At 47.7% G+C, this 109,072-nt stretch overlaps 7 protein-coding genes across 25 annotated transcripts; 4 read left to right on the top strand and 3 right to left on the bottom strand.

Annotated features, from left to right (window-relative positions):
- The first annotated feature begins 26,449 nt into the window (after nucleotides 1-26,449).
- Nucleotides 26,450-38,088, top strand: Tmem219 (transmembrane protein 219). 6 transcript variants are annotated; one of them, XM_051193030.1, is made up of 6 exons: nucleotides 26,450-26,515; nucleotides 28,120-28,321; nucleotides 28,408-28,597; nucleotides 32,987-33,216; nucleotides 34,920-35,089; nucleotides 37,993-38,088. In XM_051193030.1, exons 2-5 carry the CDS (start codon nucleotides 28,157-28,159, stop codon nucleotides 35,055-35,057), a joined length of 723 nt encoding a protein of 240 aa, XP_051048987.1. In that variant the 5' UTR covers nucleotides 26,450-26,515; nucleotides 28,120-28,156; the 3' UTR covers nucleotides 35,058-35,089; nucleotides 37,993-38,088. The 6 variants fall into 6 exon arrangements, with proteins under 6 accessions (XP_051048987.1, XP_051048988.1, XP_051048985.1 ...); XM_051193031.1 differs by having other exon boundaries at nucleotides 26,453-26,515; nucleotides 28,123-28,321; XM_051193028.1 differs by lacking the exon at nucleotides 26,450-26,515 and adding an exon at nucleotides 27,019-27,117 and having other exon boundaries at nucleotides 28,123-28,321.
- A 1,725-nt stretch (nucleotides 38,089-39,813) lies between these two features.
- On the top strand, nucleotides 39,814-58,981 carry Taok2 (TAO kinase 2). 5 transcript variants are annotated; one of them, XR_007835026.1, is made up of 20 exons: nucleotides 39,825-40,614; nucleotides 43,669-43,835; nucleotides 44,033-44,104; nucleotides 44,200-44,301; nucleotides 44,897-44,942; nucleotides 45,051-45,147; nucleotides 45,272-45,385; nucleotides 45,495-45,586; nucleotides 48,789-48,882; nucleotides 48,983-49,064; nucleotides 49,709-49,876; nucleotides 49,988-50,272; nucleotides 50,433-50,591; nucleotides 52,116-52,481; nucleotides 52,573-52,776; nucleotides 53,079-53,318; nucleotides 56,373-56,585; nucleotides 57,246-57,352; nucleotides 57,488-57,670; nucleotides 57,753-57,902. XR_007835026.1 is itself a non-coding variant. In XM_051192991.1 (19 exons), the coding sequence occupies exons 2-19, from the start codon at nucleotides 43,704-43,706 to the stop codon at nucleotides 58,269-58,271; spliced, it is 3,150 nt and encodes a 1,049-aa protein (XP_051048948.1). In that variant the 5' UTR covers nucleotides 39,825-40,614; nucleotides 43,669-43,703; the 3' UTR covers nucleotides 58,272-58,981. The 5 variants fall into 5 exon arrangements, 4 of the variants coding, with proteins under 4 accessions (XP_051048946.1, XP_051048945.1, XP_051048948.1 ...); XM_051192991.1 differs by lacking the exon at nucleotides 57,246-57,352 and having other exon boundaries at nucleotides 50,006-50,272; nucleotides 57,753-58,981; XM_051192990.1 differs by lacking the exon at nucleotides 57,246-57,352 and having other exon boundaries at nucleotides 57,753-58,981.
- A 663-nt stretch (nucleotides 58,982-59,644) lies between these two features.
- Hirip3 (HIRA interacting protein 3) lies at nucleotides 59,645-62,593 on the bottom strand. The gene is made up of 7 exons (XM_051193003.1): nucleotides 62,037-62,593; nucleotides 61,839-61,959; nucleotides 61,629-61,737; nucleotides 60,493-61,403; nucleotides 60,254-60,419; nucleotides 60,072-60,170; nucleotides 59,645-60,000 (listed from the first exon to the last, which is right to left on the bottom strand). Exons 1-7 carry the CDS (start codon nucleotides 62,099-62,101, stop codon nucleotides 59,837-59,839), a joined length of 1,635 nt encoding a protein of 544 aa, XP_051048960.1. The 5' UTR covers nucleotides 62,102-62,593; the 3' UTR covers nucleotides 59,645-59,836.
- An 89-nt stretch (nucleotides 62,594-62,682) lies between these two features.
- Ino80e (INO80 complex subunit E) lies at nucleotides 62,683-73,612 on the top strand. 4 transcript variants are annotated; one of them, XM_051193037.1, is made up of 8 exons: nucleotides 62,683-62,844; nucleotides 62,990-63,060; nucleotides 63,252-63,304; nucleotides 67,078-67,156; nucleotides 67,245-67,356; nucleotides 67,772-67,837; nucleotides 71,616-71,707; nucleotides 72,212-72,360. In XM_051193037.1, the coding sequence occupies exons 1-7, from the start codon at nucleotides 62,764-62,766 to the stop codon at nucleotides 71,685-71,687; spliced, it is 534 nt and encodes a 177-aa protein (XP_051048994.1). In that variant the 5' UTR covers nucleotides 62,683-62,763; the 3' UTR covers nucleotides 71,688-71,707; nucleotides 72,212-72,360. The 4 variants fall into 4 exon arrangements, with proteins under 4 accessions (XP_051048994.1, XP_051048993.1, XP_051048991.1 ...); XM_051193036.1 differs by having other exon boundaries at nucleotides 67,721-67,837; XM_051193034.1 differs by lacking the exon at nucleotides 71,616-71,707 and having other exon boundaries at nucleotides 72,212-73,612.
- Nucleotides 72,497-77,733, bottom strand: Doc2a (double C2 domain alpha). Of its 6 annotated transcripts, none has more exons than XM_051193015.1 (11): nucleotides 77,521-77,733; nucleotides 76,443-76,723; nucleotides 76,011-76,090; nucleotides 75,770-75,844; nucleotides 75,552-75,661; nucleotides 74,132-74,258; nucleotides 73,995-74,054; nucleotides 73,744-73,907; nucleotides 73,578-73,659; nucleotides 73,390-73,486; nucleotides 72,497-73,299 (listed from the first exon to the last, which is right to left on the bottom strand). In XM_051193015.1, exons 2-11 carry the CDS (start codon nucleotides 76,708-76,710, stop codon nucleotides 73,154-73,156), a joined length of 1,209 nt encoding a protein of 402 aa, XP_051048972.1. In that variant the 5' UTR covers nucleotides 76,711-76,723; nucleotides 77,521-77,733; the 3' UTR covers nucleotides 72,497-73,153. The 6 variants fall into 6 exon arrangements, with proteins under 6 accessions (XP_051048972.1, XP_051048968.1, XP_051048970.1 ...); XM_051193011.1 differs by having other exon boundaries at nucleotides 76,443-76,789; nucleotides 77,521-77,731; XM_051193013.1 differs by having other exon boundaries at nucleotides 76,443-76,785; nucleotides 77,521-77,731.
- A 6,589-nt stretch (nucleotides 77,734-84,322) lies between these two features.
- Nucleotides 84,323-85,434, top strand: CUNH16orf92 (chromosome unknown C16orf92 homolog). Its single transcript, XM_051192051.1, has 4 exons — nucleotides 84,323-84,467; nucleotides 84,968-85,126; nucleotides 85,197-85,284; nucleotides 85,375-85,434. Exons 1-4 carry the CDS (start codon nucleotides 84,398-84,400, stop codon nucleotides 85,394-85,396), a joined length of 339 nt encoding a protein of 112 aa, XP_051048008.1. The 5' UTR covers nucleotides 84,323-84,397; the 3' UTR covers nucleotides 85,397-85,434.
- A 684-nt stretch (nucleotides 85,435-86,118) lies between these two features.
- Nucleotides 86,119-97,075, bottom strand: Tlcd3b (TLC domain containing 3B). 2 transcript variants are annotated; one of them, XM_051192987.1, is made up of 6 exons: nucleotides 97,001-97,075; nucleotides 95,625-95,755; nucleotides 90,953-91,036; nucleotides 88,333-88,567; nucleotides 87,136-87,231; nucleotides 86,119-86,691 (listed from the first exon to the last, which is right to left on the bottom strand). In XM_051192987.1, the coding sequence occupies exons 2-6, from the start codon at nucleotides 95,747-95,749 to the stop codon at nucleotides 86,404-86,406; spliced, it is 828 nt and encodes a 275-aa protein (XP_051048944.1). In that variant the 5' UTR covers nucleotides 95,750-95,755; nucleotides 97,001-97,075; the 3' UTR covers nucleotides 86,119-86,403. The 2 variants fall into 2 exon arrangements, with proteins under 2 accessions (XP_051048944.1, XP_051048943.1); XM_051192986.1 differs by lacking the exons at nucleotides 95,625-95,755; nucleotides 97,001-97,075 and adding an exon at nucleotides 91,868-92,201.
- Nucleotides 97,076-109,072: the final 11,997 nt, after the last annotated feature.

The following is a 109,072-nucleotide window of genomic DNA, read 5'->3' as shown; positions in this document are numbered from 1 at the left end:
ATCCCTAGGCCTCTAAGCCAGTTTGTGATATTTTTCTGTTGCAGCCTCTATGCAGTAAACTCCATGGGCATTTGAGCTCCAAACACCATAAGAGTTAGCCATTTTCACACATTACCTGTGCAGATGGCTGGTTCTTGGGCTTCTTTTCTCCTGGTGGGTTGTGGGCTTTTCCAGGACCCCCTTCTGTCGGGCTACTGCCAAACTAGGTAGCTACCTGGAAACCTGCTCAGGCTTCTATGCATCAGCAGTCAGCCTCACATTTCATCATTATCTGAATCATCAGCAGCAGCAGATTTGGTGAGTTTTTTTTTTTTTTTTTGAAGATTTATTTATTATTATGGGGCTGGAGAGATGGCTCAGAGGTTAAGGTCACTGGCTGCTCTTCCAGAGTTCCTGAGTTCAATTCCCAGCAACCACATGGTGGCTCACAACCATCTATAATGAGATCTGGTGCCCTCTTCTGCTGTGCTGGCAGAACACAGTCTACATAATAATAAATAAACATTTTTTTCTTTTAATTTAATTTAACTTTATTTTATGTGTATTGGTTTAAAGATGTCAGATCCCCTAGAACTGGAGTTACAGACAGTTGGGAATTCTTAAAGGAAGGAATTAGTTAAAAGAGAGAAGTTTTTCCCATATTAAAAAAATAGGAAACACTATTATATTGTAGGAAGTTAGGCCTCTGTATGATAATATGCTGGACAGTTTAAAAATGGAACAATTAAATGAGAGGATAACTAATTTAGATGGGATTTATGTAATGTGTTATAAATATTATCAGTTTTATCATTTTTGCTTTATCACTAAAAAAGCTGGTTAATGAGATAGTTCCAGGATAGCCAGGGCTACACAGAGAAACCCTATCTCAAAAACCCAAAGGGAAAGGCGGTTTGTTCAGGGCTATACTCTTGTGTTATTTACAAGGGGCTACAATGTAGCCTTTACCAAACTATCAGCAATCACATCCTAAGCAACAGGAACCTAAAATAAAATTCTAAAAATAAGGAACCCCTCAGGCCTGAAAGTAGTGTCAGAAGGAAGCCTGAGCCACCACCCAGGAGCTACAGGCCCAGGGGAAATATCAGAGGGAGGCTTGAGCCCCACTGGTCCTCTGGGAAAGAGCATCTATGTCTCAGCCAGCATCCACTGCCATTTCTTGGTTCAAGATACTCCGCTGTTACAGTGACCACTGGAACCGCAGGCCCCCTACCTACACTTAGAGGAGCAGTCACTGGAGCTGTGACCCTGCCTCCAACAGGAGGAGCCTCCACCAGAGATGTAGCCCCACCTGCACCTCAAGAAGTGGCCACCTGAGCCTTGGGCTCACTTCCACCAGGAAGAGCAATCACCAGAGGCTCTGCCCTGCTTACACCTGAAGGATCAGTCAATAGAGCCACAGCTCCCCAACTATACCAATAGGAGAAAGAGAGACCCCCTTAAACACAAGCTCCACCTACACTGATTGGAGAAAGAGATGCCAAAACAACAAGGTAAGAACACACTCAACAATATAAAGAGCAATACAGATGATATTACAACAGCAAGGCCTGAACATCCCAACATAGATGAAGCAGAAGAAAATGACCTTAAAAATAACTTTATGAGGATGATTGAGGCCCTTAAATAAGAAATGAAAGATTACCTTAAAGAAATGGAAGAAAAAGCAATCAAACAAGTGAAGGAAACGATTCAAGACGCAAAATCTGAAATAGAGGCAATAAACACACACACACACACACACACACACACACAAACTGAGGGAATTTTGGAAATGAGAAATCTGGGTAAACAATCAGGAACCACAAATGCAAGCATAAACAACACAATACAAGAGACAGAAGAGAGAATAATAAATAGATTCATTGGTCAAAGAAAATGATAAATCCAACAAATCCTTAACAGAAAACATGCAGGAAATCTAGCACACCATGAAAAGATTGAACCTAAGAATAATAGGGATAGAAAAGAGGAAGTCCAACTCAAAGGCACAGAAAATATATTCAACAAAATTATAGAAGGAAACTTCCACAACCTAAAGAAGGACATGCTTATGAAGGTACAAGAAGCTTACAGAACACCAATATAGTGATGTCTTGTGTGGCTTGCTCCTTCTCTCTGATCTCTCAGCATTTCCCTCTATAGCTGACTTCAGCTTTTTATTATCTAGACCAATTAAGAACTCCATTTACAGATCTCTGTGAGTTCTAGGCCAGCATGGTCTACAGAGCTAGCTAGTTCCAGGTCCAGGGCAGCTAGGGCTGTTTCACGTAGAAACCCTGTCTCAAAACAAAAACAAAAACAAAAACAAAAACAAAAACAAAAAAAAAAAACCTCCAAGAAAAGAAAATCATACTCCAATATCTACTGTGGCATCAATGTAAACGTTGTGAAAGATATATTAGCAAGCCAAATTTAACCACATATATTACAAGGTTTATAGTCATGGCCAAGCAGAGTTAACTACTGGAATGCAAGGATATTTCCACATACAGAAATCACAGAGATACTGCATGAAGAAAGAAAACTACATGGCTATTCCAACTGGTAGAGAAAAGCATTTGGCAAAATCCTTCATCTTTTCATCATAAGGGTGCTAAACTATTAACAAGCCAGGGACGAGAACTCCACAACAAATATAACACCCCTGGTGAAAGAGTAGAAAGTTTTCCTTTAGAATTAAAAATAAGACCAGAATCCTTACTCTTACCTCTGCTTTGGAAATAGTACTGGAAATTCTAGTGAGAGCAAATACGTGAGAAAAAAAAAAGAAACAAAAGGCATCAGAATTTGAGACCACTCTGCTCTGATTGATTCCAAGCACTAAGTCAGGGAGCTCACAACTAAGAATCCAACTGTAACTCCAGCTCAGGGGATATGATGCTCTCACAGATATACATGCAGGCAAAACACCCACATACAATAAGTAAAATTAAAACAACAGTTGGAACTGTAGCTCAGTTGCAGAGGGCTTGCTTAATGGAAGGCTCTGGATCCAACTCCAAACAAAGAAGATATGTAACTTTCTTTTAATGAGGACAAAGGGAAAACATTTTTTTAAATTTATAATTTATTCATTTTATGTGTGAGTACTCTATCTACATGTATGACTCTATGCCAGAAGAGGGCATCAAATCCCACTATAGATGGTTGTGAGCCACCATGTGGTAGCTGGGACTTGAACTCAGGACCTCTGGAAGAGCAGCCAGTGCTTTTAACCTCTAAGCCACCTCTCTAGCCTGTTGTCTTTAATGCTTCTTTTAGCTAAGATCCCCCTACCACATGTATATTCGTGTGTGTATCTGTATGTATATGTGTGAATATACCCTTATGTGCACATATTGAAACCAGAGGTGTTTTCCACCCTATTTTTTTAAAGACAGTGAATGTATTGAAAGACTTAAACTAGCAAAGAAATGAAATGGAGCCCAAATAATTGAAATGAAGGGCAGTCTGAACCAGAAAGCTGACCAAGGCCACTGTGACTTAGTCCTGGAATTTGCTAACCACTTGTAACCTCTGCTTTACAAGGCCCTAAGGTAGCCAGATACCAAGGTCACCCTCCCCTCTGGGGAACTCAAGGGGGAACAAACTGCCCCTCCAGTCAATGTGTCAGCAGGGTCCTAGAGAAACAAAGAGCTAGCTGCAACACCCATTTGCTTAGGCAAGATTGATTAGCACACCCTAAATAGTGAGACCATCTAAAACGATAAAGAGCATGCTAGAGCCCATGACTCTGGTCATGTACTCAATGGCCAGAGGGTCACGGCCCCTCCTTAAGCTTGTGGGTTTTTCCTTTAAAAATGCCTGTGCCGGGAGAATGAAGCTTCTCTCTAGCCTGCGTGCTGAGGGGGCCGGTTTGCGCAAACATTTCCCGTTCATTAAAGCCTCTTGCGTGTTGCATCAACTGGACTGGACTTGAGTTCTTGGGGGAACTGACCAAAACTGGGAAACTCCTCATTCTGAGGGTCTTACAGTATTAATTATGGTTCTCTAGAGTCACAAAACTTATAGAATGTATCTCTGTGTGTGTGTGTGTGTGTGTGTGTGTGTGTGTGGTGTGTGTGTGTGTATATGTGTGTGTGTGTATTTATTAGAATGACAGGCTGAGTTCAACAATGGCTAGCTGTGAATGGAAAGGCCAAGACTCCAGTCCCATGAGGCTGGTTGTCTGAGCGGGTCTTCTGTGTGTGTGCTGGAACCCTGAACAAGTAGGCTCCGATGCCAGTGAAGGGATGGTGTGCTGACCAGGCAAGGGCAAGCGGTGAAGAAAGAACCAGTGACCCTTCCTTCTCCCATTGTCCGTATACAGGCTTCCAGCAGAAGGTGTGGCCCGCATAAAGTGTGCCTTCTGCCTCAAGGTCTGGATTAAGGCGTGTGTCTTCCAGCCTCATGTTCTGGATCATAAGTGGTGTGCCCCTCATTTCTGGATTATAGTTCATTCCAGATATAGTCACATTGACAACCATCACAGGGTGTGTCACTGAGTCTAGTGGGTTACAGGCTGTTTCACTACAGGATCCAAACTCAGCATTTCCCCAGCCCCTAGCTAAATTTCCAACTTGTTTTTCTGTTTGTTTGTTTGGTCTTGACGCAGGATCTTTAAAAATTGTGTGTGTGAGTGCTTTGTGGTACACATGCACATCTGAGCACCACATGCATTCCTGGTGACCACAGTGGTCAGAAGAGGATGTCTGATTCTCTGGGACTGGTGTTACAGCTAGTTTTGAGCTGCCATGTAGATGCTAGACATCCAACCTGGGTCCTCAGGCAGAGCAGCCAGTGCTCTTAATCACTGAGCCATCTCTCCAGTCTCTCAAAATAGGGTCTTCTGTATTCTGGGCTAGCTTCAAATGCACTATGTAGCGAACAATGATCGGATCCTTCTGTCTCCATCTCATCTTCCAAGAGCTAGGATAACAGTGTGTCACCATACCCAGTTTATTTGGTTCTGGTGATCAATCATATCCAGGGTTTCTGTATGAGAGGCAACATTCTACCAACAGAGCTATGCCCCAACCTGCATCATGTTGTTTTTTATCTTCTTATGCTCTTTTCCTACTCTAGACATGTGCTAGCTAGTCTATGTCAACTTAACACAAAAACTAGCATTATCTGAATGAAGGAAACCTCAATTGAAAAAGTGCCACCATAAGATCCAGCTGTAAGGCATTTTCTTAATTGTGAGGGGGCGGGCAGCCCATTGTGGGTGGTACCATCCCTGGGCTGGTGGTTCTGGGTTCTATAAGAAAGCAGGCCTAGCAAGCATAAGGGAGAAGCCAATGAGCAGCAACCCTCCATGGCCTCTGCATCAGCTTCTACCCCCCCCCCCCCAGTTCCTTCTCTGTTTCAGTTCCTGTCCTGACTTCTTGTGGGATGCTGTCTTTTCCAGGCTGCAATCGGAGCCAGCTGAGCAGCCCCAGGTCCTTACCAGAGTGGGGGTGTGTGGATGAGAGAAAGGCCAGCTAAAAGCAGTTAAGAACAGAGACACTGGATAGCTGTCAGGAGGGCAGGTTCAGTCCATACTGAATGATCCTCTAGCTTATTCATACACCATTCTTGTGTATTCAACCAATGTGAGGACAAAAGGCAGAAGACTTTTATTATCATGTATAAGGGGCAAAGAGTCATCACTTCCCTTAATCCTTCAGGTACTCCTGTAGTTGCACTTACCACCTGGCCTTCAGGGTGAGTAATCTCACCTGGGCCTAAATCTTTTGTTATTTAGATAGGAGGCATTCACCACCAAAGCCAGAATATCCTGTTAAAGACAGCAGGAACATCCTGTTAAAGACAGCAGGAGTGATTTAAGCTCTCTGAACTCGTAGCAAGATGGAATGGACTCCCAATTATGGGTCCCATCAACTTCTTTAATGATTAACAATGATATAGAAGTGTAAACCAAATAAACCCATTCCTCTCCAACTTGCTGTTTGGTGTCAGCAACAGAAACCCTACCTAAGACAATACACTGGTGTAAAATTTCAGACCTTAGCTGTGTCTCTGAATTTAATAAAATGCTGGCTCTGATGCTCGCCTCCACAGCCCCCCCCCCCATAATCCTGCTGACAAACAATCTAATTGCTTCAAATGCTTCAGAAGGTAGAGCTCTCCCACAGATCTCTTCTTTTCTTTACACATTTAATTCCAAGCTTTGGTCTTGTAAAAATTGGACCTGAGCAAAAATGCTTCTGCTGAGATCATGGTAACCCTACTCATAAAAATCTAGCCTGGACTTGGCATGGCAGTGCACACCTTTAATCCTAGCATTTGGGAGACAGAGGCAGGCCAATCTCTGAGTTCAAATGCCAAAGAGAGATCCAGGACAGAAAGGACTACACAGAAACCCTGTCTCCGAAAAATAAGTAAATAAAACCTAGTTTGCAGGAATGGGAACTAATAGAATATCTGGGCTCTTGTTGCTACAGAGCTGTTTTCCAGTTGTGTTCCAATCCTGTCTGGTCTCACATATACCCATCCAAAGCACATACACAAGTTCTTGCAATGTAATCCAGGGTCTCATTATGTAGACCAGGCTGGCCTGGAACTCAGAGATCTTGCCTGTGCCTCACAAGTGCTGGGATTAAAGGTGTGTGCCACCGCCACCTGGCTCAGTTTAGCCTCTTAAAGGCTTGGCTTATGGGTGTATGATTTCAAGCCAGACTTGTGAGCCCCCACTTGGGAATGATGTAACTTTGATCACTGAATGTGTCCCCTGCAAGAGATGAAAACTGCCCATGCCCTTTGTGAGGAATGACACCTAGACCCCCACCCAATGCAACCTATGCCTAACTTGGTCCTACCTGCTGGCAGACATCAGGCTCTTTTCTTTCTGGCTACATATGGACATGCATGTCTGTGGTGATTGTAAAAATCTTTTTAAATGACCCAGTAGGTCATGTTTTCATAAAAAATGATACCCAGAAATCTCTAAAACAAGGCGAGAGGCTACTTACCCTGTCTCCCAGGGAAGATGACTGAGTCCCTCATTATGCACACACCATGTGGGCTCAGCTTCTCCAAATAAGGATGATGCTATAGGAAAAGGTGTCACTCAGTGGGCAATGCAGAGAACACACCTTTTACTTAGAAGCTCAAAATCAATTTCACTTACACCCACTGACCAAAGGCAACGCACACTGCAGCAGACGCTCCCTGCTGTGCCTGCATTCCTACTACAGCTAAGCAGAAGAGTCTGGCTTCATGACAGGCAGCTAGGGCCTGAGAGCTGGCTCAGTCAGGGAGTTCAGTGCCCGGCACCCACGGTGGGCAGCCCAAAACCATCTATAACTCCAGATCCAGAGGATCCAAAACTCTCCCCTGGCCTCCAAACACACATGTGCATACACAAAAATAATAAAAAGAAAGGAAGGAAGGACACAGTCACCCGGAGCTTCTAAAAAGACAGACATGGGTGGTAGGGCACGCCTTTAATCCCAGCACTCGGGAGGCAGAGGCAGAGGCAGGTGGATCTTTGTGAGTTCGAGACCAACCTGGTCTACAAGAGCTAGTTCTGGGGCAGCCTCCAAAGCCACAGAGAAACCCTGTCTCGAAAAACCAAAAAAAAGAAAGAAAGAAAAAAGACAGACATGGAACTAGGGTTGCAGCTGTCTCCCAGTGCTAACCTCACCAGAGGAATCTTCATTCAACTCCTAACCCCTGTAAAAAAAAAAAAAAAAAAAAAACAGACAAACTGGCTTTGGGGCCCTGATTTGTTGTTGTGCTTTGAAACAGGGTTTCTATATGTAACAGTCCTGGCTGTTGGCTGTCCTGAAACTCACTCTGTAGATCAGGCTGGCCTTGAACTCACATAGATCCACCTGCCTCTGCCTCCCAAGTGCTGGGATTAAAGGCGTGCACCACCAGGCCTGTCTAGGCCCCCCCCCTTTTTTTAGGATTCATAACTATGCACTGCCTGATGTCATTGTGTAATGTTCTCTGACCAATGATACTACAGAACCCCCTTTGTCATATCAGACAACAAAAGGAGGGGACATTAATCTTAGTCCAAATACAAATGTTAGCTCAATATTTCTGATTAGCAAAATCTTGGAGATGAGGCTAAGAGATGATGCCTTGGCTACATCTGCCTGACCCAGAGGAAAGACTGACCTGATGTGTCCTGTGCTCCTGTCTGATAGAAAGTGTTCAGTTACCAGCCAGGCAATGGTGGTGCCCACCTTTAATCCCAGCACTCTCCAGGCAGAGGCAGGAGGATCTCTGTGAGTTCCAGGCCAGCCTGGTCTACAGAGTGAGTTCCAGGACAGGATCCAAAGCTACAGAGAGACCCTGTCCTGAAAAACCAAAAAAGGAAGAAAAAAAAAGAAAGTGTAAGGAGTATGGGTTTTTCCTCCCGCCGTCAGTCTTGTCCCGCCGCTGCGCCAGCCCCAAGGACTCATAATGATCCACCCGGCTCCCTAGTGCTAAGGATTAAAGGTGTGTATCCCCAAACAATTTTTTTCTTGTTTTTTTGAGACAGGGTCTCTCTGTATTGCTTTGGAGCCTGTCCTGGAACTCACTCTGTAGACCAGGCTGGCCTCGAACTTACAGAGATCCACCTGCCTCTGTGAGTGCTGGGACTAAAGGCGTGTGTCACAACGCCCAGCTTTCTTTCTTTCTTCTTCTTTCTTTCTTTTCTTTATTTTTTTTGGGGGGGGGTAAAATTTTTAATTACTATGATTAAAATGAGTTTGACTTGATCCCTGGTTATCAGCACACAGCCTCTCAGTCCAGTGGCCCACTGTCCACATGTGGATGTTGACCTTTTGATGAAGAACTCAAAGCTTTCAGGCACCTTGGCAAGCCAGGGATAGAGTTCATAGTCCACACATATATTTCATTTAATGTTCTTTCTAACTGTCATTCTGAACTCTCTGAACTCTATTCAAGTGAAGCCATTTGCAAGAGTTCCTGCTGTGTGTTTGACTATAAATGAGGTCAGATTCCTATTTTAAAGAAACCGCTGGTGTATACCCATTCCCTTCTCACTGTGAGCCTGTAGCCATGGGAACGGCAGTCAAGAACACAATAACACCTCCATGAACAAATCCTTAGGGAACAAAGTTCATTCTCATGCAGCTGGCCTGACCATAGCAGGACTAGGACTCTCCAGCCTGGCAGCACCCTGCAGCCTGTGGAGGAGGAGAAGCTGGAGCTTCTCAGGTATGGACTTCTTCCTGGGGGCTGGGACTTGGGCCAGGCAAGTAAGGAGAGCTCTTTAGGACTTGCTTTTCCTGAGGAGAGAGCAGTAGAGGGACCTTGTGCCAGGTTCTGGGTGTTTAGAGCTCTGCTGCTCTGTGAATGTCTAGAAGCAACTCTACCAAGAGCAGTTGGTAGGGAATCTTTATAGGACACCAGTTTGTCTCTGTGGGTTTTGCTCTGAATTGAACCCAGGGCCTCACCTCTGCTAGGCAAATGCTCCTTCACTAAGAATATCCCCAGTTCTGTGATGGCTGCTTAGGCCTGTGTGGTAGGAGGAACAGAGAGGCTTCAGGCTAGGTGATGGCTCCCTGCTCATTAAGTCATTTTCTGCATCCCTGATGATAATATCCTTCATTCTTCTCCAAAAACTCCTTGAACTTCTCCTTCTCCGAGCATCTAAGGTTGAGTCCTAGTGAACCTTAGGCCCACCAGACCTCTACTTTCCCTTTCCTTCACTCTGTGGGCCCAGCCTGACACCACAGTTTTTTTAGGATTAGGGATGTGACTAAAAGTGCTTGGAGTCAAGATCATTTTCCCATGCTCACAGTGCCAGCCTGGTCTCCGCTGCAGAAAGAGACTACCTAGAACTACCATTTGAAACTCTCAGAGGTCTTGGCTGCCACTGTCTCACTATGCGAGTCTTGCTTGCTTGTTTGTTTGAGAAAGCATGGCATGTAGGCCTGGTACACAGCTGGGGATGCAGTGGGTCCTCCTGCTTCTACCTCTCAAGTGAGGGGATTGTAGGGCGGTACCTCCACACCCAGAAAATTACATGTCCATGTATATCACAGGGCTAGAGCTTGAACTCAGGGGTCCTGTCCACACTGGGCAAGCACTTTCCACTGAGAGGTCTTTACCATCAACTTTCTCTGAACATAGTCCATTGGACCATGGCCACATGTCCAAGAAGAGGATCAAGGTCACAGTCCAGGCCTCCAGCTCCAGTCATGTTACCTCCCACACAACCTCACACACATTGCCAGTTCACCTGGGTTCCCAGCATACCTTGTCCAAGATGCCTGTTTTGAAAGAAATTGCCAAAAAAGCAAGCAAACATAAATATACAGCCCCTGCCCCATGCTATTCATAGATATGAGAGAGAGAAACAGGAACTACAAAGGCTACTGTAAAAGATTTGGCAGTCTTTGTTTGTTTGTTTGTTTAGAGACAGGATTTCTCTGTGGCTTTGGAGGCTGGCATGGAACTATCTCTTGTAGGCCAGGCTGGTCTCGAACTCACAGAGATCCACCTGCCTCTGCCTCCCGAGTGCTGGGATCAAAGGCGTGCACCACCAACTAAGTGCCAGCTAAGATTTGACAGCTTTATGTTGACCATTTCTAACATAGAGCTAAATCTCTTTGTCCAAAGGACAAAGTTTTAAGGATCTTTCATTATCTCATTACTAACTCTTCTTCTTTCTTTTTTTTCCTTCCTTCCTTCCTTCCTTTTGTTTCTTTTGTTATTTGTCGAGACAGGGTTTCTCTGTGTAACAACCCTATCTGTCCTGGAACTAGCTGTATAGACCAGGCTGGCCTTGAACTAGTAAGGATCTGCTTTCTGTCTGTGTAGTGCTGGGAACTCAGGGCCCCCACATATTAAACTGATACTTTATCAATGAGGACCAGCCAGTTGCTGAGGAGCTGAGTCCATTTTGAGATTCAATAGAACCAGGGGACTCTAGGTAACACTGCAAGAATCCTTTGCTGGGCTTCTCTGAAGCTTTTATTCCAGGATAGTCCAGGGTTCAAAAGCAGAGACAGAAAAACAATGAGAAACCTGCAGAGTATGCCCTTGAGTACCCTAAACTGCATTCCTTGGTCGGATGCATTCCTCCTGCCAAGTTCTTTGGAAACAGAAGTTCACATAGCTAGCGGCATGGTGTAGAAAAGTGCACACTACGCTCTGCCCACCAAGACGCCTCTCCAGCCTGACTGTTCTCTTGCTCAGTTGTTATTTTGTTTGTTTCTGAGACATGATCTCACTAGGTAGCCCTGTGTAAACCACTGCTGGATTAAGTCCTCTGCTGGGATTAAAAGCGTGTACCACCACACCTGGCTTCTTATATTGTTTAAAATTTTTTAGTAATTGTTGAAAATATTTTACAAAAAGAATATTCAGTGTTCTTTAAGGTCTTTCCCTACTTTCTATACTATTAGTCCATTTATCCATTCCACAGGCAACCACTGATCAGAATTTCTCTTTCTAAAATATTCTACATATATGTAAGCATTTATATTTAATCTCCTTTTTATTTAACACAAATGCTGGCATGCTATATGTTTCTTTATGTTGTGTTGTTTCCATTTGCTGTGTCTCAGACTTACTTCACATTTGGATATGCAGATGTGTCTCATCTTATTTAGTGGCTGTGTGGTACTCTATTGTGGATATACCAAGGTTTGCTGAAGGCTTCAATGACAGATCAACTAGGTTATAAACAGGGCTTCGATAAGCATCTTTGTCATACTTCTAATATGTGGGTGAGTTTGCCAGAAAAACTCCTAAAGGTAGGGGATGCCTCTCAGGGATACAATGTGTGTCTATATGTGCAGGCCTTGGCTTCCATCCCCAGCTAAAAAGGAAAAGATAAACTCCCAAAAGAATTGCTGAATCAAAGGTTGCAATTAGCTTCAGTGATTTTCAACCTGCTCTTAAGAAAGCAGGAGTCATTTTGAGCTGGTGTCAAGGTTATGAGTGGATTGATCCACCCTCGCCAATACTGTTATAAGTGTGTTTGCCCCATCCACATTAGTACTGTTTCTACCCTTACCACCACATATTTCCAGGCTATTGTACGCGATGTGATGTTTTTGTTGTTTTGTTTTGTTTTTTGTTTTTATCATACTTTTTTTTAAATTTTATTTATTATTTATACAATGTTCTGCCTGCATGTACCCCTACAGGCCAGAAGAGGGCACCAGATCTCATTACAGGTGGTTGTGAGCCACCATGTAGGTACTGGAAATTGAACTCAGGACCTTTGGAAGAGCAGCCGGTGCTCTAAAGCACTGAGCCATCTCTCCATCCCTGGTTTTGTTTTGCTTGTTTGTTTGTTTGTTTTAACCATAAAAATAATCATACATCTGTAGTGTTTCAGCCAAATGTAGTGGTGTACACTTTTAATCCCAGCACTCAGGAGGCAGAGGCAGATGGATTTCTGTGAGTTCTAGGCCAACCAAGGCTACAGGGTGAGACCTTGTCACACATGTTTATGTTCACCACTCTCCAATTTATTATGTATGAGACACTAGGTTAAAATTATCAATGGAGAAGCAGACAGATCCTGGCTGTTACCCTTGTCTTTTTTTTAACTTACTATTATATTGTTTGTGTGTATAATGTAGATGGGTGGGTGTGCATCCACAGTGCATGTGTGGAGGTCAGAGGACACCTTTGTGGAATCACATGCAAAATAAATAAAACGTGTATATAAAAAACCCCATGATATGATAACTTCAGGGCTCTGCTTGACACCCATGTGGAGATGTCAAGTAGCTGTGAAATATATGCTGTTTTTTTAGATAAAGGACAAATTCAGCATGAGAGTAAGGAATCTGTCAGCCATGTCTGGGTGGGAGCGATGGATACTGTGCACAGAGATGAAGCCACAACTTAGGCTTGGGGAGTTGGGCTCAAAGCCAAGGAGTGCATAGAGTGCATGGGCAGGGTCATCGGAAGAAGAGGCCCCCTGGACCTGCTGGAAGTCATGTGATGGCCACACTTGCCGTGAAAGCAGCCAGGTTTAAAGTGATCTTCCTGACTCTGAGAGAAAAAATTCAGGGAAGTAACCCTGAGATGATTTCAACTATCCAAACAAGAAAGATATGGACCTCTGGTGCTTTGGTGTATACTAATCCCAGGGACTCTGGATGGAGGAACACAAATTCAAGGCTATCTGGTCATAGCAGTGAATGTCTGTGGGATGTGCAAGCAGGAGGGTAAGGAAGTCAAGACCATCTTTGGCTACATGGCAAGTTCAAGGCCAGCCTAGGTAACAAGTGACTGACTCTCCAAAAAAAAAAAAAAAAAAAAAAAAAAAAAAAAAAAAAAGAAGAAGAAGAAAGAAAGAAAAGAGAAAAGGAGGAAGAAGAAGATCCATCTGCCTCTGCCTCTCGAGTGCTGGGATTAAAGGCATGTGCCACCAACTCCCAACTTTTTTTTAAAGACAAGAGTTTTACTATGTAAGCCCAAACTGGCTTTAAACTCAAAATCCTCCTGCCCCAGCTTGCCAAATTTGGAGTTGTTGGCTGGCCAGAAATACATAGGAAAACTCTGTCTCAAACAAAACAAATAAAAAAGTTGGGTGTGGTGGCAAATACATGTAGGCAGAGACTGGAGGATCCCTGAAGCTCACTAGCCAGTCAGTCTAGCCTAATCAGTGAGTTCTGGGTTCAGTGAGAGACCCTGTCTCAGAAGATAAGACAGAGTATGACTGGAGAAGACCCAATGATACTGATCCCTGCTCTGGACTCAAGTCACATGAATACATACATACATACATACATACATACATACATCCTCATACATATGTATGCATACAAACATACAAACCTCTCTCTTATACACACATGCATACAAACAAACATGCACACACATGCCTACAAACACACATACTTCTCTCTTACACACACACCACAAAAATTTAAAAGCATGTTTAGGTTATGTTTTCTCTTCTTTTTTCTTTTTGAGATAGGATCTCACATAGCCCAGACTTGCCTGAAGTTCACAGTATAGTTGAGAATGACCTTGAACTCTCGATTTCCTGCTTCCACCTCCCAAATTCTGGGACTACAGACACACACAGCTGCCCAGCTTCATTTTCCTCTTTTTAAAAAATTCTCTGCTGGAGGCTGGAGAGATGGCTCTGTTCTTCCAGGGGATCCACATGGTGGCCCACAGCCACCTGTAACTCCAGTTCCAGGGAATCAGATGCTGTCTTTTGAACTCTGTGGTCACCAGGCAGGCACAGGGACACTTACATGCGTGGAGACAAAACATTCACATAAAGATAAAATAAATTTAATAAACCCTCTGGTGACTTTATAGTAACCCGAGGTCTCTACCGTGGCTTGTGGGTAGGCTTTAGCCAAAGACTAGTAACTTAGCCTCTTGTCCAGCTCCAGTGGGAGCTCCAGGCATCTGCCCAGTAAGCCACTCTAGCCTCTGATTGTACTGATGTTCCTTCTGTCTGCATCTCCGCCTCACAGACTTTCCCGAGTGAATCAGCTCAAACCACACAAAGAAACCATCCTTGGCTTCACATATAAGGCCCCCTGGAATCCTCATACTCATTTCCCTCATACACATTTCAAAAATCTCATTTGAATCCTCTTTCTCAGTGAAAAAAGAGGCTTGATGGTGCCTGGAACATTTTCTAACTCATTTCTCATTATAATCTTAGCATCTAGCCATCTAGTGTTGCTCCATAAATATTTGTAAGTGGATGAAGGTGGAAAACGAGAGAAAGATGCTTGGAGACGCATGGAAGGGACCAGCCTCGGCAGAAGGGGTCTGCCAAGGTCCTTAGCAAAAGCAGCCTAGCCTGGACATTGCTCTTTTAGGAAAAGGACACAGACGGAAGTGTAGAGGAATGGTGGGACAGGGTGGGGAAGAGCTGGAGGCAGAGAGGAGGGTGAGGCACAGCTGCAGCAGTCCTGACAGGAGAGAGTGGGAATCTGGAATAAGTGATACCAACCGAAAGGGGTTGGGGGCGGCTCCAGAGCAACTCTGATGATAGATACGCTATGTGGGAGAGCGGTATATGGTGCAGTCACGTTTGACTGAGAAGGATCCTGCTTGGGAAACAGGGTGGGTGGAGATTACCTGTGGTGGACACAGTTCCTACTCTTTTTCCATGTTCCCACTTTCTATTTGGCAAAACACACATACAATAAAATTTACTATTTTAACTATTTTTGAATGTACAGCCCAGAGGCAACCACCACTCCCATCCATCTCCCGCGCTTACTTCACCTTCTCAAATTGAAGCAAATTAAGCTTTTTCCCTCCTCCCAACTCCAAGCAAGCACTGTTCAGGCTACTTTTTGATTCTCGGAGTTGGACTCCTTTGGGTGTCTGGGATTAGTGGGAGCACAGAGTATTGTGTGTGTGCCTGGCATGTCTCACTTAAAATCATGTCCACAAAGCCCTTCAGGCTCTGGCAGGACACCCAGTTTCCTTCCTTTATTTTTATTTATGTATATATGTGCACATCTGTATGAATTTACACGTGGTACCTTCAGAGGACAGAAGATGCCTCACCTCCTGGAGCTATAGTTGAAGGTGGTTTTAACCTCACCCTCCCAACCCCCCAACCTCACCCCCACCCCCCCACTGCCACCCATATAGGTGCGGAGAACTGAACCCCTAGTCCTCTGGAAGAGCAGCCAGTGCTCTTAACTTCGCATCTCCCCAGGCCCTGTGTTTCCTGTCTTAAGGCTGACTAACACAGTGTTGTATGGTATAATGTACCTGTACCTTGTTTGTTCATTTATCTACTGGGGATGGAGGGTTAGTCTTCCTTTGCACTGTTATAGGGTAGGACTCCTGTGCTAGCATACAAGCTCTTTCCTCTGAACACCTATTTTCAAATTTGATGCTGTGCATTTGGCAGTGAAGTTACTGGATCAGCTGATAATTCCACTGTTATGTTATCAAGAGCTGGCAATCTGTTTTTCATAGCATATGCAACTGAGGGAAAGGGCTCTCAATTCTCCACAAACTTAGCAGCTACCTTCTTTAAAAATTATTTCACAATGAGTTCCAGGCTAGCCTGATCTACAGGAAAAAAATAAAAAAAAACCCAAAAACAAACAAACAAACAAACAAAAAATGACTAAAAAACAAACAACAATAAAACTCTAAATAAAACAATAATAAAACAGACACCATACAAAAATGTGTGTGTGTGATGTGTACATGTGTAGCCACATCTGGACATACTTGGGGAAGTCACAGACAACCTTGGGTGTCAGTCCACGCCTTCAGGTCTCTTTGTTTACTGTGGCAGATGCCAGGCTAGCTGGACCATGAGCTTGCAAAGATTTGTGTCCCTGTCTCATCTTGCCATGGAATACGGGGGTTACAGGCGAGCTGTCTCCCTGCTGCACGTCGGTTCCCGGGCTTGAGCACAGGCCCTGGTGCTTTCACAAGTGCTTTACCCACTAGGCCATCTCCCCAGTCCTAACTGCTTTTGTTTATTTGTGACATGCTCTCTACACGTACACCAGGCTGGCCTCATACTTACAGAGAACTGTCTGCCTCAGTTTCCCAAGGGCTGGTATTAAAATGATGCTCACCTAAAATCGCCAGCCTCCTAACTGTGCTCTTGATCTGCATTTCCCCAGTGACCAACGATGCTGAAAACTATTAACCATTTGTGCATCTTTTTGTTGAGCAATGTATATTCAGCCTTTGGTTTAAATTGAGCCCATTCCTCTTCTTTCTCCTCCCACTTCTAGCCATACTTAAGTACAAATATTTAAGGTTTGCCCTTAACTCAAATATAGTTTTCCAGACTAAAAGCATTGTAGAAGCAGCCGAGATTCTGACATGGCGACCTGAGGGTTGTACCTTTCTGAGACAAGTCAACTGAGCTAGTTTGATTTCTAGGTTGCTGTATTTTCCCCCATCAACTAAAGAAGGCCAGTAAATGATGAGCAAACAATCCAGGGTTTCGCCACAACCTGTGGGGAAATGCATCCCATCCCCCTGGTGCTTTAAGCAGGGTCTGAGCAGAGGTTTTTCTCTTCTTCACATCTGTATCATGTTCTTCAGTACAGACCCCTGCTGTCCTCAGGTCTCCACACTTGGCAGGGCTCCTCACTCCCCCAGCTCCGGAGTAATTCCATGCACAAGTTTCTACCAAATTGGATTTCCTGAGCCCCAAGAACTGAGGTTTGATTCAAGACCTTGCATATTCCTGCCTGGATAGGACTTCTTTCTGATATGGATTCTCTGATGCTAAGAACTGTGAAGCTTTGCTAAAGGTGTCTGTCGTACGGTCTCTATGTCTGCAGAGTTTGGCTCTAGTGTCAACAGGAAAACATAGCTCTCACAAAAAAGAATAAGAGGCAGTTATCCTGGAGACCACTATAAGCAACTATGGTCCAGAAATGCAGATCTGGGTTACCTCCATACCATGTTCCAACATAGTAACAGTTTTACGGAGATTTTGTAGTTACAGAACAAGAGAAAGGCATAACTCAAGGCACTTAAAATTGTTACATTTATTTAGTGCACTATTGTGTATGTGGGGTCACAGGAGAGTTTGTAGGACTCCTTCTATCACCCTGAGGGTGGGACAGTACTATAAGCACTTCACTGGGCAGGCAGTAAACACCTGCACCTGCTGAGCCTCTCCCAGGCCTCAGGGCACTTTGCAGATCTACATATGGAAGCAGTAGGCACTTGGTTAGAGAAAAGTAGAGGAAATTTCTGTTAGGGATTTTGGATGTTACCTTAGCTTTGGGGGTTGGCAGAAGCTGGTAGTCTGTTAAGGTAATAAATATATCCCAAAGGTTTTACATGACAGGCAAAAGGATGTAAGGCCAGACACAAAGGTGGGCAAATACTAGCTGTTACACAGCCCAAGAAAATTTGTTTGTGAATCTGGCACGCTCCAAATTCTTCCACAATCTCAAAATTCTAATTATGTTAATCAGAGCCTTTGCAGCATCTTTAACATAGGTGTGGCTTTTCACTGGGAACACCAGTTCAGACCAGTATATGTTCTTCTGTGCCCACTTGGTAAAGGCTTTGCATATTTCTAACATATATGGATTATGTATGAGTCCTTCCGTGATACTTTTTCATTCTTTCACTACTGGATTTATGGCTGTGAGTTTCTCATCAGTGGCCTTTATTTCTTTGAGAAAGGTCTCTTCCACTTCTATGTTACTGAGCATTTATTTTATCATGAAAAGGGCTTCCTCTTCTTCTCCTCCTTCATTTTGCTTTGCCTGTGTATGAGGGTTTTGCCTGTCTATGTACCTTATGTATGCAGTGTCCTTAGATGCCAGAAGAAGATGTGGAGTCCCCTGGAACTAGAGTCAAAGAAGTTGTGGACTACCATGTGGGTGCTAGGAACAGAATCTGGGTCCTCATACTTTTAACCACTGAGCTGCCTCTCCAGCCCCTTAGAAAAGGCTTTTCTTTTCCTTCATCAATTTTTATTATTTTGAAAATGTTATTTTATGTGTTTGCCTGCATGCATATATGTGCACCATGTGTGTGCCTGGGGCCCATGGAAGTCAGAAGAGGATGCTGGGTTCCCTGGAGCTGGAATTACAGATGGTTGTGAGTCATCATGTGGGTGCTGGGAGCCACACCCAGTTCCTCTGCAAGAACAGCCAGTCCTTTTAACTACTGAGCCACCATCAAGTCCCTACTAATTGTATTTATTTATTTTGGACAGAATCTTGTCATATAACTTTGCCTGGCCTGCAACTTGCTATGTAGCCCAGGCTGGTCTAGAATTTGTGGCAATTTTTCTGCCTCCACCTGAGTGCCGAAATTACAGCATGAGCCACCAGGCTTGACCACTACCACAACAATGACTGCCACACAATTTTTCTTTTATTTTCATTCTTTTAATTTTATTTTATGTGCATTGGTGTTTTGCCTGTGTGTGTTTGTGTGAGGGTGTTACAGACAGTTGTTACAGCTGCCATGTGGGTGCTGGGAATTGAACCCAGGTCCTCTGGAAGAACAGAATGTGCTCTTAACCACTGAGCCATGTCTCCAGCTCCCTCTTTTGTTTTCTTACATTTTGGTTTTCTCAGACACTGTCTCTGTTCGACCTCAAGATCAAATGTATATCTGATCCTCCCACCAGCAGCTCCTGAATGTTGGCGGGGGTTACAGGTCAGTACCACCATGTGCATGTCCAGCAAAGACTGTTTTCATTAACTGAAATGAATGTTTCTTCCCCTCATTCTAGTAATCTGCTGTGTTGTATGGGTTGATTTTTGATTTTTGTTGCTGCTGTTGCTGTTTTGAGACAGGGTCTCATGATGTAGCCCTGATGACTTAGGACTCACTATGCTGGCCAGGCTGGCCTTGAACTCAGAGATCAGTCTGGCCCTGTCTCCCAATTGCTGGTATTAAAGGCATGTGCCACCACCTCCTGGCCAGTTTACTTCTTTTGTTGTTTTTGTTCTTTTTTCAATACTGGATTTCTCTGTACGGCCCTGACTGTCCTGGAACTCACTCTGTAGACCAGGCTGGCCTCCATCTCAGAGATCCACCTGCCTCTACCTCCCAAGTGCTAGGATTAAAGGCCTGTGCCATCAGTTGTAGGGAAGACACTGTACACATAAAACAAAAGTAAAAAGTCTGAAAAGGACATACTTTTCAAGCGTCTTACTCCTCATTTTTTCCTCCCTGTTTTTGTTTTGTTTGTTTGTTTTGCTTTTTTTTTTTTTTTTTTTTTTTTGGCATGTTAGTTATTTGTCTCAGCTATGATCTTTTCCCCTAGATGGCCATGGCTTCTCTTAACTTACAATGTTTCCTTCCTTCCTTCCTTTCTTCATTCCTTCCTCCCTCCCTTCCTTCCTTTAATTTATTTAGCATGTATATAGTGTTCTGTCTGCATGTATGCCTGCACAACAGAAGGGGGCATTAGATTTCATTATACATGGTTGTGAGCCACCATGTGGGTACTGGAAGTTGAACTCAGAACCTTTGGGAGAGCAGTCAATGCTCTTAACCTCTGAGCCATCTCTCCAGCCTGCTTACAATGTTTTCTAAGAACACCCCATCTTTAGCTGTTCTCCTTCCCTGAAAAGACTCTGAGTTAGGTAAGACAAAGGCAGTCACCAGGTAAGGTGGCAGCTGTCTGTAATGCCAGCACCTTGGAGGAGGAGGCAGGAGGATCAGGAATTTAAGTCCATCTTCAGCTACATTGTGAGCTAAGGGCAGGCTTGAACTACATAAGATTCTGTCTCAATGAAAGAAATATATCTAGGCACTCTGGAGGCAGATCTCTGTGAATTGGAGACCAGCTTGGTCTATATAGCAAGTTCCAAACCAACCAGATACACAGTAAGATCTTGTTTCGAAAAGCAAACAAACACAACAAGGGATTGTGAGCTGGCTCAGTGGGTAAAGGCACCTGCTACCAAGACTGATGACCTGAATCTGGTCCCGGTGGCCCACACAGTGGAAAGGACCAACTTCTGACCCTCACATGTGTGCCCAACCTAACTATCACAAATAAAATATTTTAACGTAGAGGAAGGGTCTAAGACTGGAATGATGGCTCAGCAGTTTAGAGCAAATACCACTCTTGAACAGGAACCAAGTTCAGTTCACAGCATCTGCACTGGGTGGCTCACAATTGCCTGGAACTCCATCTCTAGAGGGACCAGACATCTCTGCACTCCATGGGCATCTCACATGAATAAGTAATTTTTTTTCACATTCCAATTTCAGTTCCCACTCCCTCCTCTCCTCCCACTCCCCACCTCCTCCCATCTGCTCCATGGAGAGGGTAATTCCTCCCCTAGGAAGTCTGCTAAGTCTGTCCCATCATCTCATTGAGGCAGGACCAAGGCACCTCTCCAGCCCCACACCTCTGTGCCTAGGCTGGGCAAGGTATCTCTCCATATAGAATGGGCTCCACTAAGTCAGTTTGTACATTAGGGTTAGATCTTGGACCCACTGCCAGTGGCCTCTTATGTTGCCCCAGCCTCACCATTGTCACCTGTATTCAGGGAGTCTAATTCTATCTTATGCAGATACCCCATTTGTCAGACCTGAGTCAGTCATCTCTCACCAGCTCGGGTCAGCTGATTCTGTGGGTTTCCCCATCATGGTCTTGACTCCCTTGTTCATACTTTTGCTCCTCCCTCACTTCAATTTTACTCCTGGTTAGTTGTGGATTTCTGCATCTGCTTCCATCTGTTTCTGGAAGAGGGTTTAGGCTTCCCTGCTGTTATGGATTATAGGCTGGGTATCTTTTGCTTTATGTCTAGTATCCACTTATGAGTGAGTACATACTATATTTGTCTTTCTGGTTTTGGGTTACCTCATTTAGGATTTTTTTTTTTTTTCTAGTTCTGTCCATTTGCCTGTGAATTTTAGGATGTTATTGTTTCTTATCGCTGAGTAGTACTCCATTATGTAAATATACCACATTTTCTTTATCCATTCATTCATCAGTTGAGGGGCATCTAGATTGTTTCCAAGATCTGGGTATTACAAATAATGTTTCTATGAACATAGTTGAGCAAATGTCCTGAGTTCAATTCCCAGCAACCACATGATAGCTCACAACTATCTGTAATGAGATCTGGTGCCCTCCTCTGGCTTGCATGGAAACATGCAGGCAGAAACCTGTATACATAATAATAATAAAAAAAAAAATCTTAAAGAAAGGAAGAAAGAAAGAAGATTAGGGATCAACCTACCTCAAGACCCTGCACTACTGATTTCCACATCAGCTCTACAAATTTGCACTCCCATGAGCAATGGAAGTGTGTTCCCCTTTCTCCACATCCTCTCCAGCATAAACTGTCATTGGTGTTTTTTATCTTAGGCATTCTGATCAGTATAAGATGGAATCTTAGAGTGGTTTTGATTAGTATTTCCCTGATGAGTAAGAGTGTTGAACATTTCCTTAAGTGTCGTTCTGCTATTTGAGATTGTTCTGTTGAGAATTCTCTGTTTAGGTCTATATCCCATTTTTTAATTGTATTATTTGTTAGTTTGATGTCTAGTTTCTTGAGCTCTTTGTGTATTTTGGAGATCAGTCCTCTGTCACATGTGGGGTTGGTGAAGATCTTCTTTGGTGAAGATCTTTTCCCATTCTGTAGAGAGTTGTTTTGTCTTGTTGACAGTGTTCTTTGCTTTACGGAAGCTTCTCAGTTTCAGGAGGTTCCACTTATTAATTGTTGCTCTCAGAGTCTGTGCTATTGGTGTTCTACTTAGGAAGTGGTCTCCTGTGCCTAAGCATTCCAGGGTATCTCCCACTTTCTCTTCTATGAGACTCATTGTGGATGGATTGTTCATGGCGATAGACATGGGTCTATTTGCATTCTTCTACATGTTGACAGTCAGTCATACCAGCATTATTTGTTGAATATATTTTCTCCTTTCCATTTTATATTTTTAGCTTCTTTGTCAAAAATTAGGTGTTCATTCATAGGTGTGTGGGTTGATAACGGGGGTCTTTGATTAGATTCCATTGGTCCACCTGTCTGTTTTTATGCCAATGCCAAGTTGTTTTTATTAGTAAAAATTTAAACAAAAAGTAAAAAAAAAAAAAAGAAAGAAAGAAAAAAAAAGAAAAGAGTGATGTGCCTGTAAGGAAGGGGCTGGGCAAATGAGCTTTTGAAAACCAGCCAATTTCACCTTTCTGTTTCTTTCTCCTGCATCAGGAATTCTTTGCTGCCTACCTCTAGAGCTGTGCACTTTCTTGGCAAAGCTGGGGAGAAGCAGGCTGTAGAGGCTCCCTACTCTGCTCTTTGCTCTGTCACACCATCAGCTTTGTTCTAAACATTAAGTGTTGACAAGAGGAGCAGCAATGAAGTCAGAGACCTAGCTATCATGTTCCATCTTGAGACCCCAACATGAGTATGCATGGTACACATTAGGTACACCATGGTACACAGTAGACATTCCCAAATTGTCTGTTGAGTGAATGCAGATTTTCAACAGCTTCTTGAAATACTGTTTTCAGATTTATTTTTATTTTATACCTAGGAGTGTTTTGCCTGCATGCATGTATGTGCATGTGCATGCCTGGTACCCATGGAGGCCAGAAAAGGGCTTCTGATCCCCTGGAACTTGAGTTAGAAAAGTTCTGAGCCACTGTGTAGGAACAACATCCAGATCTTCTGCAAGAGCAACAAATGCTCTTAACCACTGAGCCAGCTCTCTAGCTGCCCCACCTTTCTTCTGAGACCAGAGTCTCACTATGTAGTCTTGGCTGGCCTGGAACTTGCAAGTGAGTGTAAGCTGCCATGTGGGTGCTTGGAACTGAACCCAGATCCTCTGGAAGAGCAACAAGTCCTCTTGGTTGTTGAGCCATCTCTCTAGCTCTATTGTCTTTTAATTGTAATAAAATATACATAAAAATTATTACCGTCACATACTTTTGTTTTTAATTACATGTATGTGTGCATCTCTGTGTGTGTTTATGCAGGTGAGGGGCCACAACAGGCAAAAGTGTCAGATCCCTATAACTAAAGTCACAGGTGGTTGTGAGGTGGCTGATATGGGTGCTGGGAATGAAACTCAGGTCCTCAGAAGAGCAGTGCATATACTTAAACCAGGGAGCCATCTCTCTAGCCACACCTCCAGCCCCTTTTGGGATAGGATCTTGCTATGTAGCTCAGGGTTGGCTCTGCATTTGCATAACCCTCCTGCCTCAACCTCCAGAGTGCTGAGACTAAAGGCACACACCAACTTATTCAGTATTGCTTTCATCATTTTAAGTGTACCATCCAGTAGTATTAAGGGGATTCACTTCATGGTGATTACAGTTATTTCCACCACCCATGTTCAAGATGTTTCACTGTGCAAAAATAAAACTTCTGGTTTTTGTTTTTGTTTTGAGATAAGGCCTCAGCATATTTTTTGCCTTGGATGACCTGGAACTTGCTATGTAGACCAGACTGGCCTAAAAAAACCACAGTAATTCACCTGCCTTTGTCTCTGCCCAGCAAACACATAACTTTGAATCCATTAAACAATAGCTCCCTATCTTCTGCTCTCTCCAGTCTCTGGCAGCTGTCACTTTCTGCCTCTGAGATGAATGCATCTTATGACATGAAATAATATGCTATTGTATTGTGCATGAGAAGTTTCACAAATGTGCAACTGTCTTTTGTTTCTGGTAATGGTGGAATCATATGCTATTGTCTAGTGTCTCATACAGGTTGAATCACTTGCCTTATGTGTCTCATATAGGAGGAGTCATCCACTATTGCTTTGTACATCCTATGTTACTAGACTCATATGTTATTTTCTTCTCTATTGCTTATAGCTGCCACTGTATTGTGAATCTCATATAGGTGGAATCATTACATACTATCTTTTACATTTCATATAGGTGGAATAATTCAACATTTTCTGATACATCTCATTTTGATAGAATATGCTATTGTCTTATTTACCTTATATAGGTGGAATCACATGCTATTTCTTGTGTATCTCACTTAGCTGGAATCATTGGGTGGTTGTCTGGTGGGAAGGTGCAGCCACTCAGGCCAGATGGTGGCATGGGCACCAGCACTCGTCTGGGGCTCCAAGCCAGGAGGGAGATGACACTTGGCAAATTTATTCTTTTCCTTGGGACATTTTCTCTTGCTGATCTGTCCTTTTTCTTCAGATGTTTAACTTGTCCAGTGGTCTATGGATTCCTTAGTCGGATGCTTTTATTCTCCTAGAATAATAAAAGCAAAACCCTGCTCCAAGCCTAACTCTGAGGAGGGGGTCCTTTTTTGGAAGGTTATACTTTTCCTAGGGCAAAATGTTTTTAGGCAACAGAAAAGTATTATCTCTCAATTTAAAAATTCTTTTGAAAAATTGAAACTAAATATACATTAGTATGTGTGGATAAATATACTTATAACTAAATATGTCTTAGTATGTGTGTATAAATATACCTATAATTTCCCTGCCTCCCCATTGTTACATTCATCCTTCCCATGAGTTCTTGGGTTACACTATTTTGGGTAAGTCTGTTCTATTTGTATTTTATGTGTGTCTTATATGTGTGCATACACACATTCTGTCTATTTCCTGTATCTATATAAAATCCTAGAACCAGGGCTGAGAAATTGCTGAGTGGTTAAGAGCACTAGCTGTTCTTCCAGAGGACCCAGGTTCAATTCCCAGCACCCACATGGCATGGGTTACATGTAGTATGTATCTCCAGTTCTAGTGGATCTGATACCTTCACACCAGTACACATAAAATAAAGTTAATAAACTATTTTTAAAAAATCCTGGAACCACAAATTGGAGAAAATACATACTTATCTTTCTAAGGCTGACTTAATTCACTAAATATGATTATTGCTAGCTGTACTTATTTTCCTGCAAAATCATAACTTTGTTCTTTTGAAAATCTTTGTGTGTGTGTGTGTGTGTGTGTGTGTGTGTGTGTGTGTGCGCGCGCCCGCAAGTGCACATGTGCAGGTGCATGTGTGTAGGTCAGAGAACAGCCTTCAGAAGTCTGCTCTCTTCCCAGCATGGGTTCTGGGGATAGCTGCTGAGTCATCTCATCAGCAGTTTTTTGTCCTATGTTTTTTATGGGCTTTTGAGACATGGTCTTGGTAGTCTGAGCTGACTTCAAATTAGTTATGAGGTTGGCTTTGAACTCCTGGATCTTCCTGCCCCTGATTCCTGAGTGCTGGGATTAGAGGCATGAACTACCAAGGGATAACAATGTTTTAAAGGTTATTTATTTTTATTTTTTGTGTATTAATGCTTTGCCTGTATGTATAATTGTACCACACATGTGCCTGGTACCTGTGGAGGTCAAAGAGCACATCAGAGCCCCTGGGATTGGAATTACAGATAATTGTGAGCTGGAATGTGAATATTAAAAATTGAACTTGAACCCTCTACAAAGCAGCAAAGGCTCTTAATTGCTAAACCATCTCTCCTGTACTTTTTTTTTAATAGTGCTGTAATAAGTGAATACTGATTTGTGAGTATTTCTTATGTTTATCTGTAGCAACTTTGATACTCAGGACTGACATAGCCAGACCATGTTAGGTTTATATATACTTTTTATAGAATCTGTATATAGATATCCATAGTAGCTAGACTAGTTTACATCCCCATTAGCTGTGTATAAGGGTTCTCTTTTGTTCACAACCTTACCTGCATTTTTCTTTTTCTTTAATTCTGATTGAGGTAAGATGAAATCTCAATGTGGTTTTAATTCACTTTTCTCTGATGTGTAGTGAGCTTGAACATTTTCTTGTATGTCTAATACCCATCTGTACTACATCTTTTGAGAACTGAGGCAGGTGGATCTCTGAGTTCAAGGCCTCTTTAGTCAACATAAGTGATTTCCAAGTCAGCTACACAGTGCGACCCTGTCTCAAAAAAAAAAAAAAAAAAGTTCTGTTTTAAAAGGAACAATCTTATCCCCAGGACAATATGGTTATTGTGGCTTAGGCAGAGTTATTAATTTTGTTGTTTGAATTTGGTTTTATGGGAAACCTAGGCTGAACTCTGACCTTTAACTCCTTATCCTCCAGCCTCCACCTGAGTGCTGGGGTAGCAGGACTGCACTGCCACACCAGGCCAGGCTGAGGATTTGAACCTGATCTTAGCTCCCTCTTATGTTATTTCAGGTAAGACGATCTCCCCCTCTAAAAAGCATAAAGACTGAGATGAGATGCTCCCTGTTGAGCAGACTTGCAATGCTAGGATCCTGTGCATTTAGGAACCAGAGTCAACGGGGCTTGCCATGGTGTAGACCTTAAGTATCTGAGAGGGCAAAGAGCAGAACCTACATATCACTAGCAAAGAGGAAGAGTGGAGCCCCCCCAATCCTACTGAGAGGACCCCGAGTCCTTCCCGGAAACCTGGGCGCGGCCGGGCTGTGCGACGGGCACAGGTCGCGGGCAAGCAACAGAAAAGTGACTTTAGTGAGGTTCCGTCGACACCCTCCTGCGCTCTTCCGGGAGGGAAACAGAGGTGTCCACGACGGCTAGCAGGGGCTCCCTCTCCAGTTTCTGATTTCCTCACCTCCCTGTAAGTTATTTCCTCCACTTGGCCCCTAGAGTGAATTTCCTTTTGGTTTAGCCTAACTCAGCAGTCCGCGTGGCTACCGCGCAAGCGCGTCCCGACGGAGTTGGGGCGGGGCCGGCGGGCGCTCGCGAGCATGGGCCCCGCCCCGCCGCCGCGCCGCCCGTGACGTCACGGGTCGCCGGCCTCCGCCCGGCTGCAAGCGGTGAGAGCTAGCGGCGTCGGACCTGAAGCCGCTGGATTGGGAAGGGATGCGGTTGTCGAGATCCTTCTGGAGAGGGATTTGGGGAGGACGGGAGGCCAAGATGCATCTGACGCTACTGCCCCTCAGACTCTGTCCTCCCTCCTCCTACCCTCCCCCTTGCAGAAATGCCGGGACATGGGGCCGCGCAGGGGCCGAGCATATGTGACACCTGGCGTTTTCCGGTGGCTTCCATGTACTCTACCACTCTCTCTCCCAACTCCTTATGCTAATCTCCTGCCTTCCAGATGTTTACTTTCATCAGTCTATCGCTCCTTGCCTGCGATGGTGTACTCGGAAGTTGGAGAACCCTACCACTTCTGTGTTAAAAGTCCCTGAGTCACAGTGTTTCTCCTACTGGCTTCTTCTGGTCTTAATGATCAGTATGGCATAAATAAAAAGAAAGGAGATAGACGTCTGTTGAATTCCTGCATGGCCAAGTACCAAGCAAACTGCTGTCCCATCGAATCCTTATGAATCCTTATTACTTGGTGTTCTTAGAACTCCCATTTCCCATCTTAAACTCACAGACATTAACTGGCTTGGTCGCACTTAGGGAGCAGCAAAAGGGATTCATTCCTTTCTAGCTTAGCTCCAAAGTAGGAACTTGAACCCAGATACTTCCGGTCAGAATTCTGGCTTCCAACCCCAGAGCCCCAGATCAAGTACTTCCTCTTTTCTAGCTAAGAATTCTTTTCACATCCCCTTTACTAGTACAGAATGTTGCTGTTCCCTGCTTCTTCCTTGGTTATTTCAGAAACGAAATAGAGCAAGCCTTAAGTGCCCCTGCCCTAAAGAGGTGAACTTTTTGAGCACAGAATCTTGGGTTTTGGTCCTGTCTCTGCCACCTACTGTGTGGCCTTGAGCAAATCCATTGTCTTCTATCTTTAGCTTGCTTTTGCATAACATGGGTGAGGGCCTTCTGACCTGCAGGCTCTTGTCCAGTTCTCCCTCACTGTCCTCCAGCAGGTACTCCACGGAGGCCCAGACCCCTCTGCTCCCCATGGGCAGCTGCCAGGCAGGGCACAACCTGCATCTTTGTCTGGCTCATCACCCACCTTTGGTCTGTGCCACTTTGATCCTGCTGCTCCTTGGTCTCTCTGGCCTGGGCCTTGGTGGCTTCCTCCTCACCCATACATCTGGCCTACGTAGCCCTGACATTCCCCAGGTAAGTACCCCCGAGGTTCACCCTTTTGTTGCATGCCTGCCCCTGTTGCTAATCTCACTTCTCTCTCGCTCTTCTCTTGCACACAGGATTGGGTTTCCTTCTTGAGGTCTTTTGGCCAGCTGAGCCTGTGCCCCGTGAATGGGACAGTCACAGGGAAGTGGCCAGGGCCTCATGTCGTTGGCTTACTGACTACTTTGAACTTCGGAGATGTTCCAGATAGGAACAAAACCCAAACATTCCAAGCCAAGGTCCATGGTAGTCAGATAGGATTGAAAGGTGAGCTCTGGGAAATGTGGGGGGTCCAGCATCAGAACACTCAGACTTCACCAGACTGCTGCAGTACGGATTAGAAAGGATAAGATGCTTTCAGGGGATGTTGTCCACTGTATAGGTTCTGTGTTTTGGCTCTGTTGTTCCAGTTCCAAGTTTCCTCAATTCTGTCCTAGAATTCACCAGGAGGCCTTAGGTTTAAAACCAAATGCCCCTCCCCACTATGTCTGTATAGAGAGAGATAGAGAACTCAAGCTTGCCAACACTGCCTGGGTTATATAGTGAGTTCCAGGGCTTTGAGGACTACACAGTAAGTTCTGAAGCATACATACATGAAACACATTACATATATGACAGCATGAAGTACGAGTCACACACCAATATAAATTTCACCCATTTAAACTTTTAGTCTGTTTACACAACTGTGGAACCACCCTGAAATCCATTTAGAACTTTATTTTAATCATCTAAGTAGATCTCCACTTTAGCTGTCCTTGCCTATTTTCCCTAGGTCCCCAGGCTTCTGGGAGTCTACTTTCTGTCTCTAGTGGCCTGCTTGTCTGGACATTGCTACAATATGCAGCCCTTTGTGACTTGAGATGTTTAAGGTTCATCATGGTACTGAATACTTTTCATCCCAGCACTGGGAAACACAAGATTGGCAGGCAGATCTCTACAAATTTCAGGCCAGCCTAATCTACATAGCAAGCTCTAGGGCAGCCAAGGCTACATATATGAAGAGAACTTGTCTCAAAAAAAAAAAAAAAAAAAAAAAAAAAAAGGAAGAAAGAAATTATGCTATTCTTAACAATAATTTTTGTGTGGGCATGCACGTTGGTACTGTTATTATTGAGAATAGAGGCATGAGTGGAATATAGGATAGCTCTATGATTAATCTTCTGAGGAACTGCCAAACTGTTGTACCATTTTATAGTCTTACAACTGGAGCATTGCATTTTCTTCCATACTTACTCACACTTTGTTTTTGAGGCAGGGTCTGTCCATGAAATTCTGATTATCCTGGAACTCACTGTATAGACCAGGCTAGCCTCCACCTCCCAAGCACTAAGATCAAAGGCGTGCACTATGCTCTCATTTTCAGTATACCCACCCTGATCACTGAGAAGTCCTATTTCACCGTAGTAGTGATTTTTCAGGTTTCTTGGTCTTTCCTTTAAGTCGTTTACTGTCTAACAAAAATACAGACATAAAAGAAGCACACATCTGTCAGTGTGTGAAGTAGGTTGGTGAGAAAGGATACAGCATCTAAGGTTAGGTAGGCTTTTAGAATGCTTAGCTGTGTATAATTCCAGGCAAAGGGAGTGGCAGACACGAAGGCATATAGATGGGAAGGAACCATGATGGCATGTTTAGGAACTTCCCAGGGTCAGTTTGGATGGTGCATACAAGGAAAGGAATGCTGAGTTGGGAAATAGGTGCCTCAGTATACTTATGTAGATTAGAGGACAACTTGCAGGCATTGGTTTACTCCTTCTAGGTATGAGATGTTGCTGCTGGTAGTACATACCTTTAATCCCAGCACTTGGGGGCAGGGACAGGTGGATCTCTAAGTTTGAGGTCAGCCTGGTCTACAGAGTGAGTCCCAGGACAGCCAGGGCTGTTATACAGAGAAACCCTGTCTTGAAAAACAAAGAAACAAAAACAAACAAACAAAAGATTTTGTGTGCTAGTACATTGGGCAAACTCAGTCTAATCAAAAAAGTAATAGGATTGGGTCTATTAACAAGAAAACTAGGAAGGGATTTATAAGGAGTGATGAGAGTTAGGCATCATGTTGTCTGTCTGTAACCTCATCACTGGAGAAATTGAGGCAGAAGCACAGGTTTGAGGACAGTCTGGACTATATGGCAAGACCCTGGATTTTGGGGTTTTTTTTTTTGTTTGTTGGTTGGTTGGTTGGTTTTTTGTTTTGTTGATGTTGGTTTTTCAAGACAGGGTTTCTCTGTATTGCTTTGGAAGCTGTCCTGGAACTCACTCTGCAGACCAGGCTGGCTTCAAACCCACAGAGATCCGATTGCATCTGCCTCCCTCTTGCTGGGACTAAAGGGCACCACAAACACCCAGCTTGTTTGTTGGTTTTTTTGAGACAGGATTTCTCTGCATTGCCCTGGTTGTCCTGGAACTCACTCTGTAGGCCAGGCTGGTCTCAAACTCACAGATCCATGTGCCCCTACCTCCTGAGTTCTAGGATTATAGGAATGCCCCATCTCCACCCCCAGCTGTAATACCCTGTTTTTAAAGAAAAGGTATGAAACTGGGTGTAGTGAAGCACACCTTCGATCCCAGCACTTAGGAGACAGAGGCAGGTGGACCTCTGTAAGTTTGGGGCCAGCCTGGGCTACATAGTGGGTTCCTGGATAGCCAGAGCTATATAGTGAGACCCTGCCACAAAACAGAAAGGAAGGACGGACAGATGAAAGGACAAAAGATATGATGAAAATTTAAGGTAAAGCCTTTGTGAACTAAGAGGGGCATTTGATATCTGGGACTAACAACACAAACCCTGGCCAATGAGTTCATTGGGCAGTGGATAGGAGGGAGGGCAGAGGTTATCTCTAGAATTGTACATGTGCATCTTCAGCTTGGATATGCTGAGTATTTCTTTTTCACTTAGACATATATGGCTTTCTTTCTGTATTACTACCTCGTCTATTATATTAATAGCTGTAAATTGATCCATTAAGTGGTTAGGTCATCATCTGTAACATTTTCCCCAGTAAATAACACTATTGTTCCTAATTTTTTGTTGTTGTTGTTTTTCAGGACAGGGTTCTCTCTCTGTGTAGCTTTGTGGTCTATCCTGGCACTCACTCTGTAGCTTAGGCTGGCCTTGAGCAAAAACATCTTAATGTATGTTGTTTTTTATTTTTCTTTTGCTGGTACTTAAGAATGAGCCCAAGGGTTTCATATATGCTATCTAAGTGCTTTGCCACTGAGCTACACCCCTAGCTCTTAACATACTTGCATTTTTTTAGTTCCTTCCTTAGGATTAGTTTCTATAAGTAATATAAATGAATAAAAGATGTAGGCTTTCTTCCTTTCTTTTTTTAAGTTCATTTTAGTTTGTTATTGGTGTAGGGGCAGTCAGAGGACAACTCAGTGTAGTTAGGTCTCTACTTCCCCCTTTACCTGGCTTCTGGGTACTAAATGTCAATCCTCAGACTTGCATGGCAACAACTTTTCCTAGATGAACCAACTTACCTGCCCCCTTTTTTTTTTTTAAATACTGTACATTTGATTTTTGGGTGTTTGTTAGTTTGTGACAGGGTCTCATTTAGCCAAGGTTGGCCTCAAACTTACTATGTTGCCAAAAATGATGTTGAACTCATGACCTGCCTGCTTGTCTGCCTCCATCTTCTCTATGTTGGGATTTCAGGTGTGTATTACAACTCTTAATTTATGCTGCTTCATGGTCCACAGGCATTCTATCTGTATCCACCGCTTTGTAGAAATTCAGACCACACAGCAGTGTACAATCGAATGTTCGTTCAACAACAGTTTGGTGAGCATCCTCGTTGCTCATTTAAAATGATGATAGAAGTCAGATATGATAGCCATGTCTATAATCCCATCAGTTGGGAGGTTCAGTAGGAAGATTGCCATGAGTCCTAGGCCAACGTTGGTTAGATAATGGTTTCTAGGCAATTCTGGGCTACAAACAAACAAACAAAAACTTTTGGTTTTGTGTTTTTCATAGAAATGCCTTTGACACTTTAAAATTGGAATATAACCTGTATTTTCTTTCATCCTTTCTGAAAGTTTTCCTTGATTGGTGTGTTATTTAATACATCTGGACTACTTATACCGTGAGATGACAGTCTAACTTTGTATTTTTTCTACTGAAAATTGTCCCAAAACAAGCCATCCTTTGTCCATTAATTTGACTGGATTTTGGTGTTCAGTGGATAACTGCTTTCTTTAAGAGGATAAGTATATTTTTTAATATTTATTTATTGGAAAGATTTATTTTTTGAGTCAGGCCATGGTAGGGCATGCATTTAATCCCAGCACTCACAAGACAGAGGCAGGTGGATCTCTATGAGTTAGAGGCCAGCCTGGTCTACAGAGCAAGTTCCAGGACATGCTCCAAAGCTACACAGAGAAACCCTGTTTCAAAACACAAACAAAAAAATGTTGTTTTTCTGTGTGTGTGTGTGTGTGTGTGTGTGTGTGTGTGTGTGTGTGTTTGCTGGAGGAGACCTGAAGAGGGATCTGATCTCTTGGAGCTGGAGTTGCAGGCCATTAGAAACCTCTAGATGTGGGTGTTGAGAACTGAATCCAGGTCCTCTGGAAGAACAGCCAGTGCTCTTTGCTGCTGGCCATCTCTCTCTGGCTGCCCACTCAGTTTTCCATCTCTTCCTGTGCCTCTTATAGGGTCCTCTGCAGGAGAGTCTATCCTCATCACAGCCAGAGTGGCCTCAGGAAGGACTCCAGAGACCTGCCTCTATTTCAGTGCTGTTCCAGAAATCTTGCCTTCTAGCCAGCCACCAATATCCTGCTCAGAGGAGGGAGCTGGAAATGCTACCTTGAGCCCAGTGATGGGTGAAGAGTGTGTCAGGGTCTGGAGCCATGAACGCTTTGTGCTCACCAAGCTCCTTACTTCGGTAAATGCCTCAGGTTGATCTTCAAGGCTTTATACATTGTCATGTGGAGTGCTGCCCGAAAGGGTTGAGGAGGCAACTTCACATAGCAGAGAAAGAATGGGCTTGGTCTGGTGTAGTGTTGTGCTCTTTTCCAACCCTGGTACTCCAGAGTCTGAGACTGGAGGACTCAAGGCCAGCCTGGACTTTATAATGGCAGTTTATTTAAAAAGAAGAACAAGAGTGAGTAAGCATAGGTTCTTATAGCCCTGCCTTAGGTTAGAGGCAAGTGGTCTAGAGCAAGCTCTGAACCTCTTTCAGACTCAGCTTCCTCATCTGCAAAAGACAAACGTGATGTAATTTACGGATTACAGTAACTAAGGACTGAATAAGAATGACCTAAAGTACTCAGCACAGTACCTGATGCAAAACAGAGTTGATCAGAGATAGTCATTTGCTGTTTGCTGACTTGGAGACCAGCCTGGTCTCTGTAGGAGTTACAGGATAGTCAGGACTACATGGTGAGGCCTGGGAGGAGTCTATTCCCTTTTCCTTGGTAAGATGATCCTTCAAGGGGGAAATGAGTGCAGCTCAGCCTCTTGGGATTCATATGAGGGGCTTAGGAATGACCTAGAAGGAGGCAGGAGAAATCTCAGCCAGTTGCTGAGCTGCTATGAATGTTAGGCTAAATGTTACAGTTTGACACTGAAGTTGGAGCCATGTAGAGCTTAGGCAAGAGAAGGAAGCTCTCACTCTGCAGGGCAGAGGAGCTGGACTGCATGGAGGAAGAGAGTGGATAAAGGGCTGCTATACTCTCATGCCCCATATTTTAAAAGGCTACTTGTGGCAGGCAATGGTGGCACACACCTTTGATTCCAGCATTTGGGAAGCAGAGAGAGGTGGAACTCTGTGAGTTCAAGGCCAGCCTGGTGTACTGAGCAAGTTCCAGGACAGCCAGGGCTACACAGAGAAACCTTGTCTCAAAAAAAAAAAAAAAAAAAAAAAAAAAAAAGCCATTAGGGAAAGCAAATCTATCTCTACTTGCACAAGTCCTTGAACGGGTGGAGCCATTTGGTGGCAAGTTTTATGGCTGTAGAGATTGGCTTAGTGGTTAAGAGCACAAGCTGCCATTCCAGAGTACATGGATTCAATTCCCAATGCCCACATAGCAGCTTACAACTGTTTATGACCTAAGTTCTAGAAGATCTGATGCTCTCTTCTGGACTCTACAGGAACTGCATGCAGGTGGTACAGACAAAACAGCCATAATACAAATACACGTATAAAATATTTTAAAAGGACCATGCCTGGATATGATGGTAAACACCCATCACCCCGGCAGTCAGAAGGCTCAAGGCAGGAAGCACAAGAGAGTTGAGGCCAGCCTGAGCTACATAACAAGACTTTGCTTCATTAACGAGAAGAGGGAGGGAGGGAAGGAAGGAAGGAAGGAAAAGAAAGGTTAGCAGAATGTGGAGAATAGTGACTCCTGGGGAGTCATTCTGGTAGTTCAGTTGATGATTGGGCCAGAGAGAGTTGGACCCCATCAGGGCAAATGCTGCCTTCCACCTGCCCCAGAGCTGCTCTCTAGATGCCAGGAGGGCTGTGCCTCATGGAGGGTTGTCTCTGTTTTTCAGGGTGTGGGACAAGATATCTTCCCACTGGAAGATTCCTAACCCTCTCTGTTGTCATTCCCCTCCCTCCCTCCCTCCCTGTCCCACCACTAGGAAGAGCTAGCTCTGTGTGGCACCAGACTGCTGGTCCTGGGCTCGTTCCTGCTTCTCTCCTGTGGTTTTCTCTGCTGTGTCACTGCTATGTGCTTCCATCCACGCCTAGAGTCCCACTGGTCCCGAACACGGCTTTGAGGGCACCAGCCTGCTCCTTACTCTGGTCTCAGGTGAGGTTCTGTGGGAGTTGGTGGGGGGAAGGGATGGCAGTTAAACTTGGTAAGGCAGACCCTTAGAGTCAAATACTGTGAGTCCCTGAGAGCCCTATTCAGCTGTCTCCTTATGGGGACTGAGAACAGTGTTCTCTCTAAACATACAATGCTTTTATTACTTCTCCCTTTTTCTTTGTGTGTGGGTGGCCCTGTGTGTGCCCTGGTGTGCATGTGGAGGCCAGAGAACTACCTTGTGGAGTTGATTCTCTCTTTCCACATTTATGTAGAGTCAGGAGAATTAATCTCAGGTCATCAGGCTTGCTTTCATGGCGATAAAACTTTTACCTGCTGAGACATCTTGATAGCCCTGTCTTTACTACGAAATAAGTAACTTTCATGTAAAAAGAAAAACCATAAAAATGCATTTTGACAGCTTACTATAAAGTGGACACTTGTAAATACCACCCAGGAAAAAAAGAAGACTTTAAGTAATTCAGATTCCTCCCCTAAGCATGGCAGTGGTGCAGCACATGCTTTCAATCCCAACACTCGGGAGACAGAGGCAGGCAAATCTGTGTGAGTTAGAGCCCGGTCTGGTCTACAGAGCGAGTTCCAAAACAGCCAGGGCTACACAGAGAAACCCTGTCTCAAAACAAAACAAAAACCAAAGAACAAACCATGTACATGGCTCCCCTAAAGTAAATAAATATGATAATTTTGCCAGGGGTAATGGTCTATGCCTTTAACCCCAGCACTCAGGAGGCAGAGGCAGGTGGATCTCTGTGACTTTGGGGCCACTCTGCCTTACATAGCAAACTTTGAGCCATCCAGGGCTACATAGTGAGACCCTGTCTCAAAATGAATAAATAAATATTAAATACATTTCAAGAGAAAAGCAAGACTCCATGTTTAGGACAGATCATCAAACTTGAACCCTCTTAATTCACCATTGCTGCCATAAGGGTAGGTATGAAGTGGAGCTCTGGCGAGTCTTACAGTAAGAACATTACTTGCAGGACAACATCCACAGAGGATATGTATGGGAGCATATCAAGTTAAAAACTAAGGTCCCAATGTATTGGTAAATGCTTTTAATACCAGCACTGGGAAAGCAGAGGCAGGATTTGAGGCCAGCCTGGTCTATGTAGTGAGTACCTACCAGCCAGGGCTATATATTGAGGTTTTAGCTAAAAAAAAAAAAAAAAAAAAAAAAAAAAGAAAGAAAGAAAGAAAGAAAGAAGAAGAAGAAAAAAAAGAAAGAAAGAAAGAAAGAAAGAAAGAAAACACCATTAATCTCAGCACTCAGGAGACAAAGGCAGGCAGATCTCTATTAGTTTGAGGCCAGCCTGATCTACATAGTATGTGTCAGGTGGCTGGGGTTACAAATGAGACCCTGTCTCAAAACAAGCAAACAAAAAATAATAAGGGGCGGGTGCTGGTGGTTCAGTGGTTAAGAGCACTTACTGCTCTTTAAGAGAAATAGGATTTGTTCCCAGCACTCACATCTAGTATCTCAAAACCACCTGTAACTCTGGCTGCAGGGACCCCACCATCCTTCCTGGCCTCCTTGAGCAATTGTGTACATAAACTCACTTAGATGTACACATAAAAAATAAATCTCTTTTTTTTTTTTTAAAGTAAGAGCAGGACCTTGGGGGATTAAAAATAAAAAACCCAAAAACCTTAGGTGGTTAAAAAAAAAATAAAAATAAAATCAAACCACATCCATACGTGGTGAATGTTTTCATTTAAATAACCACACCTCCAATAATCTTCATTGGCTGTGATCTTTCATTCACTAATCATATACTTGGAAAGCATAAATAGCAAGGACTTACAGGGAGATCAAGAGCATTATCAGGAAGGAAGGGAGGAGGAAATTTTTTTTTTTTTTTTTTTTTTTGAGACAGGGTTTCTCTGTGTAGCCATGGCTATCCTGGAACTCACTCTGTAGACCAGGCTGGCTGGCTCCAACTCACACAGATTTACCTGCCTCTGCCTCTGCCTCTGCCTCGGCCTTGAGAGTGCTGGGATTAAAGGCGTGTGCCACCGCTGCCAAGCTGTTCTTTGTTGTTTTGTTTTGAGCCATGTGTATGTCTGCATGCGACAATGGGCATATGAAGGTCAAGGGACAGTGTTCAGCAGTCTGTTCTGTCTTCATCATGTGGGTCCTGGTAATCAAACTCAGGTTGTTAGCTTGGTGACAGAGCCATCTTGCTGGCCTTCCTGGAATTCTACTCAAATAGCTCAAAAGAATATAATTAATGGTGATGCCTATCAACTGGACATATACCCTGCCCAAGTATTTTATATGTGTTTTCTTCATGTAGTCATCATTGTATTTAGAAGATAGTTTTCTCTGCTAACTAGGTTTTTGGAGGTAATGAGCTTGGCAAATGTAACAAAGGATGGCCTTCTACTATTAATACTACTAATTCGATCATATCCTCTCATTGAGTGAAAAAAATCAATCCAAAAAACATCTTCAACTTGTTGGGAGGGTACAATCCCATTTGAAAGTGTTATGCAGCCAGCTCTTATGCCTTTCCCAGGTTTTGCTGGCCTTTGTGTGCTAGGAAATGACTACAGGAGAGTGGAAATAGCCTAGACTGTGAAACTGCTCCAACCCAGAGGAACTGGAAGCTCTAGATAACTTTGTTAAATTTCCTTAAAAATAGGTCTCACTGTTTCATCTGCTAGACTTAGAGTAGGAAACAGTGGAGCCCATTCAGTCCAAGAGTGGAAAAGGCTTTCAGGTTTTTGGCCCCTGGTTCATCCTGGGGTTTTGAAGCTACCCCTGTGGGGGTAAGTGCCAGAACTGTCTCAAGGTATTCCTTCTGCTGTCCCTTCCTCAATTTCTGCATCCATGCAGAGCGTCCAGGGGCTTTCTTATCTGTTTTGTTTTCTTTCTTATTCTCCAGGTGAAGATCAAATTCTTGGGCCTACTTCTGAGTTTAGAAGACATATTACAAAAAAAGAAGATCTGGAATGTGGAAAAATAAATGGCTTTTTGATCACTATCGTGTAAGGTACTTATTGGGGATTGGATTAAAGCCAGCATTTTAGGGTGCTTTTCCTTGCTGCACACATTCATGATGTAGGTGCATGATGGTATATGGAAATCACAGAATGATGATTCTGTGTCTTCTTCAGCTTTTCCATGGGTTCAGGGCATTGAACTCAGGTTACCAGACTTTCATGGCAAGCACCTGCTTAGCTGTTTTGATCCTGTCTCTTTTATGGTGCTATGATTGAACACAGGGCCTCATATATGCCAGACAAGCACTCTGTCACTGAATGATATCTCCAGCCCTGTTTTGTTTGCTGGTTTTTTGAGACAGGGTTTCACTATTCAGCCCTGGCTGTCCTGGAACTCACTCTGTAGACTAGGCTGGCCTCAAACTCATAGATCTGCCTGCCTCTGTTTCCTCAGTGCTGGGTTGAAAAGCCTGAGCCATTCTGCCCTCTGCTTTATTTTCCCTTTTTTTTTTTTTTTTTTTTTTTTTTTTTTTAGATGAGCTCATACTATGTAATCCTTACTGATCTGAAACTCAAAATCTTCAGATGTCAACCTCTTCAGTGTACAGATGGCTAGCATCCTTGTTAGCCTGTTTAGAATACAGGTTGGCTGGCATAGGGAATAGTTCTCTTAAAACTTTGCCCATTTTTGTGGATTTGCTTTGGAAAACATTTACAGGTTTTGTTTGTTTGTTTGTTTGTTTGTTTTGGTGTGTGTGTGTGTGTGTGTGTGTGTGTTTATTTTTTTCCGAGAGTGTTTTTCTGTGTTAACAGTCCTGGCTGCCGTGGAACTTTCTTTGTAGACCAAGCTGGCCTCAAACTAAAGATCTGCCTGCCTCTACCTCCTAAATGCTGGGGTCAAAGGCATGTGGGTTTTTTTGGTTGTTTGGTTTGTTTCATGTTGTTGTTAGTTTTTTTTTTTTTGTTTTGTTTTGTTTTGTTTTTTTTTTGTTTTGTTTTTTATACCGGGACCCCTTTAGGTTATACACTGCTGTGGAACTTGTATTCTCTAGCTTCAGACTCAGCCTCCTGAGTGTTGGAATTGTAAGCATAATCTGCCATCATACCTTACAGATGTACTGGGACCCCTAACTGTACTATTTGATCACTTGTTTTCTTTCAAGAACTTAAATTGTTGATTCTGTTTAGGTAGGAGCTTTTAGACAGTGGAAATGCTTGATATAAATGCATCATGACTTTTGACAAGTTATACAACCCTACTGGACCTCAGTTTTCTTGTAGGGATTTGATCTATTGGGTTTCCCCAACTTTGGCACGTTATCCTCGAACTTGGGGAGCTCAGGTCTAGTTTAGATACTTAGGAACATCATAATGGCCCGTTTTCCCGCCTTTTCCGCGCAGTTGCTAGCACCCTTGCTTTACTCCTCTCAGCCTTTATCCTGCACGCAGGCGCAGACCACAGGCTCCCTTCCTCGCGCGCCCCTCCGGAGCTTCCCCTAGCAACAAGCTCAGTCGCAGCGCGAAAGCTGGGCGGGCGCATGCGCCACAGCTCTTTCCACCGGCAGTCTTCGGACCGCGCGCTTGGGCTCCTCCCCAAGCAGGCCCAGCCTTTCTCCTCTCCTCTTCCCACCCAGGATCCGCGTGGCGGGGCGCGCGCGCACTTGGGATCCAGGGCAGCTTCTGGTCTTGGCCGCAGCTGCTAGGGGCGAGGGGCGGGGCTATTTCCTTTGGGGCCCCACCCCCTTTGGCCTGGAGTCCCTACCGCGCCTGCGCGCTCCCGCCCGGTCTCCATCTTGGAATTGGGAGGAAGAGGGAGAGGGAGGCCGGGGCGAGAGCAGGGCTGTGGTGCGGTGAGAAGCTGAGACGAAGAGGAAGGGAGTGAGGGCGCAGGGACGATCAGCAGCACCTCAGCTATATTCTTTCAGCTGTTCCGGAGAGAAAGGACGGGAAAGGGAGGAAGCCAGGGCTGGAGTAGGGGCTGTCACTCTCGGACCCCAGCCTGAGAGGGGCTGTGCAGCCGGGCATCCTCGGGGTGGGCCCCGTGTCGGTGGCCGACGACCTGGGGCTCAGGCCCCTGGGTCCCAGATTTTTGGGGTTTGATCCCTCGTTTCTTAAATACCTAGTTATCAAGCCTTCATATATCAGATATCTGGGACTCGAGTCCCAACCTTTACAGACCTGGGTCTCTGTTTTATACAATTTAAAATACCTGGAATTCAGGACCTTGCGTGCACCAGTATCCAGGGTTCATTTTCCAGGCGTCCAAATATCGGATTCATTTTTGGTCCTTGCAAATATACGGGGCTTAGACCCCACAATCGGAAATCCGGGATTCAGCAACTGTTGCCCTCGAGTTGGGGGAGGACTGGACCGCGAGGTCAGATCAGGTTGTCACCCCCTCCCCTCCAGGGGAGGCTTCCCGGGCCCGCCCCTCAGAAAGGGCGAAAGCTGAGGAAGAGGTGGCAAGGGGGAAGATCTCCTTGCCCCTCTCCCTGCTTGTCAGAGCAACTGGAGGACCCCAGGCGGAAGCGGAGGCGCTGGGGCACCATAGTGACCCCGACCAGGTGAGACACGGGTGCATGGGCATGAGTCCCTGTGGTCAGCTCCTTTCTGAGAAGCTAGGGCTGGATAGGCCCTCTCCTCAGTATGGGGAAGCCCTGCTGGGCCCATGGTCAGTTTGTGGCCAGCCTTGCCTTCTGCTGCCACCTCTTTCTCTCTTCCTCTTCTCTTCATTGTGTCTGGTTGAAGGGGGACCTCGGGTGACAGGGCCTGTCATGACACTAAGGGTCACGCCCTAGGATGCTTAGCTAATCAAAGGGGTTTCCACCTTTCTAGTCTCCTCCCTTATTAATTTTGCCCCCATAACCACCTCTTCTCTGATTTTATTATATTCTTCCCAGACTGCCCTAGGGTGTTGATTCCCATGTAGGTGGGCTTATCTTTATTTATTGGTTGAGACAACCTTTCAGTAGCCCTGGCCTTAAATTGAAGGCAGTCCTGCCTTAACCTCTCTATTGCTTTGATTACAGGTGCAAGCCACCACACTGGCTGCTTTATATTCTTTTCTGGCTTGGTCTAGTTGGAGTTTTTGTCCTTGCAAATCTCTCTCTCTCTCTCTCTCTCTCTCTCTCTCTCTCTCTCTCTCTGTCTGTGTGTGTGTGTGTGTGTGTGTGTGTGTGTGTGTGTACACTTGGTAATATTTTCCTCCAGCTGCATTTACCCACCTGTCTCTTGCTGTGGCAGTGTAAATAATCTCATACATTTGCCAAGTGACCTAACCCTTTACAAAGTACTTTAGCATACATTTTTCTCATGCCACACTGAGACCCGCTCAACCCATGGGAACTCTTTTAGTGTCTTCCCATTTTACAGTTGAGAACATTGATGCCCAGAGAGGTTGTTCAAGGTCACCTAGTGGCAGAATCAGGATTTTAACCTGTCTGGTCCCTGACTTGTACCCATTTCTTGCCATCCCTTTTCTTCTGAGCCAGGCTTGATCAGGGATCCACAGGAGACTGTATCAGGGTGAAGTTTAAAAAAGGGGGTATGATGACCTTCCTTTCCAGAAAGGTTCTACCCCAGAGCTTTTCCTGAGAGGAAGCTCTGCTTTGCTTCTGCCTTATGAGTTTTTTCTAATGTGACCTTCATTTTTACTCTGACCCCAGACTTTGGCCTGGGTTCCAGAGATAGCTCTCTTTTCTAACAAATGATGGCTTTTAGTGGCTCTTCTTAGCTGTTGAGTTAGAATGCACCTTTCTTTACTTCCCTCACCCCAGGATTAAACCTGTGGCAACCCTAGAATCAAGGAAGGAAAAGCAATTTGTTTAGTGTCTACAAAGTGTTCTGGGTGTGAGATCTCATATGGTGGCATTCTGTAATCCACTTAACCAAAGAGAAGAATAAGGAACTTACCTGAAGCTCCATTGCTATATGTTGTAGATGGGATGTACTGGTAAGATAATTTAGGGACTCTTGCAGCACGGATTTTAGAAGGTGATTATGATTTAGCCCAGATCATGGTGATTGCTCAAATGTTATTGTGAGGAAGGGGGCCTGTATGATGTTTTTCCAATGGCTGGCACTCTTTCATGTGGGCTGAGGTTCTGGGTTGGCAGTCATGGACTTGTTACTGGCTAAGAATTCATGAGGGTTCCCTTGGCAAGTTGTGAGCACCTGCCTTTTGTGTGGGTATGTGGTGAGGGGTGGTTGCCACTATTGCTCCAGGAAAAGGGGGCCTGTCTTGAGCAGACTTCCTAGTCTGCTGAGGGCAGTCAATCCTGGAGGCCCACCAAAGACTCAGGCTTTCTCCTGCCCTCCAGCTTCCAGTAGAGTTGAGGAGACAAAATTAACAACATGGACAGGAAACAATGTACTGCAGAATATAATTATATGCTGAAATTGTTAGGTACTTTTAAGTAGCTAGAACTCTGCCTCAGGAGTGCAACTCTGCTGAGGGCTCTTTTTGTCTAAATTCCCCACTAGTCCTTAAAAAGACCTGTCTTGAGTCCCTGAGTGTTCTGGTTCTGGTACTTTGCAGCAACTTTCTCTCTGAATTTGGCTTGGAGTGCCCACTCCCTAAGGGTTGGAATGACCTGAGAGGTTTTCCTCTATGGGAGAGGCTGGGCTTAGTTGCCCTCCTAACAATGCTGTCCTGACCAGAGAGGAAAAGATGCTGTTCTGGGACCTTGGGAAAGCCCTTTTGCCTCTCGGCCTCAATGACTCTGTCTGGAAAATGGTGATCCTGATCCTGCCTTGCTGGTTTTATGTGGCTGTTCTGGAGGCCTTACTGATGGTGGTAAACCAACTTTAGGCAGGTCATTTGACCTTTCTGAGCCTGTTTACTTTTCTATAAGGGTTAGAGGTGACAATAGTGTTTATCCATACAGTTGTAGGAAGGAGCTCAGTGAGATGCGTACTTGTCCATGTTCAGTCAATGTTATTTGTGACCCACAACATTCCATGCTTATGTATGCTGCTTAAGCCGGTAGACTGAACAAGTAAGACAATCCAGAACACAGAGGTCCTCAGAGTCAGGTGCTTGTCCCTACTGTTCCCATTCTAGATGTCTTCCCTGCCACAGTGTCCCTATATTTTTTGAAAATTAGTCTCCTGGTCCCTTAGGCCAGTACCCACTTACAACAATGGCCGGATTTCCACCATATCCGGCCTGACTGTTTCCTGTTCTCATCCAGTGTGTGAGAGCTTGAAGGAGGAGGCAGCCTTAGCACCAAGGGGGACAGGAAGGTGCCTGGAAATCATTGGACTATGAGAACTTGTGGGAGAGGACATGTGGGGTTATGAAGCTCTGGCTGGGAGGGGAATGGCTGGGTATAGGGAACTGGGAAATTGTTGTAGCCTGAGGGGATTGATGAAGATGCTTAGATTCTCAGAATTGTCTTCCTTGCAATTTTAGGGACTCCGGGGACCCAGCCCCTGTGATCTGGTTGCCAGGGCAACTTTTTTTTTTTTTTTAGCTTTGACGTTGTTCCTGATAGCCCCCTTCCCTTCCTCGGCAAGAGCTCCCTAATGAGGGAAGGACAAGGCAAAAACTTGAGGGAGGCCCTGTATTTCCCCCAGGGCCCTGTCCTTGTTCTAAGGGTCCTGTCTACTTTTCCCAGGCAAGGTCCCAATCTCAGGGCCCCCAGGGGCCATCATGCCAGCTGGGGGCCGGGCCGGGAGCCTGAAGGACCCTGATGTAGCTGAACTCTTCTTCAAGGATGACCCTGAGAAGCTTTTCTCTGACCTTCGGGAAATTGGCCATGGCAGCTTTGGAGCTGTGTACTTTGTGAGTTGAGTCTTAATGGAGCTGTGTACTTTGTGAGTTGAGTCTTAAAGGGATAAAGCAAGCAAGGGTGGGGTCTTTAAACCTGTTAGTTGCACCATTCCACTGCCTCAGCCTCTTCCACCCTCCTACTGCTCAGCAGGTCCTTCTCTACCCCAAGCCCAAAGTAGTCTTTCCCATCCTCCAATCTGGTCCTCTAGGCCCGGGATGTCCGGAACAGTGAGGTGGTGGCCATCAAGAAGATGTCCTATAGTGGGAAGCAGTCAAATGAGGTGAGTCAGGTTCATTAAAATCATGTTGTTGGGAGGCAGAGGGCCCTAGTCTCAACATGCAGGCTGGGTAACCCCTTCCTCTCTTGACTTCCTAGAAATGGCAGGACATCATCAAGGAGGTGCGGTTCTTGCAGAAGCTACGGCATCCCAATACCATTCAGTACCGGGGCTGTTACCTGAGGGAGCACACAGCTTGGGTGAGCTGTTCCACAATTACTGCAGCAGTTTTACTCAGGTCATCTTTTCCTGGTCCAGCCTCCTAAGTGGGCAGTCTCTCTTGACCACATTAGTCCTCAGAAAAACCCATCAACCAGGCATGGTGGCATACACTTCTAACCCCAGCACTGAGGAGACAAGCACAGGTCTGTCTACTTAGTGAGTTCTGGGCCAGCTAGGGCTATACAGTGAGATAGATCCTGTATCAAAAAGAAAAATAAACAAAAATAAATATGAACATTTGTATAGGTACAGGAGAAGAGGCTGACCCAGAGTGGCATAGACAGTTAACAAGTTGCAAGGGACTGTGTTCTTTAGGAGGAGATTATGACTTTAAAGGGGTCTAGATGGGAGCTATGGTAGGTGTCTTGGAATCATTCTTGGGGAGTCCTTGAATCCAGAGACTCTCCTACCACCTCTTGTTTTCTCTAGCTGCCCTTCCTCTCTGTCATTACACTTTTGGCATTGCCTGAGTGGAAGATAAACAAGGAAGGTTCTGTTTTGAGTTTCTGCTCAAGGGAGCTGGGCCAGGGGTGGCCAGAATCTGCTGACCTCTAACACTTGACCCTTCCTTAGCTGGTGATGGAGTATTGCCTGGGCTCAGCTTCTGATCTTCTAGAAGGTAAGTAAATCAGAAAGTCGGATAAGGAAGATAAGAAAGCTGTAGGAGAAAGTAGCTTTCTTCACCCTTGTGGCTCCCTCAGTTTGTCGTTTTTGCTTTCTCCTACAGTGCACAAGAAGCCCCTTCAGGAGGTAGAGATTGCAGCCGTGACACACGGGGCACTTCAGGGCCTGGCATATCTACACTCGCACAACATGATCCATAGGTATAACGATACCAACTGTGGCTGAGGGTGGGGTGCTTTTTTTTATGTCAGTCCTCATTTTGCCCAAAGCCCTACACGTCTTTTCTCAGGTGCATTTTTCATCTTTCCCCTTTGCCTCTGTCAGGGATGTGAAGGCTGGAAACATCTTGCTGTCTGAACCAGGCTTGGTAAAATTAGGGGACTTTGGCTCCGCATCTATCATGGCACCTGCTAACTCCTTTGTGGGCACTCCATACTGGTGAGTGGGAGAGGAGAGGTGGTAGGTAAAGAGATTCCTAAGATGTTGGAAATAAAAAGCGTAGCATCTGGATTCAGTGGTTAGCCTTTTTTTGCTCCTGTCCTCCCAGGATGGCTCCAGAGGTGATTCTAGCCATGGATGAGGGGCAATACGATGGCAAAGTAGATGTCTGGTCCTTGGGGATAACCTGCATTGAGCTGGGTAAGGATGTCCTCCCTGCCTCCTCAGATTATTCTCCATTCTTGTCTGTTCCTCTCCCTATCCCATCCCATGGACCCCAGGTTCTAACTTCCGGTTCATTTTGACTACCCTGAAGCCCTTTTTTTTTTTTTTTTTTTTTTTTTTTTGATACAAGCAATTGTCAAACCCTACCTTTTTTGTTGAAAAGATTTCTCTGTGTAGCCCTGACTGTCATGGAACCTGCTTTGAAGACCAGATTGGCCTCAAACTCAGAGATCCCCTTGCCTCTGCCTCATCATCCTGTATTCTGGAATGAAAGGAGTGTACCACTATGACTGGCTCCACTGCCAATTCTTATTCCTAAAGATTTTATAGCAGTCCTTGCTTCTTGTCCACTACCTGAACTTTACATTTGTTTTAAGTGCCCGGGGTGCTAGGTTCTGTGGGTACAGTGATAAAATTCCTGCCTTTGTTAAAACTTCATTCAAGCCTAGTGTTGGTGGCTCCCACCTTTAATCCTAGCACTTGGGAGGCAGAGGTAGGCAGATTTCTGTGAGTTTGAGGCCAGCCTGGTCTACAGAGCTAGTTCAGGACAGGCTCCAAAGCCACAGAGAAACCCTGTCTCGAAAAGACAAAAAAATCAAACAAACAAAAAACATTAAAACTGCATTCAAGTAGGGGAAGCTAGGCATGTTTTCTGTTAATGGAAAAAGATTGTAGAAGCTCCAGGAGTGGTATAGAGCTAAAGAATGATCTAGTTTAGGGGCTAAGGAAGTTCTGAATGTAATAGAAATGTTTAAACAAACTTCCAAGACAAACAGCTGCTAGAAAGATGAAGGGTAGAGCACCCCAGACAGAAAGTGGCATTGTAGAAGTTTAGAGTTGAGAGCACGCCTGAGGAACTGAGATTAACTTTGGAGTGAGTTCACAGGTCTCGAAAGTTAGGCCAAGCGAGTTCCTGAAGCTTTGGAGCCATGTTGGTGCTCTCTTTGCCAGTCCATACTACTGAAGCAGCTGTCTAATGGGGTAATGCTTGTAAGACCTCCAGCACAACTCCAGGCATGAAATAATTGTTCAAGAAAGACTGCTTCTTTCTGACTGCTTCCTGCAGAGATCTTTCCTCTGCCAGTCATCCATCTCCCCCACCCCACCCCCCACCAGACTGACCTCACACTCAGAGATCTACCTCCTGAGTACTGGGGTTAGAGGTGTATGGCACCACCACCTGACAGTCTCTTCTTCATAGTCTCTCTGATGCACTGATGCTAGAGAGGTAAAATGTATGGAGCAGGTCATAGAGAAGAGCTGTCTATTTACTGTATTCCTGGATTTTGTAGATATGTGAATACTTAGAAATAGTTTTCTACTATTGGAAAGCCTGATTAGAAATGGTAGCCAGTAGGACTGGAGAACTGGCTCAGTGTTTAAGAGCACTGGTTGTTCTTTCAGAGGACCCCGGTTCAATTCCTAGCACCCACATGGCAACTCAAAATTGTCACAACTGTCTGTAACTCCAGCTATAGGGGAATCTAAACAACCTCATACAGACTTACTTGCAGGCAAAACACCAACACACATAAAATAAATTATTACAGAAAGAAAGAGATGATAGTCAGTACTCAGTGTCAGTGGACCAGTGTAGGGAGCCAGAGCAAGCTAGGGGCTATTGATCCTACAGACAGAGGACCACTGATGGGAGATGTCATTCTGTAAATATGTTTCTCTTATTGGTTAATGAATAAAGCACTGTTGGCCAATAGGAAAGCAAGATAGGCTAGACTAGGAGGAGAGAGGAAGTAGTAGGGAGGAGATCCAAGATGGAGGATGGAGAGAGCAGAACGCCAGCCCCTCTCTCCGGTAAGATGAGACCATGTGGAAGTACTTAGATTAATAGAAATGGGTTAATATTTAAGACAGAGCTAGCCAATAAGTAACTAGTAACTGGCCAACAGAATATATCTAATACAGTGTCTCTGTGTGTGTTAATTCTGGCTGGTGAGGCGGTGGGACCAAACTAGCAGGGAAAAAACTACTCATAACAGACCACTGTTGCATAGTTCCCACTCATTGCTATGTAGGAATAGAGATTCCAATTTACCTTATCAGATTCCTAAAGAAAGACTGCATTATGTTTGCATAATTATTGTTGGCAATTAACGGTTTGTTTGTTTGTTTGTTTTGTTGTTGTTGTTTGGGGGGTGCTTTTTGAGACAGGGTTTCTCTGTATAACAGCCCTGGAAGTCCTGGAACTCACTTTGTAGACCAGGCTGGCCTCAAATTCACAGAGATCCACCTGCCTCTGTCTCCTGAGTGCTGGGATTAAAGGCGTGAGCCACCATCACCTAGCTAGGCAATTAAGTTTTTGAAATCTCTATTTAGGTCAAAAACAGCTAACCATCAGGTGGTGGTGATACCTGGTCTACAGAGCTAGTTCTAAGACAGCCCGAGATACACAGAGAAACCCTGTCTCTAAAAAAACAAAACTCTGGGCTAGGAGGTATTCCTGGCTCAACACTCTTACAGCTATTGCCAATATTCCCTTTTCTAAATGACCTCTCCTTACCTGTCTCCCCCCTTACCTCAATTAACAATTTAGTGTTACTGGCTTTGTTTTGATGGTATTGGGGATCAAATCTTTAGCCTGGTACATGCTAAGCAAGAGTTCTACAACTAAGCTACATCCTCAGCTCTGTCTGATATTGCTTGTTTAGTTCATTCTAGCCAGGAAGCTTCTTGAACACAGAACATGTTTCTTATTTTTCTGTCTTTTCCACAACTGGCTGGTTTTGATCTCATTTGGCCCTCATAAGCACTCATCCGGCCAATAATTTGAGTGTGCTTTATGCCTTTTTTCTGTTTTTGTTGTTGTTTTGGTTTGGTTTTGGTTTCTCTGTATTGCTTTGGAGCCTGTCCTGGAACTAGCTCTGTAGATCAGGTTGGCCTCGAACTCACAGAGCTCCACTTGCCTCTGCCTCCTGAGTGCTGGGATTAAAGGCGTGAGCTACCATCGCCTATTTAATACCTATTCTGCCCAGGTGTAGCAGATAGAGTGGGCATTGCATTTTACTGAGAGGAAATTAAAGACTCAGCAGGATTGGGAATTGCTCAAGGTCAACCAGAAAGGGAACCAGGGAAATGGGATTTGAACTAAAGCTGTTTTGAGTTCCCTTCTAGTTTCTGATCATCTGTCTCTTCTCACCTTCTTCCTTTGTCCTTTCTGTAGCGGAGCGGAAGCCACCACTGTTTAACATGAATGCAATGAGTGCCTTATACCACATTGCACAGAATGAGTCCCCTGCTCTCCAGTCAGGACACTGGTGAATACTGGGTTTCTTGGGCCAAGGGATTATTAGGTTATGGGGTCTGGCTGCCTGGTTCATGCCTTCTCCCTCTGTCTCGTACTTCCTGGGATGTCAGGTCTGAGTACTTCCGGAATTTTGTTGACTCCTGTCTTCAGAAAATCCCTCAAGATAGACCAACCTCAGAGGTTCTTCTGAAGGTGAGCACTCTCTGGCCTAGTGTTCTAGAATTGTAGCTGGTAGAGCCACAGAAAATTCAGATCAGTGATTCCCAAGTCTTCATCCAGGAATATTCCTTCATGAATTTTGCCCTGACCCTGATGCCTCACTGCCCCATGTTTTGCTAGATTTTGTCTGCCATACTATCTTAATTTAAATAGTATTTTTTCCACGTTTTTTCTTAGTCAAAGATCATGGATAAAATGTATAATCTCCCTGAGATGTTTTTAAATTTTCCAAACTGGGGGAATGTCATTCCCTTCACAGACCCAATGTATGCTCTGAGAAGCCCTAGTTGGGACCAACATACTGCTGGACTAACCTCCTGTTTTTTAAAGAGTAACTTTTGAGGGCCTGAAGAGGTCTTTTGATACTTCCAAAAGCAGTTAGCCTTTGGTAAGCAGAGCTACATTGGCATCTCCTGAATACCTTTCTTATCTGTCAGCGGTGCCTGGAGAAGTGAGACTGTCTGGGTAGTAAATACAGTTTCTGTGAGAAACAGGCCTAAGACAAGTGAGCATCCAGCTGTGGTGGGCATGGGCCTCAGGCTAGGAGATACTGAGAAGCATGAGATCTAGAGGGGACACAGAACTGATAACAGATCTCAAGTGTTCTGTTTCCCTAGCACCGTTTTGTGCTCCGGGAACGGCCTCCCACAGTCATTATGGACCTAATCCAGAGGACCAAGGATGCTGTACGCGAATTGGATAACCTGCAGTACCGAAAGATGAAGAAGATACTATTCCAAGAGGCACCCAATGGCCCTGGTGCTGAGGCCCCAGAGGAAGAGGAGGTGAACTAGCTTGCCCTGATACTTCCTACCCCCATATTGGGCTTGGCCCTTCTTCACCTTCTTTCCTTATGCTACTCCATATCCTTGTCCTTCCCTTTCCCTGTACAACAGCTCACACCCTGTTCGCAGGAAGCAGAACCCTACATGCACAGAGCGGGGACACTGACCAGTTTGGAGAGTAGCCACTCAGTACCCAGCATGTCTATCAGCGCCTCCAGCCAAAGCAGCTCAGTCAACAGCCTAGCAGATGCCTCAGACAATGAGGAAGAGGAGGAAGAGGAGGAGGAAGAGGAGGAAGAAGAGGAAGAGGAAGGCCCTGAAGCCCGAGAAATGGCCATGATGCAGGAGGGGGAGCATACCGTCACTTCCCACAGCTCCATCATCCACAGGCTGCCGGTATGCAACTTCATAGACAAGATGCCAAGCCTGAGCTGATTTACTGAGGAACTGCCTAGGTCCTACTCTCCTCCAGTGTGGATAAATCACCTTAGGTAACTCATTTGGAGTCCACTGGCACCTGAACCTTGGGCATTCCTTCCTTTTTCCCTTTTTCTAGGGCTCAGACAACCTATATGATGATCCTTACCAGCCAGAGATGACCACAGGTCCACTCCAACCACCTGCAGCCCCTCCCACCTCCACCACCTCTTCTGCTCGCCGCCGGGCTTATTGCCGTAACCGGGATCACTTTGCCACCATCCGTACTGCCTCCTTGGTAATTGTGGCCATCCTCACTCAGCTTCGTCTTAGTTTTTTTGTTTTGTTTTGTTTTTTTCTCTGTTACCTGGATACATCAGATAGAAGTCCAGAAATGACATTCTCCTTGTGGGTACATAATTGAAGTCAAGATTCTCCCTTCACTTTGCTGCTATCTTTTGCCTGCTCCCTTCTCCCAGCAGACTGTTTTAGTCACATTGCCTAAACTGGGTATTCCTAGCCTCGCCAACTGTTGCTCTATTTTCAAGGCCTTGTTGAAATAACAGCTTGTGGAGACCTTCCTGGACTCCTCTGCCTATTCAGGTGCTTTACATGCCTGGACAGGTATGTCTACCCTGCTGTGGTACTCTTGGTGGCAATGTGCAGGTTTACTGGATTCAGTGCTTCAGAGGGCAGGGGTGGAGTTCAGGGATCTGCCTCATGTCAGTGACTTGTCACTTGCTACACACATGCTTATGTTTAATCTTTCCAGCTTTCCCTGGGAGGGGAATGGTTGGATCCCATATAAGTGTCTAGGCTGCTATGACTTAGAGAGGTTGTTTGCCTAACATACTTGCCCAGGCACCTTTGGGTGGGGTTCTGTTCCTGTAAATAGGATCTTAGTCTTCTAAAATCTCACTTTTCTCAATACATGGGAAAATATTTGTTTGCTGATTGAGTTGGGTTCTAACAGTAGCTCAGCCTTGAACTTGTGATCCTTCTGCATTAAACTCCGAAGCCCTGGGGTTTATAGACATGTGTTACCATGCTCGACAAATTCAGGCTTCTCATGAAACATAGCTTTCTGTTCATGCTGTTGATAAACTTTTAAGTGATATTCCAGTTTTGGCGCCATTTGAGTACCAACAATTCCCTTAGAAGCCACTGGGAAAGTTTGATGTATTTTTCAAGCTTTTGCTTGTGGCTGGGGGTGGGGGGGTGTTGCTAGGACCATTCTTGAGCTGTTGTTGCTGCTTTTTTCATAGTATGCAGAGAGATCTGATTTTCTTGGGTCTTGGCAACCTAGACTAGCTTAAGAGCCACTGATAGAACAGGTGAGATGAGATCAGAGGTTGCAGCCAGAGATCTTGATCTAACATATCAGGACTCAGAGCTTAGTTTAGTACCTGGAACATGGTAGACACTCAGTAGTGTTGCTGAAGAGAGGATGCTAGCCAGCATTCACTAGTGTTTTTTCTGTGTGTATCACACTAGTCTGTGTAGTGGCATTGTTGGCCTGTGACAGATGTGAGAGTTGGTGGTTTGAGAGGTAACAATGGGCAGAACTTGGATCTAAGCCCAGGTGTATCTGATTCATTCTTTTGTGCTAATCTGAGTTGTACCCATCATCTCAGTCTATTACACCAACCCATGAGGCAGACAATTATTCAGTTGTGGAAATAGATTCAGAGAGTTTAAATGTAAGGAAGATATTTAGTAACAATGAAACCAGAAGTCTGATAACCTTGTTCTTCACCATTTCCGTGTAAGTAAAATGGGGGCTAGGGCTGAGTCCCACAGTTTATCCTTTCTTCTACTCTAGGTCAGCCGTCAGATCCAGGAGCATGAGCAGGACTCAGCCCTGCGGGAACAACTAAGTGGCTACAAGCGGATGCGGCGTCAGCATCAGAAGCAGCTGCTGGCCTTGGAGTCCCGTCTGAGGGGTGAACGTGAGGAGCACAGTGGACGGCTGCAGCGGGAGCTTGAGGCACAACGTGCTGGCTTTGGGACTGAGGCTGAGAAGCTGGCCCGGAGGCACCAGGCCATTGGTGAAAAAGAAGCCCGAGCTGCTCAGGCTGAAGAGCGGAAGTTCCAGCAGCACATCCTGGGGCAGCAGAAGAAGGAGCTGGCTGCCCTGCTGGAGGCGCAGAAGCGAACCTATAAGCTTCGGAAGGAGCAGTTGAAGGAGGTTTGGCCAGATCTGCCTTGGGTGAGCCAAGGGGCCATCAGGTAGGCAAGACAATGGCAGATCCTGACCCATTCCCTCACTGCCCTGCCAGGAGCTCCAGGAGAACCCTAGCACACCCAAACGTGAGAAGGCTGAGTGGCTGTTGAGGCAGAAGGAGCAGTTGCAACAGTGCCAAGCAGAAGAGGAGGCGGGGCTGCTGAGGAGACAACGCCAGTACTTTGAACTGCAGTGTCGCCAATACAAGCGCAAGATGCTACTGGCTCGACACAGCCTAGACCAGGACCTGCTTCGAGAGGTAGACTGTCCACCTGTCCTTCTCACAGTCAAGGATCCTAGTACCTCTCTTCTTCCATTTGCCTCTCTCCCTAATGTCTTCTTTCTCCTCTGCTCTCCTAAAGTTTTGGTTTGGCTTCTTTTCAGCATTCTTCCTGCTTTTCATCCCCACTGAACCCTGCTAGGATGTCCTTAGGTATCCTTTTCCTAGGCTTACACTCCTCACCTCCCTGACTCTCGGCTAAGGAGTCTTGTGCTCTTCATTCTTCAATACCAAGAAGGCTCCCTGATTGGGCCTTGGGTTCTGCCTCTTTTCTGACTTAGGACTTGAACAAGAAACAGACACAGAAGGACTTGGAGTGTGCTCTGCTGTTGCGGCAACATGAGGCTACTCGAGAGTTGGAGCTAAGACAGCTCCAAGCTGTCCAGCGCACACGTGCTGAACTCACCCGCCTCCAGCACCAGACAGAGCTAGGCAACCAGCTTGAGTACAACAAGCGACGGGAGCAAGAGTTGCGGCAGAAGCATGCGGCCCAGGTTCGCCAGCAGCCCAAGAGCCTCAAAGTACGTGCAGGCCAGCTACCCATGGGCCTCCCTGCTACTGGGGCTCTGGGACCACTCAGCACAGGCATCCCTAGTGAAGAGCAGCCCTGCTCATCTGGCCAGGAGGCAGTCCTGGACCAAAGGATGCTGGGAGAGGAGGAGGAAGCAGTGCCAGAGAGAAGGATTCTGGGAAAGGAAGGGACCACCTTGGAGCCAGAGGAGCAGAGGATTCTGGGGGAAGAAATGGGAATCTTTAGTTCCAGCCCACAAAAACATAGGAGTTTGGTTAATGAGGAAGATTGGGATATATCTGAGGAGATGAAGGAGATTAGAGTCCTATCACCGGCATCCCAGGAGAGAAGTATTATTGGCCAGGAAGAGGCTGGGGAATGGGGTTTGTGGGGGAAGGAGGGTGGGAACCTTGTGGATGTGGATTTCAAGCTTGGCTGGGTTCAGGGTCCTGTTCTGACTCCAGTTCCTGAGGAGGAGGAGGACGAGGAAGAAGAGGGAGGGTCTCCAGTTGGAACCCCCAGGGATCCTGGAGATGGTTGTCCTTCCCCAGATATCCCTCCAGAGCCACCTCCATCACACCTGAGACAGTGCCCTGCTAGTCAACTCCCTGGACTCCTATCTCATGGCCTCCTGGCCGGCCTCTCTTTTGCAGTGGGGTCTTCCTCTGGCCTCCTGCCCCTACTCCTTCTGCTGCTACTCCCACTACTGGCAGCTCAGGGTGGGGGTGGCTTGCAGGCAGCACTGCTAGCCCTTGAGGTAGGACTAGTGGGCCTGGGGGCCTCCTACCTGTTCCTTTGTACAGCCCTACACCTGCCTCCCAGTCTGTTCCTTCTCCTGGCTCAGGGCACTGCACTGGGGGCTGTCCTTAGCCTGAGCTGGCGCAGAGGCCTTATGGGTGTGCCTCTGGGCCTTGGGGCTGCCTGGCTCCTAGCTTGGCCCAGCTTAGCTCTACCTCTGGCAGCTATGGCAGCTGGGGGCAAATGGATAAGGCAGCAAGGCCCCCAGATACGTCGAGGCATCTCTCGACTCTGGTTGCGAGTTCTGCTACGCCTGTCACCCATGGCCTTTCGGGCCCTACAGGGCTGTGGGGCCGTGGGAGACCGGGGGCTGTTTGCACTGTACCCTAAGACCAATAAGAATGGTTTCCGAAGCCGACTACCTGTCCCTTGGCCCCGTCAGGGAAATCCTCGCACTACTCAACACCCACTAGCTCTGTTGGCAAGAGTTTGGGCTCTGTGCAAGGGCTGGAACTGGCGCCTAGCACGGGCTAGCCACAGATTAGCCTCTTGCTTGCCCCCCTGGGCTATTCACACACTAGCCAGCTGGGGTCTGCTTAAGGGTGAACGGCCAAGTCGAATCCCTAGGCTGCTACCACGCAGCCAGCGCCGTCTTGGGCTCTCTGCTTCCCGACAGCTACCACCAGGGACTGTGACTGGGCGGAGATCGCAGACCCGCAAGGCCCTGCCTCCCTGGAGGTAACAGTTCCAATCCTTCATCCAAATTTAGGGCATCGAGCACTTTATCTCCCACAACTCAGTGAAGTTTCTCCAATACCCCCTAGCCTCTCCTCCCCTCTGACCTTTCTTCCTCAGTATGTTTTCCCCAGGTCCAATCCTAGAGATCTCTAGACAGGCAGCCTCCTCTACTGTGGAGTCCAGAAATGACACTCTGTGTTTCCCCCAATCCCCTAAGTTATTGCTGTTCTCCTGCTGTGTGTGTGCTCATCCTCACCCTCATCGGCTCAGGCCTGGGGCCAGGGGTGGTAGGGAGGGAAAGTCTTGGGTTTGGTTTTTTTTTTTTTTTTTTTTTCTCCCTCTTTGATTTTGTTTTTCTGTCTCCCTTCCAACCTGTCCCCTTCCCCCTCCACCAAAAAGAAAAAGAAAAAAAAGAAAAACATAAATAAAATATCTGAGCGGAACTATACCTTTGGCCCAGGCTGCCTCTGTCTGCTTTGTCCTGCCGCCTAGCCTCCCTGGTTTGCCCCGAATCTGGACCCTTGGCCCTCAGCTCCATGACCTATTCACCCCATCTCCGTTGTCTTCACTCCTTTCACTCCTCAGCCTCATCCTCTTTGCCTTCATAGCTTCATTCCACCGTGACCACAACCAGCTCTGGGCTATGAGCCCCTGTGGAGCTTTCACAGAACTTCCTGATCTCACAGTTCCCTGGTTGTGGGACCCTTTCAGAGAGTACTTAGGGTTAAAGTCTTTTGGTCTCTTTGTCCCTTCCTTTACTGTGAACCCAATGCCTACATGATTTGGAAGCTGCGTCTATCACCTGAGTTCGGGCATTAGTCTACAGGGTTGGGGGCTGGGACAGCAGACCCTCTACAGTCAAGGGTGGTGAGTTGGGACCAGGTAGAATGTGCAAACCAGAGGCCTGGGATTGCTGTGGGCTTCGAGTGAGGGCTGAGTATGTTGGGCTGAGCTAATATGTGGATCTGGTCAGGGTGGCAGCCGTCTGCAGTGGAACTTGTCAGACCTTCTGACCACCCCTGCCGCCCTTTCCCTCCCTTCTGTGGACTGATATGGGTGACCTTTACCTCAGCACAGTGCTTCCTTCTTTGCTGCAGTGCTGGACCCGGGCCTTCCTCTGCCTGACCTTAGTCGTATCGCCCTTTCGTGGATGTTGCAAGTGCCTTGGTCTCTCACTCAGTCTTTACATTCCGAAACATATGCTTCTATCCCTGGGTGATATTATCTCTTCCCTCTTTGCATGATCAAAGCTTCTTTTGTGTACTCAGTCCTCTAAAGATTCTCAGTTCCATGTCTGTAAGATCTTCCGTCCCTTCTTGTGACATCCCATGCAACTCTGATGTACTCTGAGAACCTCTTTTGTTTCTCTGCCTCTCTTGCCCATGGAGACTTTCTTGATCTCTCAACAGTTTCATCTCTCCATGTCTGTCTGTGTACAGCTCCCCCCGCCCCCTCTGTCTAACATGTTTTCTGTTTCTCTCCCTCTCCCTGTCTCTGCTTCTGTCTCCTTCCTTTCTTCCTTTCCCCTCGTTGCTCCTCTTCCTCCTTCTCCCCTGCCCCATTTCCCCTTGATCCATTCACTGCACAGTCGAAGGAGCTGCAGATCAAGAAGCAGTTCCAGGAAACGTGTAAGATCCAGACACGGCAATACAAGGCTCTTCGTGCACACTTGCTGGAGACCACACCCAAAGCTCAGCACAAGAGCCTCCTTAAGCGGCTCAAAGAGGAACAGACCCGCAAGCTGGCGATCCTGGCTGAGCAGTATGACCAGTCCATTTCAGAGATGCTCAGCTCACAGGCGGTGAGGCCTGGGGTCTGGGAGGGAGACTATGGGTGTTGGCCTTTGCTTTAAAATTTGTTGTGGCAAAGGAAGGGAGGTGTGAACAGAACTTTTGGACTTAGGAAACACGGTGTTCTTTTACTGACATTCTTCATAGTGGTTTTATTTCATATTCTTCTCAGTGGTCTTATTTTTTTCTCTTACTATTTTCCTAATGTCTTAACAAAGTCATCCTGCTTGCTCTGCCGAGAAACACCAAGGAAAATAATGGTTGTAGTACTTTTTTTCTGGACCTGAGTTTACTTTGTACGAACAGGGAGTGTGGTTCTCAGGCCTTTTACTCAGACTTCAGGAATCTGGAAGATTGCTCTTAGGAAAACTGTACACAGCACTGGAATCAAATACACATTGAGTCCAAAGAGCTAGAGGACCCTTCTCACTCAGCCCCACTCCTCAGAGGTAATTTTGTAGTGATTAAATTGTGTAGTTAAATAGGAATTTTAAACACAACAGAGTCAGACTTTACATAGTTTTCTGACTTCCCTTTTCCACCCAGTATTTCTTGGACATCATTCCATGTCAGTATACATAGCACTATATCATTTTTATACAGTATAGAATTTTCCATGGAATGGCTGTGCCATAATTTATTTAACCCATCCCTTATTGGTGGACATTTAGGTTGTTTCCAGCATTTTGCTATCACAACGCTTCCGTGAACACTTGGAGCACATGTGCAAGTATACCTGGGGGATAGATTCCTGCAAGTGTAATTGCTGTACCACAGGGTATGACCATCTTCCATTCTGATAGAGGTTGAGACTGCCGCTCCTTGCCACCTGAGGGCCCAGGCCTACTGGGGCAGGGGAGGATGGTGGGGACAGAGGAGGAGGTCCCTAAACCCTCTCCTTCCTGTCCTCCAGCTCCGGCTTGATGAGACCCAAGAGGCAGAGTTTCAGGCCCTGCGGCAGCAGCTCCAACAAGAGCTGGAGCTCCTCAATGCTTACCAGAGCAAGATCAAGATCCGCACAGAGAGTCAGCACGAGCGCGAGCTGAGGGAGCTGGAGCAGAGAGTAGCGCTGAGGCGGGCGCTGCTAGAGCAACGGGTAAGGGGCTTGGCCCCCAAGATGGGAAAGGGAGAGCGGGTTCTCTATTCCAGTACTCTCACCCCTGTTTTGGGTGTCCCAGGTGGAAGAAGAGCTGCTGGCCCTGCAGACAGGGCGTTCTGAGCGAATCCGGAGTTTGCTTGAACGGCAGGCCCGTGAGATCGAGGCCTTTGATGCTGAGAGTATGAGGCTGGGTTTCTCCAGCATGGCCCTGGGGGGCATTCCAGCTGAAGCTGCTGCCCAGGGCTATCCTGCTCCACCCCCAGCCCCTGCCTGGCCTTCCCGTCCAGTTCCCCGTTCAGGGGCCCATTGGAGCCACGGCCCCCCTCCACCAGGCATGCCCCCACCAGCTTGGCGTCAGCCAGCTCTGCTGGCTCCCCCAGGGCCTCCAAACTGGTTAGGGCCCCCCACACAGAGTGGAACACCCCGTGGAGGCGCTCTGCTGCTGCTAAGGAACAGCCCTCAACCCCTGAGGCGGGCAGCATCAGGGGGCAGCAGTAGTGAGAACGTAGGCCCGCCTGCTGCAGTGCCAGGGCCACTGAGCCGAAGCACTAGTGTTGCTTCCCACATCCTCAACGGCTCCTCCCACTTCTATTCCTGAAGTGCAGGGTGGTGAGCAGAGGAATAGGGCAAGATGGGAGTGGGTGGTGCCTGATGCTACAGGCAGTGTGCTTGACGCCTACCCAGTGGTGGGACAGGATGATGGCTCCAGCTCCCCCGTCAGACCTCCACATCTCATGAGCTTCTTGGGGCTGGCCAGTGACCCCAGGTCAGCTTGGGCATTGGTGCCCCAAGGCTGACCAGGAGCCCTGCCTCCCCACCATGGTGCCAGGGTCTCCCTCCATCACCACCTACCAAAGGTGGGAACTGTGAGTGTCAAATATTCATCTGGTCCCCTGGGGGAGGGGAAGGGTGGGTCTAGATATATTATATTCAGAGAACTATACAACCCTTGTGATGGGGCCATGAACTGGGACAACAGGGTCCCCAGACCTGGATATGGCGGAGCAGGTCTGGTGCCCAAGGCAAGGAGAATGGGAGGAGGCCTTCCTCCAGAAAGATTGGGGGGTCTTAAAGTCAGGATGCCTGGGTCTCACCACCCTCCTGTTGCTGTTTGACGTCCTGTGCCGTCTTGTCTGGTTTTTTTTTTTTTTTTTAATTTGGGGTCAGGGCTGGGGTGGGGGACAAGGGAAGGACCTTGGAAAGGGCTGCTGCCAAGCCTGGGAGCAGCCATGGGAGCCCCTCTCAGCTATGGGGCTGGCACAGAGCCCTAGGGCAAGCTTTTAATAAACTGTTGGTTATTCTAACAGACCCCGGGACTTCTCCATTTCTGTCTAAGATTGTGTGAGTGATTGATGAGTAGCAAGTGATAGTGTTATTTGTACTTAATTAGGTCATGTGATTAAAAATTCTAGTGATTTTAATGACTGCATGTATGATTGGAAGGGCATCAACTTGTTGATCCCTCAAACTCTGCTTTGCTTTGTATTCAAAGCTTCTCAGAAAACCTTGGTGCAATGTCTCTATCTTACTAGATGCCTGCCTGGACACTGAAGTCTGCAGAGGTTTGTCATGCTCTGATTGGGCAGTCAGATCTACTATACCTACCTCTTGGAGGCTGAGTTCCTAGCAGTGTGGGGAAGATGAACTGAGCCTGAGTGGGAAAGAAGTAGAGAGAGTGAGGGAAGGGGACGAGATTGAGACCAGGCCCTTGTTGGTGCTAGGCATTCATTCTGCCATTTAAGCTTCACACTACTTAGGCAACTTTGACTAGAGAAACCACCTGGTCACACTGGAAGAGCAGCCATGTCCTTCTCTGATACAGCTTGGCGAGGACTGGATGGCAGGCCTGGGGTTGGGGCAACTGGAAATCTATAAGAAAAAGTTAGGCTACTAGCTAGTAGCAAGGGCTACTTCCCAATTTCTTGGCCCCAAAGGATGGGGCATGAGCATTGGGAACCAGTTCAGATGAAATAATGATAAACATTGCTTTATTGACTCTAAATCCAAAACAAAGAACCACAAACCCCCAAAACAACCTTAGAGAACATGAAATTGAGTACTGTGCCGACTACTTAGGTTCCTGGGGAGATAGTCTTTGAAAGCTGCTTTTAGTGTCACAGGCTCTTTGTGTAACACGGCAAGGTCCATCCTGGGGCAAGGAGTTCAGCTACTCTCACCATCACTGCTGATGATGCCCTGCATATGGGACCAATCTGGAGGTGCTCGGCGTGGCTGCTCCTCTTCTGAGTCCAGGGTTCTGCGATAAAGCTCCCCTGGGGGGATTCCTTCCCCTGAAGGGTTCCAGGCATTCCGTCTTCGTGGTCGGCCTGGGAGGTGGGGAAAGAAAATTAGTTATCGGACCCCAGCCTCTTCCTTTCCTGAAGAGGAAATTACTTACCTGAACTGCTAATGATATTGGCAACATCCAAGGAAGCAACCTCAGCTGCCTCTTCCCGCTGCTCCTTCAGGGCCCGGCACTTCTCCAAGGAAGGATTGCCTGGAGCAGAAGTAGTTTGAGAGCCTCTCTTCCCCAGTGCCCAGGCCCTCCCTCCAGCAGCTCTCTGGCACATCCAGTCTCACCCTTCATGCCCAGCGCTTCCAGCTCAGCCCTGAGGACACTCAGGCACTCCTTGTGGGAGTGACAGGAGCCCAGCAGCTTCTTGTAGTTTCGATAGGCTCCACAAGCCCGAATATAACGCTTTAGTCTCACCACAGTTGGATGGTCCTCTCCACGGCGAGACCCAACCTAATAAGGAGTTTGCAGCTGAAGGCCCAGCCTTTTCCCTGGTGGAGGCCACCCACCTAGTATGCCTTCTCACCTTCTGGCTCGTGGGTTCTGGACTTGAATCTGATGAGGAACTTCGGGCCTTGTCTTTCTTGGAGCTCTTCTTGGAAGAGCGGTTCTTCCTCTCCTCCTTGGTGCTCTCTCCTGCCCCGGAGTCACTCACGCCCCTCTCCGTGTCACTCCCACTATCGCTGCTGCCTATGCCTAGTGTGCCTCTCTTGGGAGTGCCTTGAGCAGATGCAAGCTCCTGTGAGCTGCTCGCACTATCCTCACTGCTTGCACTCTGCCTTCTCCCATTCTTAGCCTGGGTCTTGTCCCGGCTCTTAGGTGAGTTCTCATCTTCTGTCCCACTGCTGTCCCCACCACTCGCTGCCCTCCTTTCCTTCCCTTCTTCCCTGTCCCCCAAACCTCCAGTTCGCCTCCCAACCCTGTTTTTCTGCTTAAAGCTCACTCTCTCCCCTTTGCTGCTCCTGGATCTGGGCTCTCTGTGCTCTTTCTTCTTGGCTACGGTCTCCTCCTCACTGTCTTCCCCTTCCTTGTGGCTTTCAGTACCTGTGCTTGCCCCCACCTTCGCTCTACCCTGCCTGGCTCCTTCCTCACTTTCACTTTCTTCCCTAACCCGCTTCTTACTGGCTGAGGCCTTGCTTGGTGCTTGTTTGTTCTTGGCCCCCGCTTTCTTTTTAGACCTGCCCTTCTGCTCTTTCTTCACACCATCATCTTCCTCAGGGCTCTCTTTCCAGACCTTGCTTGAGCGGACAGAGCCCTCCCCTTCCTCCTCACTGCTCTCCTCTGGTCCCATCTTGGCAACCAGGTCTGTTTGCTGTTCCTCATCCGTCCTCTCAACTGCTTTCTCTAAGGCTCTCCGAGAGCGTGACTTCTCCTGGGCTCTGCTGTTCTTTTTGGGGGGTCTTGAGCAGTCTGGACTGGAAGGCGTAGAGCTGGAATCTGGAACATGGGGACAGGGCTGGGATGGGTACATTTAGGACAGGGTACCTCTAGCTCTACTCGGGTTAAGAGTGAAGGGCAGCAGGAAGCACACAGCTATGGTGCCACCTGGTTCCCGACACTGTTTGCCCACTCATTTACTGCCTTGCAATGTAATACATGCACATTGCCTTCTGAGGGAACCAGTCATGCCCTGGACACAGATAAACGGGACAAGGCACTAACCTGACTCTGAATTGAAGCGGGATCTTTTCCTCTCTGGGTCACTGCAGGGAGCAGGAGACCTCTTCACTTGGATAAAGTTTCGCTTTCCTTCTCTGTTATCAGCATCTGCCTGTGGGTGCAGCATGAGGGCAAACCGAACCAAGGTTTGTGCCCTGTCCCAAGCCCTCACCAACAAACCCTGCCTCTCCTGGCCCAAGTTCACGCCCACACCTGCATCTTCAGCAGCTCTCCCTCCACCAGCCGCTTCAACGCCTGCTTCTCCTCAGGTTCAAGGTGATCCCGGCCCACGTGGGTTAAAAATTTTTGTCGCACGATTTTGTGTGTAACCGTGCTACAAAGACATGTGTCAAGACGGGGTCCCAGTCCAACCCCTGCCCTTTCCAACCCAGACTTTAATACCCTAAGCACCTGAGGTCAGGGCAACCTCGGAAGAAGGTGCGCGTGAATTCCAGCATCTTATCTCCAGGCGCCATTTTACGCCACAGGGGATTGGTGGCTCCCGCCTTTTTTCTTCCGGGCCGCCTTCAGTGCGGTTGACAGCAGTCTGCGCACGCGCAGTGACGCGGCTTCGTGAGGGGCGGAACCGTTGGGCTTCCGACGCGGAGCATTGGGACGGAGAACTTGGCCAGATTTTGCTTTCCTTACTAAGCAGTGGGTGGGTCTCGTGGTTTCTGCTCTGCTCTTTGTTAAAACTACTTACTGAAATTATCATTAGAAGCCGATAGGCCGCCGGAAATCTCTGGACGTAACGTAATTAATTGACTCTTCACACTGCTCTGTAGTCAGGTCTGTTGTTTCGAAAGGCAGAAAGAGAAGGGCATCCTCGCTCACGCCCTGAATTTCTGGTTACCTTTTATGACTCCAAATCTAATCAGTTTAGAATACTGCGCCCTTCAGTTGTCCGGCTCCTCTGTGACCTCAGCGAAGCGCGAAGCCGCTGGAAACAGCGTTCCTTTCAGGTCTTCCCCTAGAGGCCGGGTGGTGTCATTACGCTCCCTGCTCGCGGAGCTCGCCGGGAGTTGTAGTCCACTTCGTACGGCGTTGCCAAGTCTCCGGAAGTGGAAGTGTGAGAGGCCGGGCCAACTTGCTTCTGGGTAGCGGTACTCTTCTCTGGGGCGATACTCCCAGACCGGTCATGAACGGACCAGCGGACGGCGAAGTGGACTACAAAAAAAAATACAGGAATCTGAAGCGGAAGCTCAAGTTCCTCATTTATGTGAGTGCTGGCCTGGGAAGGTTGTGGGTGAGGCCTAGCGCTGAGGACCTCAGTTTACCCATGTGGTAAAAGGGGTGGAGATGTCCCTGGGTTCTGGGGCTTTTACGGATTGCTCTTGGCTCAACACTCACCTTGTCCGATACAGGAACATGAGTGCTTCCAGGAGGAGCTCAGGAAGGCGCAGAGGAAATTGCTGAAAGTTTCCCGGGACAAGAGGTAAGGCTTCTTGAGGGACAAAGGCTATGCTACACCTAGGGAATCCTCATTCTCGCTCCATCCTGGAATAGGACCACAAATGCATGCGCTCCTAGGAAGATCCAGTGGGCCTTCTATAAGGAACTAGATAGATGTCTAGCCGAAGAACATTGATAAATTAGAATAATTATTCTCTTTCCCATTTCTCCCAGTTTCCTTCTAGATCGACTTCTGCAGTACGAGAACGTGGACGAAGATTCTTCCGGTGAGCAAAGTCATGAACATTTGCAGGAAGATGATACTGGCACTTTAAACAATTGTTCCTGGGTCCGTTCTCTTAGGATGTGGAAGCTGGTGCAGCCCTTTAAGCCTTGTTGCTTGCCTTCTGTTTCCTCCTTCCCTCCCTCCCTTCCTTTCTTCCCTCTTCCTACCTTTTTCCTTCTTTTCTCTATGTAGCCCTGGCAATCCTGCAATTCTCTCTGTAGACCAGGCTGACCTGCAACTCATAAATCCACATGCCTCTGCCTCCCAAGTACTGGGATCAAAGGCATGTGCCACAACGCCTGGAGAGTCTTTTAAGTATTTTCTTATCACTGTGTTCCAGGCACTGTGTTTGGCAGAGGCTGGCAAAATGAACGAAGCCTCTACCTCTTGTCATTTATATCCATGTTATGTGAAAAAATAAACTAGAAAGGTGTATTATTACCCCATGCCTCTAATCCCATCGTCACTCAAGAGGCAAAAGCATATGGTTCATGAGCAAGAGCCAGTTTTTTAAAACAAAGGGGCTTGATTCCTGGAGCCTGCAAAGGAGGAAAAAACTTGTGAAAGTGTCCTCTAACCTCAAAACATTTGCCATAGCATGTTAGTACCTGCACAAACACACTAATAGTAATGATAATAAAATCACTTGATTTTTTTGTTGTTTTTTGTTTTTTTGATTTTCGAGACAGGGTCTCTCTGTGGCTTTGGAGCCTGTCCTGGAACTCTTGTAGACCAGGCTGGCCTTGAACTCACAGAGATCCACCTGCCTCTACCTCCCAAGTGCCTGGCTGACTTGAAATTTTTTTAAAGAAACAAACTAGAATTTTAAGTGATAATGGGAATTTGATGAAAATTAAAACAGTTAAATTATAGTAACTATAGTATAACAGGAGTTGATAAATTTCCTTTACAAAGGGTCAAAAAAAAATATTGTTGGCTTTGTAAAATATTGTCCTTGAAGCAAACTGCATATGTGAAAACAGCTGTAGCCAGCATATTAATAAACAAAACGGCTGTGTTTTATTAGAACTTTTTTTGTGAACATTACATTTTCAACTTAACATTTTAAAACCTTTATTATTTTTTATGTTTTTTTGAAGTATGTTTTTCATTTGTAGCTTTAATTGGTCCCAAACTCAAAGTCCTCCTCACTCAGGCTCCCCAATGCTGGGACTTCCTTCATGCTGTGACACCACCACCACACACACACACACACACACACACACACACCACCAGCAGCAAACCCACAGTTTCTTTTGTTTTTTAAAAGATACATATTTTTATGTGTATGGGTGTTTTGCCTGCTTGTACGTCTGTGTGCCATGTACATGTAGTCCCTATGTAGGCCAGAAGAGGGCATTGGATCTCTCCAGATGAGTTATAGATAGCTGGTTTTGTTCAGTGAAGGGAGTACTTGGAATCCATCCCAGGTCCTCTTAGCTACTGGGCCTTTCCTCCAGTCCCAACACCAGCTTCTTTTGAGATGGCTTATTGAGCAAAGGCACTTGCTACTGAACCTGACTACTTGAGTTCAATCCCCAGGACCCACATTGTAGGAGAAAATGGTTCTCTTAGGTTGTACCTCTGACCTCTACATGCATGCATCCATGTACTCACAAATAAGTAAATGTAATTAAAAAAAAAAAACCACCTAAATATGAGTTCCAATCTAGTTACATAATGAGACCATGTTTCAAAAATGGGATGAGGGTGGGGTGAAAAGCAAGACATGGTAGCCTTTAATTCCAGCCCCCCTTAGGAGGTAGAGTCAGGAGGACCAGAAGTTCAAGGCCAACCTCAGCTACATGACACTCATCTCCAAATAAAGTAAAAAGCTACAAATGCAAAAGCCACCTGGGCATGGTGCTTTACACCTATAATCTCAACAGAGCATGAGGCAGGAAATAGCTCTTAAGTTCCAAGCCAGCTTGAGCTACAAAGTAAGACTCTGTGTCTCAAAAAAAACAAAATTAAATAAATGAAATGCAGATGGGTATGGTTGAATATGCCTGTAGTTTTAGCACTTAGGAGGCTGAGACAGGAGAATCACCAATTTGAAAGCCAGTCTAATCTACATATTGAGTTCCAGGCTTCCAGGCCAACTGGGATTGCAGAGATCCTGACTAAAAACAAATCAGCAAAGTGGTTTTGTTGTTGTTGTTTTTTGTTTTGTTTTTTGAGACAGGGTTTTTCTGTATTGTTTTGGAACCTGTCCTGGAACTAGCTCTGTAGGTCAGGTTGGCCTGGAACTCATAGAGATCTGCCTGCCTCTGCCTCCCGCATTCTGGGACTAAAGGCAAGCACCACCAATGCCCAGCTCTCCATGCAAAGTGTTAAAGTCATTCTAGCTTGTAAATCACACAAAAGCCTGTAGTATCTGAATTGTGTATGAATGAGAAAGTCTCTTTAAGAGGTGTTTAGGAATTGGAGCAGCAGTTTGCCTGTGAATACAGGGCTAAAGCTTTCCAGGTGAAAAATGTGATGAGAGTAACTCTAGGCTGGTGTGCACAAAGGCTAGTTTTTTCCAACTTAAGAAAAGTTTTTTCCAAGACAAGGTTTCTCTGTGTATCTCTGACTGTCCTAGAACACCCTCTATAGACCAACCAGGCTGCCCTCAAACTCAGAGATCTGCCTGCCTCTGCCTCCCAAGTGCTGGGATTAAATGTATGCACCACCACTGCCTGGCCTAACTTAAGTATTTTTTAACATTTAACTTTAAATTGCAACCAAAGAGCTAACAAGATGGCCCTGTAGTTTAGAGCACCTGCTGCTCTTGGAAAGGACCTGGGTTCAGTTCTATACTTGCATGGTAGCTCACAGCCAATTCACTCTATCCTAGGGTGTTGAATGCCTTCTTCTGACTCCCTCAGGCTTGGGCATGAACATGGTACACACTCCTCACACAAAAATACCTAAGCATAAAAATTTATATTAGGGAGGCAATAGCAGGAAGATCTCTCTTTGTGTTCCAGGCCAGCCAGAGATACACATATATATTAAGATTGTGTCTCAACTATAAATCAAGGATCTAAGTATAAGATAACATATATCATGTACAGTGACTGCTAAGTGAAAGGCAAAACTTCTAGAAGAACACAGAGCTAGGAAGTAGATCTTCTTTTGGAAAAATGGGGGCCTGGAGGCCAGGATTGCAGTTCTGAAGTAAAGCAATTAGCCAGGTGCCCTAGGTCAAGTCCTTACTTAAGTCTTGCTTAAGGTAGACTGTAGACAGACTAAAACACTGCATGTGGACAGAGTTATTAAGTTGGCTTGAACAGTAGTTGGCAGTGGTAAGATGGCTGAGCAGATGATTTTGACATGGTAGTGGCAGTGGCCCAAACTTGTGGTAGTTGGAATGTGGAGCAGAGGAAGGAAATAGTTTTGAGGAGTGTTTTAGTGGGTCCCCAAATAAGGAAAATGGAGAAGAAGCTGAAAGTTATTTTAGAGTCACGAGAAAGAGTGGTGTAAGATGGCTTCAGAATCACAGACCTGAGTTCAGTCAGACCATTGGAAAGTGGAGGTGATGTGCTTGCCTTTCCCCCTCTGTGCTTAAAAAGACCAGGAGCCTGGCACATAGTATGCGCTGGCAAGTGTGCCTTGGAGGTACTTAAGTAGGAAATAGGTGTGCGAGCTGAGGGACTGTCCAGAATCCCTTACTTGCATGTGTGCTGAATGGGAAGTCTCCCTCCCTAGCTTCCTGCTATAGTATTGAGGTTACCGTCCTCTGAGGTAGATGGGAAACTCTACAACCTCACTGACCAGCCCTCCCCACAGATTCAGATGCCACTGCATCTTCAGACAACAGTGAGACAGAAGGGACACCCAAGTTGTCTGACACACCAGCCCCCAAGAGGTAAGGAGGAGCCATAATTGCCAGGGCAGGGGTGGGGGAATCTGAGCTTTCCAGCTGTTTGTGACCCTTCTCCCTATCCCTTCCCCAGGAAGAGAAGCCCTCCGATGGGGGGTGCCCCATCCCCTTCCAGCCTCTCCTTGCCTCCTTCAACAGGATTTCCTCTGCAGACCTCTGGGGCCCCCTCCCCATACCTGAGCTCGGTGAGTTGGGATAAAGACCAGGAAATAGTGCGCCACCATGCCTGGGAATACAGTGGGATTCATATGGGCAAAGGGGCTAGGTCTCAGGGCAAGGTTTCCCAACTCAGAATGTGTCCACATGTGGCCAGCAAGTAGCATTTGGAGGGTGTGAGTCAGATTGCCTACTTCTCTCCTGTGGAGGACTAGGGGTCAGACCCAGGACATGGTCCTGCTGCTGTCCCTTCCCCTCTGTTCTCAGGAGCCCTGGGAGCCACACTCATCAGCATCTCTTTTGTTTTTCCATTTTCCTGTGTACATTTCTTCCCTTCACCCCTCACCTTTACCTACTCCATTTCCCATCTCCATCTTCCTACTCCCACCTCAGCTGGCTTCCCCCCCTTACCCCCCATTCCCTTCTGACTACCTGGCCCTGCAGCTGCCTGAGCCCAGCCCCCTGAGGCCCAAGCTGGAGAAACGGTCCCGACTACCCCGGAAACTCAAGGTACCCTGAGGTGGGGACTATAGGGAGGGGCCACAAAGGCAGGACATCCACCTGAAGAAAGCTTAGGACTAGGGGCATGCACAGCGACTTTGGGTGCTTCGTTTGAGAGGGACCTCTTGTAGCAGGAGCTAGTAGGGTGATTTTAAACTCTTTGTTCTCCTGCCTCCACTTTCCAAGTGCTAGGATTATGGGCACGTGCCACCACATCTGGTTTACGAAGCGCTGAGAGTTGAGCCCAGTGCCTCATGCATGTTAGGTAAGCTCCTAACCAGCTGGGCTATATCTCCATCACGATATCCAGCTTTTGAAAGATGGATTTGAAATGCTAAGACTCAGCCTAAGGCTCAGCACTGAAGGACAGAGTAGAGGAGTTCTGGCTCATTGGCAGTGTCAGAATCAGTCTTGGAAGACTCCCAAGTTAGGCTTCTGCCTCACCACCTGGCTCTACGGCAGGCCCTGCACCATGGCTGGAGTGAAGCATGTTTGTACAGGTCATGGGTACTGCTGGAGCTGGGACAGGGTGGTGAGTGGTGTGTAGAGTCAAGGCTTCCCAGTTCAGAACTGTGACTTTGAGCTAGTGTCCTAGACTCACAAGTGATCAAACTGGGTAAAGTCAGCAAGTGTAGAGGGGCACTGCCTGTGTTGAGAGCCTGTCTGGAGGCTGCAGCTCATAAAAAAACAGGGCCAAACCCTTGTACAGAGGCCCTGTTATGACAGAACTGGCAAAAGATAAATAAGATGGATTGGCCCTAGTAAGAGAGTGATGGGATTTTTAAGGTGGATAGTCTAGGGTGCTATTGACTGAATACAGGAAGGTAAGCCATGAGGTGCCTGGGAAAGGGTTTCAGTCTAGTGAACATGCTTGTTGAAAGACAAGGAAGAGCAGAACATGCTGGCACATGCCCTTAATCCCAGCCATCTGGGAGGCAGAGGCAGGTGGATTCCTATGTGTTCAAGTCCAGCCTGGTCTACCTAGTGAGTTCCAGGTCAGCCAAGGCTGCATAGTAAAGTTGTGTCTCAAACAAGCAAAATAAATAAGTGTGTGTGTGTGTGTGTGTGTGTGTGTGTGTGTGTGTGTGTGTGTGTAGGGGCACAGAGCAGGTGGTCAGAGACTAGGTGCCTGAGGGAAGCACATAGGGCCTTTGAGGTGTAAGAGAAACTAGGGCTTATACAGAAATGGTGTGAGAGCCACTTGGACAGGGTGAGCAGGGCAGGATCGAGCTCAGCTTGCATTTTAGACACATGGACAACATGGCTGTGTGGGTTGAGGCCTGGGTACAGGTCTGGAGTAATCAGGATGATGGGAAGGAAGTGACTGCAAGAAACCCAGAGAGTGCTCCATGGATCCATGTCAAAGATGGCTGCAGGGTTTCCTCAGAGACCCAGTCTGGCTATGAGGGGGAGAAAGGAGCCCAGAAGGATTCCAGGGCTCTTCTGAGTAATGAAATGACTGAGTGACAGTTTTCTGAGGTGAGGAAGGTGATAGGAGAAGCTGGGTTTAGAAGAGAGATGAAAAATAGGCCTTGGACCTTTTGAGAGGGCATCTGGAAGTGCCAGCTGGATAGTGGCTGTGTGAGCTGAGGCTTTGTAGGGCTGCATGGCTGGCAAAGGGGAGAAGGCCAAACACGAAGCCCCAGGAGTGATGAGAAGTGAGCTAAAGACAAAGGAAGATGGGAATGCCCATCAGCTTGGAAGCAGAGTTGTGTAGGGACCAGGCTAAACAGCTCTTTGCTCAGACACCATAAGCAGATCACAGACTGTATTTATAGTGACTAAGAGTGTGAATTCTGCCTGGCATAGGGGTGTTGGCCTTTAATCCCAACCCTTGGGAGGCTCAGGGAGATGACTCTATGAGTCTGAGGCTATCCTCGTCTACCTAGTGAATTCCAGGCTATATCCTCAGAGAAAGAGGGAATGAGGAGGGAGAGAAAAAAGAATAAATGAAAGGCTGAATGAATGAATTCTAGGGATTAGAGAAATGACTCATAGGTTAGAAACGTTTGCTTGCTCTTCCAGGGGGACCCAAGTTCAGTGTCTTACACCAACCGGCTTACAGCTGCCTGTATCTCCAGCTCCTGGAGATTAAGTATGAATTCTGGGATCGAGCATGGGGCTCAGTAGTAGCTCTTGCCTGGCATTTTCAAGGCCCCAGGTCTGATCCCTAGCACTGGGGAAAAGAGTGGGACAAAAGTCCACACTGGCCTTTCCTAAGAGGTTTTGCTTCTCACATTCAGGACAGGTGGGTGGAAACAAAGCACAGCAACCTAGGGCAGGTGAGAGGGTGGCATGCTGAGACATGGTGACTGGAGGGTCAGGGAAGGGCTGATGTTGAAGTACAGGGTCACTGAGATCAGGGTTGTCCCAGCTGAGGTGGCAGCGGGAGGGGAAAGGAGCATGGTGGGAGGTCAGCTGCAGCAGGACAGGAATGGCAGGAAATGACACTGAAAGTAAAGGAGGCCTAGACGGAGACGGGAGGGGCCTGTGTCCATGCACTGGGTGGAAGATATAGGAGGTAGCAAGTGTGAACTGAGGCGAGTGAGATACTGAAGACCAAGGCGAGGATAAAGGGCTGGCACGTTAGCCTTAGCTGGGTTTGAATCCTAGTCTCTCACAGATTCACTGTGACCTTGGGCACACCACTGAACTAATGAGTGAGACCTGGAGAGCATCAGCTAGACAGTGCTTGGGCCCCGGCAGCACAGAGAGCCACATTGGCTGTCCTAGTGTGCTTAGGAAATCCTGGTTAGGGTAGTCCGTGGGGAGCAGGGTGCTGGTGCAGAGGGGAACCAGAAGAGGCCTGTCCTCGTGGAGCTGCCCTCAAGTCTGTGTGTGCATCTGCTTTTCCGTGCATATGGGGACCGTCTTGGTTACTTTTCTGTCGCTGTGACACCACAATCAAGACAACATGAAGTGTTTATTTGGAGCTTATGATTTCAGAGGGTTAGAGTCCATGAGACAGAGGAGGCAGGCAGAGGGAGGGAGAGATGGAAAATGAATGCATCTGAGCTGGGAATAGTGAGAGCTTTTGAAAAGTCAAAGCCCACCTCCAGTGACACACCTCCTCCAGCAAGGCCAGCTTCTTGATTCTATACAGCTTTGCCAGCTGGGGACCAGTAGTCAACCATAAGAGCCTATGAGGGGTGGGGCATTCTCATTCAAACCCCACAGGGGTCCTGGTTCTTTCCACAACTGCCCTCCTGTCTGACACCCGTTTCCCGAGGCCTTGACTACTCTAGTACCCTCACATCACCCCACAAACAGAGTCGAAGGTGGGGCTCCTTGAGAAGCAGAAAGCAGGACACAGGGCCAGGTGTGGCAGCAATCAGGAGACCATGGTGGAGACCACATATAGGTGTTGTTTGCTACCCCAGTCCCAAGTGCACCTTGGGTGCTGCCCAGTGAGGACTAGCATCCTATTTCTTTAACATTCATTTTCCACATCTCAGTTCCTTCCTCTGGTATATGGCCCCACCTCTTTTCCAGGATGGTCCTATAAAGTAGAGATTATTGATAGGCATTATCTGAGTCATAGTAGGTGTTCAGTTTGCCCACGGCACATGAGATGTCACAGCACCCAGAGAGCTGTCTTGAGGGAGGATGTGTGAGGACCTGGCAGGACGGGGCAGAGCAGAGGCCATGTCTCAGCTCCCAGGACAAAGTGTGACTTTGACCAATGGAGCAGGCCCGGCCTGTTTAGGCACACTGCACTGACCATCCTGAGGGCAGCCAGGGCCAAGGCCCCTGGCAGAGGAGTGACATGCTCAGGTTTGTGTTCTAGAGTGATCACTCTGGCCGAAGTGTGGAGGAGGAGCTGGATCTGGGAGAGGCTGAAGGCAGGGAGTCCAGTTAGGAGGCTGGTACCTAGACCAGGTGAGCCGAGAGGAGGGCCTGGCCCAGGCTGGTGGCTGCTGGGGTCCCAAGGAGGGGCTCATCCACAATGCCATAGAAGCTGGGGGACAAAGCTTCTGCTTAGGCTTCTGGCTCAGGTAACCTGTGATGCCCACCATGAACCAGTGAATCCCACAGGAGGAGGAGGGAGAGCCAAGCAGTGGTGGCAGGCGATACCCAAGGTGCCCAGAGGCAGGAAGAAGGCACTCTGAGCTAGTCCTGAATCTGGCTTTAACTACTGGCACAAAGCAACCATGCCCACCTTGCTATTGAGGGACAAGCCCAGCTTTTCTGTCAGGTTCCCTGTCAGAGTCCCATCCCCTCATCCCCCCATCCCTGTCATGCCTCCATCACTGCCCCTCACCCCAGGCACTTCATGGCTTGAGACTGAGGAGCTACAGAGGGGCTTCCCCCACCCCTTGAACTGCCTTTCAGTGGGTGTTGTGCATCTGACAAGCCCTCCTTGTGTTTTTCCCCCTGCTGCAGATGGCTGTAGGACCCCCTGACTGCCCTGTGGGTGGGCCACTGGCCTTCCCTGCCAGGGGTTCTGGGGCCAGTGTTGGGGCGGCCCTGACCCCCCTGCCTCCTCCCAAGATGCCCCCACACACGATCCTGAGCACCGTCCCTCAGCAGATGTTCAGCGATGCAGGCAGCGGGGATGATGCCCTGGATGGAGACGACGACCTGGTAATTGACATCCCAGAGTAGCCACCCAGTGCTGCTTGCCAGGCCCCCGCACAGTGCTCCTCCCACGCCAGCACACCTGAGCCCACTTCTCAAGAGATGTTTATTGATGCCCAGTTGCCATGCTTCGGCCACTGACACAATCAGAAAAGGCGTAAACATGCACAAATGTCCCCGAGGAAGGTGGCAGGGCCCCTGCCCTCACATCCCAGCCCCATCCAGGGGACAGTTATCTGCCCCATCTTAGGGAGGCAGAGACCCAGTGGAGGCTGCCCCTTTACAAGAGCAGCCGAGCAGGGCTGGGACTTTTTAACAAAGGCTCTGTATTAAAGGTTGGCTCTTTCTTTACTTGTCCTTTCCTCTTTTGGAAATGTCCTCCTCTAATCTCCCCTAATCCGACCTCCTCCCTGTGAAGCAGGGGGCCAGGCAGCCTGGAGAGGCCAAGAGAGGAGTAGCAAGGTGGGGTAGGGGCACTGGCAGGAGACTCCCGTGTGGCCCTGTGCATGGGGTGGTTGCATATTTGCAGGTAACAGCAAGTCAGGCAGGAAAAAGTTTGCATATGTGAATATAGCTCTCCACAGTCCCTCACAAGAAGACAGACCCACGGTCACAGAGACTCACAAAAATAAGACAGGTAGTGTGAGGCAGGGGGCATCCCACCCCATGTAAACGTGCAACACACTCGTGCGAAGGTTGGGTACTGGACCCGGCCCAAAGGGCCTGTGCTGGGCAGCTGCTGTCTGCTTAGGCCAAAGGGAAAGCCCCTGCCGCTGGGGGCAGCTCGCTGGTCAGGGTGTGCCAGCGCTCCAGGGCTGTGTCTGGCTGATGGAGACAGTCACTCCAGTGCTTCTGTGCCTCTCCCCTGGCTCCTGGCCCCAGAGACACACCACCTGAAGAACAGCCAAGGCATGCTCACCCAGTCAGTGCCCATTCTCCTATGCCACCTCCCCCTCAGCACCCTGGTGGGCTCCTCCACTCACCTATGAAGTCATTGGATTTGCCAATGTCATAGTCCCAGACTGTGACTTCCAGGGTCTTGGTGGCCAGAGTGGAGAGTTCCATCTCATAGAAGAATTCCTGAAAACAAGGCAGAGATGCTTTCTGTTGGGCCTTCTGATCACATCGCTGTCCCCAGCCCATCTTTATTTCTGCTCCCTGTCTTGTTTACCTCATTAAATTCTGGGTTTAACGTCTTCTTCTTTACACATGTTTTATGCTTGGATTTCTTGTCCACATCTGGTCTCAAGTACCTACAGAGGGAGGGAAGAGTGAAGTTAGGGACAGGCTAAGTCCCGGAGCAATTAGGCTGGGATCAGGCTTGGGCAAAGGCTCACGTCTTCACATAAGGATCAGAGTAGCCGTTAACATCCATGGCAGCCAGGTGAGCACAGCGAACGATGCCCACCAGCAACCCATGCCGCCTAGAGCTATAGCTGAGGCTCAGCAGGATGCGCCCACGCTCTTCCAGCAGCCCAGGTCCCTGCTCTGCCTGCTCCAGCTGCCAGAAAAGGAGGCAGGGGTCAAGAGGTCAGCCTAGGTCCTCTGCTGCCTACCACCCAGACAGTGTTCCCAGGATGGGCCTCACCTCCTTCAGGTAACAGGAAATGCCCCTCAGCGCTGCAGACATTGAAGAGGGTGAAGGAAGCTGAGGGGGCAAAGAAAAGGTTCTGACAAGCTGGCCTTTCTAGGTCCCCTCCTCATACCCATTAGCCCCACACGGACCGGAACCTGGCGCTCAAGGCAGATGTTAAAATGCTTCTTCTGTGAAGGCTTGAGGCGGCGGAGGGGCACTCGGATCTCCCCGATAAACTCATTGTGGCTCAGCTTGTCCTCGTCACAGACAGAGATCCTGGCAGGGAACTGCAGGGTCAGGGCCCCAGAGCATCTGAGCCCCGCTCCAGAGAGAGGAAAAAGGTCCTCGGACCAGTCCCAGCTCTGCCCTAAGTTTGCCACCTCATCTGTAAAATGGGTGGGAGCTTGAGAAGGGCAATTGGATCTGCCCTGTCTGCTCACAGGAAGCTCTCACAGCTTCTGGAACTCTGTTCCCCATCTGGGGACAGGTGCCAACTGAACCCCACAAGTGTGGGTGGGTGAGTATGGCCACAGATGCAATGGTAGTCCCCAGAGGGTGTTTAGCTGCTTTATGCAGCCAAGGATTCCTGCTTGACTTGGGTGCCTGGTTCTTTGCTGCCGGAACAGGGAGCCAGCCTGGCCCAGATGCATCACTACAGGGTTAAGGGAAGAGTAGCTATGGTATGAAGGTGTATTGAAAGTCCAGCCCTGCCTATTACCTGTGTGACCTTGGGCAAGTCACCTAACTGTCCATCTGTAAACTGGGGCTTAAACATACCGACCTACTAAAACTGTCATGAGGAAAAGCAAAGAAATGCTCCCTAATAACAGGCTATAGCAGTGCACTGTGAGCCTAGCACTCAGAAGGCTGAGGCAGAAGGATCTGAGTTCAAGGCTAGCCTGGGCTGACCTTGTCAAAACAAAAACTGCCTTCTGCAACTTTGAGGCTGTACTGTCTACCCTGAGGAACACGAGGCCAATTTTGCTGCTTCTGTGCTTTTATTTATCCCACCTCTGACACCATGGTGAGCCCTGTGGACCAGCCCTGATGACCATGCCTCTCCTGTGATAAACCCTCAGTGGCTCCCTGTTACCCAAGAATAAAGGACGAAGTCTCTCCCAACATGAACTCAGCTCCACACTCTTTGGGATACTTCTCATACCTAGGGTGACAGGGCAAGTTCCCTGACCAGGAAGACTACTCCTCAGGGAATACAGATAAGGAACAGTGGGCAGCCTGAGGTATGTCGGTTTTGACCAAAGTCAAGGACTCTGAGGCAGGGTCTTGGGGAGCAGAGAAATCTTTCCAGAGGCAGGTTTGGGGTTGAGCCTCAGATGAATGCCTGAGGTAGTCAGAGGAAGCCAAGAGTGTATGTGGCCTTACTGATAAGGCCTTCTGCTGCCAAACAGTGGTCCTCTGCTACACCGGTCGGGACATTTGGACCTGCTGCTAAGGGGGCTTGCGAGCCACTGATTATTTTGGAGTGACAGCAAAACAGGGTTAATGGGACCAACCAAAGGTTATAATAACAGCTAGCCCAGAGGTGCTGGGCTGGAGAAAAGCCCTCACCTGAGCACCTTGTGAGTGATGTCATCATCCGTGATTCCGCTGTATGTCAGCTCCTCGTTCCACACGGGGTTCAGTGTGTTCCTCTGCGTCTTAGTTTTAAGTTTATTGGCCTGGGGCATGGGGACAAATGACTCTGATGCATGGACCCTGGGGCCCCAAAGGCTGAAGGTGGGAGCTAGGAGGGACCCAAGCCAAGCCAATCCTGGAAGGAGACATACCTTGCAGGCTCCTGGCAGGAGGTGCAGCTTTACATAGGGGTCAGCCAGGCCATTGAAATCCATGGGCTTGAGGCCCTGAGGATAGGTGCAAGGAGGGTTTTAGACTCCCAAGACTTTCTCCCTCCTTCTGCAGGACTAGATCCCCACAGAGTACAGTTCCAGAGATGCAGGAGTCTGCTTTGGGTGGGGGAAGATGGAGCCCCCACCCTAGGGTAGCAGCCCAGGAAGGAGGGATGCACACCTTGGCCCTGAGGACTCTACAGTGCAGAGTGCAGGAAGCCTGATCATAGAGAAGGTCAAATTCCAATGTGCCCAGAGCAGCTGCAGAAAAGGGAAGAGAAGTCAAGTGTGTGAGATCTAGTGGCTAGAAGAATGTGTCCACATCTCTGCTGGCCTCCCAGTGTGTGTGTGTAAGAGGCTGAGCAGCCATGTGCATGCCTGTGTCTAGGTCCCTGGCTCGGCCGCAACTGACTGTGTGGGTGGTGGAGTGTCTCAGCAGAAATATTGAATATTGAGCCTTGCTGAAGCTATAATCTGCACCCAGACTGCAGCTGTGGTGGCAGGACCGCCCTCCCTTCTCCCCACCCTCCACACACACACACACACACACACACACACACACACACACAAGAGGCTGTTCCCTCCCACAAGCCCGCTGAGCCCCCAGACTCACTGGTATCATCTGAGTCATAGCTGTCTACCTCAGCTCCATCATCGGGTGTGGTGGCCCCAAGGAGAGCCGCAGGGGGGGCCAGAGCCAGAGGGGCCAGGTGAGCAGGGGCTTCCCCACAGCCCCTGCCGCCAGCAGCCTCTGGTCCGGGCCCCCTGCGAGGGAAGTAGTCCGAGATCTGGCGGATGGGCCTGATGGGTCCAGGACACACGTTGATGGCCATGTGCTCCTGGATGTTGATGGTCATGCGATCCCCCCTGCGGCCCCTCATGCAGCACCTCTGGCTGGGAGACGAGTGTAGAGCTGGCGTGGCTGGCTGGGGTCTGAAGGAAGCTCACTTCCCTCCCTTCCTGGGTGTCAAGGGAGAGGTGATTTGTGCTAGTTGGTGGGCAGACAGGAGGCCTGCCTCCAAAGGGACTGGCTGGGTTGCCAGATCAGTCCTGGCAGACAGGTCGTGACTCCCCTTAACCCTACCCACTCACTACCTGTACATTGTCCCTCTGTCACCTTTCCAAGACTTTCCTCTCACTCTGGGTTCCCCTTCTGTTCCCATCCCTCCAATCCCCCCCAGGGACCCCACAGCTCCCTTCCATTGCTGCTGAGGCTCTGGCCATCTTCCCCATCAGGCGTGGGGCTGGCCAGGCTCACCCACCTCTCTAGGCTTTTCTTCACTCAGCCCAAGCTTCTGCCTGCCTGCCTGCCTGCCTGCCTAGTCCCTAACCCGAGCCATCCGCTCTACCAAAGTGGGAACCCCCTGCTTCAGTTTTCTCCTCTCATCCCCGCCAGCGCTCCCCTGGCCGGCCCGGCCCCGCACCTGTCCCTGGGCCTCCAACAGGTGCCCTGCACGGGCGGCCCGCGGGCTCAGGCTGGGCGGCGGCAGCGACTGCGGCGTGGCGGGCGAGGACCGGAGAGGCGGTGCGGGGCGGGAGTGGCGGGAGCTGCCGCGGGCAGCCGGGAGGGGCGCGGGGCGCAGAGGGCCAGGCAAGGGCCCCAAAGCGCACACAAGTGCACACCCGACACGTGTGCTCGCTCTCACACCCGCCCGTGCTCCTCGGGCCAGCTCACACGCATACACACTCACCCGAGAACTTGGCGTGCACCTCCGCGAGAGGCGCCCGGTGTTCCCCAGCTCCTCCCGGGAGACCCAGGCCCCCGCCCCGCCGCGCAGCCCTGGCACCTCCCGCTGCCCCGCCTCTCGCCTTTTCTAGCTGCCAGGGCTCCAGGGCCCGACCACCCGGCCTAGTTGCCATAGCAACACTGGCTCTCACGCACACCCCCAACCCACAAAGCACCCGAGGGGATAGGGAAGAGGGCAGCTGTCCTACCCCTTGGTGTCCGTGGGCGTGGCTTAGAGATCCGCAGCGACCTAGGGACCCGCCAGGAAAGGAGGGACCTGCCTGCCGCTCCTGCTTCGCTGGGGAACCTCATTCGACTGGCTTCCCCACGCCTCCTTCCTTCTTGAAACCCAAACCAGCCCCCCCAGGACCTGGGTCCCTTTACCAGACCCAAACCTCCTGCCACCCTCTGCATCTCCTGTTCTGTCCTTCAAGCGGGGGGTGGGGGGTGGGATGGGGGTGGAGAAGACCCCAGGGCTTGAACCTGCAGTCATAAAGCCTCTGCCCGGCACTGGCCCCACCTCACCCCAGAAGCCTTCTGTCTTGTCTTTTAGTATTTGAATGATTCTAGATGGGCAGCTCAGGTTGGCCTTGAACTCCTGTACCCTGTGTCTCGCTGGGATTACAGACTAGTGCTACCAGAGGCTTCAACACTAACCTTTGATCTGTGTCCTAAGCTTACCTCCTAGAAAGACCAAATCCTCAAGAACTCCCTGCAGGCTTCACCTGCAGCTTCAGAGCACATCCCACCTCTAGGCCTCTGGGTCTTTGTTCAGGTACAGGTCCTCTGCTCCTGAAAACTGCCCTTCCCAGGTCATTCCGAGTCACTGTTCCTAGCAGTCTTCTGGAGCACCCGAAGAGCCCTCAGACTCAGCTCTGACTACAGTTGTGTCTCCCTGTTGACATTCTATCTCCTATCAGCCTGGGAGTTGTTGCAGTGAAGAGGGGCTGATTCATCTCTTAGTCCCAAGTGTCCCAGACTGGGCCTGACATTGTCAGCCTCACTAATTTTGGGACTCAACAGAGAAATTCTGCTGCCCAGCATGTGACTATACTTAACTCTGACTAGCTGTACACTTGAAGACAGTCAAGGGCTGGGGGCCCTGGTGCAGTGTGTGCTTACCATGCAATGGCTCTGATCCCCAGCACCAAATAAAAAAGATAATATGGTAAAAGCTATATGAAAATGTTATGTTTGTATTTTAAAACTTTCTGAAAGGAAGAGCACTATAAAGTCAAATTATATAACACAACACCTGTCACCTATCAAATGGGCAAAATTCAAAGTGTCGGCACACTTAGCACTCCGAAAGGATGGGTAAATAAATCAGTGACACTTATGCTGCAGCTGGTCTGATACTTGGTGCCAACATCACAAATACACAGTCTTTGACCCTGAAATCCCAGCTCTCTGACATACCAGGCAATATACAAAATAAAAGAAGTTGAAGATTCTTACCTATAACTTCTAAACAGGAAACAAATGAAATATCCATGCAGGAGAGAATAGTTAATAAGCTATGACATAATTTCCCATGTCAAAATAGTACGCAGCCATGAAAAGGGAGGCTTCTTATATATTTATCTAGATAGATGCAGAGTCATCTTCACAGTCTCATTCCCGCTTAAGCCAAAATGCATGACCAGAGCAGAGTCTGTGGAATTGCTGCCTGCTGCCACGTGAATGAGGGACAGATCTTTCACATGTTTGTTGTGCGTATGTTATTTCCAGAAGACTGCACAAGAAAATGGTACCTATGGTGACTGCTGGAGAATGCAGTTGCTCTGGAGCAGGGAAGGGCAAGTATAGGAAAGACTTAGCCTCTAATATACAACTTTCTGCGTGCTTTTTGTTGTTGAGTCAGGGTCTTACTTTGTAGCCCTGGCTGGCCTGGAACTCACTATGCAGACTCAGATATCTGCCTGTCTCTGCCTCCAAGCACTGGGATTAAAGGTATGTACCATCTGAATGCTTCTTAATTGTACCACATGCATGCCACTTCTTCCAAAGAACACATTAAAATCATATATGTTTGAGGAAGTGAGATAACTCAGATGATAATGGTACTTGTCACACAAGCCTGAGTTTGCTTCTAGGAGCCCCATGGTTGAAGGAAGTTGTTCTACGACCTCTACACATGGGCCATGACACATGTTGGCACACACATACACAAATCAATAAATATTCAAAGGTTTTTAATCTATTTGTGTGTGCAAAACCAGACTCAGGGCCTTATATAGACAAAGTGTGCATCCTTCCACTGAGCTATAGCTCCTAGCCTAAAGTAGTTCAAGCAGCCATTGAGTGTCCTTTCATAGCTCTCCAGGGCTAGCAATGAAGCAAAAAGCTGGCCAGATCTTCTGGAACATCCCTGAAATCCTAGTACTTGAGAAGTAGAGGCAGAAAGATTGCCCATGAGTTCTAGGCCAGCTTGGTCTACATAGTGAGTCCTAGACCAGCCAGAACTACAGAGCAAGGGTGCTGTTGGCCCGGACACAGGGGTAGATAGCAAAGGGAGCAGTGTGATCTGTGAATCCCCCACTGTTGCCTTCTCATAGTGCACAGCTTGAACCCATCCCAGCATGCCTTGCAAAGCCTCCCCAAAGGCAGGAGCCCAGGAGCATGGCAGACAGTCATGAGCCTTACCAATCCAGAGTGGGCAAGATTCTGCATTCAACACACTTATGCCTAGCATTTCTTGAATAACTTTTATGCAACAACCTCCAGCCTCACAGCCCCATAGGGAGATAGACAGACACACAGACGATTCCAACAAGTGAGGTGGGCGGAAGGGTGAAGGATGATGGCCCAGAGCCTGGGTGCCTCAGGGCTCCCTTCCTACAGGAAATGTGTCAGCCAGCATTTCCAAGATGAGGCCTTAACTGGAGCTGGAGTGACTTAGACAAGGTCTGTGAGCATCCGGGAAGCAGCCAGGACCTTATCCTCATAAATGGAGGGCATGCCTGTGATCCCAGCACTCAGGAGGCAAAGGCAGGATCCCAAGTCTGAAGCCAGCCTGGGCTACAAAACAATCCTATCCCAGAAAAATTAACCAATCAATTGTTAAGAACCTGGAATACAAAAACTGGTTTTGAAAGCAGTGTGGCTAAAGGCTTGGAGGATGGGAAATGGGATGAGCAGGTAGATAGGCTGGCTGGGAAGCTGTTATACAGGAGGATTTCCTTGGGTCTCAATGGTTGAAGCTGGGTTAGGAGGCAGGAGTCAGTCAGCATGGCTCAGCCAGATCAAAGTCTGTAGCAATCAACAGATCTGATGAAGGCCTTTGGTTTCAACAGGAGAGAAACCTCGAGAGGAAGGTAGGGAGTCGCATTTGAGATTTCTGCCTTGCCTGGCCCTCCTCCCTCCCCCTCCTCTCATTCTTCATTACCCTCCCCCTCCTCTTGGAGACAGGATCTTGGTATACATCCCAGGCTGATTGAGACCCATGATTCTCAGCCTCTTCTGTGCTTGGATTGTAGAGATTCTTTTGGAAGTGGTACCAGCAGACGTTCACTCGGGGGCTGTCAGGTAGAAGAAAGATGCAAGATGATCCTCAGGTTCCCGGTAGACCATCTAGGAAAACCATGGAAGAGAGAGGAGCAGGTCTGGAGTAAGAGAATCGAGAGCTTTGTGTAGGGTTATTGCACCCGAGATGCTTTTGGACATGGAGACATCAAGCAGGAAGTTGGGGATAGGAGTCTGCAGCTCTGAGGAGAGGTCTGGGCTAGAAATATACATTTGTGAGTCACCAGCATATAGATGGTATTTAAAGCCGTGAGAATGGATGAGATCACCTAGGGAGAGGGAATATATATGAGAAGAAGACGGCTGAGCGGGCAAGACAAGGCTGGAAAGCGGGTGAGAGCGGGTCCCTGTTGGAGTGAGGGACAGGGCGCCCTACTGAGACAAACGGAAAAGGGAAGGAACCCCCACTGGTGGGCGTCACCCAAGGGGCTCTAGTGGGGCGAGGGGAGGGCAAAGCCCCTCAGAAGAGGCTGAGTGCAGGCAACAGGTGCAGAGTCCCGTCCGTTCCTTGTGTGTCTCTTCCAAACTACCATGCACCTGTGAGCTGGTTCCCACTTTCCAGAGGCAGAAATTTCCCATCCATCCTTCCCTCCCTCCCTCCCTTTGGATGCATTTGTGTGCACCATGAGGGGTGAATATGGGTGGACTGTGGGTGTATCGTCCTCACCGCTGTCTCTTCCTCTATCCCCGAGCCTCCCTCCCCTCCCTGCGAGCTGGCCAGAGAGCTTCCAAGGAGTCTTGTGTCCCCACCTCTTGCCTCCCAGTGGGAGTGCTGGGGTTACACGTGTGCAGCTCTGTACCGGTTCTGAGGACTTTTGTTTGAGTTTGTTGTCTCACTATGTATCTCTGGCTGGCCTGGAACTCACAGAGATCCACCTGCCTCTGCCTCTTGAGTGCTGGGATTTTATCCCATGGTGATGTATGCCACCATGCCCAGTAGTTCTGAGTATTTTAATTCAGGTCCTCACACTTTTGCTACAAATGCTCTGCCCACCCCTAGCCATGCGCACATCCCAGAAATCATGTTCTATGTAAGCCAGGAAAAGAGCCCAGGGCAGCACACAGAGGGGCTCTGACATTTCCTAATGGCTGAAAGGACAGGAGAGCCACTTGAGGGGAAAGGGTGGGGTTTTTTTGCTTTGTTTTGTTTTTTGTTTTTGGTTTTTGCATTGATATTTTGCCTGAATGTATATCTACGTGAAGTTACAGACAATTGTTAGAGCCATGTGGGTGCTGGGAATTGAACTCAGGACCTCTGGAAGAGCAGTCAGTGCTCTTAACTAGTGAACCATCTCTCCAGCCCCAGGGGTGTTTTGTTGTTGGTTATTTTTCTGTGGATGGGGTGTGCGTATTTGTGGGGCCACATGCATGAAGGCCATAGATACATTTCCTCAGGACTTTCCACTTTGGCTTCTTGTCTTTCTTAAGCAGAGTTGGGGATTGGTAAAACTGTTTTAATAGAATTCAGAAGGACATACCCGAGTACATGAGTTTCTCAAAGAAGAATCTCGAAGGTAGAACATGCCCAGGTGTGGGTGCTATCTATCCAGAGGATACCCTCTGCCAGTTTTGTTGAAGCAGAGCCTTTCATAACTTGCTTTGCTTATTTCAGACAGGATTGGGCTCTTACTACGTATTCCTCTAGCTCTAGCCTCCAGAGCACTGGAATGGGATCTCTCTCTCTCTCTCTCTCTCTCTCTCTCTCTCTCTCTCTCTCTCTCTCTCTCCATGTACTTATTCTCTTTCTGAAAATGTTTTGGTCTGCTATATGTCAGAAATGTACTACCAGCTGCTTTTAAGTTATAAAATACAAAATAATTTATTTCTTGGAGAAAATCTTGGGAGAATAACATTACAAAAATTAAATTCCGAGTTCTCTTAGACTTTCTGTTAACAGTCTTTGAACTTTCTCATGGCACACAGATGGCTGTCTGGAGCACTGGGATTTCGAGGTGTGCATCCCCTGTCCAGTACTGTAGGTGTTTTTGGTTAAAAAATAACAGTTGCACCAGATGTGGTGGTTCACACCTTTGATCCCAACACCTGGAAGGCAGAGGCAGGCAGATCTCTGTGAGTTCGAGGCCAGCCTGGTCTAGGCAGTGAGTTCCAGAGTAAGACCCTGACTCAAAAATAAAACAAAAAGGAAACGGGTCGTGGCACAGCTGTTATGTGGATAACGGGTGGGTTGGTGCGGGAAAGGCAGGACCCTTCAAGGAGGAGTCGCTCACTGGAGTGACAGAGCAGCTAGGAGTCTGTATAACAAGCACAGGCACTAGCGCAATCAAGGAGACCCTGAAGTGTCCTTGGCCTGTGTGGGATGGAATTCATTTGTGATAGACAGGCCTAACTGCCAATCAGAGGCGAGCTACCTCTTAGAACTCGAGATGGGGGCCTGTGGAGTGCAAGTCGCAATTAGGAAGTGACACCAGGAGGACTGTGGGAACTAGAGGGGAGAGACGAGGATGTGGGGATGTGGCATGGTGGTGATGGTGCGCACACACGGCACCTACGGGGAAAATGAGTTACGGTGAGGTGATTAAACTAAGTTCTTTGAATGGTCAAGAGACTAGCCTTGGAATAAGCTGGGGGAGTTCTTATAACGAATCTCCAGCAGCCGGTCACTGGAGAGAAGCCTGCCTGCCGCACCCGGTGTGACCTGTGGGAGAGATTATGGCACAGTCCGACGAACTCTGCTGCCACCTGGTGGAAAAGACTGCTGTTTCGCATGTTCCTCATCTGTGTGCGCTTCTATGTCTGCTGAGCGCTAAAACCAAGTCTGGAGATGGATAGATGCAGAAGACCCCTGAATCTCAGGACAGAATTCAAAGGGGAGCCCCAGAGAGAAAAATGCATACCCTTGGGAAGTGTAGAGCCTCCACACATTGGCGTGCTCCTCTCTCTTAGGACTTCTGCAAATTACATGAGCCATTCTGCAAATTTCTTGGCATTTTAGTAAGTATTCAATAAATAACAGTTGTGGTTGATCCAAAGGACAACTGGAGCTGTGTAGCCCACTTCGCCTCCCAAATATAGCTGCTGCACAAATGCATCACTGCATAGTCCCAGATATGTTCTGGGACACTGGTGACCAATTGACTGAACCCAAGGCCTTGTGTATGCTGAGCAAAAGCTTTCTCCCCCTGAGCCATGCCCCCAGACCTCCACCACTCTTACTGTTGCTGTCGGTGTGGTCCTGAGGATGAGGTTCAGTGGGCTCTTCCGCATCAGGGACTGGAAGCACCCCACAGTCAGTCTACCGGAATGGCTCTGGCCTATGATGTCATAGAATCCCACGTACTCCTAGTAGTGTCAGGGTTATGAAGCTGTGGCAGTGGGTGCCCGTATGGGTGTGGCTGTGGATGGCTAATTTGGGGACTGTAGACACAGGTAGGAAGCTAGGGCTCAGGGATGGTAGGAGTAAAGGAGGCTTGAGAATAAGGAGAAAGCTTGGCTGTGACCAGGAGGTCAGCCCAGCCTCAGGCCTTTCTCCCCTCCTGTTCCCTTCCCTTCACCCTTCCTCTCCCCTCGCTCCCTTTCTTCTCCTTTGTTTCCATCCCCTCCCCTCTCTGCCTTCCATTTCATTTTATTGTATTGTTTTCAGACAAAGCTTCACTCTGTAGCCCAGGCTGCCCTGGAGCTCACTACACAGCCCAAGCTGACTCCCAGCAGTCTTTTTTGCCTTTGCTTCCCAAGTGATAGAATTAGAGCCTTGAGCCAAGGCGCTTTGGCCGGCCTTGCCCTTTGACTCTGCATTGGTGTCCCTGTCTCAGACATGGTGGGCTTCTGATAGGAGCTCAGCCAGCCCAGGGCCCTGAGTTTGCCTAACCTCTGGGGGTGGGCACAGTGGGTCTGTGCAGCTCTTGTCACAGACTTTGTTTTGTTCCTAGCACCCAGAAGAGATGACATTAAGGCCTCGACACCAGGAGCCACCTCCCAGCTCTTTGTAGACAGGCCTGACTTCTTTGACTACCCAGACTCAGACCAAGCTAGTCTTTTTGCTGTGGCCCAGTTTATTGGAGAGAAACCTGTGGCCTTTGTTAAGACAGGTATGAACCAGCTTGATCAAGGGGCCTCCCTCTTAGCGGGACCTGGAAGTAATGTGCTCTTGTCTGGCAGGTTCCGGCCCCGGGCTCTTCCAGCACATCATGGTGGCCACGTTGGCAGTGGCTTTCTTCCTCTTCCTTTTCCAGTTCTGCACACACGTGTGAGTTCTGTCCCCATGTTCTGCCCTACCCCTTCCAGAGGTCTCAAGTCTCCTATGAGCCCTCCCCCATTTAATCTCCACACTCCTTAGGAGCTTCCAAAAAGGAGCCTAAGGAGCTGGCCAGGAGCCCTGGACCCTGCGGTGTGCTACATACCTACCTACCAGGTCTTCTGTTGAGAAATAAAGGCGGAGCCTCCTTCCTTCCTGGCTGAGCAGTGGCCACTGTGGGGCCGGCCACTCACACCTCCTCTTCCTCCCAGGCTGCCCTGCGACCCTCTGTGTGGCCATCCACACCCCACCCCCATCGCCTCCTTCCTTTCTCACTGCTCATTGGCCCTCTATGTAGTCATCCTCTTCCCTTCCCAAGCCCCAAAAACTGGACCCGAGGATCTTGCTGGCGTTCACGAAGATCGTCTTTATTAGCGGTCTGTAAAAGCACCTCCCAGGGTCAGTGACCCCAGATTGGAGGAAGCCATGAGAGGTCTGTAGCACCAGGGACAAGCCAGGGCCCAAGGGCGAAATGTGCAGCCTAACGGAAGGGACTGGTGCCCTTGCCTGCCCCCAGGGTCGCTCAGCGCTGGGAAGGTTGTAGGGGAGCAATCACCTCCCTCCCCACACCCCAACACATTAGAGATAGGCGAATAAATAAATAAGTTTCCTCAGGTTGGTCTCCACAGGAAGGAGCTGTGGGGGTCCCCTCACCCCTGGTGGCCCACTTGGGGTGAGTTAGGGTGTCTTCTCTCTCCCAGGTGTGGGTAGCAGAGAGGGATTTGCAGCAGCGGAGCTGGGATGTCCTTGGCAGCGGGGCCACCCTCAGGTCCCTTGACTCCTTGATCCCACTGAGCCCAGCTCTCCAGACCTCAGCACACTGTCTGACACTCCCTCTTCCTTTCATTTTGTGGGCACAGAGGCCGGAAGAGCCTCTTTATCCCGGTCCCCTCTCTTCCTGCCTTCCAATCCTCCGACCTCAGCTCCTGAGGGTATTTAGCTCCTCCCTGTTCTGAGTCCTTCTGTCTTGGGGCTGTCAAGGCAAGGGACTCTGGGCTCTCACCCCCCACCCATTGGCCCCAAAGCCCTGTCTCCACAGGGGCTGGGGTAGGGGGTTCCCAGGCCCCATCCTCAGTCCTGAGTCTGACAAGGAGAGGGTGGTGGGGAACCTCGGGGTCGGAAGAGGCGGCAGGCCCCGCGGCAAATGAGGAAGAACCAGTAGAGCTGGGGTGCTAGCAGCAGCGCGGCGCCCAGGTTGACGTGGGCCGGGATGGCCAGGGGCACTGAGAGCAGGGGCAGGCCGGCGTGGCGCCCGTAGGCCCAGTACAGGTAGGGGAAGAGCAGCACCCGGCAGCACAGGAAGCTGAGCAGCATCAGGGCGCCGTTCACCTTGTGCAGCAACGTGTGCTGCTGTTTGTACTGTGGACAGAGCAGCATGGGAGGGGAGGGAGAGGCCCCTCTACTCGCAGGTTCCCACACCTCCCCTGCGCCCCGCCTATGGCTTCTCCCCCACCTGACACTGCAGCTGCTCAGTGCTGCTGCTATTATTATTATTATTATTATTATTATTATTATTATTATTATTATTTTGGTTTTCGAGACAGGGTTTCTCTATATAAACAGTCCTGGCTATCTCCCAAGTGCTAGGATTAAAGGCATGCACCACCAGTGCCCAGCTTTAAAGTCTTGCTTTTTGAGGCAGCCCAGGCTAGTCTCAAATTCATGATCTTCCTGCCTCAGCCTTCCAGTGTCAGTGTGGTAGGCACACACCCCCATGCTGAAAGGTTACATGGTCTTTAAAAATTCCCAAAAGCCCCCAGATGTGCCCACCCCACATGCCCTTAGGCCCTCCATCACTCTCACCTGGATGAGTATCTTGCCCAGGCAGACGAAGGGCGTGCTGACCTCAGCCATCAACATACAGCCTAGAAAGAAATCTCCCTTGCCCTGTCGCCACACCTGAGGGGAAAGGCAAGAGCCTGAGAACCTGTGCCTTCCTTCATGCCTCTCTCCCATCACCTTCAGAAATGCTTAGTGCTCTCCTCTCTCTCTCCTCTCTCCTTCTCCTCTCTCTCTCTCTGTTCTTATGTGGATGCACATGTGCAGTATATGTATATAAAGGCCAGGGTCAATTTCCTTATTTGCTCTCAATCTTATTGTTTTGGGGTTTTTTGTTTGTTTGTTTTTGTTTTTGTTTTTCAAGACAGGGTTTCTCTGTGTAGCTTTGTAGACCAGGCTTTCCCGGAACTCACTTTGTGCACCAGACTGTCCTGGAACTCACAGAGATCTGCCTGCTCTGCTTCCCTAGTGCAGGAGGGGAGGGGGAATTAAAGCCCCAGGGATTCTCCTTTAACTTCCCCAGAGCTGGGATTAAGCACATGCCACCCAGCCCAGCTTTTCAAGACTCATCATCACTGCATCAACGGAGCCATCTCCCCGGTCCTATTCTCAAACCCCCCAAACCTTCTCCTTTTTGTTTTTCAAGACAGAGTTTCTCTGTGTAGACCACCTCCCTCTGCCTCCCCAGTGCTGGGATTTAAGGTGTACACCACTATCACCTGGCTTTTTCTTTTTTAAGTCAAGAGTCTCAGGTACCCCAGGCTGGCTTCAAACCCACTGTATAACAGAGGTTGTTATAAACTTCTTATTTTCTTGCCTCCACTCTCAAGCACTAGGATTACAAATGTGCTTCCATCCTGGCCTTACAAAGTGCTGGGGATTAAATTCAGGGCTTCACATGTGTTAGGGGAACACTACCAGCTGAGCCACATTCTCTACCCAGAGAAACACTTGGCTTGGGTCTGAGTACTCAGCACATTACTGCCTCTTTCATAATCCTGCCTTGTACCACAGGGAAAGGACAGGCACACAGACATGTAGCCAATGCTCTGACACCTCAGACTGACTTGTACCTCTTGAATCCCTGGGTAGAATGCTGCTCAGGAAACCCACTCCAAGTCCTACTCCCTGGGACCTCCACACTGCAGTGCTGGCATGCCGGGGAGCAGCCGCTGTTCACACCTACCCCTAGCCCTCCTGACTCCGGGAAGGAGGACTCACCACCGAGAGTGGGAAGCACACCAGCACCATGGCGGCATGGTGGAGCACCATGAGGAACTCCTTGTGCAGGTAGCCACGCACCACGGCCCAGGTGCTGCCCAGGGCTCTGGGCGTCCCGTCTTCCCCTCCGTGCCCTTTAACCTGGTGCTTGTGCCAGTGGCAGAGGAACATGGCATAGATGTCATAGATGAAGTAAGGGACTGCAAACTGCGTGTAGGCCGAGGACAGCCAGTGCCTGTGGGGAGGGGAGAGAGAAGGGAGGAGAGGTGGGCAGGAGCAGCCCGGGAGCAGGATGGGAGTTAGGTCCCAAGGGGCTCTTATAACAACCTGGAGTCTTGAGTTTCAGATGCCGGAATTGAAGGATGGTGTGTGAGGAACCACTCAAGGCCAGGCTGTCTCACAGCTTCTGAGGTTTGGGGCTGGATTCAAGCCAGGCAGACCTCACAACCTACCAGTCTGTCCCTCCTAAGTATCTCTACCTCTCCCTGCATCCACCCCTCCATCCATCCCTGCCTCTGCAGTGTTGTAGAGAGAGGAGACCAGAACTCTGCAGATAGTGAGCAATGATGGAAATGAGCTGCGGAGAGGTACAAAGAAAACCCCAGTTAGGCACAATGAGGAGCCTCCAAGCACTGTTGAGACCCTGGGGCCCAGCACCAGTGGAGATGGCAGCTTATCACAAACCAGGCTTGATGCCGGCACTTAAGTCTTTACACAGCAGCAACTTGTTCACTTCCCGTGAAACCCTATGTCATGGAGAGGCTAAGTAATGCGGCCAAGGAACAACCACAGAAGTCCTTGCCATCAGCCCCACTGTCTCAAGAAGGTTAGAGAGGGGTTGGAGCCAGGCCCTAGTCGAGCAGAGGGGCTGTCATTGCAGCTCGCCTTTGCGCCGAGATGGTGCATCTATTGTTAGTTCAGGTACGGCCAGCAGTAAAGAGAGAATGTTGAGCAAAGATGCCAAGAACAGAGAAAGTTCTACAGACTTTGGAGTAAACAAATACGGGAAGCACAAGAATACGCAACGCTGCGCTTTTTCTCTTGAGTCAGCACAGAAGCTTTCTCAAGTCCAGGAGTCCTCAAGGCCTGGGGTGGGGGTGGGGGATAGAAAGGCCCAGAAGCAGCAGAGCAAAAGCCAACCCAGCTAGCTACCATATACCAAGTGTGGGTGTTGGCAAGGGGAGGAGGGAGAGCTGGGGGTATCGGCCATCTGGGGAGGGGGTGAGTACAAAGACAGCATCAGCTTACTCAGGCTTGCTGGCCTGAAAGGGGTGAAGCAGCCCACTCTCAAAGGGACCCATGCTGCAACAGTGTAGGGGAATATGGTCTGGAGTCAAAGAGGGAAGGATAGGGGAGAGGCACTGGCTAGAGACAGAGAGCAGAAATACAGACAGGACCTAACAATCCTCAGAGTCTGCCTAGGATGTGGTGGAGGAATGGTACCCATAGGACTCTGGGCTGTAGGGGAATTAGAGGGGCCCAGGCCCCTGGGCTAAGTGAGATGTCAGATCTCTACTCTGTCAGCAATTAGGTGCTCAGAAACAAGAACAGCTGTTGCCCCTGGATTAGCCCTGACCCTCCCACCTACGAGGATTAAAGGGGGAACAGGGTCAAGACTGGACTAAGGGTTGGGAATGCAAGAACCAAAAGGTGGCCTCTAGGTAAGAATAGGTGAGGAGGAAATGCCTAGCACGCAGGCTCCTTTTGGACCCTCTGGCTGGGGAAGGGGTTGGGAGAGGGCAAGGGGGAGTCAAGTCATGGGGAAGGAGCCTAAGAGTTAAACCCCTGAGCCAAGAACCGTCCTAGGCACTTAACACACTCAATTCCTCCATGCAGAATCCCTTCTGGAGAAGGATGTGACCTCACTCTAGGTCCTAGGAGGAGAGAACTCACTTACTGGAAAAGAAGAGACAAATAGACACCAGAAGGCAGATGGAGACCAGGGTCACCCACACAATGTCCCCTGAGACTCAAAGGACACCACAGAAGGGCAGTAGAGCCAGCAGCTGAGTGAGGAATATCCTGGCAGCAGCCCTCGGCCGGCTGAAAATTGTGCTGATCAGCACCACGGACAGAGCCAGTGCTTTCCCCTTCATCCTCCCCACCCCTCAGGCCTGGGCCTCTTTTGGCAAGCACCAAACACTGCAGTAGCTGCCAGTGCCAAATTTTGGCCTCTTTACCCCCAGCCCCCACTGCCTGACCCTTGGTGGCCTTGTTTGTGTCATCTCTTCCTCTTCTCCCTGGACAAAGAGCTGAGGCTAGACACCTGGATTCCAGATGGAGTTGAGAGGTGAGCCTGGCATGGTAAGCAGGTGCTCTATCAGGTACTGGATAGAAATAGAGTCTGAGGTATGCAAGAGCTGGTTGACATTCAGAACTGATGACCAGAGGCCAGGAAGCTGACCGGAAACTGCTTTGAGGCGTTTCTTTGATGCCTACCTCTGCTTCCTTGCTTCTGACCTTTAGGACAGGGTGGGATAAATTTATCCCTGGTATTGAGTTGCCATAACCACATGAGCTTGCTTGGGCCCAAGTTCAGGGACCACTACAGATCTGGGGGATCCTGGGTTGCACACATCCACTGCTGGAGCCTGGGCAGAGATGGTCATGAGGCACTTACTGGTCGTCAATGATGTGCTTGCAGGAAGTGGAGACGATGTAGCCAGCTGTGGAGGCCATGATGGCTTGGACAGAGGACACCAGCCTAGGGAGACAGAGGAAGGAGTGAAAATAAGGTGTGTGCCTCCATGTCTCTTCTTGCTACTACAACCACTGTGCTTTGGATCCTGTACTGCTCAGGGCCACTCCTCAGCAGCTTCCTCCCAACCATGCTTTCCCACTATCGCTTTTAGCTAAGCCATGCTTAGCTGCAATCCCTCAGTTCCCGCCTCTCCTAGCCTTCTTCATTCTTAGTTTGTGACAGTTGAGTCTCCTTTCCCCCAGGATGCCAGGGAGATCATTCTGGAGTGAGCCAGTGCTGGGAATGGCTGACAGTGAGGTCTCTCCCTGGGGAAGGAGGGAAGGGACCCATGAGGGCCAAAGCAGTCCCCAGTTGCTCCTGCACCACTTGGCCACCCAGTCACTATGCTGCTCGTACCTACAGAAACTGGCCCCACAGTGACCCAAGGTCCCCTGCCACTTTCGCACTATTTCCTTGACCCTCTTCCTGATGGCCCTATTCTAGTGATGTACAAGTTTCACCATCTACTTCTCTGTACCTTGACCCACAAACACCAGCCCTGAAAAACATGGTCTTGCCCCTTGACTTGTTCCCTGGTATCTTGTGGGGCTGTTTAGTCGCACAGTGGCCTGCTTTAGAGGGTGGGAGGGTGACAAGGGAAAGCGGGATCAAGCTGAATAGTAGACCAGATGGCTAGGTTTCAATGAGGTCTCCAGGGAAGGTTTGGTCCAGGAGGGAAGGAAGCTTGCATATAAACCTCCCCACTGCTACAGAGCCCAGGGAGGTGCTGGGGTCCCTTTCCCATGGAGCTTGTTGGGGAGAGGGGGCTGAACTCAGGGAAGGCATGCCATTTACCTGGCGGAGACAATGACTGCGTCGGCCTCCTCCCAGCGCAGCTGGGGCAGCCTCTGGAGCGTGTTCTTGGATAGGAGGAAGAGTCCGGGGAACACCACCCCCCCAGCCACCATTGGGGTGAGCATGGTGACTTGGACCCAGACAGGGAGACCGCAGGGGCCAGGAAGGACAAGAAGGCCAAACTGAGGGAGTTAGAGGTGGAGAAGGGATGCCAAGCCAGAGGAGGAGAGAGAAAGAGGGAAGGGGAGGCACAAAGGGGCCAGGGCGGGGACAGGATGGACCAGGGGGCCAGTCCAGGGCAAGGAAGAAAGGGACTTCAATGATACTGGGGACACAGAGACAGCTAGCTAGGCAGAGTAGAGAGGGGGTGGGAGAATGCCGGTGAGAGGGACGGGAAGAGACGACCGACCAACGGAGGACTTGGTGAGAGGACCAAGAAGGAGAGGGGACAGGAGGAGGAGGATGCAGTTGGGGGAGGGGAGGGAGAACCGCGGCAGGTGGGGGGGGGTTTACGTGGAGAGGCTGGGAGGGCCCAAGGAGGCGGGGTGGGGGACGGGTAGAGCCAGCCCTGAAAAAAGGGAGGGAGGGAAGGACCGCGGCAAGCCGAGGAGCAGCTGGGCAAGTGGTCACCAGTCAACACTGTTCTCCCGCCACCACAGGCCACCACCGCCTCCTCTTGCTGCTGCCACAGCCCCGATGCCCTGTGCAGACACTGCACATGGCATTATAGAGTTGGTGCCCAGCCCCCTGCCCCCTCTGTGAGGAGGGGGAGGGGGAGGGGAAGCCACCAGGTTGGGAAGGGTGGGAGAGGGGGAGGGAAATGATGGCACCAACCAGACACCAAGAAACCGGACCTGCAGCAGCTTTGTCTCCCATGCAGCTCTGAGCCACAGCAGCGGCTGCGACAGAGATGGGGGGGGGGACAGGGGAAAAGGGAGGGGGAGGCCCTTAAAGAGACAGCAGCTGCAGCGCGGGGGGGGGGGGCTGCTGGGGACGAGGGCTAAGGGAGGGGTGGCTCTTCTCTTGGGAAAGAGGTAGCCCTGGCTCCTTCAGCTGGCAGGGACTACTGAGCCCCCTCTCCCATCAGCACTTTGAAAATGCCTGGCATTTCCTTCTGCCAATGCTTATAAACATTAATGTGTGTCCCTCAGTGGCCTGCAAGGATCTCAGCTTAGGGGTGCCCACTCCAGCTAGGAAGATTCCCTGGGGAAGGCAGCCTGAGCGGGTGGTTCCTCTTGCTTTCCCTGAAGGAACACTGAAGGCATGGATGGGAACAAAACCATCTCACAGTGTCCTCGATCCAGAGGCCCCTTTACCAGTCAGAAGGAGTGGAGGCTAGCGCGCACCAGCCCCTCCCATGCACTCCACCTTGCTTGCCTTGTGTCCTTGTGTCACTGTTGGGACAGCTCTGGGCATCTATGCTCATCCACTATCTCTATCTAGAGGGTAGGAGATGGTCCTGAGGTGGGAGCCAATATCCCCAGGATCAGAAAGTTAAGAAAGGATAGGAATGGAGCTAAGGGGGAAGAGAGCTCACAGGACTGGCTTGATCACTAGTACTGGGGTAAAAGGCACAGTGGCCTATTGTAGTCCTGGCAGTCTGACACTCAGGAGGGCTGAAGCAGGAGGGTAATGTGTGGAAGGCAGCTTGGGCTACAGAGGAAGTGCCAGCCTGGGGAGAAAGGGAGGCGAGTGGGCCTGAAGAAATGAGGATGTTGCTTTGAAAACCCAGGTGGCTGCATGGAAGTTGGCCCCCTTCCTCAGGCTGCATGGCCTCCTAGATTCCCTTCTATTGCCTTGGCTCCCTTTCCTCTGCCTCTTCTCAGAACAGCCTTGCTTGTGAGTGAGGAAGACCCTGGGGGTTGCTTGGTTCAACTCCCTCGTTTAATCTAAGGGGAAGCACAGCCAGGGTTTTGACCAGGGTAGGTAAGCTTAGCACACGGCTGCTCCTCACTCTCACATGGCCCTCTTGGGGCCTCACCTTTCCCAAACCCCACTGTCCTTCAAACTGGTATAGCCTGACACCCTAACACTGTAGTTTGGGTTTCTGGCTGGCCCTGAGAAAGCCTCAAAAATTTCTACTGACAACTGACCCTTCAAGCCTACAGCCTACTCCCCGTGCTCCCTAGAGGAAGGGACTGATTTGCTATTTTGTGCTGCCCTCTAGTGACAGTTTGTGATGATGGCTGAAGGAAGTCTTGGCACAGACAGGCGTTGGAGTCAGTGTTGGGAACCTGGAAAGCTAAGAGAAAGGGGCCCACCCCTGTTGGGTCTTAATACACTCTGGGTACAGAATAAGGAGATTTATGTCAATGTGCCCTTGATCTTCTAGGGTTGGAGAAGGAAAAACCAAAGCTTAGAACTTAAAAAATAAAACTTGCCAGGATAACATAGCTATGTGCACTAGTAAAGTAGGATTTCCGGTGTGTGTTTGCTTTACTCTAGGAGGAGCCAGAGACAATGATGCCCAGGTTTCAGAGGCAGGCAGATTCCTGGGGGCCTCAGGCTAGCCAGGGCTACATAAGGAGATCTGGTCAGGAGAGGGGTGGACCTACCTTAGCCTGAGCTACTAGTATAGAGGAATTGGCCTGTAATCCCAGTACTCAGAAGGCTGAGACAGGAAGCTCACCAAGAGCAACAGAATGAAAAACAAACCTAAAAAAAAAGTTACAAGATAGCCTGGGCTACAGCGCAAGACTCTACCTCAAAACACACATACACACACACACACAACAAAACAAAAATGAACAAAAGTACAAAAGGCACTAAGTTGGGATGATGACCTGGTATCAAAACAGGGGTGAGACAGGGGGCTTTGGAGTTTGTGCTTCTGATTTGTTCTGTCTGCTAGGAATTTACACAGACACCTTGGGGACAGGAGACACAGCCCAGTGGTTGTCTAACACTTCAGAGGCTCTGGAGTCTATATCCAGCAGTTTAAAAAAAAAAATCCAAGCATTGCTTTCTGCAGACCCCCGTCCTAGCTATGCCCTGGCATTGCTCACATTTATATTATAACCCTGAGTGCCCAACCATCCCACCAACATTTTTACCCAGTACAGTGTTTCTAGGAGAAGATAGTTTCTCCTAAAGTTGTAGTCTGAGTTGTCAGTTCAAGAGCAACTCATTTCAGTCCAGCCAGATGGCCTAACAGGTAAAGGTGCTTGCTGCCAAATCTGATGATGAGGATTAATCCCTGGAACCCACATGGAAGAAGGGGAGAACCAACTCCTGCAAGCTATGGCACGTGCATCCCCTCTGACTAAGTGTAAACAACTCTTAAAACACACACACACACACACACACACACACACACACACATGACTATTAGCTGATTTCATATAATCAGTTGCTACATCTCAGGGAAAAAGATGTAGTTGGGTGGCAGAGCACCTGCCTGGCTCACACAGGCTCTGGCTTGGGCTTACATGCTGGCTCTGTGATGCCTTGTTGGAGCCAGGCCACTTCTGCTCCCTGTCCTGGTTGTACTGTGAGTCCTACCCCTGCACCTCCTCAGAGACCGTGGCCCTTAGACACACATCCCATAATTTACATATGTCTCCGTGGAAAAAAGAAATTGTCATTATTATTAAACATGTTTCCAAATGAGGAGCCTGAACCTCAGAGACTCTTGCAAAAAAGATTTCATGAACCCAACTGCACCCACATTCCCCTGCATCTTCCTCTGAGTCCACTCCAGCAGCTCTTGATGCTTTGTTAGGTCTATCAGGAAAGATAGCCCACCTTCCCATCTTACTTTGATGCCACCAAAACAGCCTCTTGCTTCTCCATCTGCAAGTTGGTTTGGTTCTGCAGCCCCCAACAGAGGCCAGCAAAGCACAGTGGGAAGAAGGCACACCCCAGCAGGAAAAGCAGAGCCATGCCTGTCTGCAGGAGAGAAAATATGGCCATGAAAAAAATACTCTTCAGGCACCCAACTACTGTCACTGCAAAAGATACAGTGGCCCATGAGCCCCACCCTTCTGTAATCATTGTAAGTCACCAGACACGCCTGTATTTTCATTTCTTTTGGACCCTTAGTGTACTTTTTGTTTTGTCTAAGAAAGGGTCTTGCCACGTAGGCCAGGCTGGCTTTAAACTCCTGATCATCCTGTGCCACTACTCCTGGCCTTTACTGTACTTTCACATATTTATCCAGGGTAACTGGACACCTTGTGTGTTTGTTCCTTTGAGATGGGGTCTCATGTACCTCAGGCTACCCCTGGAATTGTTCTGTAGCCCAGATTGATCTTGAACTCCTTGTACTCCACATCCATCTCCTCGATGCTGGGGTTAAGGTACATCAGCACATCCTACTGCTTGAAGCCCAGTTCAGACTATTTCCTATAACCCAGGAGCTGGTGTGTACTCCCAGAACTCATCACATTTTAGCTTTCTTGGTAGAACAGAGCAGCAATCCCAGAACTCGGGAAGATTCACAAGTTGGAGAGCATCATGGGCTTCATAGCAAGACCCTGTCCCAAAACAAAAACAGATGGCTGGAAAGATAGCTCGTTCAGTGGTTAAGGACACTGACTGCTGTTGCAGAGGACCTGGATTTGATTCCCAGCAACCACATGGTGGCTCACAACCATTTGTAACTCCAGTTACAAGGGACCTACTCTGGCCTCCTTGGGCACTGCATGTACATGCAAGCAACACACACCCAAATACATAATTTTTTTTTTTTCAGACAGGGTTTATGTAGCTTGGCTGTTATGGAACTTGGTACACAGACCTGGCTGGCCTCAAAATTACAGAGATCTCCCAGTGCTGGGATTAAAGGCCTGTACCACCATGATTGGCAAATAAATCTTAAAATAAAAAAAAAACAAAACAAAAAGAAAAAAAAACAAACAAACAAAAAAAAAAAAAAAACAAATGGGCACTTGCCTGGCATGTGTGAGGGCCTGGGTTCAATCTTTTGGACACACACACACCACACACACCACACCACAGGCCACATACACACCACATGCAGAGAGAGGAGAGAGAAGAGAGGAGAGAGGGAGAGAAAAGGGAAAAAAAGTAAAGGGAAAATTCCACAACCAAATTCCTCTTTTCCTTCACCCTAGTGAATATATATATATAGTTTTCCAGCTCTACCCCACCATTGCCTCTGCAGATACACACCCAGTTCAGTGTTGTGTTTCTCTCTCAGACTTGTCACAGGCCTCACCTCTCTGGGACTAAGATGGGAGGGCAGGGTAGATAGAGGCTGACGTTTCTCTTCAGCGACAAAGCTTCGAAGGGGGGGGGTGTTCAAATTGTCAAAATACTTGAAATTTTAAAACATTAAAAGAAAGAATTTTTAAAAGATTATTATCCCATAAAAATAAAAAAAGGAAGCAGAAACCCTGGAATGCATGTCTTTATATATATTTTTGCCTGGAAAAGCCTCTCCTCCCATCCACTCCAAGGAGGAGAGGAGTCGGGGAGGCCCAGGAGAGATAGAGGGAGTTGTAGCCTGCCATCCTGCATCCTTTGAGTAGCTTTTAAGGGACCTTCCCACCATAGAAAGGAGGTGTCAAACTGCAAGTGCGCGAGAGTACTCCAGAGAGGCAGTTGGACAGGCAGGAATATCAGCTTCCCATTGGTGGGCTGGTGTCGTTACACTGTCCTTCCATTGGCCAATCTCCTGACACAGCGCCCTATTATTTGTTTCTGTTCTCGAGGAAAGGAGTGGGACGTTCTAGGGCCTTAGGTAGAAATGACCAATTAGAATTTGTTGATGATTTGATAGACAGTTACTTTTCACGGGTGGAGCCGACAAGAAAGCAAGAACAGAGACTGGTCCTGGAAAGTCACTGGTCTGGAAGGCTGCAACACAGATGCTACTGTTAACCGGAGAAACGTGTAGCCTGATGGGAGGTGTGCCCCAAGTCCCAGCTACTCACGATTTTGTTTTGTTTTGTTATTTTGTTTTGTTTTATTTTATTCGAGGCATGGTTTTATGTAGTCCAGATTGGCCTCAAACTCTTTGCTTCTATCTCCCAAGTGCTAGGATTACTGAAGGACATTACCCTATCTGGCCTTTGCAGTGGTGGTGCAGAACCGAGGGCTTCACGCATGGATGGCAAAAGCACATTACAACTGAACTACATCCCCAGCACCCAAGACTCTGCCTCTCAATAAGTGTAAGCAGGAGCTGGGATTGTGGCTCAGTGGTTAGAACCCTTCCTAAACACCCATAAGGCCCTGTGTTATCCTTGGCACCCACCACAGGAGAAAACCAGCGAATAAAGCACATGCATGTGCCCGTAGCTCCAAAACTGCAGAGCTCAAGCAGTAGATCACAAATTCTAGGCTATCCTGTGCTACAGAGAAGCCCTGTCCCCAAAACCTCAAGCCAAACCAAACCAACCAGGGGTGGGGGTTGTGGTGTAACTGTGAGTGAAAACCACAAAAGCATTTAGCTTGGAGAAAGTTGTGAATAGGAAATCCCAGAAAACCTTCTGAAGCGCAGGAATGCAGTACGTACACCTGGGTGCATGATTAGATGTGTCTAAACACTGTGTTGTTCCTTTCTGATTTTACAAGACATGGTCTCATGATCCATCTGCCTCTGCCTCCCAAGTGCTGGGATTAAAGGTGAGCTACACCACACCCAGAGATTTGTTAGTTTCTATAAAATTATTTACATTACAAGACATAAACTCCTAAAGGAACTGAAAGAGGCTTTGTCTGTTTGCTTGTTTTTGCCATTGTTTAGTCCTGGTGATTGAACCTGTGATGGGGCCCTGGGAGAGTTGTTTCTCCTGGACATGTAGCTTACTTACCCTGAAATGTAAGGCCAGGAGCTGGGATGGGCCAGACTCAAGTTTCACTGGAACCACTGGAACCTTATAGACGCTTGTAGATTTCTTTCTTTCATTGTCACTGTCTTCTTGTCTTCAGCCAAACAGCCTATGTCTGCACAGGCTTGCCTGAGAAATGAAAGATGGGGGCACAATAGCTCCATACAGTTTCAGTGACCCACAGAAATATGTTTCACGATGCAGCGTTTTGCCCACACACTCTACCACCAAATTACCCCCAACCCAGTTAACTTTCTCACACTACTGATCTACTGATGTCCCTTCTGTGCAGTGTACTGGGAATTTTTTTCCTACATCCTCTGCCAAATACAGTTCATGATTTTGCAACCTACCAGGAAAATCTGGGTTTATTGCAACCCTCAACTTTTTTTCATAACTACATCCCTAAGGCACCTTTTATTATTTTCCCCTAATTGATGCATATAAGGAAAATAACTTTTTTTTTTAAAAGATTTACTTATTTAACCAGGAACACACCTTTGATCCCAGCACTTGGGAAGTAGATACAGGTGGATCTCTGTGAGTTCAAGGCCAGCCTGGTCTACAAAGCAAGTTCCAGGACAAGCTCCAAAGCTACAGAGAAACCCTGTCTCAAACAAATAAACAAACAAAACAAAACAAAAAACAAACAAAAAAGATTTACTTACTTTCTTTTTTTAAAGAATGTATAAAATTTGAGATTCTTATTTTTTTTTTAATTTTTATTTTAAAGATTTACTTTCTTATTTAATGTACATTCAGGTCCTGGAAATTGAACTGGGTACTTTGGAAGAGAAGCCAGTGCTCTTAACCACTAAGCTATCTCTCCAGCCCCAAGGAAAATTTTAATAACACATGTATACTGTATATCTGTTTATTATGTATATATGCAAAAAACTTAAATATGCTTTTTTGTACACTAAGAACCAAGTTGTCTCTGAATGTGGTGGTTTACCATTATATTCTAGAACATTCAGAGGACCTAGACAGGAGGGTTGAAAGGTTGGTGCCAGCATGGGCAACATGGTGAGAACTTGTTCCATAAACACAAGGGCCAGTGAGATGGCTCAGTGGGTAAAAATGCTTTATGGTGAAATCCTCATGACCTGATTTGATCCTCAGAACCAATGTAAAATAGAAGAGAAGCAACTGCACAGGGACTGGAGAACTGGCTCAGTGGCTAAGAGCACTGGCTGATCTTGCAAAGGACTTAGGTTTTTGATTCCCAGCACCTACATGGTGGTTCCAGGGGATCTGAAGCTGCCTTAACACTTTCACGGGTACCTGGAATAATATAGTGTCCAGACTTATATGCAGCCCAAAAAATCCATACAAATAAATTAAATAATAATAATGTTGGTCCTAGAGACATAGATCAGTGGTTGAGAGCACTGGCTGCTGTTCTAGAGGACCTGGGTTCAATTCCTAGCACGTACATGACAGTTCACAACTGTAACTCTAGTTCTAGGGGATCTGACACCTTCACCCCAAGGCACATAAAATAAAAAGTTAAATAAATTATTTTTAAAAAGAAGCAACTCCACAAGGTTGCTCTCTGATGACACCATGGTGTGAGTGTCCACAGTATAATGAATAAAAGTAAATTTTTAAAAAGAACATAAAAAATAGCTAGAGAGGGAGAAGGAGAGAAGGGGAAGAGTAAACAAGGTCAATATGATCAAAGATTATATTGGCATGAAGAGATTTGTGAAACCCATCACTGCCTTCAATGGATGCATGCCAAGAAAAAAAAAACCAACAACAATTTATTTTCACAGAGACAATGCTGTCCATTGAAAATGCACAGGGCACCATCATGACACTCAGGTTCTGAGCCTCACATGATCCTGATAGCCAACAGGACACTGTCAGTTCAAGCTGAGTTCTTATATCCCCAGCACAGGGGAGGCTGAGATAAGAGGATTGTCATGAATTTGAGACCACTGCTTGGGACATAGTGAGATCCAGGTGAATCTGGATTACAGATTGAGACTCTGTCCTCTTCCTAAATAAATAACACAGAAATAAGCAATAGCACACAACATTAATCTCAGCACTCAGGACCCAAGATGTCTGCTTGCTGCCTTGCTTTATTCCTTCCTTTCTTTTTAACCTTTACTGGATGCCAGGCATAATGTAAAGTCTTAAATATGTATCTACTGTCCTCACAATTCCCCAGAGAGATGCTCCCCCATCCTCTGCACAGAGAGAGGTGTGACAAGCTCCAGATTGTGTGTTTGTTACTACTTGCAGTAAGTAGTTCTTGGCATTGCTAGGATTTGTTGTTTATTTGGGGGCTTGTTTGTTTTGTTTTGTTTTAAGACATTTCCTGCCTGGAACTCATAGAGGTTTGCCTACTTCAGCTTTCCAAGTGTTGGGATTAAAGAGTATGTGCTACTATACCCATTGAGGAGTTGGGAGCAGGAATGGGGCCAGGTAGCTGAGGACCAGGGATGTGTGTGTGGTGGTGGTGGTGGGGGGAGCCAGGGTATCAACACACCCCATCTTTGTTTGTTGTTGTTTAAGATTTGTGTGGGGGCTGGAGAGATGGCTCAATGGTTGAGAGCACTGGCTACTCTTCCAGAGGACCTGGATTCAATTCCCAGCACCCACACGGCAGCTCACAACTGTCTGTAACTCCAGTTCCAGGGGTTATGGCATCCTCACACAGACATGCAGGCAAAACACCAATGCACATAAAATAAAAATAAAAATTAAAATAAATCAATTATGTAAAGAAGATTTCTCAGGAGGCAGAGGCAGGAGAATCTCTGTAAGCTGGAGGTCTGTCTGGTCTACAAAGTGAGTTCTAAGACAGCCAGAGTTGTTACAGAGAAACTATCTTGAAAAAAAAAAATTTGTGTGTGTGTGTGTGTGTGTGTGTGTGTGTGTGTGTTCTAGTGCAGGTACCCTTATACAAATTTCTATGCACCCCATGAATGTATGCATGAAGAAGCCATAGATTCTAGAAGGGCACCAGATCCCCGGGAACTGCAGTTATAGGTGGTTGTGAGCCACCATGTTGGTGCTGGGAACCAACCCCTCATTTTCTTCTTTGAGACAAAGTGGCAACTGTCTCTAATAGCCTTGAACTTTCTATTTAGTAAATTCCAAATCTCTTTTATGTGTACCAGCATCTGAAGTTTGAGCCTCATGGTATGAATTCCAGAGTACAATATTGTAACCTCCAAAAAGAAAGTTTTAACACTGTTGAAAATGGAATGACTGCTGGGTGGTGATGGCACACCTTTAATCCCAGAACTTGGGAGGCAGAGGCAGGCAGATCTCTGTGAGTTCAAGGCCAGCCTGGTCTACAGATTGAGTAACAGGATAGGCTCCAAAACTACCAAAAAACCCTGTCTCAAACAAACAAACAAACAAACAAACAAACAAACACAAAGAAAATAGAATGGCAGGGCTAGAGAGATGCCTCAGTGATTAGAACACTGGTTGCTCTTCCAGAGGACCTGGGTTCAATTCCCAGCACACACATGGTGACAGCTTACAAACTGTCTGTAACTCCAGTTCCGAAGGATCCCATTCCCTCTTCTGGCCTCCATAGGGTCCAGGCACCAAGCAATACATATACATGTGTGCAAAACACCCATACCATAAAAATTATAATAAAATAAACATTTCGAAAATGGAACACTAGGCTGGGTAGTAGTGGTGCATGACTTTAATCCTAGCATTTGGGAGGCAGAGGCAGGCAGATTTTTTAGTTCAAAGCTAGCCTGGTGTACAGAGAGGTTTCTGGGACAGCCAGAGCTACACAGAGAATCCTTGTCTCAAAACACAAAAACAAAAAACCAATACAAAACAAAATAAACAAGCAACAGCAAATCAACATTGTAAGTGATGACTTGACTGTCCTAGCCAGAGGTCATTGCTGTACTTTCTTTTATTATTATTATTATTATTATTATTATTATTATTAATTTGGTTTTTTGAGATAGTGTTTCTCTTTATTGCTTTGGAGGCTATCCTAGAATTAGCTCTGTAGATCAGGCTGACCTTAAACTCACAAAGATCAGCCTGCCTCTGCCTGCTGAGTTCAGGATTAAAGGCATATGCCAGCCTGATCTGCATAGTGATTCCCAGGACAACATGCGTTAAACAGAGAAACCCTGTCTTGAAAAACAAACAGACAAACAAAGAGAGATAAGGGGTTGAATCTGGCAGTAAAAGGATGTTACTCTAGGCAGCCGAAGAAAGAGGTCACTCTAACATGAATTTTAGGCTTTCTGTGACTTGAACACTGAATAGCAGTGCAAAGGCATATTTATTATTACACAAAAGTTGTTTGGGGGTAAAGCAAGTTCCTCATTTTCAAATACCCTGATCTAATCTGTATTTTTTCTAAAGGAAAACATCACATCCCTGCAACTTTCGTTCCTGTTTTGTCCTGTTTGTGGTACCCAATAATGCAAGGCGCTCCAGGTGTGCCATCATGTGAGCAAGGTCTGTAAAACTTTAGAAAAACAATACTATAGATAACAGAAAACAATCAGTTTTCTACAGTGAATTCTTTAAGGGCAAAGTACTTCTAGAAAACAACTATTCATTCAGATGTTTGCCCTAGATATAATGTAAACAACTGTATCATCCTAACGTTTACCTTAGATACAATGAATCTACTAACTTTTTCTCTACAAAAGGTGAAGTCTTCCTGGCTCAGTGGGTGAAAGTGTTTGCTGCTCAAGCTACTATTTGATCTCCAGATCCCACACAGAGGTGAAAGGAGAGAATCAAACCCACAAAACAGTCCTCTGCCTTCCACACTGTGACACAGACACCTGCACATACATACACACACACACACACACACACAGTAACAATAACATTTCTTTAAGAGGGGATCAAACAAGCAAAAAGCAAAAGTATAGAAAGGAAAGGAACTGGAAGGAAAATGGTATAGCTGGGCATTGGTGACACACGCCTTTGATCCCAGCACTTAGGAGACAGAGGCAGGTGGATCTTTGTGAGTTCAAGGCCAGCCCGGTCTACAGAGCTACTTCCAGGACAGGTTCCAAAACCCTGTCTGGAAAAACCAAAAAAGAAAAAGAAAAAAAAAAAAGAAAAAAAAAAAAAAGAAAGAAAGAAAAGAAAAAAGGAAAATGGTATATTTGAACAGGCATGTGTGTGTGTGTGTGTGTGTGTGTGTGTGTCTGAGTGTGTTTCTGCTGAATTGGCATTCCACCTAAAATAAACTCGAGATGGGGTACCCTCCACCCGCCGCTTCAGTCCAAGTGTTCTAGAAGCCTCTGGTTATGCCTGTGAAGCAAGGGAGCAGCCACCAGCCTGGGACTGCAACCAGGAGGGTTCCAGCCACTGGACGTAGCCTATGAAAAGGCAGTACAGGTAGTACTCTGTGCAGGTGACTTCTGTAACTGTCAGCCTGGCTCACCATGAAAGTCTCTTTTGTCATCAGGTTCCTCTGGAGCTAGGGTGTACCATCTCCTCTTGCTATGGGCTCCCTTGTCCAAAGTCTCCCAGGCTCATCCTCAGGACCCAGGCAGATCGCAGATAGAAGAGTATGCAGGTATGATATTCCGAGGCTGTAAATAAGTAACCACTGAACAGCCTGTGGTGTCTGTTTCTCACCTAATACTCTGGCCCAGTGCCAGGGCATTCATTATTTAGTTCTTTTGTTTGTACCTGTCCTGAGTTGGTACAGTTCCAAGCAGGTCTGGTCCTCTCCTTTCGGCTTACACCAGAGCTGCACAATAGGTGAGGTGGGGACAGACAACCATGGATGCACCAGTCTCTTCTTCCATAGCTTGTCTGTTTGATCTTGGCTAGGTTTCAGAACCTTTCTGGACCTCTGTCATAATGCCTGGGTCTGAATCCTGGTTTTGCCACTCCTTTGCCAGGATTACGTGTGTGGCTCAATTCCCCTGAGCCTTGGGATGCTTATGTACAAATAGGGACACTGGCAAGAACTCTACAGAGGGCTTCTGGGAATGATTAAAAAAGGTAAGCATAAAGTGCAGTTCCTGTATGAGATCTTACTGTTGTAGACAATAATGATTGGTTATTTGTTTTCCTTTTTAAATAATTTATTTACTTGTATTTTATGCATATTGGTGTTTTGCCTCCATGTATGTCTGGGTGAGAGTGTCGGGTCCCCTGGAATAGGAGTCACAGACAGTTGTGAGCTGCCATGTGGGTGCTGGGAATTTAACTCAGGTCTCTGGAAGAACAGCCAGTGCTCTTAACCCCTGAGCCATCTCTCCAGTTCTAGAATACTTGTTTTCTGTAGCATTTAAGATTAAAGTCAAGAACCTTCTACCATTGAGCCACCCTGTTCAGAGTTTTACTATATAGAAAGACAGGGTTTTACTATATAGCCCAGACTATTCTCAAACTAATGATCCTCCTATCTTACCTCCCATGTTCTGGGACCACATGTGTGAGAGCCCAGTGCAAGCACAGCTTCTTCATTCCCCATGGTAAGGTCCTAGACAAAGGCTTTTCATTTTGTTTGTTTGTTTTGGTTTTTGAGACTAGGTTTCTCTGTATAGCTTTGGCTATCTTGGAACTCATGCTGTAGACCATGCTAACCTTGAACTCAGAGATTTGTCTGCCTCTGCCTCCTGAGTGCTAGGAGGAAAGGCATGGGCCACCACCATCAGTTTGCTCTCATTTTCATATTAGGGCTGCTGAGCCCCCCTGCTCCCCTTGCGTGTGCACGTGCGCGTGAGAGAGAGAGAGAGAGAGAGAGAGAGAGAGTATGCATAAATGTGTGTGTAATACACCCATGCTAGAGCTTATGTGTGTGGAGATCACAGGAGTCCATTTCTTCCTCCCACTTTTACAGGGATTTCAGGGGTTTGAATTCAGTTCATCAGACATGCCTGTGTATACCTGTTGAGCCATCTCGCCTGGCCAGGAGCCTTTTCTTAACATCTAGTTGACAATGTTGTCAGATAGCCAATGGAGGGATTGAAATTATTAGATCAAAATGATACTTGCTTGACTCCCTTTTCAGGGTCACATCCAAGCCTGCCGGAGCTTCTTTCATCTGTTGGTCCCTCTGGATGTCCCATCTCTCAGCCAGCCCATGATGATGGGGAACATGGTATCCTTTTCTCACTTGTCTGGATCAGTTCAGCATTATCCTGTCTGACACCCCCAGCTTTGAACTTTAGGTAGAAGGAGCATGGCAGCTATTGGCTACAGTAAAGTCAGTATCTCCCTACCTCCTATTGATGGGTCCTTGGCAAAGTGGCACATATATCATCCCTGCTATTGGCTTGTCTGGTGCACTGTCGGCCCTCCTACACACTGGAGGAGCCAATGGTAGGAACAGAATACTAACAGCAGTGAGTCTGGCCACTGCAGAGCATGGGTGTGCCTGGGGCCCTTGCCAAGGCTCACATCTCTCTGTTGGAAGGGGCTGAGGACAGGCGGGGGTGGGGTGGGGGGGATCTGGTATCATTAGAGGCCTTTCCTACAGGGGAGATGGAAACTGGCCTCATCCTGGTCCTTTAGCCTCCAAACCAAAAGAAAAAACAAAAGAAAGGATGAATCTCAAGGAGGCAATCTGATACTGCTGCTTCAAATCAACAATGCTGACATCAGAGAATATAGGGAGTAGCTGGACACTTGTTCTCTGGGCTCAAAGTCACCCCTGAGAAGGCTAGAGGTGGCATAAGGAATAGCTGGGACCCTGTCAGTATGATTGAAGGCTGAAGGAGGATTCAGGATCCAGAGGCTGTTGTCTGACAAAACCTTTTCCTGTGGAAACACACACACACAGCTACTCACCCCAGATAGGCAGCCCAGGAAAGACTAAAGTATGGATACCACCAAAGTCCAAGTCCAACTTGGTGAAACATGAGTTTTATTGAGGTCATTTACAGGAACATGGGTGGGGAGTACTTCCAGGAACAGAAATGACTCAAAGACAGCTGCATCACCAAAGGCCACCTCAGGTTAGGTGACACTTCAGAAAAGCTGAGAACCTGGAGCTCACTGCACAGTTTGCAGGCCTCTCAGCAGGGTGGCGAGTACCCTTCCCACATGACTCAGGTGGCCTAAACCTATTGTCTCAGGGTCTTCTTTACAGCTTGTCTTTATAGGGACTTGGCTTACTCTGGCAGGTAGAGGCCTGGTGAATCTGGTCAGATTCAGGGACTTCCTGAAGCTATTTTGAGTTGTTTACCTTCCTGTTTAAAGATCGGTTGGCCTGAGCTCACAGAGAGATCCACTTGTTTCTGCTTCTTGAGTCTTGGGATTAAAGGCATGCACCACCACCTGATAATTTTTATAGTTTTCCTTTCTTTCTTCCTTCCTTTCTATTTTTCTTTTCCCCCTTGAGACAGTTTCTTAGTAGTTATGGAGCTGAGAGGCCAAAAATTAAAATTAATAAAAGTTTAAAGACTTAGGCTGCTGAACCTACACAGAGAAAAAGGGAACTTCTGATGGTGGAGAGAATTTGACCCCTAACCAGGAGTATGTGTCTAGGAGCCTGAGCCCAGCTCAGAGAAAGAGAGTTATGCCACCATCTGTGTCAACATTCCTTTGTTCTAGAGAAAACTAGATAACCACTAAATAATTGGCAAACTCACACCTGGTGCTCCGGCCCCATCTTGCTCAAATGTATCTTGCTAAAATATATACTTTTTGCTTTACTTTGTACTTTGTAATGACCTTGAGTAACCATGGAAACTTTGTAATTTGTGGCCTTCAGCCTTATGGTCTTTCCTTTTAAAAGCTTCCCTTAGTTTCTGGTTGGGGTATTACCTCCTCCCTATGGAGTGAGATCCTAGCTTGCCATCTTGAAAATGAAGAAACCTTTGCTTTTGCTTTAGAGTGTTGGTTCCTTGTGGAGGAGGTCTGTTTGGGGTCCCTCAAACCTGGCATAACAGAACCAGTCTGGAACTCAATCTGATGACCAGGCTGGCCTCAAACTTACAGAGATCCACCTGCCTCTGCCTCTCTCCATTGCTGGGATTGAAGGTGTGTGCCACCACCTCCGGCTGTAGTTTTCTTACGGTATAAGAAAGTCCATGGGAGCCAGGCATAGTGGTGCTCACCTTTAATCCCAGCATTTAGGAGGCAGTCTGACCCAGGGGGCAGGCAGACATGGAGACATTCATTACCCTGGGATGAGGCTGTAGAGTGCAGAGCCCAGCACAGCAGCCTCTGCCTAAAGTGTGCAGCAAAACCCTGAAAGGGCAAAGCAGAACACAGGCCTGAGGGATGAGGAAGGAGTTCAAGAGAAAGAAAGGGAAGGGTGTTCTAGGCAGAGGGAACAGCATCTCTAAGGCCTCAGAGTCAAGACTGTGCATAGCTCAGCATCCCTTCAGTGGGGCACTGAAAGAATCGATTAGGCACAAAATCGTATCTATTTATTCTTTTAAGACTTATTTATTTGTTTATTATGCATACAGTGTTCTTCCTGCACGTATGCCTGCATGTCAGAAGAGGCCACCAGATCTCATTATAGATGGTTGTGAGCCACCATGTGGATGTTGGGAATTGAACTCAGGTCCTCTGGAAGAGCAGCCAGTGCTCTTAACCTCTGAGACATTTCTCCAGCCCCTCATATCTATTTTTATATGTATGTATGCCCTGTCCTCCAATAGAATTCAGAAAGGTAGGAATTTTGCTTTATTCTTGGAGCTCTGGAGGGAAGCCAGAGGATGCTGAGTAGATTGTGTTGAGTCTGCTAAAGCTGTGTTTTATCTTGCAGACAGTGGATTTTGGCAATTCAGCATAGAATAGGAACAGGACCAGGTATGAGCATGGCTCTTAGGAGATTGCGGACTGCCGTGAGGCCCGGCTAAACTACACTGCAAAGTGTGAGTTTCAGGCCAGCCTGGGTTACAGATTAAGACGTTGTCTTAGTACACAAAACATGAATGAAGGAAAGGAAATAAAATGCAAAAAGCTGGGGTGGAGGGGGAGACTAAAGTCTTGGTGAGGTGAGACGGGCTGAAAAATATTGATACTTTCATACAATTAACGAGGAGCCTGGCAGAGAAGAAAGGGTAGGCCTTGGGGACAAGGAACCTGGTGATTAGTATGTCTCTTCACAATGACACAGCTGCCATTTAGTCAGAGCATCTTTTCGTGGGACCAGAGGAGTCTTACTCCTTGTCTACAGTTAATCCTTCTCTTGCCCCTCTCCAGGAAATAAAGTTTAAAAACACAGTATGTCTGAGGCAGGCAGTTCCCCCTTTGCAGAAGTGGGAATGGACCCAGCCTGCCTCTTCCGACATCCAGCATTTGGCAAGCATCCTTCCTGAGCCAGCAGTGGCGAGAATTCGCTATTTCCCTCTAATTCCGGAGGGAAAGCCTGGATGGTGGCGATCACCTAGGGTAAGTGGTTAGAGACAAGGCGGGTACAGTGAGGCGGGAATAGAGAGTTTGGGTCTCTGCGGCCACCGTAGTGGCAGCA

Source organism: Phodopus roborovskii, unplaced genomic scaffold (genome assembly GCF_943737965.1).
Source record: "Phodopus roborovskii unplaced genomic scaffold, PHOROB, whole genome shotgun sequence".
Lineage (NCBI taxonomy): Eukaryota > Metazoa > Chordata > Mammalia > Rodentia > Cricetidae > Phodopus > Phodopus roborovskii.
The sequence above is the reverse complement of the archived record's forward strand: the minus strand, read 5'-3'. Positions and strand labels throughout refer to the sequence as shown.

Coding starts and splice junctions, on each gene's coding strand:
- Tmem219 (XM_051193026.1), top strand. CDS start 28,061: ATGGGTGAGGGCCTTCTGACCTGCAGGCTCTTGTCCAGTTCTCCCTCA. Junction 28,322..28,407: donor GTAGCCCTGACATTCCCCAG/GTAAGTACCCCC, acceptor TCTTGCACACAG/GATTGGGTTTCCTTCTTGAG. Junction 33,217..34,919: donor TCACCAAGCTCCTTACTTCG/GTAAATGCCTCA, acceptor TCCCACCACTAG/GAAGAGCTAGCTCTGTGTGG.
- CUNH16orf92 (XM_051192051.1), top strand. CDS start 84,398: ATGAAGCTGTGGCAGTGGGTGCCCGTATGGGTGTGGCTGTGGATGGCT. Junction 85,127..85,196: donor TGTGGCCTTTGTTAAGACAG/GTATGAACCAGC, acceptor CTTGTCTGGCAG/GTTCCGGCCCCGGGCTCTTC. Junction 85,285..85,374: donor TTCCAGTTCTGCACACACGT/GTGAGTTCTGTC, acceptor CACACTCCTTAG/GAGCTTCCAAAAAGGAGCCT.
- Taok2 (XM_051192988.1), top strand. CDS start 43,704: ATGCCAGCTGGGGGCCGGGCCGGGAGCCTGAAGGACCCTGATGTAGCT. Junction 44,105..44,199: donor GTGGGAAGCAGTCAAATGAG/GTGAGTCAGGTT, acceptor TTGACTTCCTAG/AAATGGCAGGACATCATCAA. Junction 45,148..45,271: donor TCGCACAACATGATCCATAG/GTATAACGATAC, acceptor TGCCTCTGTCAG/GGATGTGAAGGCTGGAAACA.
- Tlcd3b (XM_051192987.1), bottom strand. CDS start 95,749: ATGGCTCTGCTTTTCCTGCTGGGGTGTGCCTTCTTCCCACTGTGCTTT. Junction 91,037..95,624: donor GCTGTTTTGGTGGCATCAAA/GTAAGATGGGAA, acceptor CTGTCTCCCTAG/GCTGGTGTCCTCTGTCCAAG. Junction 88,568..90,952: donor AAGCACATCATTGACGACCA/GTAAGTGCCTCA, acceptor CCCTCCCCACAG/GCACTGGCTGTCCTCGGCCT.
- Doc2a (XM_051193015.1), bottom strand. CDS start 76,710: ATGAGGGGCCGCAGGGGGGATCGCATGACCATCAACATCCAGGAGCAC. Junction 75,845..76,010: donor GTAGAGTCCTCAGGGCCAAG/GTGTGCATCCCT, acceptor ACCTATCCTCAG/GGCCTCAAGCCCATGGATTT. Junction 75,662..75,769: donor TCCTGCCAGGAGCCTGCAAG/GTATGTCTCCTT, acceptor CCCATGCCCCAG/GCCAATAAACTTAAAACTAA.
- Hirip3 (XM_051193003.1), bottom strand. CDS start 62,101: ATGGCGCCTGGAGATAAGATGCTGGAATTCACGCGCACCTTCTTCCGA. Junction 61,404..61,628: donor CCGCTTCAATTCAGAGTCAG/GTTAGTGCCTTG, acceptor CCCATGTTCCAG/ATTCCAGCTCTACGCCTTCC. Junction 60,001..60,071: donor CAATATCATTAGCAGTTCAG/GTAAGTAATTTC, acceptor CCCACCTCCCAG/GCCGACCACGAAGACGGAAT.
- Ino80e (XM_051193034.1), top strand. CDS start 62,764: ATGAACGGACCAGCGGACGGCGAAGTGGACTACAAAAAAAAATACAGG. Junction 63,305..67,077: donor CGTGGACGAAGATTCTTCCG/GTGAGCAAAGTC, acceptor CCCTCCCCACAG/ATTCAGATGCCACTGCATCT. Junction 67,357..67,771: donor CCTCCCCATACCTGAGCTCG/GTGAGTTGGGAT, acceptor CTGGCCCTGCAG/CTGCCTGAGCCCAGCCCCCT.